The 129,588-nt window shown below is 42.9% G+C and overlaps 3 protein-coding genes across 7 annotated transcripts; 1 reads left to right on the top strand and 2 right to left on the bottom strand.

Moving 5' to 3' along the window:
• Positions 1-1,414: 1,414 nt before the first annotated feature.
• Positions 1,415-6,634, bottom strand: PEX16 (peroxisomal biogenesis factor 16; the record flags this gene model as incomplete). The annotated part of the gene is made up of 11 exons (XM_079537692.1): positions 1,415-1,473; positions 2,585-2,649; positions 2,858-2,977; positions 3,247-3,319; positions 3,676-3,828; positions 4,254-4,334; positions 4,597-4,703; positions 4,996-5,129; positions 6,206-6,282; positions 6,368-6,403; positions 6,490-6,634. The coding sequence occupies 11 exons, from the start codon at positions 6,632-6,634 to the stop codon at positions 1,415-1,417; spliced, it is 1,050 nt and encodes a 349-aa protein (XP_079393818.1).
• Positions 6,635-20,780: 14,146 nt separating this feature from the next.
• Positions 20,781-25,485, top strand: LARGE2 (LARGE xylosyl- and glucuronyltransferase 2; the record flags this gene model as incomplete). Its single annotated transcript, XM_079537752.1, has 14 exons — positions 20,781-20,880; positions 21,177-21,433; positions 21,537-21,619; positions 21,896-22,019; positions 22,249-22,420; positions 22,583-22,687; positions 22,904-23,016; positions 23,126-23,251; positions 23,459-23,614; positions 23,730-23,893; positions 24,184-24,462; positions 24,742-24,888; positions 25,016-25,211; positions 25,288-25,485. The coding sequence occupies 14 exons, from the start codon at positions 20,781-20,783 to the stop codon at positions 25,483-25,485; spliced, it is 2,220 nt and encodes a 739-aa protein (XP_079393878.1).
• A 9,234-nt stretch (positions 25,486-34,719) lies between these two features.
• On the bottom strand, positions 34,720-119,466 carry PHF21A (PHD finger protein 21A; the record flags this gene model as incomplete). Of its 5 annotated transcripts, none has more annotated exons than XM_079537900.1 (16): positions 34,720-34,974; positions 36,881-36,984; positions 37,306-37,381; positions 38,957-39,112; positions 44,685-44,707; positions 46,947-47,007; positions 47,474-47,553; positions 48,366-48,417; positions 49,476-49,574; positions 51,283-51,579; positions 53,305-53,391; positions 55,150-55,404; positions 59,073-59,273; positions 113,221-113,286; positions 115,188-115,220; positions 119,413-119,466. In XM_079537900.1, 16 exons carry the CDS (start codon positions 119,464-119,466, stop codon positions 34,720-34,722), a joined length of 1,899 nt encoding a protein of 632 aa, XP_079394026.1. The 5 variants fall into 5 exon arrangements, with proteins under 5 accessions (XP_079394026.1, XP_079394024.1, XP_079394027.1 ...); XM_079537898.1 differs by lacking the exon at positions 44,685-44,707 and adding an exon at positions 44,465-44,628; XM_079537901.1 differs by having other exon boundaries at positions 53,305-53,388.
• Between the last annotated feature and the right edge of the window lie 10,122 nt (positions 119,467-129,588).

Below are 129,588 nucleotides of genomic sequence, written 5' to 3'. Positions count from 1 at the left end.
GGGGGCATCCACAACCTCATGGGGCAACCTGTTCCACTGTCTCACCACCCTCACAGTAAAGAATTTCTTTTTTGGTTCTCTTCTTTCTAGGCTTTATCTTCTTGCACTCCCTCCTTTTCAAATTCCCAAATGAATGGAGCACAGTTCACTCAGTTCATGACTTTCATTTTGCCATGTGGTGGTAACACAGATGCCATGCAGTGCCAAGCCCTAGGTCCCCTTACTACTATGGCCTAGTAAGGGGATGCACCTCACCTTAGCAACCAAACTGGGGTAGGGGAAGACGGCTGTGACTCCTGTGTCCTGGGAGGCCCCTGAGGATGGTTTAGGTAGGACTGCTGTCACTCACATGGCCAATTCACCATTGGTCAGAACCAGGTGGCACCACTGGCAGGTTTCTGGCTCCCAGAGTTGGGTGCACAGGTGAGCTGCTGCGCTCCGGGCAGCCCAGTGCCAGGGGCTGGCTACACCCTGTTCTGGGTCACTAGCTAAACTGATGTCTTACATGAGCAGAGGTGATAATGAATATGGCCATAGCTGTCCAAACCTCAGCTAGACCCTTTATTAAATGCTGCACAGCAGTATTTGCTCAATCCTTCAGTTCTCTTCTCTGCCCTTGGCCAAATCCCTAAGCACCGGATGGCAGCCATTCTGCAATCCTATGTAGTATGCATAGGGTACTAGAAAGCAGCCTACAAACTGCAGCTCTCCTAGCCTCAAGATGAACCCCAGGAAACTTGGGACTGAACCAGGCAGGCACCTGGAGTTACAGACACAGCCATCAGCTAAGCAACATGCAGGGCTCTGCCCAATTAGGCCAGAGCAAAAGGCTTCTAAAGGACGATACAGAAATGAGACCAGCATATCCCAGGCTAGACAACTGCAAAAACTGCTCTTCCTGATAGAACTGTTGGCAAACCAAATCAAAGGGGATCCTTTGTAAGCAAGGGAAGAGAGCTCCTTCAGCTCAGTTCTTTCAGTCAGTTTATTTGACAGACAAGCCCGCTCCAAGCAGATCGGCCAGGCATGGCCAACACAAGCAGGCTGCAGGTCAGTCTCAAAGCCACAAAGTGGGAGACTATGCTCTCCAAAAATCTCTACGCTGCCTGGCTTTAGTGTAGTGCAGCCATAAAAAAGGAGAAAAATCAAGTGCTTAAAAAAGGTTGTCCCGTCACTATCACTGCAGCCACAACAGTTCATAGAAAGGTGGCCAAGGTCTCTCCACACACGTAGTGTCCATCATTCACAGCCAGATCTGTTAAAAAATTATTTACATCCCCCTCCCCGCCCTGCAGAACAGGAGCTTCTCATTGATGGTTTAACTGAAAATTAGATATAATCAACATGCCTTCCCCCAGCCCTCCCTAGAAACAACCATCCCTGATCTTAGCAAATAAAAATCATAATCTTCTCATCAGCCCCAGTTATAGAAATAGATTTTCTGCCAGGCAGGCAAGTAATCCATCAGTGGCCCTGAAATGAGAGAACAGAGACATCTCACATTTAGAAAGGCAAAGATCAAAAGATGTACACAAATGGTGCCAGTACCCGCTCCACGTTATGATACCCAGCAGTTCCAAACCTCCCCTTTCAAAACTAAGAAACCCATGAACAGAACAGTTATTTTTGCCAAGGTGGGAGGCAACTTTGGGATGTAGTGACAGAGTTTAGAGCAGGACCAAGGAATGCGTGAAACACGGTCAGCACAGGCATGATGTGGGAAACCTCTCTCTCTCAGTGCTGACACACCTGGGTTCTGGTGGGAAGGGACTTTGACAATGACCAAGGGAAAAACCTGCATGCAGTGAGTCAAGAGGACACAGCAAAGAGAGACTGCTCAGCAGTAATGAGCAGGTGCAAACACCAAAGCAAGTGCTGTATAGCAAAAAATGCTTATGCTGGCACAAGGTTTAATGCAGAGAGAGAGCCTGCATTTCAAAGCCTCTCTGTAATCATTAACTGGAGGAGTGGCTCCTGAGTTAGCCAGCTTTGTATCTTCCTCAAAGAAAGGACAGTTCCACAATCCAATCTAATTCCATATCAGTGCCATGAACTACTCCAGAAACAGTTTCACATCATCAGGGAAGAGGGGTAGGTGAAAATCTGGCCCATAAAAAAGGGATCTTTGTGTGAAGGACCAGGAGAAAACAGACCTGATTTTGGTTTTTGATTTTGGGGCTTTTGGTTTATAATATGCTCTTAGCTGGGTTAATACCTCTTGACAGCTACCCCTCACATCTGTATTGCAGACTGGGGATCAAGGAAAAGGATTCAGAAGCAGGGCTCTGGTGCTGTGCTGTAGTTGCAGAAAGGCAGCCCAAGGGAACAGGCGTAGGTGGCAGGGACAAACCTCTGCAGCCTGTGAGGGAATCTAGAAGTCTACCACTGTGGTTGAGTACAGGTTGCAATCTTTTTCTGGTCCATCTTAAAGCAACTCCAGTACCAATACAAGGTACAGTGAAGCCAACGATCCTAGGGACATCCCAATTCCTTTTTCAGGTCAGAAGCTCCTCAACAAATATTCTACTCAACTCCCATGATTTTTCTTCGTAGGAACAGGGACAAAGCAATGGGTCCCACTTACGTGTGACAAAGCCAAGTCCAGGCACGTAATCAGCCAACAAACGCAGGAGGAAGAGGATCCTTGCCCTAGTAAGGGAAAGAGTATGAATGAGCTCAGTGGGACATCTTCCATTCCAGCTGTTGAACACGTTAACAGTGACAGCAGGAGTTAGGCAAGGGGCTTGTATTAACCTGGTCACAGGCACCCAGACCTCTTCAGATCTGCTCACCCAGTCCCCGATGCTATTTCTGTTCAAAGGGAAATTCTCAGCAAAAGCTCAACAGGGCCCCTTACTCTGAGTATCGGTCATAGAAAGGAGATCTCAACAGGTAGTACAGCAGCAGGATAGTTCGTCTCCTCAGCTCTGCTCGCTCTCTCCTGTTCAGGTCTTTCAGATCACTCAGCAAGCTCAAACTGGAAGGAGAGGAGCAGAAAGTGAACTTACAGCAACAGCAGCTGACAGGAAAATTAAAGTGAGTTTCTAAATGCTCTCTGCCCTCAGGTCCCTACAGAGCAGTCTGCACCAGAACAGAGTACTGTGTTACAAAAAATACCCAAACATGTTCATCTCCCAGTTAAAAATAAGGCTAGCCTCTGCACACATTTCTGACAGTAGGGCCTGCCATGGATTGGGGAACAGAGGAAAGTGTGATTCTTTTCAGCAAGCACCCACAAAGACTGACCTCGAGATATCCAGGACTGCTGAGAGGAGCCAGGGTTTCCATGATCTCTGTCCCCACACTCCCAAACTCAATACTAGGAATGCACAGTCAAGGAATAGAAAGAACCAAACAGGCCTAACAAAAGGCACAGAGCCAGACAAGCAGCCTGCTAGGTATCAGCAAAGCTCTACAGAGCCCAGAAGAAAACACTCTTGGGCACTGCTGGAAGGCTATAGGGAAGGGACTGGAGGTCTTGTGCACATAGCTCAACTGGCTGACGCTGGCCATCAAGATGCAATGGAGGAGCTCCCAGGCCCCTGCACAAGCAAAGCAGGAGCAGGAAGAAAAGTATGGGGTGATCCTACACCACGGCTCAGCATATGAGCCCACAGCACCCTCTGCTGGCACCCGGGGTACAGAGCCTGCTCTCATGTAGCCAGGGCAGGATACAGTGGAGCAGAGGACGGGTAACATAGATCGATTCTGCGATGGTTTCTTGGAGACCCAGAGGAGTGGGAGGCTGGTTCATCTCCTCTGCTCTTCGGCTCTGTGTCTCCTCCCTCTGCTGGGGGGATCCCCAGTGCCTGGACTGCAGGGAAGGAGCTGAAACAAGCACATCAGGTCACTCACATAACAAGTACCTCCCTACAGTCAGCTCATCTCTCTTTCCACTGTGAAGTAGGTGAGCTGGAAGAGAAACACAAGCAGCAAGAATATGGCTGCACCTTCCTTGTTGCTGCCACTAAAGAGCATCCTCAGTGCTTGCCTGAACAAGGGAGGCAGCAGGGAGAAATATTCTTAAGATTCATGTTTCTCAAAGCAGAACTACCACTGGTCTTGCACCATGTGTGAGAATTCCCATTGCTGTAGTATTTCCCTGCCCATGGGGCCCAGTGACTGGCAGGATACACCCCCATACAAGCTAATCAGGTTTTTTTGCTCTTTACTGCCCACATACAGGACCATACATCAAGGGCACAGAACAGAAGCAGCTCAGACAAACACAGAAAACAGGCTCAGCTACTTACTATTTTGGAGAGATCTCACAACACGGCTGGAACGCCTACCAACATAGGTCTGATCTTTCCCTGAGGAGTTGCCTTCCACATCTGCAGGAGAAAACAGCCACAGGGGTGAGGCTCCAAAGGAATGTATCTCAATTGGTCTCTATATTGTCAGCAAGAAGACTGGACCGAAAGTTTGATCTAGTTCAAAGTGGACCATCCTGAAAGTGCTAACATTACAGAGCTCTCAAAGGGTGAAGAGAGACATTTGCTTGGCATTACCCAGAACCATCAGAGCAGTGGACTCACAGCTTGAGCCACAATTCAGCCAGTATTTCCCAAACTAAGGACAGCACTGAGAGCTCACCTTCAGAGTGGAGAGACTGCTGCTGCTCCCTGTTCAGCGGCACTATAGGAGGAGACGTCTGGATGCCAGCTTTATACCACAGCAGCAGCAGGAGGCGGAGGATGGCCCTGCAGGCAGACACACAGGAAGCCTTCAGTACCCAGTTGTGGAGCTGGGTTGTGCTGTGCCCGAAAGATGACATTCCCAGAAGAGGGAAACACTCAGGTCTGCTCAGGGAAGAGGCGAGAGGCATCCTTCTGCAGCACAGTACTCCACACTGCAGGAGGCTCCAAACTCCCCCAGCCTCAGGGACCGGCTGCTCAGTCTTGCATGGGATTTTTCCTAGGGTAATGTCAAGACCCCTCCAGATTGCACATCCAAGCACATGCAGCCCCCTTCCCCACCGCCTGTGGCACTTACTTAGCCAGCTGGATGAGGACAATGATGGTCCATCGGCCCATCTCCCCCCACACCCTGGCTGTCCCCATCTCTGCAAAGACCTCCACACATTCTAGCACGCTCAGCCAGGTCAGCAGCTTCTGCTGGGGCAGTGACTGCAAAACACAGGAAAGGGGGACAGGATGGAGGTTCTGCTTGCAAGTTGAAAGGGAAAGATGCACAGCCTAGTCTGGTGGGATTCTCGGAGCTGAAGGAGCAATGGCCCTGGAAGTCAGAGCCTCAGAAACAAGAAGTGGTTCCTCTCCTACGGCCAGAGCCTACATGCAGGCCTGTTTCCCTACTTCTGAGCAGGAGCAGACCTGGATATCACTGTACCATATGCAGCTGCAACTCCAGAAATGGGGAAAATATCACAGCTGAACTCCAGTTTGCTTTCTATCTGAAGTGAAGCAACTAGCAGTCTCCTGGGTAGCCGCACAATGCCTGAAATCCAACGGCAGAACTTTCCTCCTCCTCTTTCTAGAGCTGGGACACTTGATGACCCTCGTCCCCGGGCACAGCTGATGGGTACACTGATGGAGCACAGGGTCCACTGCTGCTCTGAAGCAAATGCCTGCCAAGTACAAACTTATAGCATCAGTCTGGATCCCAGGCATGAAGCCCACAGCAGCCCGGACTCTTTCAGCAACAGAAATTGCCGGTGCTGTTCACCGTGAAGTACAGCCTGTATTACGTGAAAAGCACCCACAAAGAAGATATAGCTGAAATTCACCTCACCCCACGCTCAGCTTTTATCACCAAGGGAAGCGAGTCTTCTGCTCAGATGGCTGTCACATACCCCGTGTTCTGGCCAGGGCCGCCTGCGCGGACTGACACTGAGCAACCCACATCCAGGCCCAGCGGGCAGGCAGGCGTCCAGCTGTCTGGGAAAAGAGAAGCCCTCCTTCTCCTTCCCCAAAGGGTCTAACTGAGGGCCGGGAGCCGGCCTGGGGATCTGGCGAAAGAGGCGGCAGCCAGCTGCTTTCACCTTCGCTTTGCTCAACACCGCGAGCAAAGAAAGGCTCGGTCAGAGCTTCGGCGCTCCGCAGACAGCCACGGTCGCTGAGCGGATCGGTTCCGGGCGCAAGTCGGGGCCCGATCCCCGGAACCCGAGGAGCGCTCGGCTCCGGGCCGGCGGCCCAGCGTTCGGCAGCCGTACGGCGGCGGCCGCGGGCCCTGCCCCCGCGCTTACCCCCGGCAGGCCTCGGGGCAGCTCCTTGCGCAGGATCCAGTCGTTGAGCAGCACCAGCAGGTTGGAGGCGGAGTACACTGCAGCGGGAACACGGCGCGGGGTTACGGGCGCGCCGCAGACGGCTGCGGGACCGCGCCCCCCGCCGCCCCGGGCCCTACGTACCGAGCTCCGAAAGCTCGTGGGCGTCCGCGAAGCGACCTGCGGGGAGAGGAGAGGAGCGCGGCCGTGACGCGGCGCCACCGGGCCGCACGCGGCGCCGACGCGGGGCGAGGGCCGATCCGCACCTGGCAGCAGGTAGGAGAGGCCGCGCACGGTGCCCTCCAGCTGCGCGGTGGCGGCCGGGTGCCGCCGCACGTACTCCTGGTAGCGCTGGCACAGCTGCCGCAGCCGCTGCACCGCACCACGGGACGGGGCCGCCGCTGCCGCCATGCTCCCGCACGGCCCCGCGCTTCCGGCCGCCGCCGCACCGCGCACGCGCGACCCGCCCCGCTCTGCGCGGCCGACGGGCGCCGGGGCGGGGGTTTAAAGGCACGGCGGCGGCGGCACGGCAGGTGCGGGGCGCGGCGTGCGGCGGCGGGCTGGGCGCTGTGGCCGGGAAGGGGCGCGCCGGCGGACGGAGGGGTGGGAGGCCGGCGGCCGGCCTGTCAGCCGCTGGAGAGATCTCACGGACGCGTTCCTGTCGCGGCCGGGATCGGGAAGGCGGTTCCCACGAGAGCCGTGCCCGCGGAGCGCTTCGGCTCGCCCGTCTTTGGGCACCTGTCGGGGGCTTGTTTCTGGAGGCGGCAGCAGTCCGTGCTTCAGAGGGTCGGAACTGCGGTGTCCGGCTGCTGTGGGGCCTATGAGCGCTGCCCGGGGGTCTGTACTGCACGGATGGGTGCCCCGCAGCCTCGCGTTCCCTTCCTAATACGTGTGCCTGCCCTCGTGGAGCCGGGGGACGTGCTTAGGGCCAGCCCGCAGCCACGCGGTGCGGCTCTGAGAGATCCGCGTGACTGTGGTCACGCTGTGGGCTTTGTGTAAGTGCCGACCCTGTTCTTCAGGTACGGGGTGCATCTGGCTGCAGCCTGTTGCAGCACGGGGGACCGAAGCTGTTTTCTTCCCTGCTGTGCTCCATCCCTGCCTGACTGGTGCTCCTTGGCCCCGTGCTGAGTCTGCACGGCCCGGGCTGTGTGACCCGCTGACCTGGGCCGGGCACAGGCCACTTCAGAAGGTGCACAGTGTGGGTAAGGAAGGCGTTTTATGGCCTCTTGCAGCTGCCCCGGAGCAAACAGTGCCCTGCCGTGCTGCCCCTCCTTCCTCCTGTCCGGTTACCTCTGCACAATGGATGCAGTGTGTGCCCGCAGCCTCCACCGCGAGCGTTGCCGTTGCACGGGCAGGCACTTTATACTCTCTGATCTCTCTGCTTCTCCCCCCTTCCCCTGAGGGTTTGTTTTCCAGCAGGCTGAGTTCAAAAAGGGCACGAGATACAGCTGGCAAACAGCCCGGCACTAAGCAAACCGCTTCAGTCTGAATTGCATGGATTAGACCCAACTTTCAGCTCACATGCAGAGCTACCTGGAGCTGCTCTGAAATGCAGCAGTGGAGATGCTGGCGTGAGTGTCAAGGTGGGGTGAAGTGGCACCCGGAGCCTGTGACAGGTCGGGGACAGCTCATCCATGGTCACTGCATGCTGCTGATGACTCTGGGGGCATATTCGGTGCAGACTGCTGGGGCTGCTCTCCTTCAAGGAGACAATCTGGCCTTTCCAGACAGCAACTTGAGAGCCAGCTGCTGAGGAGTCTGCTGGAGGCACCTTGTCCGCAGCCAGAGGTGAAGCTTGATGCATCGTGTCCTTGAGCCACTCTGAATGGTGGCACCAGATAAAGTAGCTCATCCTGAGTGAGAGGCTGGTTGGCAGAGGATTCAATCCCTGCCCCACCCCTGCTTGTCCTGTCTGCCTTTCTGTCTCCCTCCTGCAGTGAGCGAATTTGGAGGACAGTTGGAGTACCATCGTGGTGCCTTTTTATGGTAAATAAGCTGCAAGGGAGCACTCGCTGCAGGAGGAGCTGCTGAGAGCCCACGAGATTGGGAATGATTTAAATTGCTTTGGTTTATAACATCCCTTGTGGGGGCAGAAGGTGAAAGGATGGGTTAAGGAGCAGTTTCTGCCCTGACTACCAGGAAGGATCTCTGAACAGCTCTGTTCCTGCACTTACTGTTGGTTGGAGTGACAGAGGTTGGTGCTTACTGGAAATCCTCTGACTGAGGCCAAACGGTTCCTATGCTCCAATGACGAGGGATGCAGGCTCAGCAGTAATGGCAGGAAAAGAAGCAAACCCAAAAAGCACATGCTTTGCCAGCTCATCAGTGGGGGCCATGCTGAAGTCCAGCTTGCTTGACTGCCAGCAGTTTGCTCTTGGCTCAGAGCTGCCAGACTGCACCACTTCTGGGGCAGCTGACTCCAGGCAAAGCATTGCTGTGGGGCTGAGACAGCGCTCCCCAGCACTGGAGCTGGGATACAGGATAAGGCAGAATAGATTCAATGTACTGATGCATGATTGTGCCTTTGGAGGTTGGTACCTGGCAGAAGTTGGTGTTCTTCTCAGCCATATCTTCCTGCTGCACTCCCACCAGCAGTGAAGCAGCCTGGCAGCATGAAGTTTGGGGCATGGATCCTTCTTATCCTGGTGTGGGGTGGCCCTTCTGGCCCAGTCTCCCCTGCATTATCTTTCAGCCCCACTCAGCTCTCATGCTGTGATGTCTGTGATGTGATTTTGGGTGAGCTCATCAGCCCTCTGGGATGGCTGGGGATAAGTTGTGGCTGGCTCCGAATGTCTTGTGGGGATTCATTTCCAGAGATTATTTTGGTCCCTGACACATGAGCCCTGACAAGAATGGAAGGCTTGATGCACTCATAGCATCTCTGTGGGGGCACCTTTCAGAAGAGCCTCCAATTCCTGCCCAAATGAGGAGGTGGGCAGAGAACTGCAGCAGACCATGTGGGTGGCTTGTGTGCTTGTCCCCTGCTCCCTTTCAGCCTGCTGGGAACCAAAGGGCTGCACCAGCAGAGACGGTGGTGGTGTGGTTCCTGTGTTCCCAGAGTGTCAGTGGTGGTCCACTGGAAAGAAAAACCCAAATCAGCCAAGCTGAAAGGGGGGTTAAGTGAGCCCTCTGACTTGGAGGCATTTTCTTTCTGTTCCCTATCATGGTGCTGCTGCCCTTCCCAGCTTAGCTGAGACTTGGCACCTCTTCTTGGCTTCCCAGGAGGAACAACATGCCTGGCAATGTGCGCACAGCCTTGCTGTGAGATCATGGCTGCCTCCTGCTTCCAGATGCCTCTTCCAGAAAGCCATTTAGAGCCCTGGGCTGCTGCTTGGATAACTCCCTGCTCTGATTCATCAGCAATGTGCAGTCTCTCCCATTGTATCCCAAATCAGCCTGTGCTAAAGGCTGAAAGCGAGAGGCAGTATCTTTTAATAACTATGTGATGCAGCTGGAAAAAACTTCAGGACTTGTAGTTTGTAGTTCTCTGGTGGCCTGGGTTAATGGGATGTTTGGGGGGGTAAACTGGGATGGCTCTAGGAACTTCAGGCAGCACTGCTGCTGTAGGGCTATTCCTGGCTGAGCAATGGCCACTGTGGGCTCCACCTCATCCGTCTGGGATTGCCACACCTGTACAGGGAGTTTGCTCTTGGTGGTGGGAGGATCCAGCTTGTTTGGCAGACATGTGCCCAGCTCTCACTGCTCACAATCACCTCTGTTGAAGGTGCCTTTGGTTGCCCAGCTCGCAGCTGTTGGAACTACACAGCTTTGTTCCCGGCAGCTTCTGCTACTTCTTCCAGGTGGGTGCCTGAGGCTTGGCTCTTAGCTGCTGATTCTGTGTGAGACTTGCAGACCAGAGGTAGTATGAGGCTTTGTTGCTGCAGGAGGGTTTTGCTGAGCACCCGTGCTGTGTTTCTCCACCAGAGTTGCTTGGTTTTACTGCTTAGTTAGCAGCTGTTGTGCTACAGTGCTACTGGCCCTTTTTCAGACTGATGTTGTGTACCTTGTTCCCTGTGTGCTGTGGTACGGGATCTTGCTGAGATTAGAGGGATGCAGTGGGAGCTGTACGCTGCACTCTCATTTATCTGTTGCTTTGTGAAGCAGAAAGCAGATCAGATAAATCAGGAAGATGTGTTGGGAAGTTTTACCATGGCTTGAAGATGCTTGTCCATCTGCTGTGGCAGGTAAAGGGTGCTCAGCCCTATGTGAGCCAGAGGGGTATGTGTGGGCTGCTCTGCTCCCCGTGGTTTAAGTGGCTCTCTCTGTCCCCCTCTCTGCCTTTATCTTGTCTCTGGGCTGTGTGCCTGTCTGGACTGACTCCTGACCCACCTCCAAACTGCCCAGGGTATGTTTCAGTGCTCAGGTTACTGAACGTGATAGTTAATCTCCTCACTGCCGTACAAGCTCAACACTTGCTGCTGCCTTTGTTTGAGAGGGAGCCAGGGGACTTGTGTTCCTCTCCCAACTCCTGCTAAAGAGTTGGTGTGAGGACTCGCACGTGTTGTAATGGAGCATGGTGGCTCTGCCAGCTCTTCTGGGTACGGCCCTTGTGTGGGTGGGGCATGTGCTACGGGATGCAGAAGTGCTCTGGGTCTAGGAATATGCAGCACATGGATCATTTCCCAGGGGCTGGTTGGGTAGCCTCAAATAGCACTGAGCTGTGCTGGGTAGCAAGCTGGGGAAAAGGGGCAGAATGAAGGCGTGAGATGGTGCTGCTGCTGATTTATAATGCTCCTGGCTGTGCAAGGGCCTGTTGCCATAGCTCTTCTGTCCAGTAACTCTTCATGTGACTTCTGGTTTTCAGGTGACAGCAAGGTGCAAAACCCTCAAGCAGAGCTGGGATGTGCTCTGTGCACCTCAAGATGGGAATCCCTGCTTAGAGGGTGGTTCTTACAGCTGCTACTGCGCCCTGCCAGCTTTTTCAGCTATTGCCACGTACCCCTACAACGCTGAAGCTTCTGAAGGTTGGTAATCTTGCTTTCTGAGTAGATGAGTTACATGTGCTTGCTTTCCTCCTGTCCCAAAGGTTCTGTGCTCAATGTGGTAAAGTGGGAGCAATTGTGTGGCACTACAGGTTTCCTCCCTGTTCAAACGTGTGTGTGTTGAGAATGTGTAGGGAGTCCTGGTAACAGTGCTGGCACTTGTAATCCTCTGTAGGCAAGCTCTGCAGGTAAAGACCAGATTCCTGCATGAATCTGTAGAAAGAAGTGTGCTCCCATCTCTTGCTGTCTCAGTTTAACTTCCCTTGAGTATATGCTTCAGGATCCTCTTCACCAAACGCTAGAATGGTCTATTGCTTGTTTCTTACGTGGTGGGCAGTCAGGGACTGGGGCTGAGGAGCTGGAAGAAGCTCTCTGTGCCAGGGGAAATGGGATGACACTCTTCTGAAGGCGGAGAGCTTGTGCTGATATTCTTCTCTAGTAACTTCTTTTCCCTCTGCCCCTACCCCAAGTGTTTCTGTGGGGCCACTGTTCTCAGTCGCTGCCTCTCCTCCATCCCTCATTAGTGCACGGCTTGGCATGCCAGCGGAGGGGGCCTCAGCATGTCTGCGCCTTGATCGGATTTGTCAAGGCTCCTTCCCTTTTCTTCCTGTTCATTGAGGGCTGGAACAAAGCAAACAGAAGAGAGGAATTCCAAAGAATAGGAGTGAGGGAAGAGAAGGACGTGGGACTGACAGGCTGCCCCTGTTCTCCCTTGTCTGGTGGGGCAGAGGGGGAGGCAGAGTATTTCAGGAGGTGAGACCTTTCCTGTTCCCAGCCATGCCACCAGCTGTCTCACCCACAGTGCTGGGAGCAGTTGTGTGCTGCAGCCCAAAGCTCTTCTGACCCTACTGCCTGCTGGTTTTCCTTCTGAGGCTGTCCCTGTTACGTGCTGAAGGACACCTTCAGTAAGGAATGAAGCTTGGGCCTACTGCCTTCTCTTAGAGTTGACATGGGGGCCTTGATAGAGCCTGAAGGGAACAACATTGTTCAGACTGCTTTGTCATGTGCTGTGTTAGAAAGGTTTCCCTCTTTACCTGTGCCAATAAAGTTTCTCTGCTAGATAGCTCCTAATGAGCCTAGCACAGAGTTGCGTGTGCTGTATGAGTGCCAGGGTAGCAAGACATCAGCCCCTCCCAGATGGAGCCAGATAAGTGCCTGAACAAGGAGCTTCTGTGCAGCCAGGTCTGGGAAGTAGAGACAAATGTGGCTTGGCGCTTGAAGGCTTCACAGGAGGCAGGGACTCAGAGGTGAGTCCTGGTCAGCCAGGCTGGTCTGCCTCAGGTGCAGTTTCGCCTTGCCTTACTGGCCCTTACTCCCACCTCTGCCATCTGTAGGACGCTGTATGGGTTTCCTCTAACCCTTGCCCTCACTCTTGCTAGGGCTTGGCTCACGGGAAGCAGCAGGATGTGAAGCAGCCTTGGCGTTCAAATCCTTGAGGTGAAATACATCCTTGTGAATGACCCCCGCATAGCCCATCTTGCGTGAAAGCTGCAAGGAACAGCTCTTTAGCCACAGCCTCCGTTCCTTTTCCTCCTTCCTTCTTGTTCTTTCCCTTCTGGCGATCTCTCTGCTCTGTGGTTTAATTAGAGAGCACAGTAAAATGCTTAGACTCTAAAATGTACAGATTAGGAGGGTTACTAATCCTTTTCCTCTATGGGTGCTCACATCCTATCCAATCAGATATTGAGTTCCTTCCCCAAAGTGGAAACCCAGCCAAACTCAAGGCCTCTACCTCTCCCCCTGCTTGGAGCACAGGAGGAAGAAGGGGGAGAGAGGAAGCAGGAGGGAATTGAGCTATGGGCTTCTGCGGTCCTCGGGGTGGATTCATAGTCAGCACTGGCTGTTCTCACTTCTTGTGCCTTGGCTATTTCGGGTGTTCTAGGAGCAGTGAAGCAGGAGCTGAGATTCCCCTGCTTGCTGTTTGTCCACTGAAGCAGTTCTGCCAGGATGTTTCACTGCTGACCACAGAAACCTTTCCTTAATTTATTTTTGAGTGCTATCTTCCTGTTCTGATAGGGAGGAAAGGTAGGGGGGAGAACCACTGACAACACTTTCTGGCAGAAGAAGCAATGCTTCCCTGTACACACGTGTTCTTGTGTGCTTATACACTGAATGAATCGGTCTGAGTCTACTGCTTTCCTTCTGTGCGTACACCTCTCCATGTTCCCCGTTGTCAGTCCTGCACTCCTATTCCCAAATTTGACCCTGATGGTCGCCTGGGGGGCTGAGGTCTGTCCCACTCCTGCTGTGGGCTGGGTGTTGAAGAGGTTCTGGTGGATTGCGGGAGACTTGAGCTTTTGTCCTGAACCACTCATCTGCCGCTTGGTTGAGTTGAGGCATGCGTTTTCTTCCCAGCCTTTGTCCTTTGCTGTGAAAGTTCAGGACTTAGCTCAGTAGTGTGAGGAAGCCCTGGGGGTGGGAACAGAGTTAGCAGCAGGATAAGATGGGGAGGAGTACTGGGGAGGGTCAGCATAGTTTGGGTTTCAGGGGTATTTTTGTCTCCCCTTTCCTTCAGGAACCACCTTCTTGGGATTCACTTCCCATCTTTTTGCCCCTGTCAGTTGCTTCCTTGTGTCCAGTTTGCAAAATACTCCCATGTAGGTTTTGTTTGCAGCTGAGTTTGCTGACTCTCAGACCAACCAACAGCAATACTTCTGCAGTGTCAGAGCTAATTTGCAGTGCATGTCTGTAGCTCAGATATCACTTCAGGGCTATGAAATGCCCAGGGTACTCTGACTGGATGGCAGTATTGCTGCTTGGGTTTTTAATACGTCCCTCAAGGCAGGGCAGAGCCTGCCCTGAGCCATCCTCATTTTCTATTTATAGTGCAGTTGTTCCATTCTTTTGCAGCAAGCTCTACTTTCAGCCCTCCTTGGTCACTGAGGGCATCAATGCCACGAATAGCCCTGAGTGAAGATGTGGGAGTGGCTGTTGGGGCACAGCTCCCAGTTTGGGCCAGTCCCTGGTGGAAGAGGCCAGCTGTGAGCAGCTCTGCCTTGTGACGAGTGTCAGCCTCCTCTGTGCTGTCATCTGTTTTCAAACGGGATGCAGAGGGTCTGCCCTTCCTTTCCTCTGACATGCTTTCAAGTGCCTGGTGAAATGGATTTGGGCACTGCAGGAGGTGTTCAGAAGAGCAGCCCCAGTGAGGGACCTTAGTGTACTGGCCAAGGTCTGGAGAGCAGCTTGTGCAAGAAGCCCTGCCTTGCATTTGTCTTTCAGCCAGTGGTGTGACCTCTTGGTACTCTGAACTGCTGCTTGCTAGGACAAGAAGATGCCTCTTCTCTGCTGTACTTGGCCTCCCTCAGGGCCCCGTGAATGCTTGCTGGTCTTGGGAGAGCTCAGTCTGAAGTCTGAGAGGAGCCTGCAGTGCAGAGAGCATCACTCTCCTTAGTGCTGCTGCTTAAACACAACTCCTGCATCCCTTTGCTTCTGTTGCTCTCAGCTTGTCTAGAGAGCAGAGCTGAGCAAATAATTCATTGCTTCAGTGCCCAAAATCAAAGGCTGGAAGAAAATGAGAGGAACCACAACCCAGTTTGAGAGACATTTTTTATCTTTTAAATGTAACAGAGCTCAATTGCAAGCAAAACAATGCGAAGTGAGACTTTTTGCTTGGAAAGCAAAGCATTTTGTTCTTGTTCAAAACTTGTCATGAAGTAGCAAATACTCCAGAGCTGTCTGGAAATTTCAGTTCTCAATCAGAAACTGTTCAGCCATAAACACTTATCCAGTTCGGCTGGCAGTGAGATACCCTAGGCACCTGGGGCCTGGCTCAGAGTTGCGCCCCTGGCATCTACCCAGGGTTGGTGGGGAGGAGGGATGTTTTGCATGGGAGGACACCTCCTGCCAGTCCCTACCTTGGTGAATCGGGGTAGGTTGCACGCTGCTAGCTGGAAGTTTGAGGCATTGCTATGCACAGTGACATTCTCATCCCTTTGCTTTGTGGGGCGTGGTGACTGCTGTGTGCTCCAGCAATGGGCATTGCTAGAAGAGTTCTTGCTAAGACAGACTTAGATAGAAGCTGGAGCTCCTGACTGCTGACCCTGCTGTTGCTTCTTAGCTCTTACCCCAGGAACATGCTGCTGTTTGCCGCATGCCTGCAGCAGTTAGGAGAGCCAGAGGAATCAGGAAATGGCCTAGTGAGCAGATTTCAGTGTCCGGAGACAGGGACACAGTGAACCTCGTGCATTCAGAGCTGGCCATTAGCTGCAGCACAGTCATCAGCAAAATGCAGATATTAGAAACCTGATCCCAGCGGAGGGATGGGAGTTGGAGATCAGCCCAAATGCTTTTCCTCTTCTGTTTCAAGAAGCATACAGGATCCTTCTGTCCCCTGTTGTACTGCTGCACAGAATCCAGGCTTGGTTCCTCTCCTCCTAGCTGTGTTGGCCAGGAGAGCACACGATGATGTGATGCAGGCCTCTGTGTCCTGCTCATTCCCTTGCTGCACAGAGGGACAAATGCAGCATGTGCAGAGGCATGCAACCCAGGTGTGGCTGAACGCTGTTGCCAGCTGGGTCTTTCCAGCCTCTCCACAGGCTTAAGAGGAGTGAGAGCACATTGCTGACAGGGCTGGGTCTGGGTGGCCCTATCATGCCTTGCCTGAGGGTGGTGGTGAAATGCACCTGCGTGGCTTGCAAACATTGTGGGACATCTGGCAAACCTAAGCTTCCTGCACACTGCTCGCATGCTATGCTGTAAATCCTGGCTCCCTGTGCTTGCCCCACAGATGATGTAGCAGAACCGGGTGCCCAGCTGTGGGTAGGAGCCTGGCTGTGTGCTCAGCTAGAGCAGGCTATGTCTAGCAGAGCCTCATGATCAGTGTTCCTGCCAGCAGGAACTGTTCCCTGATGTGTTCATGGGCCTCAGATGTGGAGAGGCAAGCAGTGAGGCATGTGCCTGTGTCAGGCTCAGTCTGGACTTGTTGGTTTCCTTGTGCTCTGAGAGAGAAAAGGAAATAGTCTGGTGATGAAACTCCCTACTTTGGCCAAGCTGGGAGCTTCAGCTAACACCCTTTGGGGGCCGTTAGCTCCTGTTTCCTGAGCGGTGTGCTCTTCTGTCAGAAGAGAGTGGCTTTTTCAGTGTGACCTTTGTGGAATAAAATACACAAGAATGAGGCACAACTGAGGCACAGAAGCAAGGAGATGCTCATCTTAGAGCTTTCTCCGTAGCTTGGTGATTGTGGAGGGATGGCAACAGTGTGTTCTTATTTTATAGCCCATGTTCTGGTCTCTCACCCTGTGTCTTGATCCCATCTCTGGAATATGGTGACTGCTTTGCCACAGGTTGTTCTTCCCAAGGAGATAACGGAGGTGAAATTCTCACTTCAGTTTCACTTATCATAAGACTGGGAGAAGGAGGGGTGGAGTGGTAATCCGGAGCATGGGGCTTTAATCCTGCTTTCCTGGCCAAATTCCTTTCCGCCTCTGTACATTCCTGCATCTGCTCCGCTCTGAGCTGCCTGTGTGGTATCTGCTGGTGCGGCCCTTGTCGCATGGAGGAGGCATCTTGGAGATGGGAAGGGAGATGACCTCTGATTGATTGCAGCTGGGTGCTGCAGAGCAGTGATCTGCTGAACAAGGAGCCTGTCTGTCCCCTTGTTTTTACTCAGAGGAGCAAAATGAATTGTCCCCTGTTGCCTCTCCTCAGAGACTTTTTTCATCTCCGTCTCTTTGCTGGGACTGGCCCAGCAGTTTGCTTGTGCTGGGGGAAGGTGAGCCTTGGGCTTTCACATGACCCGTGCTAGCGCTCCCTAAACATTAACTCCTCACCTGACGGGGAGCAGGGAGTCAGGGAGAGCAAAGGCTGGCTAGACTGAGCCAGAACAAGGGCGCTGCGGGGCTGTGGGCAGCCTGGGGGCATGGTGGGCAGGTGCTGCTGCTGACTCCTCAGAGGCCAGGCAGGCATGTGTGGCTTTCCTCAACACCCTTCCTAGTGGTGGTGGCTGACGTCTCTCCCAGGCCTGGCTGCAGGTTGGTGGCCTCTGACTCCTGGGTGGGAGGCCCTGCTGGGCCTGGAGCCCTGTTAGTGCAGATGGCTGTGGCCCTTGTGTCACTGCAGAAGGTGGAGTTGAGGTGACCCCTATTGCAGCAATGGACTGGCCTTGGGGGGACCTTGAGCCCCTTTGTCCTGTGTGTCCCCATTCCTTCTGGAGCTGCCCTGCTCCTGTGAGAGGCATGGGGGAGGGAGGAGGGCAACCTGCTGTGGCCAGCACTTTACCCTGCATCCTTGTGCTGGTGTTGGAAATGGAGAACAGTGCTACTGGGGAACAGCTCATCTTGCCATGGGCAGTGCTCATCTGTTGTGAGCAGGGAGTGTGAGCAAGGGAGGCTGGGGACAAGTGCCGGGGGCTGCAGGTGTGGGTAGAGCTGTGTGCGGAAGGTGTGAACGCTGCGTGCAGACCAGTGCATGGTCCACACCACAGGCAGGGCCCTCCACACAGTGCACACTCACATGATGCCATGGCCACTGGTTCCCAGAGTGGCACTCCGCTGGAAGCTGCTTTGTGCTTTGGTCTCCTCACTGTGTGGGGGAGGAGAGGCTGTGTAATTGCCTTCCTGCTTGCCACCTCCTCCCCTCTTTTCCCCCCCCCCCCCCCCCCCCCCCCCTTCCCGCAGCCCTAAAGTTCCTACGTGATGGATAGCGTGGGGCGGGCAGGCCCTGGGGCTGAGATCCACTGAGGAGTGAAGGTAGAGCTCCCACGGAGGGTACAGCTGGCTCAGGGGAGCGGGGCCCATGGGGGTTTCCTCTTGCTGCTGGGGCCAGGCTGGGCAGGAAGGTGCTGTTAAGGTGCTATTTATTAACTGCCTTTTCTGCCTAGAGCTCTGCAAAGACAAGCATGAGCCCGAGCAGGAGGTGAATGCATCTCCTGGGGCAGTGATTTCTGCACTGCCTGGGTGGGGACCAGGCCTCCCCAGCCCTGCTCCATCTTCATAAGGCAGGCCCATGCCTGCTACTGCAGCTGATGGGGTGGAGGACAATTTATGTTTCGTTTCCTTTGCTATGCAGACAGTTGCATCCTAATCCCCCCATGCTGCCACCCTGCTGTGCCTGCTCCCTGTGTGGTGGGAGGCAGAGGGCAGGAGCTCCTCCATCCGCTCTGTCCCAGGGGAAGGAGCTGCCTTTCCCAGCCCTGGGGCCAGGCGCAGGGGAGCTGCAGGTAGAGGCAGTCTCTGCATAGTTAGCATTCCCAGCCCTGCCTCCCGCTCTGCTGCTGCTGCCGCTACTTTGGGGTGCCGCGCTCCCAGGCCGCTGGGGCTGGAGGCCTGTCCTGCTCCTGGACCATGGGTGGGCAGCGCTGTTTCCTTCCTGCACCTGCGGCCTGTCCACGTAGCACCTGCAGCCTGAGTGCTTGCAATCTCTGCTCTCCGAGTCATCGGGATGGCAGCTGAGCAGCCCACACGCCACACTGTGTGCCTCCTTCCCATGTGGGCAGCACAGCTCACAGATGTCTTCCAGCTCCCCCCACAGATGGCACAGTGCCCTGCACCTGCCCTGGGAGAAGAGAAAGCAGTTGGTTATGGGGTACCAAACCCTAACACTGTCCTTATCTTGACTGAAGAAGGGTTCGTAGGGCCTGGGATCAGGGAGGGAGTTGCAGGGCAGCAGGCAGGTCTCTCCTGCCTGCCTTAGGGCAGCTCACTGGCCCAGTGTGGGGGGCTCTTGAGCAGCAAGTGAATTTAATCTGGTTTTGTTTGTTCTTTCCTCCTCTGAAAGGGGGGCCAGGGCTGGGCGTGCGGGTGGGGGGAGATCGGGTTTGAGAGCGGGAGGAGCTGGGGGGGAAGTGTCAGATCTGAAAGGGAGGAGTAAAGGGAGGATTGGGAAAGGCAGAGCCAGGAGGGAGCGCGGCAGCAGGCTGAGAGCCACTTGGGAGGCACTGGCAGGAGAAGGGGAAGGCAGGTAAGGGAATTGCTGCCTGGGGCAGGCGAGGGGCCGTGTGGGGAGGGAGGGGTTGGGGGTGCTGCAGAGTACAGACTCCTTGGGGCCGCTTTAGCATCTCTGCCCCGGGCCTGCTGCTGTCTTAGCCCCATTGTGTTCCCCAAAACTGCTGTGCCAGCCACGTGCTTGTGTGCGGAGAGCACCGTTCCCTACTGGGAGGGTCCCCAGCACTGCAGGCAAGTGGGACAGAGGCCATGGGATGAGTGGGAGCAGCGGGGCTGTCCCTTCTTTGTTGGCACGGAGGTCTTTTTCCCATCGGTTGGTTTTTTGGACCGCTCAGTGTCTGCTGGTCTCCTGCTCTCCTCACTCCCCCTTTTGTGCAGTGAGCTCAGCACAAAGTTTGAGGGACCCCTGGTGCACAGGTGGGATGGTGGAGATGGGTCTGTAGGACAGGTCATGTGCTGGTGGCAGTGTGCGGAGCCCTAGGAAATGCTGAAGTTCCTCATCAGGGTCCTGCAGGGCGAAGGAGCCTATGCCCACTTGGTGCCTCAGCTCCCACCATGCCTGTGGGAGCGGTTCCTGCCTGGGGGCATTGGTACGCCATCCCCTCACCCAGGTTGTGTCCTCCCAGGCTGCCCGCCTCATCCAGAGGCCCTCTGGTATCTGCACATCAATGGGCTCTGGAGTGCATGGAGGGAGGGGAGTGGAAGAAGCCCTAATCCGGCCCATTCATCCGAGAGGCAGCGCGGGCTTTTGTGGCGCCTTCAAATGCTGGGCCAGGCAGGGGACGGGGGGGGGGGGGGGGGGGGGGGAAACGGGGGGGGACGACGGGGGGGGGGAGATTGGTGGGCTCTTGCTTTGCGGTACCTTTGTCTGCCCCATGCACCTGGCTCCTGAGGGAGGTCATAGGGCAGTGCTTTTTGAGGCCATCTTTCTGTTCCTGCATTTGACCTGGGAGGTGACACACAATTTCTCCACCTCTTTCTTCCTATGTAAAAAAGGATGGCTTGTGTTTGGAGGGCAGGAGCCCTGCACGTGCCTCCAGCTGCGTGTGTGGGCACAGCGGTGCTTCCCCTGTTGGGCTGGGATGTGGGGACAAAGCAGATAGCGTGGTGCCATGGAGCAGCATCTCAGAGTGGTGAAAGCAGCATGCCCACATCCCCTCTGCTTCCCCCACCCCCTCCAGCCACCCCCAGGCCATGTGTTCCTTTAAGCTGATGCTCCAGACTGCCTGGAATCTTTTAAGTGTGACACCAAACTTTACCAGGGGGGGTAGCTGCATTCAGCCTGAGGACAGAGCGGAGGCGTTTGACCTGCTGGGATCTTGGGAGGAGACAAGGGATGCCACTGGAGTTCCCCCATGCCCCTGCTGGCAGGAGGGCTGGGAAGGCAGCCAGTGGGCTGGGCTGGGGCTCCTCACTTATCTCAGCATGGGCTGAGCTCCCTGGCAGCACATCTTGCCCAGCCCAGCCATGTCCTTCAGGCTTTGCCTCAAGTGCAGTGGGGGAGGGCTCTGCTCTCTCTCCCAAGGGCAGGCACTGGGAAGCAGTCCAGAACCAGAGATCTTACACCCGGAGGATGCCGAGGGCTGTTGGTGACCCTGCTCTCTGCTTCCCTGTCCTTCCAGGCTCTAGGATGCTGGGGCCAGCCAGACTAGGCTTGCCCACCTGATCCTTGGCATTCGCTTCCGCCAGCCCATCATGTTGTGCTCCTGGCGTGTCAAGCTGAAGCTGCTGCTCGCTACCGTCACCCTTGCCGTCCTCCTCTCCTGGCTCTACCTCTTCATGGGCAGCCTTGAATGTAAGTGAATCTTTCTCCCTCAGTTCCTGGGAAGGTCCCCAGCACAGAGCAGGCTAGAGAGGCCAAGGCCGTGGTAGGGCTGCTGTATGGCTGTGGGTGTACTGGTCTTTAGAGCCCTAGGGGTTTTCCTGGGGACTGCTGGAGCAGAGCTGTGACATTGGGCACGTGGGGTGTCCTAGGACCTCTCTGATCAGGTTGGGGCTCCGCCTCCATCCCCACGCAGTCTCTTCTGGCTTACCACTGCCCTCTTGCCATGCCCACGTGTCTCACCCCATGTCCCCCCCATGTCCCCGCAGACGGCCGCTTTCTCCTGCTGCCACCGTGCCTGGGCGAGCAGTCGAGTCGGGATGTGGAGCGGGAGGCCCTGGCCTCGCAGGTGCGCCGGGTGGAGGAGGAAAACCAGCAGCTCCGCATGCAGCTTGGCCAGGTGCAGGTGGAGGGCAGCGATGGCATCCCGCAGTGGGGGGCCTCTGCCGAGGATGGGCCCCCCCTTGGAGGTGACAGGAACAACCGCACAGCCTGCCCCAAGCAGCGGATGGTGCACAAATGTGAGGTGGGTGGCACAGCCAACAGGGCTGCTCAGAGGGAGCTGGGGCTCTGACTGTCCTTTGCAGGAAGAAGCCAGTCTCAAAAAAGCAATGTTTGTCTCTGGGCAGCTCCTGCACGTTGCAATTGTGTGTGCTGGACACAATGCCAGCCGGGATGTGGTCACCCTGGTGAAATCCATCCTCTTCCACAGGTAACAGGGATGTGCTGTGCCAGAGGCCTGATGGTTTGGGGTTCCCAGATATGCTATAGGGAAGGTAGTGCTGGAGGAGAGAGGCTCTAAGTCCTCTCTCTGCCTCCTGTGTCATTTCTGAGACTTAAAAGGGACAGAGGGTAGTTGTATTCCACCCCAAAGGTGTGATTTTTCTCCGTGTGCTTGATGTCTGTCTCCTGCCGCGGTGGGAGAGATGGGGACCATGTCTGCTTCCTCCTGCTGTGGTGGTGAGTGCTGCTGCATTGCCCTTGGCAGGAAAAACCCCCTCCACTTTCACTTCATCACGGATTCGGTGGCCCACCAGATCCTCCAGACGCTCTTCCAGTCCTGGATGGTGCCTTCCATCCACGTCAGTTTCTACAACGCCGATGATTTGAAGGCAGGCACTCTCTCCACTCTGCATTCTCCTCGCTTTCTATCTCAGCTGGGTGCTTGGAGGGTCCCAGGGGAGTGGCAGAGAGAGTGGGAGGGAGATTGTTAATGCTTTTTCCTGGTTCCACAACCCTGTTGTGCCCCTCTGCTGGCCTCCTCTGTATGAGAACATGGCTCTCCTGCCCAGGCAGGAAGAGCCCACCCATGCCCAGCCCTGAGGACATGTCACCTTGCAGCCAGAGGTGTCGTGGATCCCCAACAAGCACTACTCTGGCATCTACGGGCTGATGAAGCTGACGCTCACCAAGGCACTGCCCTCCAACCTCTCCAAGGTCATCGTCTTGGATACTGACATCACCTTCGCCACTGACATTGCTGAGCTCTGGGCTGTCTTCGGGAAGTTCTCTGGTGAGGACGGGGAGCCTTTGGGACCCACTGGAGCTCTGACAGGGCCTGCTGCCACATCAGCATGGTGGTCCCCATCAGCTTCAGCACTAATGTAGAAGGTTTGCTTGCACCTTCCAAACTTGTAGAGGTGTGGGCCACGTGTATGTCCCTCTCTTTCCTCAGAAAAGCAGGTGATTGGGCTGGTGGAGAACCAAAGTGACTGGTATTTGGGCAACCTCTGGAAGAACCACAAACCATGGCCAGCACTGGGACGTGGCTTCAACACAGGTGAGTGAGAGCTGCTGAGATGGCTTCTGCACTCTGACAGAACACCCAGCTGGGGCAGTGTGTGTGTGGGGAGGCTGGGGAAGGCTGAAGTGGGCATGTGGAACTGCTACAGCATCCTGGAGATGTGTGCACAGAAGTGGCATGTCCCAGAGGCTGGAGGCATGCAGGCTGCTGTGCTCCATCGGTGGACCTAGCCTCCTCTTTCCCGGCACCCAGGGGTGATCCTACTCTTGTTGGACCGTCTGCGTCGCCTGGGCTGGGAGCAGATGTGGCGGCTGACGGCAGAGCGGGAGCTCATGAGCATGCTTTCCACCTCACTGGCCGATCAGGTAAGGCCTCCAGGGTGGCCAGCCCTGCTGTGTTCCCATAGCAGTGCTGTCATATGGGGGCCATTTTGTCCCCTTTACCCTCCTCTGCACTCGCCATTCTCTCTCCCAGGACATCTTTAATGCAGTGATCAAGCAGAACCCAGCCCTGGTGTATCGGCTCCCGTGCTTCTGGAATGTGCAGCTCTCCGATCATACCCGCTCAGAGCTGTGCTACACCGAGGTTTCAGATCTCAAGGTGGGTAGACTTTTGTGGCATTTGAATCAGAATCACAGGTTCTCCTATGAGGAGCCCTGTGCTTTTCCTACTAGATGCTTCTGCCACGTAGGAGACAGGGTGCAGGATCCAGAGGTCTCGGGCAGTCAGCAGTGGTGTTTGAGGGCTTTGGGGAGCACTGGGTGCTGCTGACTTCCCCTCCGCAGCATGATGTACCATTGCTCCCAGGTAATCCACTGGAACTCGCCCAAGAAGCTGCGGGTGAAGAACAAGCATGTGGAGTTCTTCCGCAACCTCTATCTGACTTTCCTGGAGTACGATGGGAACCTGCTGCGCAGGGAGCTCTTTGGCTGCGCCAGTCTCCCCAGCCCGCCCAGCGACCAGGTGAGGCTGACTGCAGCTCTGTCCTGGCCCAGGGCACGGGACAGGCAGAGATGCTGGCAGTTCCCCGTGCTCCCCCCTGGGTCTCCCGCCATGCCTCACCTTTGCGGTGTTGCAGCTGCAGCAGGCACTCGAGGAGCTGGATGAGGATGATCCCTGCTATGACTTCCGCCGGCAGCACCTCATGCAGCACCGCGTCCACCTGTTCTTCCTGCAGTACGAGTTCCTGGCCCTTCCCAACCCCACCGATGTCACCCTCGTGGCCCAGCTCTCCATGGACAGGTACTTATCAGTGGGGTTGATGAGTGGTGGGGTTCCCCCTCCACTGCCTTTGGGGTGACTTTACAACTCAGGAGCTACATGGGATCTGTAACATGGGCTGCTCACTCTCACACCAGAGCACTGCAGCAAGGAGCAGCAAGCAGCCCGTTTTGGGAGCAGTAATTCCCTCCGCTCTCTCCTGAACTGGACTTGGATGGCTTGCAGCTTTCTGACAGCCCTTAGTTCTGGGTCTGACCAGGTGGTTCCCACAAGGCAGGGCTCCCACTCACACAGTGCTCTCTGCTCTGCAGGCTACAGATGTTGGAGGCCATCTGCAAACACTGGGCCGGCCCCATCAGCCTGGCGCTGTACATGTCAGACGCGGAGGCCCAGCAGTTCCTGCGCTACGCCCAGGCCTCAGAGGTGCTGAGTGCCCGCCGCAATGTCGCCTACCACATCGTCTACAAGGAGGGGCAGTTTTACCCTATCAACCTCCTGCGCAACGTGGCCTTGGCCAACACACAGACGCCGTATGTCTTTCTGACTGACATTGACTTCCTGCCGATGTATGGCCTCTACGATTACCTCAGGTAAGGAGTTTGCAGGACGTGCCCCAGACAGCTATTTCTTATGTGTAGAAATGGGTTGTTTTCTGCTCAGTCTTGTGATTCTGTCCTTCCTGTTATCAGACGGCAGTGGATCAGGAAGGAGAAGTGGCTCCTGTATGGCAGCACTGCGTGCTGTCTAAACGCATTAATCCCTTTATGGAGCTGTGGGTGGGTTGGCGGGGCTGATGAAGGGGAATTAGGAATGGGGCTGTAGCCACAGCTGATGGCCACAGAGGTCTCACACCCTTTCTACCTCTGTAGGAACTCCATCCAGCAGCTGGAGTTGCCTCACAGGAAGGCAGCTCTTATTGTGCCGGCATTTGAGACGCTGCACTACCGCCTGACCTTCCCCAAATCCAAAGCAGAACTGCTCTCCATGCTGGACATGGGCTCCCTCTACACCTTCAGGTAAGCCCTGGAGCTCCCTGACATCCCAAAGGCTGCCACACGCAGCAGAAGCCAGTCTGGTACCTGGTGCCTTGGGGCCATAGTGCGGCCACTTTTCCTGGTGTCTCACTTCCATCTCTCCTCACAGGTACCACGTGTGGCCAAAAGGCCATGCCCCAACTGACTATGCCAAGTGGCGAACAGCCACCGTACCGTACCGTGTGGCCTGGCAGCCAGACTTTGAGCCTTACGTTGTAGTGAGGCGAGACTGCCCGAAGTACGATCAGCGGTTTGTGGGCTTCGGCTGGAACAAGGTGTCCCACATCATGGAGCTGGATGCGCAGGTGGGTGCCGGGGCCACGGCCGGGCAGTGAGGTGTTGGTACCGTGCTGATGGTGACAATTGCCGCTCTGTCCCCAGGAGTACGAGCTGCTGGTACTGCCCAATGCCTTCATGATCCACATGCCCCACGCTCCCAGCTTCGACATCTCCAAGTTTCGCCTGAATGCTGGGTACCGGGGCTGCCTACAAACGCTGCGGGAGGAATTCCACCAGGACCTGTCGCGGAGATACGGGGCTGCTGCACTCAAATACCTCACCGCCGAGAGGAACCTATGACACCTGGGGACAGTGGGTGCAGGGTGCTGGTAGCAGGCGGAGAAGGGAGGGTGCAGGGCCTCCTGCCCCAGCTCGCCTCGTAGCCTTGCCCAAGGGATCTGATTCGCAATGGGATGTCTGTAGATAAGAGGGAGGATGCCAGCTGTGAGATCAGGCAGCGCCTGTGGGTTGAGTTGCTGCAGTGTGGCCCAGGATTTGTTCAGATCATTCCTGTGTTAACAGGGGAGCTTCCACTGTGCCGGGGGACTGGTCTTCCCATCCCTAGTTCTAGCAGATATCAATTCACAGCTTTTGTTAGCTCACCTCAGCCCAGGGCCGGGCCTCGAGAGGCCCTGGAGCTGCACTTTTCCTCGCTCTGCTCCTCTCTGCAGTCCCAGTTTGCAATCCTCTGCACATCCCTGGAGCCTTGGCGAGTGGGAGATGGCTATGGGGACCATCCTCTTGCATCATTTGTGGAGCAAGGCCTCAGAAGAGGCGTCCTGATGATCTAGGAGCTGAGGTCAGAGATCACTAGGAGCTGCGGAGTCCCTGGACCAAGGCTGGCTCCTCATCCCCGTGGATGCAGAGTCTCTCCTGGGATGGCCCAGCTATAAGTGAAAGCAGTCTGGTGCTTGGTATAATCCTTCTGCCATTGTGGTGGATGGCATAGCTTCACAGGGGGTCTGTGCTCCTGTGAAAGAATTCATGGCAGGGACCCCCAATGCCTCCCCGACTCCTGGCAGTGCCAGGGCTGCCACCAACAATCAGGGATGGGACCGACCCCAGGGAGGCCATAGCTGAGCACCGTGGTCTGTGCAGTGGGAGCAGCATGGCTGGCTCTGCAGCTGTCACACACTGGAGCACAGAGGATGTGTTGCTTTCCTCATGCTATTTAAATTATTTATACTTTTCTCATAAAAATTCAGTGGTTAGGGTGTCATGGGTTTTTTGTTTTGTTTTTGTTTTGTTTTATTTTTTTTAAGCCTTTCTTGCACCTGGATGATTTTGCTGCTGGCACTGGAGCAGCTCCAGGCCCGGGGCTGCTGCAACCTATGCTGTTCTCTTAGCATTATTCTGGTCTGCAAGAGCTAGAGCTGTGCAGGTGTGAAGATTTCCGTCCGTGGTGGGAATGGCCAGGAGGAGCCATACAAATCGCATTGTCTGGGAAGGGCACAAGCGCCTCTTGCTTATTCTCTTTTTAATTTAACTTTTAAATTAAAGCTTTTTTATTCTTTTTCATATCCTTGTTAGAACGACGTGGTTATTAATGCTTTCTGCAGTGAACCTGCACAAGCACGAGGGAGCAGGCTGGTAGAGGTAATCTTGGTGTCAGTGCTCAGTGGGTGAGCCCTGATGTGGGTTGGTAGTGGATACTGCAGCCTGCATGGCGGTGCAGCCAAATTGTGGGCTGGTCTGTGGCTTCATAGCATGGCTGTGTGCCCCCAGCAGCACGTGGCTGAGTCCTGGATGGGCACTGGGACCTAAACAAAGGGCTCTGGCTTCACGGTGCTGGTGGGAGCACAGCCTGGGGTAAGGACTTGGCTCCTGGGCCTGGAACAGGAAGCCCAGCCTCTGCAGGGGTAGATGGGGTGGCAGCAGGCTGGGAGCAAGTTGTTGGCTTTGGGAACAGGCTGGGAAGGCCTTTGCTTGTTATTAGTGCAGCAAAAGGCATGACTGCATGTAGCTGTCCCCTAGCAGACAGCATTTGTTTAATAATGCCATAGCTTGCTGTTATCACCAGCCTGAGCAGCAACACAGATCAGATCCAGACAGCAGCTTACCTGTCCTGCTCAGCCTGCTCTCTGCTGGGAGCCATGGGAAGGAGCAGCTGTGGCTTTTAGTGCCAGCCCTGTGGTTGGCTCTGCTGTGGGCCCTGCAGGGGTGGCACAGCCAGCCCTTAGCACGGGAAGTTTGGGTTCCTAGAATCAACGGGGGCTTCGATCTCCATGTACTGGAGCACAGCAGCTGGAGGAACCCAACGTGGAGGGGCCAGGGTGGTTCTTCCCCAGCACAGCCCCTGTGTGAGGGGTGCAGGGCAGGGCTGGGGTGGGCCTTGAGCCCCTCCTGGAGACACAGCTGAGGAGACGAGAGAGTTTGTTGTGCTTTATTTAGTAAAGTGTTAAAATAAATAAATACAAATCAATCAGGTGCTCTGTACACCCATCCCCCCAACCCCTTCCCAGTTTAATTTGCTAAAATCTAAACACATTTGTACCAAAACTGAAACCAGCAGGGACCTGAAGGCAACAAAGAGCCTGCAGGTCACTATCAGCGTCAGGATTTAAAAAAAAAAAAAAAAAAAAAAAAAAGATATATATAAAAATCACCATCCAGCTCCTGTGTGGGTGCTCTCATGCGTGGTGCTGTGAGAACATCGGGGCACTGCTCAGGGTGCTGCACGGGAGGTCTGCAGTGACAGGAACCTGCCAGGGGGCTGCTCCCAGCCCTGGTGAGTGGTGGAAGCAGTGGCTGAAGGGCCACAGAGCAGAGCTGGGGTGGCCCAGCAGGGTTCCTCACCTGTGGCAGTGCCCTGAAGCCGTGGCTGAGCTGGCAGCTCATGGTCCAGGGGCTGAGCCTGGGGCCAGGGTGGAGCAGAGTCCTCAGAGGAAGCCGTGGCTGCCATCACAGCAGTGACTTGGGCAGCGTGCCCGATGGAAGGAGGGCTGATGGGTGAGGCACTGCTCCCGGCTCTAGAGGCAGCCATTGCTTTGATACCAGCGGTAATTAAAGGAAAGAACTACATGAGACTAAGATTAGAAGTTGCACGTCATCCTAGAACAAGCAGAAACACGCAGCCTGCTGCTGATACCGCCTCTATTCAGCACTGCCTGCTCTCAGCACCTGCAGCCCAAGAGAAGCGGTGCTTGATGTGGCCATCAGCTGTTGCACAGCAGGGAAAACAAGGCATGGAGGAGGCCTTCCATTCTTGTAAGTAAATGCTCCCCTTCCTCCCTCTTGGCACGCTTCTTCCTCCGGACACTGAGGGCCCAAACCTGAGGCTGTGTGCTGGGGTGAGACCTGCCAATGCGGTGTTTTGTTACCCAGTGGCACCCAGAAGGGCTCTCCCAAAGTTTGGGCAACACCGTTTCTATCTCAGTGACAGAAGGGAGAAGGCAGGCAACACAAGGGTTGGGTTCTTGTGCATCCTGGTGTAGTTTCAGGAATAAAATAAAAGCTGCAAACTGCCACAGCCCAATAGTTCATGCTGCTCCCTGCTGCTGGCTTTCCCTGCCATCTCTCTCAAGGCCAGAGCTTACCAAACTTCTGAGCTGCCTAGGAGCTCCTGTCACTGAGCAAAGAGGTCCTTTAGTCCTTCTTCCTCCTTATGTGTGGGTTGGACTGAGTTTCTAGGGTGTTTGACACTTGCTTGGGTATGATGGTGAAGAACAGCACTAGAGCCTGCTGCCCTCCTGCCACTTGCCTGCAAGCAGCTCTCCAGGCTCAGCCCTTGCAGTGACCTTACAGCTGGTACACCTCACCATGGTGATGGACCGCCCCTCTACAGGGGTATATAGGAAACTGGGTGCAGAAACGCAGCAGAAGCAGAGCTGAGCTGGTGTGGTGCCTGTTTCCTTCTGCGTCTGCAGCCTAAAAACTCTTCTCCTGCTGCACTTTGTCTTAGAGTACAGATCAACCCACATCACAAACCAAGGTAGGACAAAGAGCTCTTTTGTTCCAGTCCTTCCGCTGAACTCACAAACCTTGTAGCTGCAGCTGTCACTCCTGGATCTTTCCTGCCTTCACCTTCCCTGTTTCTCACGTGTTCCCATGTCTTCTCCCTGCTCTCCCTTACCCCATATACCCTTCCTTTCAGCTCTTCCTGCCTCCTCTCGTACCTCCCTCTGTCTCCAGACCCATTCTCTGATCCCTGCGGCACCCACCACTGGCACAGGGTGAGGAGAGGCCCCCGAGACCCTGTCCTCGTGCGGTGATCTCCAGGATAGCCACTGCCCCAGCACAGAGGCCCTTGGCTGGGCTGTTCTCTGCGTGCTCCTCACGTAGCTGTGTCACACTGGCAGGATGCTGGCAGACCCTCACACAGGTAAGGTCTCGGTCTTCTGAAACAAGGCCACCTCTTAAATCAACAGCCAGCAGATGTTGGGTTTTCATGGCTTTGTAATTACCAAGCTTACCAGCGCATGGTATAAATAATTCTCTTTATTGGCAAGTTTCAACTATGTGCTCAGCCTATACAAGACACAACGATGCAGAAAGTTCTTGTCCCAGATGAAAGATAAACATTGGGAAAATGGGAGCTAAAGGTAAAAGATAATGAGCGTCATATTTTCAAGTATTACATTCCATTCTGTAGGTGTTACAAACAAGACTGAGGCCCAAAGAAGGATCTGAGTAAGACGGCAATAACCTGGAGACGTCTGCAGCTCTTGTGTTTTCCTGATCCCCCTGATTTTTAGGGCGTTCCCTGGCCCAGGTCTGATCAATGAAAGCAAATGTTTGATAATGCGCTGCTATAAGGCTCGCTCGCACGCATTCAGAGGCCGGCACCTAGCTGGCTGCTTGCAAGGCTTCTTTGGAGACATTTTGCCTTCTGGATAATGGAAACTACAGAATCCACGCGGTGCTCAGGAATGGCCTTTGCTGAGGTAGTTTGTTGGCCAGGCAAGCCTCAGTGCCAAATGAATCAGCTGCACGACACAGTGCTGCTGTCTTTCTCCAGGTTCCTGACTCTTCAGCAGAGTTTCTACAAATGTGTCTATCAGAAAACTCTCTGCAGTAACCCAGCAAGGCTGACCTTGCCCCAGATCTTCAGAATCCCAAAGGAGGACAAAATGGAGGTGAAGAAGGGTCAGAACAGTTCTGAAAAGACACAACAAAGTCTGCCCAAAGGGGCATGGTCCACCAGGAAGTGTAATATCAGTATTTGAGTTGTTATCTGAGCAGCTGGCAGAGGGAAGCCCCCAGTGAAAGAGTGAATCTGGTTTGACATCTGAATATGATCTTCTAAAAACACATTTCATTAAAAAAACATATATTCGTCACCAGTGCTTCAGAAGCAAAGAGGGCAGGGGCCCTACTCAGCTGGGAAACAAAAGGAAAGAGAAATGTGCACTGCAAAGTCACAGGTATTTTCCACTGCATCCACAGGAGAAGGAGATGTCAGAGTTTACTCCCTGTATTGTGGGCTGCCACAGCATGGTGCGACCAAGAGGGAGACTTCAATGTTGACCATATTGCTTTTTGGGGCTGCCTCTGCATCCGTCCATGGAAGATGATGATTTTGAAGCCAAGGAGGCCAGAATTAGGGTCTATACATCTAGACAGCTGGAATACAGATTTGCTCTCTCAAGCCTGGTCTGTTGGGAGGGATAAAACACCAGGCCATTTTTTCTGCCATCAAAACAACCAACACTGTGCCTGTAAAATTCTTACCTCTTTAATTTCTCAGCAGGTGTCTTTTAGCTCATGTCCCCACTGACAGAAATTCACTTGTTTAAAGGACAAAATCTTTGTTCTGTGCATGCAAACTGTTGGTTCCTCCTACTGCCGTGGTGACTCTTGGCTAATGAAGAACCATCTGCACCACTCATCCCTGGAAGGATTGCCTTCACCGCATTTTGCACAGCGCTAAAAGTTCCGCTGGCACTAAACGAAGATAAAGAGGATCTAATGGTAGCACTAATTCTTCTGGCCAGATCACATGCTCGTTTTCAGGCTTTGACCACACCATACTTTTCCAGCTGCTTAAAGAACAGATTGCGAGGAGAAGGGGAAAACTGTTTCTGCAATTCTTATTCTATTTCTGAGCAGTTAAAGCAGCAGGATGACTTCTGAAAGCCCTTAGCACTAGGCTGAGTGCCAGGAACATCTCTGATAGGAGCTTCCTCTGTGGTCTCATCTTCTTCTCCTTTACGAGTGAGACTTAAAAGCCACTTATTTCCCACTAATGACAAGCGATGACATAAGAATTAGTTGTTACCTTTATGGTGGTTTGGAAATACAAAATGCCAGTCATTAGGACAGCTTCTTGAAGAGAAGTTCTAATACCAACTCAGCCTGTCTGAAATGTTGCATGAGAGAAAAACAAAACAGAACAAAACCACAACACCCAACAAATCCAAAAGAAGAGCTTGAACTAAAACTTGTCAAGAAGTTTGAATTTTGCCCTTCGTTGGAAACTCTGAGAGCAGGTAGAAAACAGAACAACATCTCCCTCTGTATTTAGCAAACAGCATTTCCCCTTCAACCTCATTGCTGCTAATTGGGCAAAAATTTACTCGTGCCTGTGTACCAACATCGTTGCCAGTGTCAGCACAGCCCTGGGAATGATCTTTGCCTGTTGGCTGATAGTGCTGCAGAGCCAGGAAGGAAAGTGCTCAAACAGGATCAGGAAGCAAAAACTACCCAGCAGCACTGAACAGTTGAGGTCATTTCTCTGCCAAGCAATGATTAACTAAAGGTGTCCTTTGACAGTCTGGAACACAAGGCTGGAAGAAAAGGAGACAAAAGTCTGTACTTAGCTACTCAGTTTCTGAAGACAAGCAGATGCCTTGAAAAAGCAGTAACAGCTGTTTTAACATCTCCTGGCTGGGTAACTATGCTCAGATTTAAATGCAGCTACCAGTGAATTTCATTCCCATCCCTTCCTGAAACAGCAAAGCAAACAGAAGGACTCTCAAGTCTTCCAGCAGCTTACTACATCCAAGGAGTGCAGTGCTCCCAGCAGAGCTCAGAAAATAACACCAGAAAGAAGAACATGAGAACATGAAGATACTGTCTCTTACTGGGAATGTACTTCACAGCTCAGAAGAAGGGGAGTTACCCAAGCAACCAACTAGATAAGAACCTGGCCAGGATGTTCGATGGTAATGACTTCAACTGGTAATTGGGTTGATGCAAGTAGAACATGTTTAGTTCGATCGGTTCGATCCTACAGCTCTGCTAGCAAATATCCAAACCGTGAGGTGAGGTGATCACAGGTTTAGCTGGGATGTGCACCTAAGAGTCATTTTCCCAAGCTACGGATAAACATGAGAACTCAGGATATCAGTTCTGAGCTCAGTTCTGAAAATAGCACACAGTCCTGGGAGAAGTCCTTAAAGGTCAGGAGGGTGAGCAAAGGAAGGGGAAGAGAGCAGCGCCAAGAATCCTGCAGAAGCATGCTTGGCTGTGGCAGCAAGGAGACTCTTTCAGGCTATGTAGCATTTGGAGCATTTGCTACTTCTTTCTCAGAAATGCAGCCCTGAAATGCAAGGCTTTCGCTGTTCCAGAAGGATCAGCAGCTGGGCAGGACTGCCTAATGCACGCTCTGGAGGGCACCACAGCAGGGACCTGGCCTCGTACTGCCTGCGGAGAAGCTCAGCTCTGCTCCCACTGGAGCAACGGGAGTTTTGCCAGCACTTCCAGTGGAATCAGAGTTTGCCCAAATATTTCCATGCAGCAGTGAAAGCGGGCAGCTCTGTGACATAGCCCTAAGTGACACGAGTCAGTACTCTACGCTGGGACAGACCCCACCACAACAGGAGCACGAGGAAAGCTTTGGTACCTATAGTGAAAAGGCTATGTGCAAGAGATGAACTTCTTAAATAAAGGATATAACGAAAGTGACTTCAGCCCAACAAATGCTCTTTCATTCTCAAGCTCTAATCAGTCCATATCACAAAAGCATTAAAGCCTTAAGCAAGTACACTGCCAGTGCTTTTCTCTGGGTTACGCACACATCAAGGAAGGGGGAAGATACGGTAACAGCAGAGACAAGCTAGGCAGATCCTCCAGGTGGGGTGAGATCCAGCGCTGTGGATTTGATTCTCTTTAGGGTTTAGCCAGTAGCATGTATGGTATAATCTAGGGAAACTGTCCCGTTGGATCTTAAAACACAAACACAGCAGAATGTCATCATAAATAAGCAAAGTCTGTGTTAAAAAATTCTAAGTACACAGCATTTTCTCCAGTTCTGACACCTTTTTAATAGAAATCACTTGTTTAGGAAACAAATAGCACTTTTGTAATTTTTTTTTTTTTTTTTTTTTTACAATGTTTCTTACCTTGATCTTATTTTAAGTAACACTAGGAAGACCTCAATATCTTTTATTTTCCTTTTTAATTTAAAAAAGTTGTTTTTTTACCCCCAGATACAAAGATTTTGCCCTTGCATAAAAAAACAGTGCCCAAAACGATGACACAAGGACTCACAAAGACTCACTGTATCTCACTGACACTATTACTTCTAATCTATACCATGCAAGGTCCCATCTACCTCTTTAATTAGACTGTCAGCCTGAAAAACAGCTTTTCTATTCCTTATTTAGTTCTTGTTACCAAAAGAAGAGAAAAGAAGTGAAAGAAAAGGACATTTCTCTGTTCAGTTCACACATCTGGGTCATGTGCTACTTTGTTCAGGACAGTTTTGTTGTTTATAAATATAGAAAAGGGTTGGAATCTCATTTTCAAGTAATCGATGCACATTTTCTCTTGGGACACCTCCATCCAACACTCCAAGCTGACCCTGGATTCTGGCCCTCTATTCTCCCATTCCCAACATAGGCTTTCTGGATGAGTGTGAAGATTTGAATCAGTTCTGCAAAGCATGTATTTCTCTGATGTGAAGAAGTACAATTTAACCCAAAGCTGTTGGGACAGTAGATCTTCAGCCTGTACATGTGCTGGTTACTCAGTGAAAAGTCCATCTCCTTTCCTTTTGTACATCTCCTGTCTAAACAATAGTAAATACTGCTTATTTGATAGACTTGTCCCTTCTGGGCACTGGGATTTGATAATTTATATTTCTGGTTTTTTTTTGGTTTAATAGTACTGAGAGTTTAGAAACAGGAAAAGCCCACAGGCTCTTTGGACTTGTTTTTGTTTTCCCCTAGCTAAACAAACTGTTCTGCAAATAAGGATTTGAAACCTGCTCTCCTCCCTTATCCCTGCTCCTCACCCCAAACAAAAATAAAACAAACCTATAGTGGCTGTGGAGGCTGCTGCAGGCACACACTGGTGTAAAATATAGAGAGAGTAAATATATTATTTCACTTGGCATGGTGCTGGCAAAGAACCCCCAGCTGGCACTATTCATGTATCATGATCCAAACTTTGCATGTACACACAGAATAAGAAGGATCAATTGGCAAACTCCGGTGCCGCCTGGCACAAGCATCTTCACGCTCTCTCTGGAACCAAAGAACTAAAGAATTCTGCACTTTCCAGAAGAAATCCGGTTTTGCTTTTCTAGAGTTTTGTTATTTCGCTTCTCCTCCTCGCCGCCACCTCCCCTGGCTCCTTCTGAGCTTCACTGTGTTATTTAGTCTCATCGCCCTTGTTACAGTTCACCATGCAGCTCTGGGAAGGGGAGGGGGCTAAGGTGGAGGTGGCAGCGTTAGTATTGTTAGTGGAGTCCATGCCATTGGAGATGGCTACTGAATTGACCTCAGAGTTTATGGGTTTTGAAAGGTCGATGCCTTGGATGAGGCGGATCAGCTGTTTTACCTTCTCCAAGGAGCTGTGCATCTCCTTCTGTTTTGCAAGGATGGTATTCTTCATTTCCATGCATTTCTGCAGCAAAACAGAAAAGCAATGCTAAGTTCAAGCTTTTCCCTTGTAGGAATGGAAGCAGGCAAGAGAAGGAATTCAGCGTTTGCGGATCTAAATGTAAGTACTCAGAAAAGACTGCAGCTGCAATGTTACCTGTAATTTCAGACTAGAAGAAAAGAAGGCTCAGAGCTGCGTTCACGGCATTCATATTTGCAAGCTAAGGAACTAAACTGTCTGTACATAGCTGCCCCCCAATAAGGTCCTTTAATCCTAAGGTGCCTGGCAAACCAACACAGACAGTTCCATCCTTTTGGGTTCCTTTTGAAGGGAAACTTCCAAGTACGTGTTCTTATTTTTCTGTTAGCACTGCATTGCTGGAATTTCTTTAGCTTGGATATGCAAACTCAGGCATCCTATCACAGCTGACTGCTGACTGTGTGCATGCCATTAATGGGATACAGTCCTTGCTTTTACATACACTTTTAACAGGAACATTTCCTCTTCTTACTAAATAAAGGGCACTTGAAATGAAAAACAAGCCCTTTTTCACTTGAAAATCTTATTTTGTGGCCACTTCATTCTCTTGGAAGCAGTAGTAACCTAGGTAGCTCATAAGATAAGAGCCAGAGTATGATAGCTTAAATGAATGCCCACAAGTGACGTTTCAAGAGTGAAAAACTGCTTTTATCTATATTTGAAACTCTCAGAAAGAAAGAGATGGTAGCTATTTTGCACCCATAACTTTCAGCATCTTACACAGAGATGGCAACCTTCTTATATTTTTCAAGTCTTTTATTCACACTGATTTCCAGACACTCTTATTTTCAGCTTTAGTGCTTTCACATGCAGCTCTTGGCATCACAAGAACATTACAAAATTTAGATCTAATGTGTCTTTGTTTGATGGTTCGAATTAAAGTGTAAACAATGGCTTGATCATGGAAAAGACACCATTCTCCTTACCTACTATCAATCCTTGCAAAGGCTTGCTTCTACCTCTGCGTAATATGACTGAGAAGCAGCACCAGTGCTGCTCAGTTTATGTCCAGCTACTGCTAACCAGAAGATGACAGACTCCAGACCTGCCAGCCAGCACCTCTTACCACTTGCTCACAATTGTTTTAATTGTATCATTAGCATTTAGAGGTCTTTAAACATGGGATGTTTACTTTTCGTCTAAGAGGTAAAGACACACAGACAGTGCATCTACATTGGAAAAAAAACCCAAGTCTGTACTTACATACCCAGCTTTACACAAGTTGCCACATAGATTTTAATATTTTTCATGTTGTGATACTGACTTAGGCCATGCTAAGTGGGGGGGCTCAAACTTTGCACTGGCAACTCAAGAGCCAATTTGCATATTAAGAGCAAATTAATATGTATGGCACAGTTACTGTCATAAATTTAGGAGAACAGTACTGCTTCTAGTCAGAAGTACGACACTGTTCAATTAGTAATATGCAGAGGCTTGCTGACTCTCCAGCCAGCATGTCAAGAACCCAAGAGACAGTTGTGAGAAAACGGTCACTTTTGTATTAGGAATATCTGAAGAGAGCACCAAGTAACTCTTACTACACACAGAGGCCCAATCATTCAAACTCAAGTGAGGCACTAGAGAATTAGAACTCATCTGCTGCCCACAGACAATATTGCTGTGGGTCGTGTTCGTCACCTGCTGATATTATAGGTCACTGCATTCTACAGTATATGGTCAGGAGGGATCATGTACGAGTGTCTCAGATTGTATGTCGCTTGTATTTCATTCCTGATCCCGAAAGTCCTAAAAAAGCAGAGTCCTAAAAGAGCCCATTCAATCCTCAGTAAAACCAGTGGAAGATAAGTCTAGCACATGGACTCTGCAGTTTTCTATCTGCATTCTGACACCAGAACACCGGTGCAGATTTATCTGGGAGGGTGATACTCACTGTTATAGAATTGCTGAGCTGTTTGACCTTCTGCTCTAGTTGTTCTCTTTCCTGTTTTAAATCTGAACTCCATTTAAGTAGTTTCTGTTTTTCTTCTTCTTTTGCTGCAAAACAGAATATTAATCACCTCAAGAAATAATATTTAAAGTCTTCCTGTTACCACTGTGGATATAAGCTCTAAACTGTTTCATTTAGAGTATTACTGAAGTAAATTCAACCACGTTTGCAATAAATCACAACCAAAATTTCACCTGCACATGCAAGTATCACAAAAAGCTTAAGAATTTGGACTGCCATTATCACTTCAATGATTAAGTTCTTCCTCTTTAATTTCCTTGAAAAGGAAGTATCATGCTGTCCCATTCCCTCAATAACATTTTCCAGTTTTAAAACTGAAAAAAACCCATTGCTCCCCATTTTCCTACCTGCTTTATACGCAATATATGAATGAACAATTGCTAAAGTTCCTGGCCATGGGATTGCTTCTTCTTTCTTTAACATCTGAAAGAAAAGTGTGTAGAGATTTAGCTGGTAAACAATCTATCCCTAAGAAAAGAAAAAAGAAGAAAGGGAAAAAACAATGGATTTTCTCTGTGGCTATCATTAATCTGAGCTCTGTTAACATGAAGCTTTGCAGACCTGCGCTGAGATTTAACAGAGGGAATTATTCACAACTTACTGTAGCTCCCACAAAGGAGGCCTGTTTCTTACAAATGTCAGCATATTCTCAAATTCCCTCCATAGCCACAAATAAACTCAACTAATGAAAAAGAACAACTTAAAAGAGGAATGAAAAGATAATGCATCTGAACTGAAACTTGCCAGGAGACATAAACATTACTGCATGGTTTGGACAAATTGCTGATCTCAGTTGTTCTGAGAGAAAACTTTTCATGTCACAGAGCAGCTTCCATACCACACATTTAAACAACACTCTTCTGGTCTAATAACACATCAAACTGTCCTATATGCCCTTCATATCAGAACTGTCTTAATAGAAACATCAAGCCCTCTTTATATAAGGATAAGAACCATTTATGTATTTAAGTGCCTTCCTCACATATTCCTTCCTAAGGAGCTTTAATTTGAGAAGAAAAACGTATTGTGTCTTTTTAATAAGTGAAGCAGAGGGATGTCTCAGGAGATAGAGGACTTGGTCACTTTTCAGTAAAATAACTCAGATATTTCCCAGAATTCTGTGGCAATGTATTACAGAAATACAAAGAGGAAGGATATGCCATAGTTCACAAGAACAGGAATGAAAAAGTGGTAATACTTCCTCCTCATTTGCAATGACTGACCAAGTCACTTGAATTTTGCATTCCTGTTCCTCTGAGCAGCACATAATATACCAGGTTGTATTCTTACCTTACCATCTGGCCATGTGAGTGACTAAGCAATATGCTAAACCAGACGGAACACTAACAGCTTCAGGCTGCTGATTAAGCAATCCTTTGCAACTTCTGAAGTGCCACATAAGGTTACGAATACCCTGGTTTACTTCTTTGTCTTGTCATTTCAATGCAAGTATAAACAATATATTAAAATATCATCTGTTCACTTCAGTTATGTACTTTGAATAAAGAAGGACCAAAGTATTTGCCCATCCTCATTATGCTGATGCTTGACACTATTGCTAGAGAGATCACTGAAGACAAAGTCTCTGATGCCTGATTTATATAAGAAAAGAGAGGTTTGTATTTTCTCAATCTATTGAGGCAAGCTCGTACAAACACATGATATATTTATCCAAAAGAATATACCAGTGACTTTTAAAGAAACAAGTTCAGATGAACAGGAGCATTTCTATGGGTAACAGAGAACCTTTCCCAAAAGTCTGTGTGCTTTGGCCCAACAAAAGACTGAAAACACATAGGTAACAAATAAGGACCCCAAGTCCAGAAGGAAGATATAGGTAATTAGATCAAATTTATACAACCCTTACTGCAGATCAGATAGATTGGTACAGTGTCAGTCTGTCTTGATATAAGTAAGCCAAGCAATGCGGTTGTTTCCTTTAACTTGGAAAAATCTTTGCAGTGCATTGTGTATAACTCTCTGTCTGTTAAACAATACCTGGTCTTGACATTTGGGACAGATCCACATGCCCTTGGGAATGGTTTTCAGAGGCGGATCCAGACAGTCCAGGTGATAAACACGTGAACATGTGTCACACATCAGCAACTGCCCACTTTTTCTGCAAACACTGCAAAAATCCTCATGGATATCGCCCTATAGAGATCGAGGGGAAGGGGTGAGGGTCAGAAAAAGAGAGGAAAAAGGCAAAAAGTGAATTTTGACCTTTGACATCTACATCCTTGTTAAATGCAAAGTTTACAACACAACTATTTCTGAGGGGATTCCAAACGATCAAGCCTTTATAGGAGGTGAAACAGGAAAATCAGGCAGGATATCAGAAACACATCAGTCATCCCAAACAGTGCCCTCCCAAGGTAAGATATTATAGCAAACACTCATCACCATACATTCTCTTAACACATAGTAACCCATGGCCTATGTTATTTTAGATTCCCCTCCCCCTTACCCTGCTTGTTTTTGCCTAAAATGATGAGCTACCCACTTTCTTAACCCTTCTCATTTCTGAATGTAAGCACAACTCCAGTTTGGGAATGCTGATGAGGCAGTCTCTTGCCAGTAATTATATGTAAGAAACCCCAGTGGAGTGACTTAAAAGAACACTGTCAAATATTCAGGTCACCTTTAAAAATGAAAGTAGAAGGAAAAGGTGCTCTGCTTGTAAATGAAAAAGAACAAAATGAATTACACTCTGGAGACGATTCTTTTTACTTCACAGAGGCTACCTCGAGTTGCACCAAAAAAGCTATGACTCAAAATTCTCTCATTTTCTATAGGCAGTGGCTTATGTTTCATCACTAGCATAGGCTGTGAGAGCCAAGATGAAGGAATACCCAAGAGAGATTTTCTAGGAGTTTTCTTTTTTGGAAAGAGTTGAAAACATTACTAACATCTCTTGGCAAAATCTAGTCTGACTTACTACTGTATCACTATCAGAGATATTTCTTTTCTGCATGCATCAACTCCCCAGAAAGAAAGGTCTAATTTTTGTCACTTTTTCTTCTCTCTCTCTCTCTCTCTCTCTCCTCCTGTTACTCCCATCTTATGCTTGGGTTGGTAGTTGTGTTCATGTTTGTTTTCACTTTGTTCTTTGGATAAAAGTACACAGAGGCATGGGAGAAAAATGGGTTAGCACCCATAGAATAGGAAAGGGGCATCGGAACCCTCTTCTTTCTCACCTGTGGATTGTTCTGACAGCTTGACATATTCTAGGCCCTGTCTGGAGTCTGAAATATGCACTTCTCACTGACTTTAGTCAAAAGCTTCACACAGACAACATCCTCAAGACTGTAATCTCGGAATGTGTGTGCTGAGTCTAACTGTGCACATACTCTCCCTCAGTATACAGGCATTATCAGTGCATGCAGTGCTTCATTTTGAGCCGTACAGTCTTTTCATGCGTGTAAGTTCCATTATCTTGGAATGATACCGGACTTGGCCATGCACTTACAACATTAAGTTGCCAGACAAGAAAAATGATGCTAACCTCTATTACGGATAAAATATTAAACATACTAGAAGAATGAGACACAGGCAATCTGCTAAGGCTCCTACTTCCTGACTCTGTTGCTGATGAGGCCTTTCTTTGAAGGGAACGCTATGCTTCTCTTAATTCCCAAGGTTGGCACTGATGCTGTGTTTTGTAAAAGATCAACCTTCAGTGAATTATCAGTGCCATTTTTTGGTTCTGGCAGCTGGGTTATGGTATTATTTCATACTTTAACACCACAGAGCTCTTTGGTGTTAACAGAAGAATGAAATGAGTGACATTTCATCCCTCCTCTGAAGTGATCTGCGTAACCAGGCTGGGAAGAGCTTCTTTTCCTCCATTATGCATTCTGCAAACACAAGTGAGGAAAGGAAGGCAGGCAGCAGGTGCCAGAGAAGCTAAACCAAAATCCTCTGCAACCTAAGGAAATTCTCACATTCCAGAAGAAAATTCTCATTCTAGAGAATTATATGTGTTGTTAAGATGCCTTTGGCTGCCATTGATTACAAATGGCATTTGGTACCTAGCTGAGGTGCCTAACTAGTGCTATTAAAAAACCCAAACTGATACATCTAATATCTTGCAGAAAGAGACCTATACAAGAGGTGCGTTTTGTTGCTTCTTGAAGAGGAGACATGAAGAAATTTAGGTCCAAAGCCTTTTAAATTCAACAGAACATCATAAAACCAGTAGTGATATACTGGTCAGCGTGCAGTGTTTCTGAATGCATCAGAATGGCAGCACACACGCACAAAATCCATAATCCTATTTTGGTTCATCAAAACAGTAATGCAAATTTCCTGGTATTCCCTCAAAATTAGTAACTGGACATTAAAAATAAAAAATTCAGCCAATGCTCAATTCCAAAGAAAGATCCCAGGTTTTAAAGACAGTTAATAATGTATGCATGAAGGGTGCTGGATTTGATGTTGTGACATGCACCCCACTAATCTCAGCTTCTGGCCCTGCTCCCTGAAGGCTGTTTGCAGCCAACTTATGTTAGAGCAGAGCTCGCTGACGATGCTCTAACATATGTTATAGGCGGAAGACACTGAAGAGTAATTTCAAAACAGTGTGAATATAAAAGGTGATTTAAGGTCACTATTCGCTCTATTTCCTCTTCCAAGATAATGGGAAAGTAAATAAAAGCTTTCTGAACAGCTAACATTTTCCTTTATTTTTATACGATATCTACAGCAATAAGGCCTGGCTTTTGGCAGTACAACAGAACAATACGATATCAAATCCACAGTATGTGTGTATAGCTTATGTGTTTGAATGTGGACATGTATATGTACATTTCACTAGAATAACATGGTAAATCTAAGTTTTCTGAAACAAGAATTGTGCAAGACCACATTAATAAAGATTATCATAATAGGTATGCGTGCTGTAAGTGACTCAATTATCACAAGCAATAATAATCTAGGCATTCTCGAGCATTTATGAGCTTGACTTCATGGTCTGAATGTTCTCCAACACTCTGCTCAACTGTAACATTTATTAATTTACTAATAAAAAGGCATTTTGTGACCACAGGCTTGAACCATTGCTAGAATAGAGATTTCTAGACAGAAAACAGTTTTGCATTATTCTTTCTGCTGAGTAATAGACTATCAGAGGCAATTGCTGTCTTCCAGGTGAATATGCTATTGTGTGAGGGAGAATCACCCATAACCAAGTGGTTCACAGCCAACTTCAAGACAGAAAAAGAAAAAAAAAAAAAAAAAAAAAGCTTTGTTCAGCCCTGCCTGTTATTATTTCCCTCCTTTTCCCAGGCTCTGTTCTCAGTTTCTACCCCTCCACCCTTATCTCCACTCCCATCTCAAGTTCCTCCCTTCAGAATTCATCTCTGTCAATGAGAGGATGACAATTCAGAAGAAAGGCAAAAAGCCATTCTGGGCTGTGGTGATGAATGCTTGGTCAATTTTCACAGGTTGGCTAAAAACAAAGTTTTTTCAGGTACCAAACATCAAATTTCCATTCTACAGCCTATAGGAATTAGACTTTCCAAATAAATGAGTGTAAAAATATTTTAAAGATGGGAAAAATCGCAGTTTTCTTCTTTAATTGCCTGGGAAACAGCTGAAAGGTTTTAACTGAGACTTTTAAAATAACTTTTTACTCGGGCATGCACGTATCATGTTTTCACTCTATATGGTCACCAAAAGCTGAAGGAGTAACAACAGGAAGCATTTTTTATTCTACCTGGAATAAATACATCTTTCTATATTTTGACAAACACATATTTGTAATTAATGAATATTGAAACAATCCATCAGCTAGGTGTGAACACTATCCAAACTGAGAAAATTCAGGGCATTCAGATTAGAATGCTACAAGAATTCTCCATTCTTGATTTAGCCTGCTGTCACCAGGCAGAGCAAGAAAACAGGACACCACCGCATTATACTGTTTTGAGAGCTCTTATACAGTAGGAAATGACCATACAAAAGTCAGAGATGGAAAAGATGTAACACATTATCCAATCCTTCTCATGGGGCCAATAAGAAAAGAAAAAAAAAAAGCTCTCTCTAGCATGTTTACTTGTCAATTTTACTGGTTACTTTTAGAAGTCCCCAGAGATGGAGCTGGCACACCCTCCCTCTGTGGGGCTGTTCCACAGTCTCTTTCATCTGGCTGTCAGCAAAGGGTTTTTATAGCTGAGTGCTATTTTGCTCTCAAAAGTAACTACACAAAAGCGCACCTTCTAATTTCACATACATATTCCCTGCGTATCAGAACTGCATCTATTTATTTCTATGACTCAAACACACTTCCACTATTTCTATTTCTGTTGCCTCTACAGAACAAATACCGTTCAGAAGCAACAAGATGGCTTCTGTTGCCTCTTCTCCATGGCCAATAGTTTGTCCCTTGGTCTATGCTCTTTAAGTGGTGAAACTGCACAGGTGAAAATAAAACCACCCAACTCAACGCTTCCTTAAAGTCCATTTCAAGTTGCTGGCTCTCAATTACACACAATATTACATAAAAAAGAAGCATACAAACAAACAAACCTAGATCTCTTATTCATGTGAATAAATAAGCCAGTATCTTTTTATTTTCAAACTGTTCCCACTACTTAGTAGTTACTAAAAGGCAAGCACTTTACTGGAAGTACACTACAACTCCTGACAAGTTTTGTACAATGAATTACTTCACTCAGTCATTGTACACTTTTTGACAAACCATACTGTCCGTTCATTACATTGTGTCAGACCTACACAGTAACTCACATCAACTTTCCCTGCTATTTCTTTTCAGAAACTTATGCACAGCCTTTAATTTTTTTCTTAATGCTTTTGGCAAGAAACAGAAACAATGAAATAACTGGGTCATCCTCAGCAACTTTAAAAAAGGCTGAGCTTTGAGGGGCAAATCTTTGTTTCTAACTTAAAAAAAATAATAATAATAAAAATAAAAAAATGATATTTCCTTCTTTATAAATTATGAAAAAATGAGCAGATTTCATTTGAGACAGATTTTGTGAAGCATAAACATAGCAATTGTACATAGCAATGTATTCTACCAATGTAGCTGAACTGCCATAACCAGTGCAGTGAACAACTGCTCCTGGCTGTCTTGGGTGATCCGAGTTGTTTTCCTTCTCTCATTACTGAAACATCACAACTTTCTGTTATTGTGGTCTGTAAGTAATATTTTCCATTCTCTCCTTTCCCCTTTATCATGGATGACAGATTCAATTCAGTCAGACAAGATCTCAAACACGGCACAAAGGAAATGAGCTCATCTAGCATGCCTAGTGCCTCCCAGTGTTTCAATCCACCGCACGTTATAAATAAAATCTCTACAGGATAAGAACGTAGGTGCAGGAGGAAAAAGGAAGGGTGTTAAAAGGAGACTAGATGGTTTCACTGCACTGATCCAGGACAAAGGATGAGTGTGACTAAAGAAATAAAATCTGCAATGATTTTCCTTGTGATTGTTTCTGCATATCTTCCCAAAAGTAACCTCCCTCCCCAAGAATTACTTACGTCTGTGGAGCTGGGGCTAGGCAGGGACACAGGCTGAACAGCCGCGGGAAAAGTAAATGTGGTCTCTGTCTTTTCATTTTCAGGGGAGTCGGGATAACTGGACAGAGGGGACGTGGGCGTCAAAGCCCCAAACCCCAGCACCGTGTTGTACTTAGGTGGACGACCTACATATTAACAAAAGGGAACAAACAAACAAACAAACAAACAAAATCTTACATACCTTTGGCCAGTGGTCCTCATTGGCTAGCATGAAAAAGGAAATGATGTAGCACAGAGAGGAAGTTAATAAAAAAGTTACAAGTGGAAGGACAGAAGCAAAGATTTAAACATTTTTTAAGAAATATTTAAGTAGAATTTTGCCAGGAAAGAATATTTAAAAGATGTATTTCAGAAGGAAATAGAAATAAGTTCTGTAAGAAGGTCAAAGAACTACTCCCTCAAAAGCAGTCTGCGGACTCCTGGAAACAAGGCTACTCAGTTTTTAGGGAAAATATGTTGGCACCAAAGCTAGATAGAAGCCACAATAACTACTATGAAATCCTTTCTACTGCTATCCCACACAGTCCTATCTTTCTACTGCCAGCATAAACCTACACAAAGGTAAAGTCCTATCTCAGAGACCAACACTCACCATTCCAACCCCATCCTTTTCTGCTCATTTTTTAAACCCATTCACCCACAGATCAGCACTTTCTACTTTACTGGTGCATCTTTTAAATTAGGGTGCCTCAAGAAAAGTCCTGTTGTGTGACTCATAACCCCAGCACTACCAGTTGTAATCTATCGTTGGTCTTAAAACGTGACTCTCCTCAGATTCTGTGTTTTTTCTTAACCTTTCTCAGTCTAGTTTGTTTGACTATGCACAACTCCTATATGCTCCTTCAGATTAGCAGAAGTGCAAAATGTGTCTGTAACTATTTTCATAAAATTATGTATGCAAAGTGAGAGAGTAAAAAACAATATGTAACCATCATTTCTGCTTCCCTTCTCCACAGTAATTTATGACTATGTAAACATAAAGGACTTAGAATAATTCCCCAGATCTTATGTTTACAGATTGTCAGTCCATACCCATTAACATGCTAACCCTTGCATTTAAGGTCTGGATATGTTCCAGAACTAAGTATGTCCTTGGAAATGGATTTCTGATAGTGATGTCCATGGCTGAAATTTCTGACACGCTCAGCACCAACTCAAGCTCTCAAGGGCACATGCTTGCATAAGCTTTACGGCTAATATGCTGCTGTTCTAAATCACAAAATAAATGTATTCACCCAAATCTTCTATCAGTTAAAAATGCATGCTACTAATTTGGTGCTAATAGAAGGTGCAGGCTCACAACAGTGTGTGAGAAAAAAAAAGACAGTAAAACAGCAGTCAGCATGCATAAACAGGCTAAGAGAATATCAAGCACAGAAGCATGCAATCCCTTTCATTGATGCATTAATTGTTCACGATGACTTGTAAAATAGAATTAAGAAATGATTACTAGAAGTAGGAACATTTATTTATCCACAGAACAAATGCAACACTCTATCTCTGTAAAATTCATACCATACTATTAGAAAAAAAAAATCTTTTTTTAATGTGACTAGAAGATAGTGGTGCATACCGACGTGCTTTATTCAAAACAGCACAAGGGTCAGCCCTGTCACATTGCCTTCTGGACTGACAAGGTTTGTCAAAGAAAGTATACATCAAATGAATATTTGACATTGCAGAAAAAAAAAAATCATAATTGAACTGGTCAATTCTATAGTTGACTGCACAAGTTCTTAAGAACTGCAGAAAATCATAAAATCAGGAAAAATTGTTATATATGTGTGGTTGATGCCTTGTATGAAAACCTGTATGAAATTCTGTGCTATGTTGTGCTGACTCATGTCTTTCATCATAACATAAGTATTAAAATTCCAACTATTTTTACAGAAGAATTTGGACTGAAGAATGCTGCATACCTATACAAAAGATCATATTCCATTCCTGGACAAGTGGCACTCTGCTTGCAGTAAAGTGCTCAGAAGGAGCAAGATAGTCTTTCTCGAGACAAATTCTTTCCAAGGAACCATCTCTGCTCCCACTGGGGAACAAGCTTTTCTCACACTAAGTTTCCTCTCCTACTCAGAGCACAGACACTTCTTCCACAACCACCTTCTTCTTGACAGCAGCAATACAATTTAGTTATTAAAAAGAGAATCTCGACAGCAGCTTTATACCTCTAAATGATGTTCAGACATCTCACCTTTCACTTTGCTCTATTTTTGTGGGGGAAGGTGAAACTGAAATGAAACACTGAGCTGCTTAATAAAACCTGCTATGCTAATCCGTGGAAGTCAAGATCTGTGTCTACCATGGAAATTTACTAGACAAATGAAGTACTGTAAAGTCCTTCTTCGTTTTGCCCTTCAAATGAACAAGGGGACTGCAAATGCAAGATGGAGGAAGAGCACAGAGCAGGAAGACATGTCTAAGTATACCTCACCTCTTTTACGCGTTCCAGGATGCATTGTGCTGTTCAGGTACGTGACTGCACTCTTCTTGCGCTGCAGGGGAAAACACAACCATTTTAGCTGGCTAACATTTTTGCAACAACTATATAAAATAGCTGATGAACAGCAAGGTAGCACTACATATGATTATCAGCTGTTCTGTTTTCTGGAGCACAGCTTCAGAGAAGTTAGCTTTTGCACACTACTTCTGACCTCTGGACTGCTTCAGTCCAATATGCAAGCTGACCTAATGGTTAAGACTAACACACACTGCCATTTAATTTCAGTTTTACATAGGAGAAGGCAGAAAAGGACATAAGTATTGTAAGAACACCCCAACGTGCCTCCTGATTAAAAATCTAAGGGTCGTATCATTGCAATGGCCATCTGAATTACAGACAACAGCTACCCTGTCTTGTCAGAGGTAAGATGTCTTGATTGTCATGGTGGTGTGGTGGCAATGTGGCAGAAAACAAGCTCAGAATGAAAGGACTAGCTTCCCCCAGCAAGAGATCAATACCTCAGGCTCAAAAACAGCTCCACTGTATACTGGATTTGCTGTTGTTCTTCTTTTCCTCTCTTGTCGCTTACTTTGGATTTCTTGAAAAACAAAGCATTCACTCAGGTTAGAAAACAACAGACCCTAGAAATTATGAGTTTCTAAGAATGCAGTTTGCATGTGAAGATTTCTACAGAACCATTCACGCTCAACAGAGGAAACTTTATCATGCTTCTAATTTCTGCAGGTTTGGAACTAACAGCTGACAAAAAATACAAATATAGTGCTCAACTAATTCACAAAATGACCATCATCTTCTCTCTAAATAAGAGTACTTCAGGATTAAGACTTTTTATACTGGCAGTCAGTGTAATTGGGAGCTCAAACTAGAAGCCTCTGATAACCTTGTCAATACCTAAAAATAAACACAGTACAGAAATACACAAGCTGTTGAACGTTAGGCTGTTCTTCAATGTATAGGATTAAGAAAACAAATTATAATCTATTAATTCATTTCCTTTACAGATTACAGTCCCATGAAATCATGAAAGAAATGAGAAATCCAGATGTGGATTACTGTAAAATTATCCATGGCATAACTTTGCAGATACAGAGGCTGTTTAGAATGCAACACTGTCACAAATTTCTTTCCTACCATCAAAGCATGCACTTTCTTTCCCAACACTGATCCTTCTGATCTCAGCTGCATAAGCAACTGCTTTGCTTCCATGTAATAAGGAGAATAAAAGACGTGCAAGAGACCAGTTAGATCTAGAGTACAGACATCCCAAAAGCACTTTTGTATAAGAAAATACTACACTGAACATAGAAATATGTTGGACTTGTAATTCCCATTCAGAATGACTATGAAACAAAGAGCTCAAGAACCAGCTTAAGACTTTTTTTTTTTTACCTTCCAGATGGTCGTGAGTAACTAGTCCTAGAGACACCATGAAGGCAAGTTTCTGTGAGAGAGAAGAAAGAGAAAAATACAGAGATCATGACAGTTCTGATTGTTAGGATAAGGTACTTTATTTAGGCCCCTTAAAATCAGTTGACAGGTAACTAAGCACCCAAAATGTTACTAATAATGCTTTGCTTCCATAACTCACTTTTCATTTATATATGCTAATTTGGGAACCTAGGCTGATACACAGGGAAATGTCAATTGCTTATGATCACCAAGTTGGCAGAGCCAGGAACAAGAAAGCAGTTTCTTTGCTTCCAATACACTGAGATAACTATGTGATTGGTTCTTAGTAAATGCCAACACAGTTTGCTTGCCAGTAAAATATTACTGGCTACAGAATCATCTCCATAGTCTGCAATAATGCAGACTATAAGGAGCAAGTCTGTTACGCAGTTTGATTAGGGCTATGGCTTTCTCAAGGGATTCTAATTTTAATGCAAGAAGTGCACAGACATCTAAAAATCAGAATTTGTACTGACAGTAGCTAATCTCACATTACAAATAGTCAGCTTGAATCTATTTAAAAAAAAACCAAACACATTTAGTTGTAATCAGTTTCAGAGCTCAACATGGCAGAAAGGCTCTACGAAATAGCCATTTTGGCTTTTCCATCCCCCCAAGACTAATGGGACCTAAACCAGAATAAGATCTAGGCAGAATATGTACATACATGGCTCTTTCCATCCTGCTAATCAGAACAGCAGTTTCTTATAATGGAAAAAAAAAGGCCGTTTTCCAACAGTCTAAAAGCTCAAAGGATTAGAAATCAACGCTGTAATCGAAGCTTCCTGGTTGAAGGAAGTATCAGGGAAATTACAAACTTCTAATTTAACAAAAGACCAGAATGAAATATGCAAATGCATTATATCTGTTTAGATTTGTCATTCTGTAGACCTAATAGGTCTACAGTCATAGACTGATAGTTACTGTTGCCCAATAGGATATATGGAATATGAAAGTTTAGGAATCTTAAGGGAAGAGGGAAGAAAAAAAGTGTTTTCTGGAGGACAAAGAATTCCTTCCATCCAGAAAACTCTGGGTGTGCTCTGATACCTGTGGATTTTCTTCTCGTTTTGGCTTCGGTGCAGCAGGTGGAGTAACTGTACGACTTTCTGTTTGCTTCTCTTCTGCTTCCACATGTGGTTTAATAGTCTGAAAAAAAAAAAAAGTTTCTCTCATTCTCTGATAAGGAGAACTATTTTATTTTGACTAATAAAGCAAAACAAATACTTCAACAGATACAAAGAAAAACAGTTTAAAGTTGGCAGTGTATTAACAAAGAATTGGATTGAGAGGAATATTAAATACTGTTTCGCTTTAACAAAGGATGAAGCAGCCTCATAACCTTTCCATTAACCCAAGCAGCCATGCAAGCAGTAAAAGTCATCACAAGAGTTAACTCCATTACAGAAGTTGCTGTACTGTTTGGGAAGGAAAACTTCAGGTAAAACCATTCTGCATGGTTACATGCATTTTATACTTCTGGCTCTTCAATCTTCTTGAAGAATTATGAATGGCTAAAAAACTCTCTCTCTGACTCCAAAGACCTCATATTTTTCTGCATTTTTTTTCTTAAGTCAGATTCTTCTTCAGTGATACCACAAAACTCTTCATGTCAACCCCCAACCCGTGGCACAGCTGTTGATACTACAAACTGAGGTAATCTCTACCAAGACACAAACTTTTCCTCTCTACCATACAGGGAAAATATAATGAAAACTTAATGTATTATTAAACCAGCAACATTTTTCTGTATGTTTTTCAACAGTTCCTTGATTTTCCAGTAATTATTTGAAGAGCAAATGAATATTGCTGACATCAAAAGGAATAGGCATCAAAAGTATAGTATTGTAAAAGTACTACTTCAAATCAAATGAAAAGTGCACGCACTGCTGAATAACTTGTAGAACTGCCTTGAGGTACACAAGAACCTACTCAAGTGAATTCATAGGAGAACAGAACATAAGCATGTCTTTCATGCACTGGATTATCTCAGTCTCTATAGGTGACTTCAAACGTGGAAGATAACTTCAAGGCACATTAGTCTACGAAAGATTTGTAAGTAAAATGTATAGTAATATACGCATAATTACACAAATATGCATTGTATGCTATAGATAATGCATTATACATTACATAATGGTATAATATCACTAGCGTGTAATAAATGAAAGAATTAAAAGTGAAATAGAAGATTGCTTCACTTCAACTGAATGTCAAGGAAGCAGCAGCCACAAACCATGCTAAAGTAAAAACTTTAAGAAAGTCTTCGGTGGAGAGGGACTTTAAAACTAATTATCTAGAATGCTCTGTTTCTGAGGGTCTCCCTTCTGCTCATTTAACCCAATTTAGTCATGGTAAACTACCAGTCCTCTAAAGATGAGTGACTCTATTTTTTCTCCAATTGTAAGACAACAAGACTACAAGATCAAGGAAGAAATTGTTGGATTATATACTTCTATGGTTTTGCATCTTTTATTTTTTGCTTCTCTGGTTGGCATCATGTGAAAAACAAAAACACTGAAAATATTTTCCCAGTGTTTCTTAAAGGCTTCATATGACCATGGATTTTGGTTCGTACACGGTCTCCAAGAAATTAGTAGTCTTGGAATATAGCTTGCTTGTAATCAACGGAAGCTGAACAGCAGAGAGAATAAAACTCTTAAAGTATGAAAAGAAGATGTTAAAGAAAAAAGGTTATTTCTACCCCAAGAGTCAGAAGTAATTTTATAATTTGTACTGTTGTTGGAACATGAATATTTCCAGCAACCAATGAAAGCTTCCCCATTTCTTATCCTCTCCAAAACCATAAAGCAATACATCCAGTATGCTTATTCAGCAGACACTTTCTCATCTGTACCTGTTTTTCAACGTTTGGTTTGCTGATCTGTACAGTCTGAGGTCCAGCAAGCCTGGTACCTGGTGCTGCTATCACGATGCTGGTGAGCTGTGCCATAGGGAAAGTTTTGGCTATGGTTGCTGTCTGCCCGTTAACTACACGAACTGGATGTATGGAGTTCTGAGAGTTGGGTAAAGAGGTGGGTGTGAACTTTGTTGTCAGCATCACAGGCCTCTGAATAAGCTGAGGAGCTGCAAGCATTGGAGGAGGTGCTGGGGCAATAGGAATGTTATTTTGGGCAACTGGCTTAGGTCGAACCTACGGGGGAAAAAAAAAAAGGAAGAGAGATATTCATATACCAATACTGCAGAAAAAATTATTTACTAAGTCTTTCAATTCAGCCTGTATAATCCATGCAAGGTTGATTCCTTACAGAATGTAATTCTTACCATAGAGTCACAAGTATGATATGAAAAAGAAAAGGCACATTTTCGAATTTACTTTCGTAAGATCCATCCATAAAACATTTGCATAAGCAGTCACAGTCCCTGAAACGGTATTTGGATGCACAGATATTTATATTACATGTATATTGCCAAGTGCCTTATATATGTCTAAATCAACACACTGCTTTTGTGAGCCAAAAACTAATGTAATATTTACAGGCACTGCAGAGACTTTCATGTTAGAAGTGTGTCTCAGGGCTTTATACTGAGTCTTCAACAGTTTTTCAAAAAATCCTTGTTATCACTGTTATCATATTACTCAGTACATGTCTAAATAGACACTTGCACATCCACTCTTGCTAAATAAATAGAATTTTCAAAATAATACATTAATCTCCCACTGAAAATGCTGAAGGGTACAGGTAAAGGCAGTTAGTAATATTTTTCTTCCATGAGTCACAAAAATTGTTCAATACTTTACTACAAATGCTTGTTCATTTCTTGCCCATTGTTTTTACTTATATGATTACAGTGTACAGAAACAGAATAAATTACTCTGAAAATCAAGTCTTTTTCACTGTTTAGTTTCTGTTGTCCTATCCACATCTAATACTCCACAATGGATTTCATCATTAAAAACAAGGTGATGTTCCAACAGACACCAGCCTATACTTTCCTTTTTTTCTTTTGCACCACATTAAGGCTTGTAGTCAGTGCCAAGTATATGTTGGAAATGAAATAGTTCAATAGTTCCTCCAAGATCTTTTCTTGTAATGAAGAAAGAATCAAGTGTTTTTTCCAACCTGTGAAAAAATCTGTTTTCTACAAATTTTACTGCTCAGCTGTGATCAGAAATAACTCTCTGCTGCAATACAGAAATACTTGTGAACAACCTAGAGACATCTTGTTTTTCCTTCTTGCTTATGAGCAGCAAACAATAATTACAGCAATTTAAGGCCTTAGGTGATGCACTGATTTTTGCTGACACCAGTTCAGTGGGTTCTTTCCTTCTGATGCAAATACATTCATAAATGATCACTATATGCTAATCTCATAATCAAGACAAGCAGGGCAGGAGGAAGCTCAGGATATTTCTAATCCAATCTCCTTCTCAGTACAAGGCAACACTCAATGCAGACCAATATGCTCAGGCTTTGTCCAGACAGGTCTTGCCAACCCCCAAGGCTGGAGATTCCACCACTCCCCGGGCAGCCTATTCCACTCCTAAATGATCCCACAGTGAGAAATTATTTCCTGACCGGATATTAGGAAAGCTTTTGTTACTGTGAAGATGGTCAAACACTGCAACAGGCTTTCTAGAGAGGTGGTTGTTACCTCGTGCTTGTCAGTATTCTAAGAGGCATATGGATAATGAACTGCTCAGGCAGCTGGACTGGATGATCTTTGAAGATTCCTTCCAACAGAATCATTCTGTTCTGTTCTATTGTACATCCAGTCTAAACCTTCCCATGAAGATGAATTGTCTCCTCCACCATGTCACCAATAAAGACTGACAGGCATGACGTTCTCAGAAAATTTCTCCTGTTTATGCTATAATTAAGGTCCCTCTTCAATTGCTTGCTCTCTATACACTTACCTGTGGAAGAAAATTTGGACGAGGAGTGAGTCTGGGAGGAGGGATGAACTGCGGCACTTTTATGGGCTGGGGTGTAGCCTGAACCTGCTGTAAGAATTTAAGACATAGTTCAATCAGAGAAAAATAGCTCTGATGTTGTTCACCAAAATCAACACCCTGAATGCATTTTCAGACTTGATGTTCCTGGCTTTTCACTCCATAATTTTTCATTGTAACAGCTTCTTCATTACAAATGTACTGAAAACCGAAGTACCCCTACTTTCCAGTGCCCGTGTATCTTTGTTTACAAACAGAAGGTGTCTCTCCTTTTAGTGCACCTGTACTAACTACTGTGATCTAAAATCACCTCATCTAAAGATAATGAAACTATGATTTGTTTTAACAGTTCATAAATGGCATTATAACTGACAGAAAGTGACTTCAGGCTTTGATGTCCAGCTACACTATCCTATTATATTCAATGGCATCCGGGAGAACGAAAGATTATCTCACACAAATGAGAAAATTTGGAAGACAGAACTCTACTATTTCTAGAAATATTAATGACACTCTGAGGGGCTGTAAATGCACAGCCTAAAATTCGAAAGTAAGTCAATTGAAGCAATTAAGCACTGATTTTAAGGAGGCCTAAGTACTTCTCTTTCTACCTGAAATCAATTGGAGTTGCCAAGTAATTAATCTGATTAGTGCTACTAAACTACCCTAGTTGAGTACTCAGTGAGATTCTTTGAGATTAATGTCCGTGTTAGTTTCCACCCTTCTCTACTTCTGTCCATACACATAAGATTGTGGTTTACTTCAAAAAGGTATCATGCTGATTAATTAAAGCTTGGGAAAATATTCTGAGATTTTTATGAAACGTGCTTGCAAAACCTAAATCATGTGTAAGTATAATAACACTATCACCTGCACAGCCTAAGTAGGTTATTCAGCAAAGAGATTAAGCAGAAGCATGGAAGTCAGATGACAGGGGCAACAGATGACTCTGGAAAAGGGAACAGCAGAAAAAACTCCATGCGTTCTATCCTGATTACAATTATGCCCTATTGGGAAGTAAAATTACTTTGATCTGCATTATTAAACTGCATTTATTAAATTGTATTTTTAAATAAAGATAAATAAAGATTTGTATTTAGTGAAGTTTTAATCTTTAATTCAAAAGTGGAATTTCCCTGTTGTGATCCTATGTAATTCCTAATTTCCAGTCCAAGAAGGTCATATAATCTAATTCTACAACATTTCTTCTTATCTTTCCAGGTGTCTCATTAATTGTTCAGCAAGTTAACTACTCTGGAAAAGACTGTATGATATAATCAGAGCACTTTCCAAAATACACGATTAAAGAAACAGGATCTGCGTATGAAAAAGTGGTGAGCGAAGACACGGTAGTGAGCAGAATTAAGTGGTGTGTCTAACATGAGAGACTTCATCACAGAAAGTGAACAAGAGAGATTGACTCAAAAAATGTAAAACAAAAGCCCAAAATGATCAAGCCATGAAATTCCGACAGCACCTTTACCAAACAAAAGAGTTGAAATTTTGCAGAACACAGCCCATACACTGCGTAGGGGCAAAACAATCGCTGCTTCCCCGTGACTAATAGTTACTACACAGAGGTGATGACAGCACTGATTTAATTCTATAGAGCCAAACAGTAGTAACAACCCACGTAGAGAGTAAATATGTTTCTCTTGGTCTTTCAGTTTAGCAGTGTCAACCTACGAAGTCTCATAAGTCCCTACTCTTCGCCTTTCTGGTACAAGAATGTGATTTTTTTTTTCTTCCTATAGCCCTGTTGCAAACTAAGCCACACATATTTGCAGGGCAAACACATGAAATGCTTACCAAAGTGACTGTGTTTTTCGCCACTATTTGGACTGTCTCAGCTCCTGGCCCAGTGACCTTATTTGTTGTCTGGAGGTTGACCGGTGCATTCTGCGCATCAGTGCTGAGGACTGCTTTCTGGTTGTTGTTGATAGCAGTAACCATGGCAATGGTAGGTCTCTGACCCACAACGGAGGCAGGCATGGTCGCAGTTGCTGCTTTCAAGACGAGAGGTAGTGTCTTAGTGGTGATCATAGAAGCTGTAGTTACCGTTTTCTAGAGGAAACAGAAAAAACACTGTAAGAGACAGAGACATTTGGCATCAGACAGGATGTGGGCTGGTTCATCAGAAACAACAGACAGTAGAAGAAAAGGCAGCACTAAGTCTACCTGCCCACTGTTCAGACATGCATATGATTTTACTCTTCTGAAAACTGGATAGCTCGAAAGAAATTTCATCTGGGGCTCCTGTTGGGAACATTTTCATCATTTGCAGAACTAAAGATTGATTCAAAAACAGTTTTTGAGAATATGACAACCAAGTGTTAGCAGAGAGAGTTATATACGTTTTTTGATCTTTTAGTTTCATACTACTTATAAATGTGTACTGTCAACATCAACCCTATATGCTGGAAGTTTATGAAACAAACCTGCAAACTAGCTTCTCATCCATCAATTAAAATACATAATTCCAAATGGAAACTTTACTTACAGAGATCATAATCAGAGGAAGAGGGAAAAAAAACCCTCATAACCTTGTTTTTTTCTTCAAGAACAAAAAGGGGTTTTGATTCTGGTTAGTGCAAATTTCAGTTTTAGACATACAGACAGTAATTTAGTCCTTCATGTTCTTTCCTAAGAATACCAGCAGGGCTATCCTGGAGTTGTGAGCTGGCTGTACGCCTGTCCAGCTGCAGGCAATTAATTTTAACTTCACTGGAATGGGGGAGTGGGGGTAGTTTTGGTGCATGCACACGATTTCAGATTGCTGTTAGCGTGTTTTAAAGAAAGTGGTTTTGAATCACTTAATGTCAGCATTTATCTGAAATGCATTGATACACTATGCTCCAAATTAAGTGCATTCTGAAGTTAAACAACCATAATTCCGAATTTTGGTTTAAAATGTACCATCTTCTAAGATATTGAGGAAAACAGAAAATATCAATCTCATTCAAAAAGTAACAAGGCAGGAAGATCTCCATATAAAATCAGAACACAATGTGCACAGAAAAATCATGATGAATGACACTCGATAGAATGGCAGAATTTATCCCTTCTCTCTTTGGTGTAAAAAATCCAGTGTATTAATGAGTCTGCATCTTCAAAACGGTTACTGGCATCATTAAATGCTTTTAGAATGAAATAAGAGCCATTCCTTCCTGACAATGGTGCTGGACTTCGGAACAGGAAAAAATGGAGAACCAGGGGTCAGGCAGCCTTTGTCATGTTCTGAACATGCCTGATTCAGATTTATGAATTACGATGGCATAAGACCTTTCTTTTCATTCTAATAAAGTAATATATTTCCAGTTGGTTTCTTCAGTATTTTCTCTGATACTGTTTCCTTAAACTAAAATGTGTTTTGCCTTCACACCACCAATTTTTTACTGCTTAAACTGTATCTCCTAATTGTTAATTACACTCAAGTGTGAAAAAATCTCTGTATAATGCCAAATCAAAGAATAATTTGTGCTACAATTTAACGCATTTATATAAAGTCTGGTCATAATAGTTTTTTCCTTGTCTCAACTTGAACAATTCCCTTAACTTTCCGTTTTAGATATAAGAGCTTCTCATTGACCTCTACTGCACTGTCTCCAAAGCAAGAGGCTCCTTTCCCCTGAAGCAGCTTGAATATTATTCAAGCTTTTCCAATAAGATGTAACACCGTATCATTTTCACAAGAATTACACTCACCTATAAACATTTTGAAGAAAAGTGTAATCCATCATGTAATACAAGACTGGGACACTTTCAAGGGTTTCTGCTAAGTGTGAAAGTACTGAGAGCATAGTTTCAGACAGCAGATCACAGAGCTTGAATTTCTGTATTACTTTGCAGAGCGTTAATTGCTTCGGTTATTCTAAAAGGTTTTCAATGCATGAATTCATACTGAAGTACCATTCACAGCAAGTTTGCTTTATTTCACATAATAACATTGTAATAGTACGAGCTTTCAGCGGGCTTGCTGCTTTTTGAAAAAATATCCCTCTGACTGGATTACATCAAGTATCTTACAGTGTCACTATTAAAGCAGTATATATAACTTTATGCCTGAACTGAATTACTCTGAAAATAGCAATTGAAAGCATTCTCTTTACTGGAAAATGTATTGTTACAAAAGTTGGCAGCAATAACCTTTATACAGAGACAAAATAGTTGACATTACATGTTCCTTGTATCTTTGCTGAAAGAGAAGGCACAATTTTACTGAGGGGCAAGAGAACAGAGAACCTGTACATAGATTCCACGTACAGAAGCAAGTGATGATACTGCAGAGTTATACCAACATAAACAAAAACAGATCACTTAAGGCTGCGAGCTGGCTTTTTTTTTATTCAAATGAGAGGGAGACCTGCCTTTCAGTTCCTAATTACTTTCTGAGTGCAACCGCATCAAGGAGTCAGAAGGGTGTAGCAGTTTTGTGACTGTTTCACTAGAGGGCTCTTTAACTTTAAACAAAACCTGGGTTTTTGCAACCCAGAATATGACCTGGAAGTTAAAGCGTGAACGCAAAGTGTGGAACAAGGACAAAAATGTAAGGCTGCTTTTGCAGTTGTGTTTCCTGATTGAAAAGCAAATTGAAAAGATTCACCATTTTATGACACACTTCACAGTTCTGTCCTAGATTCAGTGTAGAAGTTTGTGCTCAAGACCATCTTTTTCTTAGATGTCTGCTTCATTTGTTCAATATTCTTTTTCAAGTACCTAAGCCTCACAAAGATATTTTTAGAAAATATTCAAAACAACTTGCTCACTTAACAAGATGGCTAAGATCCCAACCATTTCTTCCCCTTCTACTTTCAGGAAAAGAAGAGAATGGTTACCAGTCAAAGTTACGGTTGCAACTCCCTGCAATATGCATAAAGCAAATGGTGACTTCTGCCATCTGCCTATCCAAGCTATCCATGTGAGCTGCTGAGATGGCAACAACAGGTAAAAAAAAGTCACACATCCTCTTACTATAAAATGTACCCCTGCCTTTCTACCTGCTTTATTAGCAGACTTTTGAGATTCTAACTATTTGAACAGTAGAGACTTGGAATTAGCTTGCAATTTCCTTCTCAGTAAAGAGGTCCACTTTCCCTGGTGAGTTCTGGGATTATATCTCTAATCCCATACTGTAGTGAAATTAATGTGCCTTCCCAATAAATACACAACTATCTAAAATTTAAACTTTGTAACTACCATTGTATCCTCTTAAATTAATATGTGCAGACTCGGGTAAGAATTATTACATATGAGTTATGTCTGTTTAGAAAGAGTCAGGCAGAAAGAAGAGGGAACAGTTTCCTTACATTTTGCTCACAAAGACTGTGAGTCTTTTAAAAATAAGTGATTTTAATCATACACTTCATACAGTACAAGCAAAGTCTTTACTGTTTCTTGAGATCTGCTGGCTATGGGTAATCACATATGCACCTGTGGAAAAGACAGATTAATCTGCTAAACTTTTATTTATTTCTAAGTAAGATGATGCGACCACCTTTCTTTTTTGTGACATTATGATCTGACTTTCAATCTCTAATAGGTGGTTATTGAAGAAAAAAAACAACGACAAACCAAACCAAACAACTGATATGTGCACATGCACAGAAAGATAAATTAATATTGGTACACTAAGAGGCCAAAGTGAAAGTTTGTAATTTTCTGTCTGCAACTTTGATTTTTCTGCAGTGAACTTTACCTTCAGCAAGGAAAAGAACTGCTCTGGCAATTCTTACCTGTGATCCAATCACGTTTGGAGAGGGTGCAGTAGACTGCTGCTGCTGTTGATGGTGGTGTTGCTGTAATTGTTGTAGTGGTTGTGGCTGTGGCGTCTGTAGTTTGTTTTCTGACTGTGCCAATGGCTGTATTTGAAACTTACTGTCTGGCTGTTCCTGCTTCACTATCAAATTCTTCCGAAGCTGTTCCACCACTCTTTTCTACAAGACAAATAGAAACGTAAACAGATACGATGATGGTTATTTTGTTGTGTATGTTAGAGAAGATAATAATACCTAAAGCATTTAAGGTAAATAAAGGACTATACAAAAGTGCAGTAGGAGTTCTCTTTTTAGAATTTTAAACATTGGTGTTAACTAATGGACTGAATTCCAGAATAGCTATGCTGTCCAACAAGATGACCTTATCTCCTTGCGGAAACTCACCCCACTCCAGGCACAAACCACTGCAAGACCTCATTAGCATACATTCACTTGAGACTTGTTGGCATTCAGATTCCAAAGTCTCTGTCTCCTTCTGACACGCACTTCTAGGCACAGAAAATGACTGGTGAGAGAGCCACACTGTGTGCAAAGTGGGGAATAGGAAGGGCACTGACGTGTGGTCATTCAGTCCAATATTATTGTCAATTGAAAGAAAATCAGATAAGGCTACCTACAGCAGGAAAGAAAGACATAGACTTATTTCTCCAAGCTTAAATGCTTCCTGTGATATTATAGCTTTCATGAAAATTTGAAATTATTTCAAAGGGAAGTTTCTTCTCCTGGTAGCTACAGGTATCCTTAGACGATCAAAGATCTGACACCAGACCAGGTGACTTATGGGATAAGATACCCTGTCACTGTATGGGTAATAAGGGCTCACATTTTATGTTCATGTGCTTTAGCAACAGCAAGGAGAGAATATACCACAAGACTTCTTTGTGTGTGCACATGATAGGAAACACGCATCTCTTCTGATTCTCTAACCACCACCAATGTAGGGTAGCTTTAAAAAGATTCAGATTTGTACTCCAGAATTGTTACGCTGCATGGCTGGATGTGGAGCAGTACACTACAGAGTGAATTGACACGCCAGGGGCCAGCCTGAGGAAATGTTATCAAAAAGTCTGATGGTCAGACCAATTCAGTCAGAGCCTGGCACTGGCAGAAGGAGCTGCCTGAAGCAGTTCCACTTGCATGAAAAGAAACAAAAACTTTCTGACAGTATCCAATCTTTGGATTTTTTTTTTTTTTTTAAGCATTTCTATTAGGGTGTAGTACAAACCAGAGAGAGAGAATGAAAAAAAATAATAATCCACATACATACAAGCAACTGAAACAATCTTTCCCTCTTTTATATATATATATATATATATATTCTATATATATATATATATATATTATTATTATATTATAATATATATATTTATATATTATATATATATATATATATATATATTCTTTTTTTCTATGCAGGATTATGTTACTCTGAAGTAGCGAAGTATAAGTTCTTCTTGTAGTTCCCATTCTCATGCTTTACACCTACTTCCAAGTATGTTGCTTATGATGGCTTAAGGCTGCACCATGCCTAACACACTAACCTTGCACCTAGAAAACAGCAAAAAATTGCAGGGTTCCAAACAGGCACTTTTTGAGAATCAGAACTTTAAAAAGCAAGAGAGAACACATTATCAACCAAAAATAAAAGAAATTAAAAAAAAATCTGTTTCATAGGGTTGAAAACTGTGAATTCAAAGTACTGATGTTTTTGCAAAAGACTGAATTCAGCAGCTACCAAGTGTACCTGAGGAAGACCACCCTTCTAAAACCTCCCCGGAGTTGTGGTGACGGCTCTGGCAGGGATGCACACCGCACTCCAAAGGCAACAGAAACACTGGCTCAATCTCATTGAAAACTCAGGGAGCTTGTAGTAGACAGGAATGCAAAATAAATATTTTACACTGCACCTACAAGAATGCTAATAGATATCAAAACCTAAAAACTGGAAGCCGTTCCCGCCTAGAACAAAGAGAAAATATTAAGGGTTTATAAAGTATTTTTCAAATTCAGATGATTTACATAGTTTTAAGTGGCCTGTGTCTATCTGCTCATTCAAACATGGAATAGCTGAACAATCATTTAAAATTGCTGTCTGAGAAGATCAACCATGTTAACCCGCAAACTGAAGTGCTGCATCAGCAAGCAGAAGAGCTGAAAAACATTTCCAAAGAGCAAACCAAGGGGGAGGAGGCGAGAAGGGAGCAGAGCAGGAGATGAAATACTGCAACATGTCTATGTAATACATGCCAAAAAAGTACTGTACAGGAGACTGAAGAATTGCAGCACCAACTCAGGACAAGAGGCAATAGGACAATCTTGTCCCATCTTGCCAATAGGACAGAACAACGGCGCTGCTGGGGAGAGAGCTGCTGCGAGCCGCCTGGCAGCGGTGTATCCTGCCATCCACATCCATTATGCAGATATTAAATTGAAAGAAACATCTAATGCTTTTAAGATTCAGAGCGGTACAAGTGAAGTTTGCAGAGAATGCCAATTGCTGACGCAGTTTATTAAGCTTCCTCTACCAACTGTCAGTAAAAATACCACAGTACCACTACAGAAATCGTTATACTATTTGGAAGGCTGTGGGGATTACGTGCTTGCTAGCAGTTATCAGGAGTGGCTCTGAACAACGTATTCTGAAATTACTTAGCTTAATTACGCAAACCAGCTCAGGCTGCCCCTACACAAGCACCAAGCCCAGGCCATGCCTGCTCGCAGCACCTCACTGCTGCATCCTCCCAGCACCACTGCCAGCTCGGGCCAGGAAAACAAGGAAGTCTACTGTGTGGCTTCATACTACATTAAAGCAGCGTTTTTAAATGGTTCCTGTGAGCTATTGGGCTGTTCTTAATCAATCCTGAATGTAGTTTGGGCCCCAAAACGTGCAATCTGCATAGCTGAAATTTGCCAGTGTTGGTATAAAGTCCTGGCTGCACATTTGGTAAAGCCAAGGGACACTGAGGTGACCTAGAAGTACCACAGAATTCTTAAGAAATATTCCCAATAATTGCCATTTCCTTCCCTCCATTTTTAATTGAAGAATATTTAAACACTGCATTCTTATTGACTTCAGAGTTTTAAACTGAGAAAAACTCAATTGTAAACACATAAACATAACACAGCAGCTTTCTGAGGTATTCCTAAGGTAGTTTCTTTTCCCACAGTGCCACAAATGTGTGAAAAGCATTTGTCTTTCAAGTTTACTGAGTTTTCCTCAAAGCCTCTGTTTACATTCAGAATGTGAAATAAGTTAATAATCACATCCTTTCATCTGAGCTGTATCCTACCCAAAAAATAATTGCTTGTGCTCTGCAATGGTTATGGTCAGGCTGCTACAAAATCTATTTGCTGAGCTGTGCCCCGAAAGCATACTGCATAATGTAATAGCTCTTGCTGTCTTGACATCTTCATCACTAACTTCATCAAGAACTCTTCATGCCACTGAGTTCACAGAGCCCTACACACCTTATACGACCCCTTCTAAAAAGTAATAAATGTAGTCAATACTGTGACATTTAGTGATAGCACTTTCTCGTTCACATCTCAGGCCAGATCAAACACAGCATTAGATTATTTTGATTTGATTAAGCAGAAAATCTGCCTCTGCATCTCACCGTGCCTCAGTGAGACAAGAAAAGATGTCTTCTCTGTGCTCTTATCAAAAGCTTTCTTTTATAGCAATATTTTCATTATAAAGTCCTTGATAAAACTTTAAGCACAACATTATTAGCCAAAAATTATTTCCACGAAATCATTCAATCAGTCTATGAAAAAGCAGTACTGTGAGTACAGCAAATTTTAAAATACTAGATCCCTCATTACATTTGGTGACACGTTTTCTTTTTTATCCAAGCAACATTCCAAAAAAAACCCCCTATGCCTATCTAAAGAGGCTCTGTTATTAAACTTCAAAGATCTATAAAAGAGTTTAATGTTAAAATCTCCTTAAAAAAGAGAAAGACGTGAAGTACCAAGCAGCCTCACAGTGCGTACCTTCAGTATCACAAAACCAGAGCTGATGTGCTTTGAATTTACCAAGTACCTGCCAGTGACCTGTTTTCCTGCTCCACCGACTCCAGTAGTAAACTATTAAGTGCACCCTGTTCTCTACTCCCTGCAATGAGCAAGAAATGTTCTCTGGGATTTAGAAGTTGCCAGCTGCTGAGAATTAAATGGTAAGAGAGGATCGGGAGTGGGAAGGCTGGAGGGAATCTCCCTGCCCTGAAGTCTCTTTTTCCTGCCTCCCTCCCTCGCGTTGCCAGTACCCAATGAGAAATGAAAGACCTCTGCTTCTATGTAGAGTTTAAAGTTACTCTTTAAACTGCCAGGGGTGTGCGTTTTGAGAGTGGAATTTAGGAGTGGAAAGATTACCAGCAAGGAGAATAATTGTACGCTCATCTGCTGATGCATCAGAAAGTTAAAGTAGGAGAATGCAATGATAGAAATCCACGATGCCGTATTTCACAGCTGTGAGGAAAAAAATCCATTGTATAATAAAACTGGATTTTACTTCTATTGACAGATTTTGGAAAGAAATATGTTCACATCTTTAATGGTCACCATGTATTTGTACAGAACTTTGCATCTTTAGCTGTGCTCGACTCACATTCAAGATTGTTTTATGAACAAAAAAATCTAAATGAACTAAATTAGAAAAAAATTATTCCCCTTCAAGAAACACGGTCAAACTTTCTACTTCTTCCCCAGGCTGCCATCTATACATGTGAGTTGAAACTGCCTCCCCTGGGAGAGTGGGGAAAGGGATCGCCTGTGCTCTGTCGGGCACACAGCCACCACGGCCAGCAGTGGGACTGAGACTGCCAATGCCTCATTACTGGGCACAGGTATTGAAATGTGCATATTTCTTTCTACAATTTACTAACCTAACTCGTTTTTTCCAAGTGTTTTTGTTTGCTTGTTTCTTTGTGTGTTTGATTAAACACAGACATCTTAACCCTACCTATCCAGTGAGTGGCTGCACCGCCAACACACCAGTGAGTGTCCCAAAGAATCTGTGCTCCACACAGCCCACGTAAAACATGTCTAAAAGCACTAGAGACATAAAGACGTATTCTGCATGTCTACATGCCTACCTATCTTGAATGTGAGATTTTTCCATTAGGACAGAAAAACACTCCTTAAAGTTGCTAGAAATAATTCAGAAATGGCTTATGCACATTCTGAAAATAATGTTAGTTCCTTCATTCCTAATGGGAGAGAATGCTTATCAACTTTTCTATTTTATTTAAATTATAGCTAGATTTATAAACGAAAATGACTGAAAATAGCTGCTGTGCCATTCTGTTTTATGCGAGTTCTTGATTGCTTTATTTTCAGTACTGTGCCTTTTACCATTTGCAGCAACACAAGATCAATTAATTTTTGGAAGGAAATGCTGTACCGTGAAATGCCTTATGCATCACTGTCTTCTCATTTTAGAATCTCTCCTACTTGCTGCACAAAGTAGGCAACAGACACTGAACTAGCAGGAGCACTACATACACTACGTTTTCCTTCAGCTTATACATTAAATAAATACAATACTTGCCCCAATACTTTTGTTAACTGAAAGAAACCTGAAAGAACATCTACAATATTTAAACAGTAAAGCGATTAACGAATGGAGAATTAAATACATAACAGGCAAAACAGAACAAGAAAAACAGTTAAGAGGGGTAATTGCAATGTAAGGAGAAATAGAATGCAAGGCATGACAAGGATTGTTGTTTTGTTTTAGGTTTTTCTGCTTCTCAGAAATACTTCTGAGCACAAACACAAGCTGGTAAAAGGATGTGGGGATCATCTCCACGTGAAATGGTCAGAGAAATGAAACAATTACACTGCTGACTACCACATTAAAGGTGCTAATTTTTATCTTATCTTGCCCATCTCCATATTGACTTCCCCAATTCATATATTTCAGGAAAAAAGATTCTCCTTGGGAAAAAAACCAAAAACCTGGATTCTGAAGAAACACAACAAAGGTTCTTTTGAACTTTGATGTAAAGTACGTTTCTATGTCTGACTGAACTTGTCTTCTAGAAGTCTGTAATTTGGACTCATAAAATGTCACGGACTAAAACTTACTGTATACAACCACAGCAGAAAATTTACCGCAGGAAAACATGTGGGAATGATCTCCTTGGGCAAGTGGCTCACAGCTCTGCACGGCAGCCAGCGGTTTCAACTAAGCACCTCTAACAGGGAGATACCGCTGCTTCTCTCCTCTAACCTCTGATTTATCTCATAATGTGACATCTTTTAAAGAGAATTTGTCTGAATTAAGTAAGCACAGCAGAGGACTATACATCAGGGAATTTATTTCTTGCTTCACAAATCATCAGCCTCAATAAAACAATCTACTTTCTAATCTGCTACCTCCTAATATTTTTGAATAGCTCAAACAGAAAGGGTAGTCACAGAATAATTTTACAGTGTGCTCCTGCACAGTAACACAGTCCCTACAAGAAAAAAATGAATCACTTTCAGCAGGATTCTTGTGCATCCCACTGCTGTTCCCATGACCGCATCACACCTCTCCTCCTTGTGACAGGAAACACACACAGATCATGCACCATCAGAAGTACCAAGCAAGATGACTAACTTGAGGTTAGAATAGAACGTAAACTTCTATTAAGAGGAACATCTGCACGGACTGTATTGTAGGAGAACCTGTTGATCCAGTATTTCGTTTCCACAGTTTCTTTACAGAGATCACAAACTAACTGCAGAGCTTAGAAATTCAAAAAGAAGGCATAAATACAGAGAGACTTGATACAGAGATACAGAATGAAGTAGACGCTTGTATTAATCCTTTCCAGAACTAGAAAATATGGAAAATATTCCATGAAATTGAATGTTAACAATATAAAACATGTAGAAGTAGTTTTATTCAATTCATTTTGCATGCAGCATAATCAACCTGTTTCAAAGATCAGCTGGCTAAGGGATCCTCTAGGGATGAGAGGAAAAGTTAGTATTTCTTTGGGGATTTACCACAGCTGCTTAAGCAGCAGTGGGCAGGCTTTTTTCCTTTCGATGTTGTCAACCAAATACTATTAAGCATGGATTCAGTTAAACCCCCTCACTACCAACATCACACAGCAATTCACTATTGAGCAGTCTTTAATAGGCAGAATGAGCTACCAGAGCAAAAAGCTGTAGTTTCATCTCAAGTGAGAGGGGTTTTTTTTTTTCTGATTCCTACATTTAAACAGCAGGTCAAACAAGAGGTGTTCTGCCCAGCCAAACCTGCTCTACTCTTCTCTTTAGTTAACCAAACATGATCAAAATGAAGAACAATGCCTGCTTCACAGAAAAGACATGAAATTAAACTAGTACTGCAGATCCAAATCGCTGGCCTTTCATTGTATAAGTTTGTGGATCAGTCAACAGTGACTCTGCTCTCCATGGAAAAACAACACACACACACACACACAAAAAAAAAAACAACCCAAGAAAAAAAAGTAAAGGTTCTTGCTTAGCCACTCAATTTAAATGGAAAAGGGAGGGAGGACTTTGCCCCTGTGTTTATCTCAGTGCAAATAATATCTCACAAGTATGGCTAAAACTACTAAAAAATTGAAGATGCAGTTCTATAGCTTTTAAAAACAGTTTTTGTCTAAGGATGCAGAGCTACTGGTGAGAGTCCGAAGGAAAATCACAAACGCAGTTGAAGACCCAACAAACAATGGTGTGCAACATGGGGATTCCTGTGGCTCAGCACTTCCTGCTCATGACATAGAAAGCTGAGAAGAGACATCTGACTGGGTAGCAATACTTCTGAGGATGGGGGGGGGGGGCGCTTTGAGTGTCTCTGAGAAATGTAGAATGATAATTCCATGACTGCAACCTGAAAGTAGACAAATTCAGCCTTGAAATAAGATGCAAAGATGGGTCAATGCTGGAAGAGCCTGAGATGAGCTACAGTGGCGTGCCACGGCTTGACATTTTTTAGGACAAAATTTTACAGCTTTCCAAAGGAAATGCTTAATTTAATTCTTGGAGATTCCATAAGTACATGTGTGGGAATCCTGAGAAGCCTTTGCTCATGCCCAGCCTTGATGGGCCACAGGGACAGCACAAGTGCCAGCACTGTTCTCAGTGGCCTCACTTCCCTGGCACTGAGACACCACATAAACACAGTCTTCCCCGTTAGAGTATGAATGTCTCTCCAGAGGCACTAACGATCAGATATACTCAGGGTTGATTTTTCACCTTCTTCTAAAATATAAGCTGGTCACAAGCAGAGAAATGAAGTTGAGCAACACAAACTAACCTTCCTTTGATGCCTTTCATTGTATGCCTTGCTTACACATTCATGTTCTTATTAATTCCAGTCTTGGAACGGGAAAAAAAATTCCCGGGTCGGAATTACTGGGATGTTATTTTTCCCCTCCATTGCAATGTAGAATGCGGGTTCCTGCTAGGTTTGACTGGGCAAATTTCCCCACATCAACCTGCTGACATTGCAATGGCCTTCAGAATAACTGGCAGCCCAATCTATCACCTGCTCTCTGGCTGTGGAACACAAAAACTTCGTCTCCTGATAACGAAATCATCCTAGTCTCACTGAAGTCAGGAGATGTAACACAGGAGTGCTGAGGTAGAATATAATGGCTTCTAATCACAGGAAGTTGAAGTAGTTATCTCATTTGTCCCTTCTGGTTTTGACGTGTGGCATCTCTACTTCCTTTTTAAGAAGGAAGTCTTTTTAAAAAAATCTGCCTGCTAGATGAAAGACAAAAAGCATCTGACACGCACAGTTGTTTTTAGCAGATGTACACAGTACCTAACAACTAACAGGATCAAGCATAAGCATTTAAATACGTATATAATTTGGTATTAATCTAAAATTTTGGTCAGTTTCTGCAACATAAATCTCAGTAGCTGTTTTTGCTGCCCCCAGAACTCTTTTCTATAAAAGTTTAATCCTTTGGGATCTAAATGCCTTAGGAAGGTGCCATTACTCCATTGAGCAATGTAACAGTACTGTGAGGAGCATAAATGAAGAAGTCATGTGTGGAACACAAAGATCTTTCTGGCTTTGATGGACACCTCACGGGAAGATGCATTTGAGATATGATATATCAATATGGACAATAAACAGCAAGAAAGAAAGTACTAACAGAGACCACAGAAGGGAACATAAACATTTCTGTCCGTAAGTTCATACCACTTCTTCACAGTGTGCTTGCTTGTTTGACAGTTATACTGTCATCATTTTAGACTGTTAAACCTCTGCTCTAGGGTTTATAAAAGATCAGAGCACTTGTCACTCTCAGTGCAGGTAGAGGGAGATAGAGTGGTTGAGCAGTTCATTTTTCTTTATAATTACACTCCATTAACCTTCCACATGAGAGCTCCCCCGCGCTTTCATACCAGCAGCACCAACTGGCTGTGTTTGATAAGGCTCAACAGAGTCTGCAAGACCAGCATGTGGAACAAAGGGAAGACTTCAGCACTGCAGAATTAGCAGAAGCTGGTTTGAAGCCCTGTTAGTGGCAAAAAAATATTCAGCTACATGACACACAGGTGGACAGACAACGGCTTCACCCTACCTGCTTCCCTACAACCACACTCCAGATCTCCGTAGGTGCATGAGCTAGTATTTGAATGCCAAATGCAAAGCCAGGGAATTATTCACTACAGGGAACTGAATATTTACCATGCTTTCACCTCGCTGCAGAGATCTGCCAAGAGAAATGCATTTGGAGTATTAAAGCATGCAGGGCAATATAAAAGAAGTTGTCATTACATTATAATTAGATCATGTTGGAGTAAGCAAGCAGAGTACAGAGAAGGAAAATTACTTCTGAAATTTAATTTATTTTTTATATGTTTCAGGTACCTAGGGTTGTTTGCTGTATGTTTTGAAGACGACACCAGTTAACAAAGAGCATTATATTCATCTGCAACCTTCTTGACGGTGACCACATAAGTGATAAGCTCTTCTAAAAGGAGAGACTTCTTCGATTAATAACGTATTCTATGAGAGTTTTAAACTCAGTGCCAGGAAAGCTATTTTCCATGTGCATTAAGGTAGATTAGCATTTGTGTATACTGAGCAATGGTTTCGGCACATGCTTACACAGATAAAAGGGAAACAAATTTGGAAGGAGGGATTGTAAACAATCTGGAATAGGATCCAAATTAGTTAAAAAATAAATGAAACCTTACAAAATCTGCACTTTCAAATGACATTCTATATTATCTACTGGAATTTTTAACTGTTTCAAATGCCTTCATAACATAAAATTGCATACAGAACTGGCCTGTAGAAGTGAATGATTATGATATTCCTTTTGCTACTTAGGTCCATTATCCTTTCACAACCCTCTTCTGGTGTTTAACATATTGTGATACTGGCATCTGCATGCATCTCCATAAATAAATCTAACTTCTTCCCTACAGTATGTTTCCCAACCTTCAGCTAATATTTTAAAATGATGTGTCATTTTCTGTGTCTTGGTAACTTTGAAGTGTCTGAAACAAAATCTGTTTATGCTGCAAACCAAACCAGGCTATGAATCCAGCACTGTCCTTGTTCAGAACAGTACAGGAATTTTATCTCAGAGTTCTGGTGAATGTCGCCATACAAAGTACAAAGGAAACAGAGGTGATACTTCTATTAGGAAGTTTAACACTGCTTCTGAAAGCTCTTAACATAAATCCCACTTCCAACTCATATTAAGTTTTGTTTGCTTGTTTGTTTAAGATTTTGGACCTCCTTTCCCAAATTTTCTATACCTGAAGACACCAATTCGATCTGTAATGAAATTTAACTTGTGCCACCTAAGCCCATATAACACGTGACATTAAATCAGAATTAACGTGTGTGACTGAGAACAGTGATTTCAATACTGCCAAGTTGTTGTGGCTGCCTCAGGAAAGCAGAAGAGTCAGAGGACAGTTACTTCTCTCCAAGGCAGACTATTCAAAGTGGGAACCAAAGTACTTTTGTAATATTCATTTCTTGGAAGAACAATGAAAGCTGTGTCTCAGATGCATTTGGTATCAACTTAAGAGGCGAGATGACTTTTGTCAGATGTAATTTCTCTACTAAAGATGATGTTCCCTCTCCAACTTAATAAATCTGAAACAATATAATTAGAACATTAAGTAAAATTCTATAAAGCATCCATATCTCTTGTTTTTGAAAAAAATGATTCTACAGTGTCTCAGTGCTGTAATGCAACACACTCAGGTTTGAGCTGGGAATGACATTTGCCAGGATGGTAGCACAGCACTTTGAAGGAAGGCAGAATCAACAGTTGAGGCACCACACTTAGCTCCTACTCCCATAAAAAATAATTTTCAGTTTATGCACACGGGAATTGCACTTAATGCCTCTACAACCTGCTCTCTCATCTTTTGTGGTGTACATTTTGGAAGCACTGAGTATTGAGACTGTTCTTAGAACAAAGCACTGCAGAGGTGCTTCTGCTCCCGCGGCCTGCCAGCCGTCAGAGCTGCCACCATTTGGAATGTGCTCTTTGGACAAGTGGGCCAACCTCACCTCCAAAGAGTGCAATACTGCAGCTCATGGGACCTCTTAATAATAAAAACAAACTAAACAACACAACTCTTGACCTGCAAAACGTGCCTCTACAGAACTTTTCAGCAATATTTACTCTTTTCCCCAATGCCTTTTAGAAAATACTTCAGTAGGAAATACTTTGCTCTACAGTGGCTCATCATTCTCTTTTTACAGAAGATCTGACAAAAACAATGAAGTTCTGTTGTTTTGTTATGTCAGTGAAGGAGATCTTGAGGGCTTTGAGGAGGGCAGATCATTTATCTGCACATACAGAAATATGCAGGCTGGGAAAGGACTCCTAGAACAGAATTACTGAGGTTTTTGGTACTGTTTATGTAATAGACTTTGGAAGACTTAAGGACTGTTGAGATCATAAATGTAAATGTGAGAAACCCTCACTAAACTTTGGGAAGAGAATCTCAATCCAAGAGGCTAAAACTCTGCAGATTGGCGGGGGTTGGAGTATTTTTGTTAACAGTTATTTTGTTCAAACTTTACAAAGAGCCCATGAGTGCTACAGATTTAAAACAAACACTAACTAAGCCTTTGATGAATTTCTCTAAAATTCCCCAAAGACTTTTCTGTCAAAAAGTGGTAAGGAATAGCAAGTAAGCCCTCTTATAATTCTTCTTTATGTGATACAAATATATAATAACTGTATTTAGGGAGAGACCAAGACTACTTCTTTACCTCTGCAGGCCTGTATTACATTTAAAAGGCAAATTAACTTTTTTTTTTTTTTAAAGCTGATGGCAATGATGAAACAAATACTATATGTATTTGCACATGATGACGAGTAAGTGTATTTTGAGAGCCTATGCCTGATGTGATACTAATGCAGAGAACATGCAGTGTATTGGATGAAGACAGGCTGTACTACAAACCAGTCTGACCAGCTGAACCTGCACTCAGAGGTATCATCAGAGAGCTGTAGTGAAACTCAGAAATATTACTTGATTGGCCCTAACTCAGCGTTTCTGAATATGTTTGCCAGCATCAGCTCACAACACAGGCCCTCCAAAAGCAGCCTCAGCAAGTCTCCCCCGGGGAATTTCCATAGACACCTTGCACACTGGGCTCTAGGAGCTGTAAAACACAGAACAGGAGTTTTCCTCCCCATGGTTTTGCACTGATGGATTTTTTTTTTCCCCTCTCTCTCTTTTTCTTTTTCTTATTTAAAAGTAACACACGTTGCACTGTTGAGAAAAGCTGAAAGATTACAGCAACCTAGCAACTAACAGACAGGCTGTTGGGGTGAGCCATCTTGCTTTGTGTCCTGGGCACTGAGAGCTTCCCTCGTAATGGGGTCTCAGGCTTTGTTATTAACCCAGAGAACAAACCTGAAGCAACACTGGCTTTGGCATCAGAGCCTAATTAAAGTTTCATACGCATAACGTGTGCTCCTCTTAAATAAAACTAAGCCCTCACAAAACCCACTTTCTCAGATAACCTTTGTAGCATGTGGGGCAGAAGGGGAACTTCAACATTAGACTGAAACCTAATGCTTCAGGTGAGGTGGGCTATGGGGTAGGGAGCCACTGAAAAGAAGCTGCTGAGCGTACATTTTCCTTCACCTTGCTTCTGAATATAGCAAACCAATGCTGAAATGTAGGGATGTCGTGGCGAAAAAAAGCCTCAGGGTTTTTCCGTTTTCTAACAAATGCTACAGGGCACACATTTGAGAAAATACAGCATCTTTACTTGCTCGTTTTGATAAAGCTATCCTCAGCTGTATTTCATCTCAAGTTGGGGCAGGATGTGAGTAAAGAGGCTTTAAAAATATCTATCTCTCACACCCCCACACGTAGAGCAGTAAATACATGCAAGGGCATGTGAGGAACTAGTGATCTAACGTTACTCTAAAAAGAGAAACACCAAGAGCAAAGTCTGAGAAAAACATTAACCAATGATAATAAGAATGTCAGTATGTGATAGGTGTTGGAGAAATAAAAAAAAGAAAAAGACTTAAGATTGAAATGTGCAAACAGCATTACTTGACTTGGCACTGTGCTAGCAGTGGAGTAGGATTTTCATGATAACTGTTTGGAGGACCATATATACACACATTCATATAAAAAACATGTTTAATGCAAACCACATGTGCCAGCCTGCCCAGGAAGACAGTCACACAGCCACTGATTGCTGGGAAGTTCAGATGCAAAAGATATAAAAACAAGCTCCAAAAAAATCAGGAAACAGAACAGGGTAAGAAAAAACAGGTTGTCACAAGCACAACATGAAGCTGAGTTGAAAAGTGGTTTAGTCTAGCAAGCAGAAATGACTTTTTTTGCACTGACAGGCAAAGCTTGCAGGGGAAGCACTACACCTTGTCAGGTTGACTTGAACAAAGGGCACACAGACCCCTTGTAAGGTCCCTTCTCCCTGCAGGCCTACGTCCTTTGGGGGGTCTGAGGCAGCACAAGAACTGCTGGGAATACTCATCCAAGATTTTTAGCAAGGTATCGGACAGAACTACTCAATGAAAAAAGGAAGCCTGCAAAAACTGACTAAGAAAATGTGCGATTTAACCCTGCAGACACTCTTAATTGTTTTTCCTTTTTTGTTTCCTTCCACTATTTGCTCATATGCTATGCAGGGCAAAAACCCAGTCTACAAAAATCTTCTGAAATGTTTAACAAGTGATAGTGCTATACAAATAGCAACAATAACTCAGCGGCCTTCTCCTGTTCTGTATATTTATTACGAGCTGCAGGATCACAGCATTCTGCCTCCACATCCCTTGTCCTCCTCTTGCAGTTCACCTGAGCTATGATACAATGAGAATTTTTGCTCTGAGCCTTTAACGCTCTCAGAGCAGATTCTCACACCAAGCAGCTCCCTGAACCGCAGCATTCATCTTCAGCACGAGGCCACCAACTGACTTCCCCCATCAATTTACGGCAGCTCAGAAGCTTGCCCAGTGACCCGCATTGGTTGAGAAGCTGCATAAGCAGTGGAAGCATGGAGGCAGCTGCTTTTAGGCCTGCAGCAGCACGCTCAGCATGAACAGCCTGTACGAAGGTTTCTCTCCCACACATAAAATCAAACTGTTCCGTGCCCCTTTGTGCTGACTGAGCCTCTCTCTCAGATGACGAGCAAGTTGCTATTTACAAAACGCTTTCTCCAGCCCTTTTTGGGAACTCACAGCCATTGATAACTGGCTGGGCTGGTTGGCACTCAGAGGCCCTGCTCAGCTTCTGAGCACACAGCTGGAGTACCCAGGGATGGGCACTGCACGCTATCGCTAAGCCCATTCCATTCATTCGGTTGGAATAATCGCTTGGCATTGCTGCTGTTCTGCAAGTGACAACTTCGAGCATGTTTGCCAGAATTATTTCACCATTTTTTTCCTTTAAGAGGCCAGAGGATCAGTGAAGAGAAATGGCCAGCCCTGTACACATGCTCCACAATGGGTTCTTTCAGCCACTTGCAGCACAAACGATTTGCAGCAACATGCTCCCCACCTCCTCATGAGTTAGCAGCCCAATCCAAGACAAATACATCAAGAAAAGAAAAGCTGGGGACAAGATTAACTGTGCAAGCTTGCCTTTTTCACGACACTCAAATTTTTTCTGCTACCCTGTTGCTAGATATTCAAGAGAAAACAAGAGCGTACTCTAATAACAGCTCTGACAGACTGCAAGAGAACAAACCCACTAAGAAATCTTTCTTTTTGGCTCTTCACAGGGCTCTCTTGCACTCAGAAAACATCACTTTAATGCCCTGTTTGCATGCCATTTCCAACAACAAGGAGGAGGATGGAGGTCTCCGGTTTCTATGACTACCCAGATGGGCCACAATACAAGATATTTACCAGCATTGGACTGCAGGGATGGCAAATTAAACTAGAGTTTACATTACTTCACAGAAACTAAAAAGAAAGAAGAAACCCAAACAAAACAGGAACGTCAAGGAAGGATGACATCCCCTTAGAGCACTCCAAAAGATTTTTGAAAGTAGATGATGAAGAGAGATATTTCTCTACAAAAATAAAGAATAACGTAAACACAAACAAACCGAAACCCTAATTTACATGAGTGAATGTTTTCATTAAAACTAGACTACTGGAAAATTACCATCAGAAGCAAAAAATAGGTCCCCAAAATAACATGATTTTATTAATTTACTGAACTCATGAATGGGTACATTAGTCACCCCAGCATTTTGCAGGGCTTGTTTAGCTGTGTGAGCTGCACTTTGTAACACAAGTTGTTCTTCTGCTGCTTACCCCTGCTCTGGCCTTGTACTACATTTTGTCAAAGGCAAAATACCCTGTATTCTAATAGAAGAAGTGAAGTTAGTAACAGCAACATATTCCACCAGCACTAGCAAAACTGGAAAAGAATGTGATGTGTATTCTTTGTGACTTCCTTTGTCATCTAGTGGAAAGGTGGACTTTGCACATTTCTCAAAGGCAGCAGCTTCCCATGTGGACACCCACTCAGTGCTCTGGGAAGGCAGGTGACTGCAATGGGCAAGCAGGTCTAGGCAGTGTGAGTAAAATGCTTTCTGGAGAAAGAACCTGTAAAAGCTATTAGTAAGCTTTTTGGGTATGACATACATAAATGTGGCCTCCTGTAACAAACCAAGGTAAAGAATTTCTTAAAAATGTATTTCAAGACTTGCTATTTTGAAAATGTGTGTATTTTAATCTTCTGACACAAGCTAGGTATTAGTCACTGTCCTTTCAAGTTTCTTTCTTTCAACCTAACCACAAGCCAGCTAATAGCCTTCATTAAATATGTGATATGTGCAAGGCTCATAGGAAGATGGCTCACCGTGGACTTCTAGAGGCTTATGTTCTTTGGGGAGGGGAGAGACAGACGAGGACAGAAAGGCTTAGCAACTGTACCTAGTCAAAATAATCCAAAATTAAAGGGACTGTAACATCTCAAATTGGAACAGGGAGCTTTAAAAGCTTTATTGAAAACTGCAGGCACTCGCTCTTCACAAATCACTGCCCTTTTCAGCACCACTAACCAGAAACTTTCACACAGGGCTGGTCAGCCTGCTCTGAACCACAGATCATCCAGAACAGCCAGTGCTCTGTGCAACCAGCTCTGTACCTGGGCTCTGTGCCTCTATTCTGGGCAACTGAGCCTCCTGCCAAACCCAGCATCGGAGCCAGCATCTCTCACCAGCACCTTGGTGAGAGAATACCAGGCACTGAAGTGTCCGGAGCTCCTGCAGAATTTGAAGCAGAAGCACTGAGGTGGCTCAGTGCAGCTGAGGAGAAGAGGACCGAAAGTATGTACTGTAATAAAGAGATGTGGCAACTCTGCTCAGGTAATGGGAATTAACTGGAAGTAACTCACTAGCATGGAGGAGGGTGGGTAAGGGGTACAGCTGGGCATAACTTCCTTTAAACCTGAACTACACAGTGGAGACTGCGCAGTCACATCCTGCAACTGCTCCTTGTACTTATCACGTAAACACAAGGGATGGAACAATGAAAAAGAAATCCTCCAACACGCTAACGCCTCCTTGAACTGCAACAGTTTAATGGGAAGAACAGAATGAACTGGGAATAAAGGCAAGGAGGAGCTGAGCTCCACTGCAAGGGATGAGAATACAGCAGCAAAGGCAGCGCTTGGTGTCATGTGGTTAAAGCTACGATAGTTGTAATTTGGTGTAAGTATCAGGAGACTGGGACAGAAAACCAGGCCAGTGGGCTGCTCCCAGACTCTGTTGCCAATTGCATACCCCAGACATTGCAAAGCACGAGCTTCCGCTCTGCAGTGATACGATGTGGAAGCTGTACTTGCAAATTGCATGGCACCCGCTTTTCCACAGGGTCTTTCAGCTGTCAGTTGCAGGCAGCTGCAACAATGGAACTGATTGCTGACCCCTGCAAGGAAATTGCTCTTAATAAAAATTGAAAAGAACATGGATAAACATAGAAGCTTTGCAGAAATTCAGCACTAAGAATCTGTATTAATGTGGAGTTGTAACTGCCTGATGAAACTTCGTGCTCTTCTTTACTGCCAATTTTAGCGATGTTCAAGTATATGAAATGAAGAAAGTGCTTAGGGCATACATCCCACGTGCGATATTTTGTGCTCTTGGAATGATGCTCAGAATACCATCAACACTAAATTCATGGTGTGGGGCTATTTTAGAGGCAGAGGGAACGTACCTGCAGTCTTTCAGTACCTGAGCTGAACACAGCACAGGTATTTTCACAAAAGCCAGTTACCTATGTTGTTATTCAACTCTTGCAATACTGTAATTTAAAAATAAATCATCGCTTGCCTCCACATACAGTCAACAGAAACAGACAGATAGATGGCTGAATCAGTGATGCTCGGCACGTGCCCCATCTTCACAAATCCCAGGCAGGCTTCAGACCACTTTTTTGCAAAGTCAGAATTAGAAACCCCTGGGTGACTGCCTAGACAGAACATCTCACCTTTCTCAGCCCTGCAGACCCCTCTTTTTCTGCCCCATTGGTTGGACATATATTCTGCTGCCGGACACTATAACTTCATTTGTCCATTGCTAAAAAGGCAACTACGCCCATCTTCCATGCTGCTGCTGCCAGCAGCAATCTGTTACAGATGTGTACCCGATGCTAACACAGGCAATACAAAGCAGCACCTCTCCCCTCACTGTCATTCGCTCCGCTCACAACCACCACCCACCTTTTTCACTCTTTTCAGTTAAAACTCAGAGAGACTATTCTCAGCCTGGTTTTATCTTGGAAATTGCTGTTTCCATTTCGCAGCTATAAAAGGCTTGTGTTCCCGATTGGATGTCATTTCTTTGAATCAAAGATATCACCACTACTTACAAACTTGGCCACGCTGAAATGATTTGTGAAAACTCTGCTTGGGTATATATGCATGATATATATGAATCCCTCCTAGTTGGTCATTGACCACTGACACTTCCAGATGGAAAAGCTTTCATCTTTATTGTTAAAGACTGTAAGACTGAAAATCACCTACAAGGATCACTGTACTTGCAGCTTTTCTTGACTTCATGACTGCACCAAAATACAACAAGAATCAGCTGCACGAGAAGCTAAAAGTCCTATCAGTCCTGAAAAGCAAGTCAGTTCTATCTGTCCTGAAGATGCACAAACAATAAAGTAAATGAGAGGATCTCTGCTAAATTAACACCCAGTAAAAAAAACACATCAAATACATCCATTTGCTGACTAGGATGAAGCTGATGAAAAACAGATAACTTTCTCGCTGCTAACAGACTGCTTACAAAAGCAGAGAAAGCAAAAGCATTCACATTCATAGAACCAAAAGTATTTAAAAGGAAGCTTTCCCACATCCAAACATTTAAGCGGCTGCATCTGCAAAATGTCTTTTGGACTTGACACATTTCAGAGGCCTCAAATCGATGCTCACACTCTACTTATGTGAAGTTTTAGCAACGTGGAGCTAGCAAACCGTTCAGACAGCTGAGTACCGCTGCCGGATTTGCTCAAAACCCAGCTGTAGCAGCAAACTGTCGTCTAGCTTCCCTGCTTCCGTGCTTTACCCCCAGCACCACTGCAGGCTGCTGTGCAAATCGGAGGCTTGGCGGGCGGCCGCCACCTAGCGGAGCCCGCCGGGGCCATGCACAGCTCTGGCGCTGCTCTTCGTGGTTCTGCTTACTTCTAACTCAACCCGTAAGGGTGATAAAGCAGATCGCACAAGGGCATTTCTGAAAAAAAATCAGACACGACACACGGTTCTAGTACAGCAGAAAAAAGACCCGCCCTTTCCACCCCTTCAGACAACGTGACAAATCTGCATGTTTGATGTGAAGCCCTCAGAAATGGATTCCAGGAAATCCAAAGCACGTTCAAACGCTCCTTTAAAAACAGCCACGTTTTGGGGAAAAATACCCACCGATTGCTTTTGTTACTTCTCCCATTATCCCACTCACTCAGCCAAGGGAGAGCTGTGCTGAGCACTGAGCTGAGGTCCTTGCTTCAAACCCTTGTAGCCCTCTGGCATTACAACTGAAAGTAACGCCTTTAACACAGCAGCCAACAGCAGAATCTTTTTTTTCCCCCTCCCACATGTTCTTTCATAAATACCTGATTTAATTCATCCAAATACTTTCTTTCAAAAAGCATCACTGAAAAAAAATGTAGCATAACCGATTAAGGACATACAGCACAAGACAGGTGCTGGATATTGCAGTCCCTTCCCACGTGTTGTGATTGTGTCCCACACACCGTATGCTGCGCAGTGTGGAGGCTGACGTTGCCCCACGCTGTGCCCGCAGCTCTCGGGAGCAGAAGGCCGAGGGGCTGCTGGGTCAGCAGGAATTCCCTCTGTATGGAACATGCGTTCATTTTTCTTAACTTCACAGCTCTCAGATGAATCTGTGGCCCCCTAACAGAGCAGTTACATGCATCCCCTCTCTTTGAGAAATGCTCCAGGACTTCATTTTAACTAGGTGTTCTGGCTGTTCACATTGATAAGCAAAAATAAGCCTTCACAGGCTGGAAGAGCTGAGCTACACTGAAATCAGAGAACACAAAGTTTAATAATCTTTTCAGTCTTTTTGCATTCACCAGTTTGGCTTTGAACACTTGAGGAGGAATCTGCTACTAAAACACCTCGATAAAATTAGAGCCACGTGAAGAGGAAATTTAAATAAGGAAAGTGCAAGGAGGAACTTAACTAAAAATAATACTGTAGTAATTAAAGAAAGATGTACCAGAGCACATAGAACCAAACGGAAATGTAACAACTTTTCTGTCTCATCTTCAGTCAAGGACATCTCTCTGCTTAAAAGCACTTTTTTTTTTTTTTTTTCAAAGAAAGCACAGGGAATCAGAAAGAGCAGTGCTTTAAAAATGGGAGAGCCGGATGTCACACATAATGTTCTGCTAAATTGTTTTCCTGGGTACTGTCAGAAATCACTGATTGAGGAACCACGTCCCATCTTGTTTCAGGAAGCCATTGGTTTTGTTCCAGTGCATTACTGGCTGTCTGAGGTGTTATTAATAATTAAACTTTAAAAATTCTTCATTAGCGTTAACTTTACCTGAAATCTTCCTGGTGACTAATAATTTCAAAGGAAATTAAACAGTAACAATCTGCTAATGACAACCATTACATACAAGAAAGCATTTAATTTGAAAAGGAAGTTACTCCTTGTAAATTCACTTCCCTCAATTCCTACTCAGTAGGAATGACACTACACAAAAAGGGATTTCAGCTGTCACTTTTTACACCTACGAGAAGCTGAAAAGCAATGGCACTTTACCTACTCCATCTCCCTCTTTGTGCTTCTTTAGATTCCTCTATGCTAATAAAATATAAGGAATAGCAAATAATATCTTGCAGGTGAAACCACTGTATAGAAGCATCAGAAACCTAGCAGGTTGGCTATGTCTGACAGCTCCGCAGCCCCCAGACACCTCATCCTGGCCCAGTGACCACACCAGAACACCTCCATTCCTTATGCAGAGCTTAGTGAGAGCTAACGCAATGGAGATGTACATCACTTGGAGTAAAGGGACAGACCAATTATACCTAAGAAAGCTCTTATGAGGAAGAATGCCTGAAATCCCATTTGTTTTGCAGGCTTAGGCATCTACCCACGTTACTGCAGCAGTGCTTGGCTGCACACGTCCTTACAGTTGGAGTACTTGCCCAAAAAGTGACAGATGACATCCATTTCCCTTTTCAGCTGGAGATAATACAAAAGTACATCTCATTTTCCCAAGGCCTGGTTATATGTGAAGCTCGGCCAGAGACACTTTGTATCTCTCCATCTTAGTAGCAACACAGAAAAGAAGCCAAGCTGTACCAGGATGGAGTGAGAAAGCAAGAGGCAGCTGGAGGAGGAGGCAGTTCCCATGAGAGGCAACTCTGGTCCCTGCACCAGCAGCTGCTTATTCCAATTTGGCCGATGCTGCCAGCAGATTTCCTACACACAAAGCACTACCATACAGGTTGCCTCCACTCCTCCTCACACAGAAGGCCACATTCCTCTTCCTGGCATCATGTGGCCACCACCACATCTTCTCCCCGGGAGCGGCAGAGCCCACACGACACACCAGGACACGCTGACACCCCCCTGACAGGCAGCTGCACACTGGGATTTTGGGTTCATGGGAGAGCTGCATCCCCAAGCCACTGCCTGTAGGAGACAGACATTAGCTACAGGTTCTGGCTGCTTCGTTAGAAGAACTGATTAAGTCAATATTATTCCTAGTTCTTGTTTGGATTTGTTTATTAACTTCTGTATCAAATATTTCTGGCATGTTTGTTTTATTTTCCTCCTGAAATACTGTATACAAAGTAATGGGAAGAAAAAAAAAAAGCGTACAGAATGTACCGAGGAGAACTGGGTTCTTCTCTAACATTCCCCCCTCTAACAACCCTGTAATTCTGCTCTACAGTACCCGCTCTCTGTGAACTACAGGCAGAGGATGATTTTGTAGCAATATGTGCAGCATTACATCATTTAAAGCTGTTCAGATAAGTCTCAGCCTTTCTTCTTAAAACCATCTCCTACTCTGAGTTGCCTCAGAAAAACAATAGGGAGACTGTTGTGTGGGTATAACTATGTCCTACTTCTGCAAAACTTTTTTTTCCCCATTTTTTAAGGAGAGGAAAAGATGCTTCTAGACACTGTCACCCGAGGCAAGAGGGGGTAAATGGTGCATCATAGGCTTCAGTTGCAGCAGAGATGACTACAGCTCCCCAAACAGTGGTGGTGAACACTTGCACATGGATGTAGATGCTCTGCGTAACTTTGGGCAGACTACATGGAAGCAACACAGAAGGGTATCATCCACAGTGGCATGATATTGTACCACTTTCCTTTTCTCCTTCTCAAATAATGTGCAGGAATCCAAGCTAGCTTCTCACAGAGATGACAGATTGCAGCAATGGAGCTCAGCACAAGCCACTGGCAGAAGTTACAAGACTTTTTGTGACATCAGCAAAACTGGCACATATCATCTGTACCTGCAGCAATAGCTCACCTTCACTATAAGGAAGCTCCCTGTGCTACACAAGCACAGGGAGAGTACAGTGTAGTTCCAAACCATACTTTCAGAAGAAAGCAGAATTGCTATTTGAAAGTTTGCTCCAGGAAGGGCATAAAGATGTTTTGAAAGTCAGCAAGGGGTGTTGTGACAGTTCCTGAAGTTTCACCTGGGTACAACCACCCCATATATTAAAGTACCAGTTCACAAAATTCTTCACAAAGTAGCAAGTATGTCCTTAATAATTAAAAAATAATACATTTCAATAGAACAAAGACTATGAGATACACATTATACTGTCAGGGGGTATGTAATTTCTCATTTTAAATAGCTGGCTTTTCTTTTAACTTCCTGTTTATAATAAGAAAAGCTACTTTTCATGTTTTCTACAGTGCTGTAAAGCATTTCGAGTGTCAGCATTCTCATTTACCACGAGAAGCTCTTTCTGATGAGCTCAGGACTTCAGCTTAAAATCAAGTTACATCAAAATGAGCTCAACTGAATGCTAATTAGGGTACCATACACAAACAGGTGTGACAAAACCATGTTGTGACTAAAATGCAAAATTCTAATTCAAATCAAGCCCCCACAAGTGTCTTCATTAAAGTCCATCCATTAAAAAAAAGAAGGCACACACACACAAAAACCTGCCAAACATACTGAAATGATAGATTCGTTCACTACAAAAAATCACGAGCTGTACAATTATCCTCTTGAAAATCAAACAACAAAACGCCAACTATCGGGTCAATTTAATTCACATATGGAATTACACATCTGGATGCTGATGGCAAGGCTGTGCTTACACGCTGCTATTATACACTATTATGCTGCTGATGACTTTAACCTTTCTGAAGGCTACTCTTTTCTTCAGCCTGCTGATTCAACTGCACCTTGAATAAAGCACACGTGGTGCGGGGAAGGAGAGGAGGTAATCTAACAACCAACTGAATAGTAGCAAGAAACCGCTACCTACGATGCTGCAGCAAAAGTGTGACGCTGTTGACCTTTGCTTCTAACATACTTCTCTCTCCAGGTATTCACATAAGAAAGCGAACATCCACTAGTGACATTATAAACAAAACAGGGTGTACAGACACAAAGAAGATGGCTAAACACATTGCTGATGCAATCTGTGATTCCAAACACAAAGATGTGTAGGCACCCCCCATTATCAAGAGCATTAAATGCGTTAAAATATAAGGGTACATTTTATCTGTCAGGTCTCACAGGGATGTGAGCACTGTTTAAAATCCCCCAAATTATCTGTTAGTTACATCACCAAACAGGAAAATCTTCATTTAAACAGCCACGGGTTTAATCTGTTTATGAATTTTTACTTCTTTTTAACTTTTTAGAAAAAAAATAATAAAAGCTGCTCTCACTGGCAGTGAATCTAAGGAAGGATGTAAAAGAACGGTCTCTAAAAGTAAGTAGCTCTGATCAACATAATGTTAAAGTAAAAATATACCTACGCACCTAAGCATACATTCATTCAAATTATTCACATATAAATTACTATGTTAGAAAAAAATCATTATTTCATTCTGCTCCATTTTATTCTTTTACTCTCTTAACAACAATTTGTGCTGAGATAAACTTAAATACTGCACCAGAACACAGCGTACATATTTTAAGAAAAATCAGTACGTCTAATGAAGGAAAGATCAGTATATTTAATGTGCTGTGTATCTGAGGGGGAAGGGTGTCTATGCATGATTTGCATTTAAAACAGACAAATTAAATAGAGAAGGGCCACCTGATAAGACAGAACTGAACTGTTTTTAGCAAATGTGTCCTTCAATATTTTAGAATTAGTAGATGTTGTCCTTCCTCACCCACATTTTACTTACAGATTACGACAGAAAACAGTTTCTCTGTTGTTTTTCAGCTCTTTACAAAGTAATTATACAACTGAATTAACTGAATAAGCGTAAATAAGGAAATATGCTCCTTACCTGCAGAAGGGACTACAACTATCATAATTCAACTTAACACATATGCACTAATTCCAGCAGCATACTAAGTAATTTCTATGAGGTTGTTCATTTGAGCTCCTTTAAAATGTCAGAAACAACCTTGTGTTGCTTAACATTATTAAAATTAGAATTATTCAAATTGAAACAGGGCATGACATTGATTTGCAATAATTTTAAGTAGGTACTTTTAAAAAAAGAAGGAATTAAAATTAACAATATTTTTTTTTCATTTTTGAACTACCAACTACTTGTCGTTGAATATTATGCCTATATTTACCTATAGGAGGAACCATGGAAATACCTAATAAAACACCGTAACACTGCTAGCAATATTTGGGCCTTTATATAATGTTTACAAGCATAATTAATCTTCACAATAACCTTGCAATGTTGGTGGGGAGTAAAGTATTCATTATTCTTTAACTTCACATATGGGAAAACTGAAACAGAGAGACTAATTTAAAAAAAAATAAAAATCAAAAACCAAACAAGTGTAGATCTCCCAAATGCAAAGTCAGGTCCCGAACAAAAAAAAAAAGACTAATTCTAAAGGCACTAAAATCAATAAAAGCAGATGGAGCTCTGTGCCTGTGAAAGCCAGTTTTCCTCAGGATTATAACATTAGACATTTGACAGTCTGGGCTAGCATTCTAATTGTATTTATTAAAAAAAAACAAACTTGTAACATTATTTTCCACAATTAATGAAACAAGCATCCAGTTCTGCATCAAGATTGGCCCATTCTTGCTTCTCAGTTTTCCTATCGCAGCTTCCAGCACGTGATCTTACCTTTCTGTAATTACAGCTTCCAATTAGGAGTGCCTGTCAGTGCTCCGGATACACCGATACGCTGAGGCCTTTATTCAGTACAAGGCAGGACGAAGAACGATATGCTCAGTCAGTGCCACTTTTGTGGCATTTGGGCAGCCAGGTGCTAACCCAGGCACACTTTTGCTCTGACTGCAAGCTGACTGGGACAAAGGTGGCTCCATCGAACGAACACCTCCATGCATGCTTTACGTCATACAGAAGGCTGCTGGTGTTGCGTATTCTGGTTATTCATGGCAGGAAGGAGAACTATCTATGCTATGTCAGGCTAGCAGACTTCTTAGCAGTACATTGTTGCTCTTATTTTGCCTTCAGTTCCACTGAGGGCATGTTTTTGTGTTTTTTTTCCCCAATATAATTCTTAGCCCATGAACAGAATTTCTCTCAACTGACATCCTACACATTAGACTTTGTGGAACAAAGCCTCACAATATCGCTTTAGGTCAGCACTTTTGCTGAGATGGACTACTTACCTCCCCCTCCCTCTCTTAAACAAAATGTTCATGAAAATACTGACAAAAGAAGCACTTCACCGTAGGTGCTAATTGCAGAGTGGTGAGAGGAAATCTATTTCAACATGCCTTTGGCGTGTGTGAGCACGTGCAAATGAAAAATACTTGTACGCATCCGGAGCTGATCTGGCCTTTGTTCCTAGGCTGGAAGAGATCCATTCCAGCGTCACGAAACCCAACCAGAAAGCTCCTGCAGTAGCAGAAAGAGGACACAGGGTGGTGATCAGTGAAGCACGAAGGAGGAGGCAGCACAGGAAGCCTGACTGGAGGAGGCCGCGGAATGGGGGTGCTGGCTCACACAGCCGTGCCGGGGAGGCTCTAATGGAGCGTGCTCCCTTTGAATCTCAGCCAAACACTTAAAAGCATTACAACAGCTGCCTGCACGGTACTACCTTGAGTCTTAGCAGGAGAAGAAAAAAATCTGGAGCTACACCCCTGGCTCAGCGCACAGGCTCCGCCAGTTGCCCCGCTCAGGCCCAGGAGCTCCTGCAAACTGCCAGCACATCTCAGCAGGCTCACAAACACATGCACAAATGTGTGCAAATACAACCCACGGCGGCACCAGGAACAAAGCAGGAAAACATCTGGGAGAAGGCATTCCTGCAATTCTCGCTACTAATGTAATACTTCAGAGAAATGACACGGGCTGGAAGGCTTTACAAATAAAGCAGGGAAGCTAAAGCCTCTGTGCTTACCAAAAAGCCTTTTACCAAATGGAAGAGACTCATAGACAGCATAAAAAAAACACCTGAGAAAGCACATAGAATAGGAAGAAAAAAAAAAAAGGGGGAGGGGGAGGGAAATAACCCAATGTCATTAATGGTGTGATTTAAGATGTTATTAGCAGCAAACATGTATCCTTCAAAAGATGGAAATTCACCCCTAGCAAACCGCTATCAGGAAGTATCAATTATGACAGGTGAAACGAAAGATGGAAATAAGGAGACATGAGAGGAAATCTGAACAGCAAACAGAGCTCTGACACCAGCACCGAGGCAGCCCTGAGACGCAGCAACGCAGGAAGCCACCCGGCTGCTGGAGGACAGGCGGACAAGGAAGGTCACTCAATCGCAGAGGAAACAAAAGGACTTCTTTGTAGCAGGCCTTCATCACAGGAGACGAACATACGCCTACAACTTTGCTTGTCATATAAAATGATACGATAACCGGAATGCCAAGGAGATCGTGTTGGAATCAGATAAAATTACAGGATAAACAAACAGTCGCTGGGAAAAATACATCAAATATCAGTAATTATGAAGAAATTTTAAAATGAAGTATTGTAGCGACTGACAGAAATAGGTGTTTTATCTTCATCAGCAGATTAAACTGTTAGCATTGCAACTATCTTAAAGACACAAAAAGCAATCCTAGACAATAGGGCTGAACCAACCTTACTTCGCTACCAGGCACTTTGAATGCTTACCACAGACAACGCAGTCAGCAATGACAGAGCAAAACCAATCAATAAATGTACCTGAAAATAAAAATCCTGGATGTTTCTTTCAGAAGCTCAGATTTACACAAAGTGAAAAAATAATTTTTAGAAAGGCAAATCCAAGAAGATGTAATACACAAACGATATGGCATTGTATAAATTAACAGTGGGCCTAGGAGTCTGAATATGCATTTTCCCTAAGCCTGTCCCCAGAAACAACCAAGGTATTATTAATTCAGTAACAGGCAACACAAATAAATCAAAGGCTTAGAAAGATTTTCATGTGAGAGGAAAAAAAAAAAAAAGGATTATATAATTGCTTCAGACAAAGGGAGTGAATAAATGCTAAAGAGACAAGAAAGTCCTTTCTCCTTTTAAAAACCGAAGAAAAAAGAAGCAATACAAAAATAAGAAATTAAAAAAAAAATTAGAGAAAAAGTGAATTTTGTTTAATAAATAACTTCTAGAACTCACAACCATAAGAAAGCGTGGTGAAGAATTTATGTTCACTACTATTTAGGTAAGACATACTTATGCAAAGAAAAGACTTGCAGCAGTGTTCAAGCGGAGAACCCAGCCACCTGGGCCCCTACGTCCTTGTGTGTAACTTGGACTTCCAGCCAGAAACGTCCACAGATGGAATGAATGCCTGCCCTAATACTTTCACCTGTGACTTACTAATGGAATTGCCCTAATGGTTAAGAAGTTGAAATAAAGTTTAAGGTAATACCATTGCGTGTGTTTAAATATCCATTAAAAAAGAAAAAAAGGAGAAAAAAAAACACCACTACAAAAAATAAGCTGGTAACTGTTGCAGATTTACCTACACAACATTTGTGCGACGCTCCATCTCACATGATATCATCATTACGAACGGCATTCAGTACATGCAAACAAGCCCTACTACCTTACCATGTTTGATTCGTATAAAAATTCTGTAATGAACCGCTAAGTATAGCTTCCTGATGCAAAAGTACTAAACAGATCAAAACTATTCAAAAACCTTCAGATCCGGTTTGGTCCATTTACTTATTTTCTTTTTTGTATGTGAAAGAACTTGCATTGCTTTAATTCAGAAATGCTCAGCGCCTGTGTACAAAGCATCACTGCTGGTATCTGATGTGTCACAGCCCAGCACAGAAATCCAGCTTCCAGCCTGCCCGATTATAAATAGGCTGCCAATCTGGGCAGCAGCAGCAGCTGCCTCTCATCACTCTGCTTTCCCGCTTTCCCCCTCCCTTCCTATTAGATTTCTAACACGATACGGTGATTTCCGCATGTTTGCTCCACGCTCTGTAATAGGTGTGACAGGCACAAGCACAAATACGTTTGTTTTTCAGATTAGTCACAACGCACACAATTCTGTATCAGCCTGTGATGTTTACCTGATTTATGTACATGTACAGGCTAACTGGCCTGCACACTTGTATGCCTGTTATAAATTAAACGGTTTGTCTTATAATTAATCTGTCTATAGAAAATCAGCTAAGCTGCCTGTCCTACCAGACTCTGGGATATTACATGTGCACCTAAGCACTGCAGCTTGCAGCACCAGCAAGCAAGACACAGCCCAGTGCAGCCCATCCAGCTCACTGAGGTGCTTACTCATACACCAGCGTAATGAAAAGCGTGCCCAGAAGTCTGCCAGCTCATTTTTAGGCTACATACAGTCCCAAGCTCAAAATTACAACCAAAACCACCTTACTCCTCATGTTAATCACAGAAGCGCCACAAAAATACTTTGTCATCATTAATATTCTGAAATGATTATTATAAAGGATGAGTCCCAGAGTATAACTCTTATTACTAAAATTATAGTAAGTGACCTCTGCTTTTGTATTCACAATGCTTCAAGTCTTGATGCCGGTCCTGCTTGAACAGTTTTACTTTCTGTATCTTCTCTTGGAATGGAAAAATCACCTCATCAGATGAGCATTAGTTTTGTCACATCCTGTCAGCAGAACTGTGTGTTGAGATGCCATTACCCCAACAAGATCATTACAAGTTGTAGCGGCGTTTTTAAGACAAAGTACACAACTGAAAATGTTCTTGAAGGGCTGTTAAAGGGTACAGCACTCCAAGAAATTAGGAATGCATTCATGGTTCTTCTACACTCTCAGTGGCCATAAAGTTCCAAGTCCACTTGGTTTAGAGGCTATTTCTAACAAAGGCACATCATCTCATTTCAATACACACATATTTTAGTATACAGTCTGTATTTGAGAATTTTCAGAGGGATCAATTAAAGATGACCTTTCCTGCTGCATGCTTCCTCTAAAATATCCACACCTACAACGCACACACTGGTGCCCAGTGTCAAGTTCAAGAAAGCTGAAGCAGAGGCTCTCAGTAAAACACAGCAAGGTACAGAACACTGCCATTGATCAGAGTTAATCTTAACTCTTCCTTCTTTTAAAAGCAATAGAAGTCCAATCTGTTTGCTTCAGCTTTTTCCAGACAGGATACTACATCTACAGCTACAATAGTGTAGCAAAAAAAATTCAGAAGCCAAGATCTGGCTATCTGACCACATGCTTTTAGCATGGTGCTAGCAAGATCGTACTGAGCTGAAACTCTCAGGAGATGCCTACGTTTTCCTGACTTCACTGTCAATACAAGTGCCACACACACATAAAAGCCAACCAACCCACAAAAAAAAAAAAAAAAAAAAAAAAAACAAAAAACAACCCACCAACTTTTCACTTATCTTTCTAGTTTTGTCAATTTTGGCTTGTAATGATTCCCACTGCCCAGACATTTACTAATACAGCAACTGGTGAGTAACTTTTGCAAATGCAGTGTAAGCCCTGAAGTCATCGCTGCTGAAACCCATAGGATAGCACCGACACACAAACACACTAGCTGCTTCCACATAGCTTGGGCTTCAGCAGATATCATCTTGCAAGTCTGCCTAAGACCATTTTAGAAGTTATTGTTCTCTGCTCATAGTTTTATGTTCTCCTCTGCAGAGGAAACCTGAGGCTGTTGTGCTCCAAGTTTTGTCACCGTCAGCTTGTAAAACATTTGAAGCACTTGATTAGCTGAGGTGCAAAACACACAACCGCAGCTGCAGCATCTTAAATTATTCCAGATATTTTTGCAAAAAGGTATCTATGTAGGCACTTAAAGGGAGCTGGTAATATGAGCAGTGTACAGTTTATAAATACAGCAACAGAAGTTACAGAAAGAGAAATAATAAACAGGAAAGATTATGTTTTAAAAATACGGCCCAACTCGGCTCAATAAAGGCAGTGAAGAAATGTTCTTTTAAATGAGACTTAAATATGGACAAGTTAAGCACCACCACAGAAAAGTCCTGGGAGGTCAAACGCTGCGTAGACGGCAACATGGAAGATGACACGGAAGCAACTGCTCAAGAAGTGACAGATGGATGTGTGGGAACATTAAAGAAGTGGAGCGGGTGGGGGAGAGACAGGAAACTCATTGAGGGAACATAAGTAAGGAAGGGCAGAATTATGTGGAACTCTGACAGTACCGAAAGGAGCTCAGATCTGATGCAAATATGGATGGTGAACAGTAGGGGGAATACAAAAATAAGAGTGACAAATCAGCAAGCAGGAAGGATTATTTTAACAGCTACATGTTAGGAAGTGAAATAAGCCTCTATTTCTTCTGTCATAATAGACATGTCTAGAACAGAGCTGAAGAACCTGCAGCGGTTAAGGCATGGTACAGAACAAGGCTTGCCCATAGGGATACAAAAAAACCCCATGTCTTAGGATGCTAAGAATGCAAGCACCAGATCTGTAACTGACCTAGATGACTACAACCAATGGAATGAACATACTAAAAAAATCTAAAAATTGCACACCTGAATAAAGCAGACTGAATTGTCAGCAGCAAAAAAGACAGAAAACAGAGAATCTGGGACAGAAAGATAGCAAGAAACGAAACTTTGGCCCCACTGAAATAAATAGCAAAGTGTACACCAGCTTCAGTGGTATCAAGATTTTACAAAAGGGGTGATTTTTCACCATTTAAAAACCGATGACATGGTACCTGACAAACATCTTGTGAAAGACTGCCTCATACCAGAAAATGGATCTGGAGATAATACGGAGAAGCAGAATAAAACATCGTTTCTGAAGGAGGAAACTCAAGAGGTTATGGAAGGAGCTAAAAAAAAAAAATCTTCCACTTTCCATTAGCTGAGTATCAAACCTCAGACAACCTTCACCATTCACATCCTAACATAAAGCACAGTTCTTAAGCCCTAATTAACCAGTTTTAACAATGTTTAGAAATGAGCAGAACTGCATTTATATCAATCTCACAAAAGACCAAAGAATTTTGCAAACAGTCTGCACTATATTCTGCTCCAAAAAAACTCTAGAGATTTGCTATAATTTCACATATCACACCACTCCGCCTGCTGCAATCTTTAAAAATTAGAAGGAAGACAAATTTTACACAATGGTCCAAATGACTACAATTCTGTTCTCTGTTTGCAGAAGGTGAGTAGGCACTTTGAAGTCTGTACCTTCACCAAAGTCAGCCAATCCTAATTTTGGATATTCATTTCACGGCTCCTCATATATAATAAATGGACAAAACCAAGCTGACTACAAATAAAATGTATGTTACAGAGAAGTAAGACCTACAAAAAACAAGAGTAGCAACTGTTCCCACAACTGAAAAAACCTCCACTGCAAGCAGTTTTGCGTGGAGAGCAAGTCCTGTGTTTTCAACACACGTAATCAAATCAATAAGGCTGATCAGAAGTATAAATTATCTTCAAACAACTAGGATGTAAAGAAAAAAAATACAGCAAGTTATGTTATTTTATAAATTATCTGGTTTAACTGCTCCTAGGGCTATTGTTAATGGTGTGTTTCAAGGACTTTTCTTTCTCTATTTTTTCTATGGATTAAATACCTGAGCTACTTTCTTTTTTCCGATTCATAATATTCTAATACAATTTCTCACCAACTGCAGCAGGTATTCAGTCTAAAGAGCACTTCAAGAATTTTCTGCATTTCCTAGCATCTTTCCAAACACAGTTGAGTTTCACTTTCAAATAGGTGAAAACGGAGAGCAGGACCAATGAAACAGCTCAAGATTACCTCTGCTTCCTCTACGAGCCTGCATGTTTATGTTAACAAAAGAACCACACTACACAGTTATTCATGCCTTATATGTGAATCTTAAAACTGTGACATTCTTTGGTTGGTGCAGCGATTAGGAGAGTTGTGAGCCCTGCCATCTTCCTACCAGTCAGTATCTTGGAGAGCCAGCTGTGCACACAGCTTGCTATGTCCAGCCTGCCTAGGGCTGCAGCATCTTCCTGGGTACTCTCCTCTGCCCAGCTTCCATTCTGCTGGAATGCTGCTGCTTCATTTTCCCTGACAACAGTGGTAAACTTGCTATTTAAAACATGAAGGGAGACCTGGAGCCCAATTATTCTTTTTCTTAGAGATAGCACATATTGATATTCAGAAAATGCAAGAATTTTCCTTGAGAGGCTTGATTCTGTACCAGTTCAAGAGAACAGAAAAAAATATACATTTTAACTGATGAGAATTGAGTTGAAGGAGGGGTTTGAGTATGCTGCTTGCTGCACTGAATAATTAGCAATATCCATGCATATACCCTTTCTAAGATTGATAGACACATTAGCTACAAATGACTACATCATATAATATTCTGGCCACGCAGATGTGACTTCCACTGCAAGTTTTGTAAACTCTAATAATTAACTGCTACTGAATGTATTGATGCAGAAGATACCTGATCAAAATTATGCATTTCAGCTTCATATCAAGTACAATTCAAACAAACATTGAAAGACATTGTCCAATATTTGATCTATTTTTTTTTTTTTATACTTTCTGTCATTTTACATACCCTGCTTTAAAAAGCAGGGCAACCTTCGCCTAGACAGTATTTTTCCTTTTTGGTCCCGCACTTCTCCTGAACTGAAATTAAGAGAGCTGTTTTGAACAACGACCAGAAAAAAAAGTGTCTCTTCTTTTGTAGAACGAGCTGAGCTCAGTTTGTGCAGTGGTTGTATGGAAAGCCGCCCTCACAGCTGATTGGAAGCGAATGTTCAATAGCTACCAATGACACAAGGCCAGTAGATGGAGCATAGTAAAATGGTGCTTGTGGCAACTAGCCTTTTTTTCCCCTGTATGTATTGAGACACATGTATAAAGTGCTTAGCTTGCCTGTCAGATACAGCAGCATGCAAACAAGTCAGAGTTTTAATTAAAAAAAAATCTGAACATCATTTTCCATGGCATTTTTATTGTGATGTCCACTAGTGGTCTGTAATGCACTGATATTTCCTGAATGAAAAACGTAAATTGATGTGCCAGTTACTGTTCCGTGTGCAGCCCTTACATATCTATTATTTATCCTAATTTCATGCCACTCTTCTTCCTGATTCTGTCCTTCCAGTGCGCAAAATGATGAGAATACCCTCTCACTACCAAATAATTAAAATCTATAATTAAATTCCCATCATCTTCTAATAGTTTTTGCTAAAAGCAAAGGAAAACAATCACTAAAGGGAAACAGAGAAACGAAAAATAAAGAACCACTGGAAAATATCATAATCTGTAGCTTTCTAAATTGTTGAAGTCCTTTCTCAAGAAGCTCCAAACTTTTAAAATAATTTTAAGAAAACGTCAGTGGGAAGATTACCTTCAGCAGATCTGACTCTATTTTCTTCCCTTCTGCACTTCATTTCCAGAGTGTGGAAGTTTGCTCCAGATTCACATATGAAATACTAAACACTGAGACCCTGTCCAAAATAGGCACTTACATTTGTAGGCCCTTTTAAGCAGCCAGTTCTCCCAGCTACACAAATCTAGGTGGTGTCCAGCCACTGAACAGTCACCATAGCATTATACTACAACTGTATTGAAGCAGATCTTACCTTTGCTCACATATGACAACCAAAGTAGGTTATAGCACTATTATATCCCTACTGCTTACAAGGCAATTTAACACTTCAAAACACCACACAAACATTAACAAATTAATCTGTACGGTCTTTTATAAGGTATTCTACAGAAGCAAATTCTGTAGAAATTAGAAAGTAGAAATTCTACATTCTGCAGCTCTACACCTTGGAACAATTTTTGCACTTTCATTTCATGCACTGGGGAATAGAATCTTCATTTATGTGACTTCCAGCATAATTACTTCTGAATTAATTAAAATGAATTAGAAAGCAACAGAACAAGGTGAATGCTGTCCATATCACAATACTTCACTTTTTCCCCATTTGCAGTCTTCCTCAATTGGGCTTTTACAGAAATCCAGCTCTTTAACGCCAAAAAGATTTCAGAATTTCTGAAGATGCGTAATAATCTCTGTGGTTATACATTCTAACTCCTGGATACCTGTCTCATCCCACTTTATTACCACTAAGAAATACAATGAGAATTTAAACTTCTTAAAACTTCACAGAGAGTGTAAGTTCCAACGTAGATGGATCTCTGCAATGAAAACGCTGGTAGTCCTTTACCTCCCGCACTCTTCTTAAGTATGGGTAAGCCCTGTTACAGTCACTGATTTTATGACACTGATTTTATGACCCTGCAAGGGATGCAGTCCTTCAGATAAACCAGTCCCAGAGCTTCACATCTTAACAGTGTCATATGGAATCCTCTCTCCAGGCTCTTCCCTCCTGACAGGTTTGCTGACAGAAGAAAACAAGGCTAGACCCACAGCAGTTCTCCACTTGCATGTAAAAGAGAGTGGAGACACATAAAGCACAAGGTTTCAGGTACTCTTGTTCCAGGCTGAAGTCTCTACTTAGTTCAAAAGGGGCCAGTCCGGTTCTGTACGTTAAAGCTTTTTATAAATCACTGTTACACCACTACTGAAATGCTGAAAACAAGCCCTCTGCTCTCTGTGTGAGGACTGTCAAAGTATCTGAGGTTCAGCTGAATACATCGACGAACACTACCATGTAATTCCCCAGTTTTGATGTAGCATTACACGTGCACAATGAAAACTGCCAAAAGACTCAGATTTAAGGAAAATGACCCACTTTCAAAAACCAGCAGTTTTTGTTCCAGGTGGAATATGAATATTTATATTTAAAAATGATGACACCACAAGCAAATATTTCAGGCATGAGCACTGATGTGAACAATTCACTCAGGCACCCTGAAGAACAGTCCTCTATTAATTTTACCAGTCTTCGAGATACAACTTGTAGATGGAGTGGCTATGTGTGAGGAAAACAATGACAAATTAATCTCCTCTAGAACCTTAAAATGTACATTCAGTGAGTTATATCAAACCATTCAATAATTTAATTTACGGCAAATTACGGGAACTGGGGAAGTTTGGGTTTGTAGTTAACAGCTTTAAATCTGAATCCATTCTTCCTTACATTCATAAAGCTTTCTCATTGAGCGCTGTGTCTCAGGCTGGCACAGACTTATTGCAACAAGGTTGAAATCCACCTGAGATCAGGTCCTTAAAGACAGATCATGACAACTCTTAATTCAGCTGTATTTTCAGAAAATAAACTGGGAAGCATTACATCCAACCTCATCCAAATCTGCACCAAAAAACCATCCTATATCAAGTAATTTTATCTAGACCATGCCTTCCTTAAATTCAGAAGAAAATAAAACTGCTCACTAGTCTTTGGTCAGCCTTGTTTGAGCTGATCATCCTGTTGCAGGGAGCTTCACCTGAGCTTAAAAACCTTAGTTTAATACTCAGGCACACTTGTTTGGGAAATATGTATTGTTAAGCTGCTGCATCCTACAAAGTTTAGGCTTACAGTTAGCTGAGAATTGATTCTAACTGTTCTTGTGGGGAGAGGAGCAGGTGCCCTTCAGAAGCTGTCTTTCTTCTGTTCCTTAAATATGCTATTTAGGAGATGCCACTCCACAGCACTTGAACAAACATTAGTGCCTAATGAAAAAGCTTTTATTGCCTTGCTTGTATTTTCCTTTGGAAGACTGAAAAGAATAAAATATATCCAAAAGTTTATCCACGTATAGAATGGATTTAAAGAACACCATCTTTAAAAGAAATCTTTGTGAAAGATCATAACAGGTACTGGGGTAATGTTTCTACAAAGATGCATGGGCAGCAGGGCGCTTCTGTATCAGTTCCAACATGTGTTAGATCAGATTTCTTATATTTAATAGCAGTGCAGTTCTCCACATCATCTTGGTAGTTTGCAAACAAGAATGAATGCATCTCAGTGACTTAATCACTTGAAACACTCTGAACCATGTTTAATTGATCGGGAATCCGGCACAGAGAAGCAAAAAGCTTTTGTAAGTTTATCCAGTGAATGGCAGGAGAGTAGGAATTAGAATTCAGAGCAGTTTCTAACTAGCAGACTATGACTTTTTTGCTTGCTCACTGAGCAGAACACGCTGCAAAAGTGTTTTGTGAACAGAGAATATGGTGAAATAGTAAGGGGAAACACAGGCAGTAAACATCTTTTGTTTTCCTGTTCTAATGCATTTCACAATGAAGACTATCAAAGCTGCAGTTCCCTCTCTCTCGCTCTCTCCCTTGCTCTCAGCAGCACCCTCTCAGCTCTTTCCTCCTCCCAAGAAACTGCAAATCACCCTGCGAGCATCTGGGCTGCTTTACAGCGAATAGTAGAGATCACTGTATTGTAAGTGCCATTAAATTTTAAACCAGCCTTTTGAGGACACCAGTTAAACAGAAAGCCCTCTATTTACCCCTGTATCCCCCTGTATATTTATCATTTCAACAGCTGCAGAAGTCAAATTTTCGCATGCGAATCTCACAGTTCCAGAGGCTGCCTGCATTTCAGAGCACCCTGTGCCCTCTCTGCACAGCTGCTGGTGCCCCGATACACCCCATCACAGCACCAGTGGAGACTTTCCAGCTCTTTGTGCCAAAGCTCTTTTGAATCAGTCAGCTGTATGAGATGTGCAAGAATTTGCAGATGTGCTAAAGCACGTAAGTTGCAGAAAAATATTACTGCTTATCGTGTGTGGAGAATACAGACAGGCATCTGCCAGTTAAACACAATTCACATTTTAATCTGCATCCACAGCGAGTAATCTAGTGAGGAATTAAATAATGTCACATAAGATATACATACGTAGATGTAATAGAACTCAGACTACACTTCTAAGTCCAAGGGGCAACACATCCCAAGTCACAGGAGGACGGTGCTTCAACCAAAGGCATGCATAGAGGTGTCTAGCACAAAAATGACCACCCAAGCCCCTCTACTGACACAGCAGGAAGGAAGGATTCTGGCAGGAACCAGACACAATACCAAACCTGCAGCTGAACATAAGGAGGACTTCCACTTCCATGCCACCTTGGAACTGTGACAAGGTACCTCCCTATCCCACTGCATCCTTCTAGACCTAGCAGCCAGGTTCAGGACAGTGCACAATCAGGGGCATAGTTGACTAGATCCCAGCAGCCTCTCTTCTCAGATCTAATAAACTACACTCAGGCTGCTGCTAGGATTTCAGGCCCTAGAATAGGCTGCTTTTGTGCTGTATACATAGTTTAAAACTCACCTACTCTGCTGGATACATGAAGGACACTACAAAAAGTCATTAGAAAACTACCACAGTGCAGCGAGAGCAGTGGTACTCAGAAGTGGGCTGATTACAAGGATAAGCGTAAAAGGATCCTGGCCATGCAGTAGCCACACCAACTGCAGTAAAAAGTGTGGTGTATGCACTTGCATAGTATTTATAGAGAAAGAAGAGCCAGGTTAATTCTGCAATAAAAATACACACTAAAGCAACATTTTTATTTCTCTTCCATTAAATTTTAGAAGCAGGCTTGCTGTTGTGAAGTTTGATTCCCCAAAACTTGCATGTGGTCCAAAAACAACACAAGGTGCACCTGTGTGCTAAGAGCACAAGTCCTTTAGCAGTTATTTGTATCATGTTACACAGCTGAGCAGGGATTTTGAAATGCTTCAGAGTCTGAGGAATCAGATTTCTAAGTTATCAGCGCTTAGAATCATAGAATAGAATCACTAAGGTTGGAAAAGCCCCCCACGATCATCTAGACCAACCATTTACCTACCACCAATATTTCTCCACTAAACCATGGCCTTCAGTACCACATCATCTATTGTGCTTAGTTTGTCAAGATAAACTTTCTCTCTTCAAGAGCAATCTGATTGTTATGGGACAGTGGTAAGCTCTGCCTTCCTGTAGTTATCTGTTGCAATCAAAAACTCCAGTTTGTGCAAGCTTCAGCCAGCATTCATCAAGACAGATTATGAAGCCGCGTGCTACTCTATCCTCTTTTTTTGTGCTTCTTGAAGGCTTTTTCTCCCTCTGCACATGCCTGCATAGGAGTGTGTGTTCTTCATTCAATTCTCACACATCATTGAGCAGCAAGAGCAAACGTCCAGGCCCGCAGCAGGGGGGTTAATTAACTGTACAAGCAGCAGAGCCAGCTCTAGAACACTCCTTTACAATGGATACAGAGAATTCACAGAGCTAACATTTAAGAGAGAACACAGTAAATTTTGTACTGTTCACTCATTCATAAAACATTAATAAAAAAATACATGTTTAGCAGCAGTTCAGGACAAGACTTGCTGAAGACAGACCTCATCTCATGCACTGCCACTGGCACACTCAGTTTAAGACTTTTTTAGACTGGAATAAGACCTTGCAGATAGACAAATGAAAACATTCATCTCCTTGTCACAGGGTCTGCTCACATATCCTGTAGTTAACTGTGGTTGGATGCACAGGAGAATGGCCGTGGTCTCTTCCCTTCACATTAAGACAATACAGTAACAAAAACAGTTTGCATATAGCACATTCCTCTTGCAGGTAATGCCAGCAGAGCTGCAGCAATGCTAACACACAAGTTTCAGAAAAACAACAGCACAGCATTTAGGAAGATGTTTTGAAAACAATGGATGGAGTTTTCCAGCTCAGGAAAATAAATTGTCAAGTATATGAATGAACATATTAAGACTGATGGCACATGCACCGAGTTCAGACAGGGATACTAAGTAATACAAATGGGAATACAACCGTTACTCTTTTATTCAAATAATGCAAGCCCAGACCATCAATCCCTTTTGGGAGAGCAGGATCACTCTGTATTCATGAAGTACATATGTGCTTTGAGCTGGAGGTTGGACTGGATGACCCCTGGAGGTCCCTTTGTACCTTAAGTTTTCCATTTACCATACTCCATCAGAACACCAATTATGGTATCAACCCTGAACGCACAAAAATAAAACTTGCATTATATATGCTCTTGAGGGCACCCTAAGCCTGAACTTCTCAATCTTTTCTACTTTCCTATGTCATAACCTTATTTCTCATCATTGGGGCATAACTCACTTCAGAGAAGCATACTGTACTAGCTGGTTCAATTCCAGGGATCCAGACTATCAGCTCTATTAACAGTGCACTTCATGAGGGAAGTAATATAACAAATGTAAGCTAGGGTCAAAGGGTGTTCCTTGCTTTCTCCTCGTGAAGGCATGAGTGTCTCAGAGCTTCATTCTTCGGACTCCAAGGATCTTGGATGAAGACAGGAGGAGATTTTCCTTGGGATTTCTTTTTTCATTCCATTGGCTTTAGTAGCTTGGTGGGGGATGGGGGGAGGTTTTGTTTGCTTTTAAGCTCTGTTGTGTTAGTCTTTGTCATTTACAATTCCTTTCTGGCTGACCTGGCTGCTGGTTTGTCTAGAAAGAACCTGACTGCATCAGCACACCAGTGAAAAATTACTGAGCACCATCTTAGTTTCACAGATGTCTTTCCTCCCAGACATGCTAACCCATCACCCTGCTACCAAGCAAAACAGTTGTGATGAGAAACTGGGGGGACAAAGAAGCAGAAAAAAAAAATAGATGCTGCCCTGCTTGGAAAATGCAGAGAGAGTAAAAATTAATAATAAAAAATCCTCATGCAAGTGCCTGCCACAATTGGTAATGTGTATATAAGTAAATATTTATGCATAATCTTTAAATATTTTTATGCTTCCTATATTTTTATTTTTTTTAATCCACAGCTGTAAGCAACTAAATCTAAATTTTCATATTATTTTTACTTGATACTTCTTTTTTTTTAGTATTTTTCATAGCAGCATCAAATATATCATTTATCACTCGATAATTCCTATGTACTTATCTAAAATACAGATACCTTACAGCATTAGACTAAAGGCACCCTCTAGAGTACCTGATTCTGAAAATAATGTCTTACTGCTAATTTCTGTTCAAGTTTCAGCAACACTTTGAAACATGAGAACAAAGTCACCAGTAATAGCTTCGTCTTGTATACGTTTCAAGTCTAAAAATAAACAAAAACTGTCTTTTCAACTAAATGTAAGAACTACTTTTATTTTTATTTTTATTGAATTAACTCTACAGGACTTAAAAAGAAACTTGTCTATTTCCAATTTGTGAAAAAATCCTTTAAAAAGGCAAAATCCCCTACACTTTTCAACCAAGCACCAAGTGCAGGACAAATTCTCTCTGCAGCTATGCCTGTGCAAGACCACTACAAACAAACAAAAGCAGCTAAAGAAAATTTACATCCTTTTTGTTTAAGATTTTCTTTTTTCTTTTTTTTTTTTTTTTTTAAATAACTTGGCAATAGGAATAAAGACACCCAGAGGGGACCATCATTCGGGCGAGATTTTCTGTTACCCGCGAATAATTTTATTCTGCTTGTGTTAGGTTTTCCTGAAAATAGCATCGGCCGCGACAAAATTCAAAACTGTAACAGGAGTTTTCCATGTGCAACTCTAACAATCTCTATCCTCAGTACTTAAACCCCAGTCACTCAGGACTACTGTATCTACTTCACACACAAGGCTGCTGTGTGGATTAGCTGCTCCCAAGGGAGAAGGAAGAAAGACCAGGGTTTTCTTCCTTGCCACCATTCAGGTACATTTACCACAGCTGCACCCTTGCAAGAGAAGACTCTGAAACCACAGATGGTTCAAAGCTGTGGCTGTGCAGCTCTTTTGCCACAAATAAATTCTGACAGCTGTCAAACAAAAGTTGTTCCACCCTTCCTTTACTTCAGCCCTTCCTTTCCACCACTTCCTGAACGCCAAAAGCAACATTGATTCAGCTGCACATAAGCAGAGGGAGCAAACTGGATTGTGCTCAAAAAACAGCACACGTGAGTTAGTTTTCAGGCAATTTGTTGATTCCACTTACAGTGAAGCAAGAGGGACATAGGCTCTGGCACAAGAGCAGGGCAGAAATAAGCAGTTAGACCAAGCAAGAAAGCAGGTCACTATATTCAGCAGCAGTTGTAACATGATGCTTAATCAAAGCAGCCATATAATCACAACCCATGAAAGCACAAGGTAAGAGACTCTAGCTCAGTTTTGGCTATGAAACACAGCAAATTTGACGTCTTGGAAGCACAGCAAAGGTTCCAGAGAAAGATAAAATACAGCAGTGCAGCCCTACTTCCCCAGCCCCTGTGCAGGGCCTCTGTAACTCCAGAGAATGATACCATGAGAGTCACTGTGAGCCCAACCACAGGATACTCCTAAGGAGATATTTCTTCAGTAACTTGCTTATAGTCTATTAAATACTAGCAGGAAAAGACAAAGAAAATAGCTTTTAAAAGGCAGGTTTTGGGGAGAAGCAGTCTGAGCAGAGGTGAAGTGCAGGTAACAGGCATAGCACAGACAGACTGCTCTCCACAGGCAAGTATGGAAGAAGTGGATGCTGGGCAGTGAGCAAATCCAGATGAGGTGAGCAACAACCATCTTGCTGTGAGCATCCCCTCAGGACTGGCTGCTAACAGGACCTCTCCTGGGTCCTCCTTGCTTACTTTCCGTTCAAGATGCACTCCTGTCTTTGGCCTGGTCGAAGTTAATTGCATTCACCTTTCAGCATGACACAGCAGCAATTATCCCCCGTCTTACTAGAGAGTTTTCATCAAGTGAGCATAAAATTATTATGGCACCCAGCATTTCTATCTGGTCTTGGAACTTGCTGTTCTAAGACATTGGTAGAGAGAAAAAATAATTATTATAGAAATTTGTATAACTAATATCCAAAATATTAGTGGGGGACGGATGAGAACAAGGCTCTGTTTTCACAGATGGTCTGACTGCCCCACCAAGTCCAAGAAAGCACAGATATTACTCTATCCTGTGGGTTGTAGGAACAGCAGTAAGAAATAAAACATCAACAAAAACACCTCCGTCCCTTGCATGCCTCAGCTTGGGGTTAAGTGCAAGTCCACAACCCATTTCTCCTGTCATGCAGAAACTGATGAGAGATTATGTCATCAATTAGTCAAACCTCGTCTTTTCAAAGAATAGACTTCTGCTTGGGAGGTCTCAGAATATTTAATGTGCCATGAGACACGTAACTGAACAGAGAGAAACCCCAAGTACCAGAAGTGGCAAAACAAACTTTTTGTCTCAGCAATTTTCTAGTCTTAATCAGCATATTGCAACAGCAGATCATTAATATTTTAAAAGCAAATAAAGAATGTAATGAAATTTTGGAGACATCTTGACCCACTAAGATATTCTTGAAAGCTAAGGTTCAGAATGACTATGTGTGTCAGTTAAATGGGTCTCATGCTAACTGAAGCCAGGAGGGAAGCTCACTATTAAACCATGTTCCTGAAAAGAGAAGTTGCGTATGCTTTTAAAGCTAGCAGAAGAGCCACCTTATAAAGATGTAAACAAGCCTATGACTGAAGGAAGATTTTATATCACCATCAAGACTTTGAATAATTGGTGATATTCGCTCAAGCAGCTTTTGAATTATGTAGAATTCACAGAACAATTCTGAGAAGTTCAAGTTTAATCCCATGCATCTGAGTACAATTGATGTAAAACTTACTAGGAAATCATGGAGTAAAAAGCATTTACAACACTGTTAATAAAGCAAACGGATAAGCAAAGGCAAAAACAATTTACCCTTTACCTTTTAGAAGTACTATGCAGGTTACTAAATTCATATTGTACATTAATACCAATGCTTTGATATCATGCCCAATTATCTTAGAACAGGTATAAGCTTAACATTTTTAATGAAGGAATTATATTTCAGAAACAGCATTTATATTCAAAACTACAATAAAAACGGTGCAATGTTTCAAGTTCTAAACTCTTTGTGAAAAATGAAAGGACAGTAACTTTCTTACTATTCAAATATAAAAACCTTTGTATTCTACACGGAGCAGTACCACCACGCTGCAGTGCACCAGCTGTTACCACAGAACAGCAAGCAGGTACAATCCATTACTAGCCCATGCAGTGCCACTCTCTTGCTTCTGCTGGCCATCCTTGTAAACACTGCCTACTGCCCACGTTCTCGCCAGAGAAACCAAGTTCCAGGGATATTGAAATTGACATTTATATCACCACAATGCATCTTCCTAGGGCAAAAGATGAAAGCGATGCGTTTGGATTTATTATCAAAAAGAAAAGCCTCCACGTTTTGTCTGGGTGATCCAGGAAAAACACATTGTAAACCATCGATCTGTACACTACACCCAGCTAGTACAGCCAAATATTTTTAGAAGCAGCCATTTATTTCCCCCTTTTAGGTGCTCTGTTTTGTGACTGACATCTAGCAATTCTTGGTGACATCAGGAAAATACTTTCGCCTGGCAGGCCCTCCTGCCTTTCTGCTGTGGCTGCCATCTTCACTTCTCGCAGCACTCGGAGACATTTGCATTCCAGGTGTCGATTTTGATGGGTTCATGAAATCTGAGGGTTTTTTTTTTTTTATAATCTGACATGATACACATTGATAACAAATCCTGAAGAGACAACTTCAGATCATAACTAAGCATCCTCAAAAAGACCCTTCCCTTAACAGATCAAGGTTCAATTTGTAGTATCTCTATCTCTCGTGTGAGATTTTTTTGGCTTAAAAATTAAGATCTTTGCAGAAACTTCATTCTCCACTACTGAAACAACATCAGAAAAAAGATACGCAGCTACTTGAATACATTTAGAAGTAATTTGGGAGAAATTACCAAGTCTCTCACCAGTCTTCCTTAAAGAAGACCATTATGAACTCCAAATCTGTTTTGTAATAATTAAATCTAAGGGAATATTTAAAGGAAATTAACATACACATAGTCACAGTTAAAGACAAAATCTTTCAAATCGTTCTTATCTGTATCTATAAACATAAATTAGTCTCATTTGCTTCTGATATCAGCTCCATATCTGATCAAAATGAATCTTCTCCACTGCGTACTGTATTGCACACCAAAATCCTTTACATGGAAACTACTGAAGTTCTTACTGCTATGTTAAAAGCAGAACTGCAGCCAATGTTTCAATGCACTAAAGAATCCCAACGGCTCATTCCTGAAGTCTTGCTGTATGGAAGAAGCCTCCATCAAACCAGCCTCCAGGTGCAGGATTCCTGCACCTTACAGAAGACAGTAAGCTGAGAAATTTCTTCTTTGTTTGGCGAACAGAACCGAATCTTAGCCAGGAAACTATTTTCATCTGAAAAGCCTAAAGAAACTGAAAAGCTCCTTCTATTTTCAAGTTTCAGAGAACACTGTGCCTTTAAGCCACACAATTTTAATTGCGCAGCAGATAGATGTCAGGAACTTAGCATCTTGGGCTCCCCCAAATGATTTATTCCGAGAACAGGACTGTTTCTGTCTCTTGAGATATAAGATGAGGCTTGATGAGATGGAGAATCTACAGATGCAGAGTTGTATGAGCTGATCACTAAGGCATTTGTCCACAAGCCCCAAGGTGTGCATGGAACTTCCAAGGCCAGAAAGCTGCTGACAACAGCCAGGCAGATCCCCACTGCCCTGAGCTGGCTGCAGCTCCCAAGCACAAAGCACCGCTCTGAAAAGCTGCCACACCAAAATGAAATGATCTACAGACTGTATTGGATCTGGAACAAGATTCTACAGGCCCAAAGACTGCCAAGTACTCACATTTCCAAAAATCTAAAATAAAAGGATAGCCACTCAGTCTACAGGACATTAGGCAGCTCTAGAACTTAGTTCTGAAAAATTCACATCACTCTTTTTTCAAAGAAAAAAAATAATAATGTGTGTTCCGCCCTCTACAACAAGTGTGACACACTTCTCCTTCCCTCTTAGCAAGCGCCATTATTAGGGTTTTTACTTACAGGGCAAATTAAAAGCTAGTTTGTTTCTTTTTGTAGCCCAGCCCCAACTGTTTTACATACCAGTGCCCACTAACATGGACACACTGTCAACATTTTACCAACGCAAACTTAAGAAGAAAAATCGTAAGCACTTCACTGTTCCTAATTCACGTCACCAAACTTAGAACAGAATTTATAGGACAAAGAAGAGATGCTCATCATAACTCAAGTGCTTTCTCCCTGATGGCTTTCAAATGCCTATCCTAAGGTATTTTGAATTTCTTGCTATTAAAAGCATATAGAATGAGAGCTCTCTTCCATGGAATTGATCAGATAAGCGATAAAAGCAAAACAGGTAAAGAACTCACAGGCATTAACTGAAGCTTAATCTTCCTACATATTTTCTACAGTCAGTGGGGTGAGGGCAGGGCCCTCACAAAGGCAATGCAGAGCAGGAAGAATTAGGTTCCCTCGTCTGAACCGGCTCCTGGAAAGTTCTCCCTGTCTCACCATTCATCCCCTGGCAACAATACCCCTGGGCTCACATTCAGCCTCTGTCAGCACCTCCCAACACAACTAAAATTCAAAATTAGTTCCACCAAAACATGCATCAGAGTTCTACACTTGCTGCCATCTGAAATTTACCTGTTATATTACAATTAGGGGACATTTGAGAAGGATGACGCACCTCGCACACCAACACCAGCTTTCACTGACGTAGGCAGGAGGAGAAAACAAACAGTAAAATTCACATTGACTGGACTCATCTTTTAAGAAAATAATATCCTCATTATTTCTACCGACAGAAAATAAGCACTGGTCCAGCATCCACCACAACAAACACCCCGTGTGCCTGTAAACCGACTCCAAACCAACACTATGAAAGTTATGCAAGACATCACATTCATTTCAGATCGTTTCAAAAATAAGCGCAAGACTTTAACTGGATGTTTCCACAATGTGCTATGAGGCTGTTATACATAACTGGTATGCTGGAAAATACCACCTAAGGCTAACTACCCTTGTCAGTTTTGTTTTGTCCTTGGCATAACACCATTAAATAAGCTGATTTTTGCTAATAAAAATATTTTAGCCTGTAACTGCAGTATTTTCTATAGCTTACTGTGCAACAATAAAAAGCAAGTTTCAGGAAGTGGCTTCTTTTCAAATCAACTAACTTGTAGCAATTGGACAGATCAATACAATGGGAAAGGCATTACAACAAAAGTGCAATGATAAGAGAATCAGCAAGATAGAAAAGTGCTATAAGGGAAGAGAAGATTGCTCACCCATATGAGAAGATTCCAGGTTCACAGAGGAAAGCTTCACTAAAGAGGGATCTCCAAGGAAAGATCCTTCCTCAGTGGTACTCAGCCCTTAAATGAGATCTAAGAGAGGTGCAGCCAGGCTCCTCCCCTTTTGGTCACACACCTGAATTGCCTTCACCTGTGCTCCCAGGGCTGACCGGGTCCTTTCCCCAGGTGCTCAATCAGTTGTTCAGGCCACAGCTCAGCAGTTAGCATACACTTGGGCAGCAGAGAACAAATAGCAAACAATTTTTTTGCATCAATTCTACATGTTTGACACACTGTCTCTCTTATCCATTCCAAAATTCAATCCAGATGGGGACCAAACAGCTGCAATTAAAGCTGAAAATATATTTGGTGTCTGAGAAGCAGCTCCCCAGATTTGATTCCCCTTCTCATACTAGTACACTTAGACTATGTCAAAATACCATTTCTTCAGCCATGGGGTTGCTCTGCTAAGGCATGTAGAACAGGACATGGTAAGTCAAATCCACAGGTCCTAACAGCTGGTCTGGCAAGTTATGCTGTCTATTCAAAAGTAAATCCAATTATTTTCACAGATCAACACACTCAAGTGATTTATTGTACTCTTCAATGGCTGAAGGCATTAGTATGAGAACTAAGAGAATGCAGTTAAGTTTCCAGTTTGGTAGCTGACCGACATAGTACACTGTCCCTGTCTTGCATCTTTCCCCCACTCTAAACATCGGTCATGTTCAGGAAAGACATTTGCAGTGTAATACAAAATGTGACTGCTGTTCGTCCAGACGCACTCTACTACCTGCATTTGCACCACTTGTTGCCCCTGCAGGGTTGGCCATCTCTCTGGACAGGCTTGCACACCAGATCCAAGACACGTCTCTCACTGCTATCAAACATTCCCATTAAAAAAAAATAATTATTTTGAGCCAAGGGTTTCCACAAAAGAGTTGCACCCTAGCACAGTGAGATTTTACTTTAGTTGGAAAGTCTACTACAACAATATTATCTTCCGATTTCCTTTTCTAAGTTGTGCATTTAGCTTAATAGATTGGGTTACTTTAACTGATCCAGCTTACAAAAAAAACCTTTAGATTTAATCCTTTTTCCTGAGCTCCCAAGGAAGACATCTTAAAAGGTGTTATATAAAACATCCTAAATCCCAGTCATCACAATCTTTCTCCCATCCTTCTTTCAAGTATAAATGGGCATTAAAATAACTACCCATGTCTGAGGTTGCTCAGCAAGGCAAAATATACAGGAGCAACTAAAAACCAGCTCTCACCATCAGTAGGGGATTTTCAACAAAATGCTGTAGTTTAACTGCTTATTTTCTACCCACAATGTTGCTTTCCAAACAGAGAAGGCTATCTTGGAGATACAAGCCAAGGCAAGCAAAGATGAAAAAGATGCATTCAACTAGCCTCAATTCAAGAAGTTCTGCAGCTGCATCCAAATCTGACTTAAATAATGTATGAATTCAAGAACTAAAAGTTGAGCCAGAAAATTATTGCTGAAGGATGGGTGGCAGAGGGAGGGAGTGTAGGTTTTGGGTATTTTTTTTATTTATTTATTTATTTTCCCCCCCTTTGTTTGATGATATACTAAAGCGGTCATTTGAGTATCCTAAATTAAGTTACTGCAGTGCTTATATATATTAGATATGCAAAAATGAGTTTCAGAAATTATCAAGCAAGAAATCTAGATGGAATTATTTCAGGAGAATGGGAAATCTACATTCAGATGCTAGTGTGGGTTTAATAAGAGCTAGCATTACAAGAGGCCCAACAAAGCTTAGCAATATTTCAGTCATTGTATGAAAACAACTACAACATCAATTTTGCAAAAGAGTTTGGGGCAAAAGATGCATCAGGGAGAGATGCATGCACTTTGCCTATCTGAAGTCATACGTACAACATCCACAGTTTCTTTCAGACAGTACCTCTCGAGAATATGAAGATGGTAATTTGATGAGAAATCATTATATTCACATTTCCACAATATTTGGATACAAATTAAATGTCAAAGATTAAAATAGCGAGCTCATACAGATCTCTCAGACGTTCACTTTCTAAACAGGTGCTGCTCACCCTGATTAGAGGGTTCAGAAGGTTCCTATGACTCACAGAGGCTGTCAACTGGACATAAGGAAGACAAGAAATACCGAGTGACTACTCCAAACTATCCAAGAAGGAAATCTACAAATACTCAACTCTGGGAAGGCACAAAATTGTTTTCATATACTCTAAAACTGCTTTACGAACAGTTGACATAAATGGATGCTATGGTTACATGGAAATTAGAATATCTATCATTCATGCCATTTAGTTAAAAAAAAAAAAAAAAGTTAGGTGTTCAGTAATATGTATAGGTCAGATAAACAACTGGAACCAAAATTAAGCATTACCTGCCTCAAGTTATTAGTTACTACACATTCAGATAGCGTATTTGCACAGTGCCTCCATTACTGACTGAATAATTGGCATTTTAATGCGCCCTTGATGGAGCTTGGGGAGATTAGGAACTTCAGGCAAAACCGACAGAAGTGAGCAACTTCATTGTTTATTTATTTCCATAGTTTACATACTAATGTTCTCAAAGCCTTCACTGGGCATACCTACTACATAAAGGCATATCTCACCCACCTTCTTACGAACAACGCAAATACATTTTTAAGCGTTCTTCCCTCGCTGCTAACTGTACTGCTTCCCTCCTGCTTCCTCGCCGTCTTACACTTACTTTCCATTCACCAAAGCACAGCATTTCACACTTACAGAATATGACTGAACATGTTTTGGGTAAGATTTGCTGATAACGTGTTCAAAAAGGCTCCATGAAAATTCACCTTTACTATGGATAACAAGCACGCAAGGAGAGCGAGCTCACAGGAAGCATTTGTGCACATTACCAATCTATTTAGTTCTTTGTTATGGAATGTGGAATAAATAGAGCAATATTAATCCCGTTCCTGACTGTTTTTAAAGAATAACTTTCCCCATCCAGTTTAAACCTCATGTTTACATTTATACAACCATATAAAACCAAGGGCTAGATTACAGTACCATTCCTAAAATCCCTCCAAAACCTCCTTTCCTTTCACTTGCTATTTAGCAGCAAGGTTAAAAGGAGTCTTACCCAGAACACACGGGATTTAAAATAATCTAAACTACTTCAATTTGCTCTAAGCTTTAAACACAAGCAGAAGTCAGTAGATTCATGCATAACATCTATAATGAGAGAGAATCTTGTTTTCCAATGTGCATTTTACCTGGTGAGATTCTAGTTTCAACTCAGTAAAGTATGTTAAACTTCACCCAGCACCCTGCTCCAAAAAATACAAACAAGTATCCCTACGCTAAAAACTATTTTAAAATACTTTTCCACATCACTTCAATTTCAAAGAACTGCATATACTTACAAAGGTGTCTGTGATTCTATGATACTTTATTCTTTCCACGTCAGAGGAAATGCATTAGAATACAAGTCTGTTTTTTACAAGATTGTTTTCTTGAAGATTAAATTAACTGCACTGCAACTAACTATAAGAAGACACTTCCAATTTATTTTCAAAAAGAGAGCGCAACTTCTTTAGCATATAGTAAAAAAGGTGATGGTGACAGGCATAAGGTCAAAAGATTCTACTCCTGTAAGCTTTCCTTCACACTTCAGACAACATTGCTACAACTTTTCTTAGAAAGTATGATAAGCAGATGTCAAATATGGAGCAATTTGTACACGATGCTGTTAAAAAGCATTTGTTTCCTGCCCGCTTCTCCCTTTACATTTCCTCATTCAAATAAATCTGACCTTTTTCATGTCACTGGAAAAAAAAGCACTGTAATGATATGCACCAAGTGATGCCACATGTGAAAAAGCATCTTATTTCTTAATTAACAAAATAAGAAAAGCAGCAGGAAAAAAAGTGCTACTTAACAGGTGAATTGGGATGTAACCTTACATCAGTCCTGATCCACAACAATTTTTCACTGATGCTGTCAACAGTAATTCCAGGTCAAATTCCCAAAAGGAAGGAAAAGAAGTACATGTTACTAAATTTCCTCCTGGAAAAATTCAAGAGCACATTCTTTATGTTTTTACTTTAAAGGATATGTTCAACACAAACAAAAGCTGAGTGGTGCACAGGCAATTTCCTACAAGGTAAACGCCTACAAAACAATGCCAAGGAAAGGCACTAATCAAGAATACAAAGGGAAGAGCACTGAAGATTCTACTACTTTCTTACATGTGAAAATAACATTGTTTTTAAAAGCATAATAAGAACAGAACTACACAGCAGTAGAACTAATTCAAATTTAAAACCCAAGTTTAGATTTGGGAATTACAACTTTTGCAAGAAGTTACTCCTGACTTTGCTTTATTAAAAGAGATGGCAGGGTAGGTTAGAGCAGCAAGAAGGAAATCAGTTTTAAAAGCAATGCAGTCTCAACTGTAACACTGATGTTAATAGCTGAAGGGCAAGACTATTAAACTGAATTCACCTTTCTGCCTCAAGATTAGGAAAACCCAGCTTAGAATGCCATGTTAATAACATGAAGAGACTAGGAGGAGAAAATAATTGTCTGTATCATTCATTTTTACTGCCCTCTAAATGCAAATCACATTCAAGAAAGCTTTTTTTCTTTTTGAAGTTTTTCTTCCATAAGATAACACTATCAGTAGACATTGCTCCATCATCTTCTAGATGAAATAAATCAAAGCACTTCTTCCCACCATCTCCAAACTTCCAATAACCATACGTGTACTTGCCATACCTTGTGCTGGAACAGTTTCAACCTGTATCAAGTAACAGATTTATTCAGGCTTAAGCCTACACACAACATAGCCTACTTGGTTTCTTTCCCCACTTTGCCAGAACTTTTCGATGTCACAAACTTCTAAACAGAACTCTCATCATTAATTCTCAGTCAGAAACATAAGGCCCTATGAATCACCACAGTGACTGCACTAATGTCAGCACTACTCTCACAGTGCTTCAGAAATTGAGGGGGAACCTAAAGTGACTGAAAGCTTTTAGCTCCACTACCACTGACTTGCTTCTTGCACTACAAGTCTTTCATTCATACAATTTCATTACATGAAAGTGCAAAGCGAAAGGGTTAAGTTGGCATAACGTTTCACAAGCCAGAAATATTTCAGCATTCCATGTGTATAACTTCACGGCCTCAGCTCCACTCCATAGCCTCAGAGGAGGGACATCACACTGGTTGGAGCTTTAATATTTCACATTTCATTAGAAACTGATCAAACAGTGACAATTATGCCTCCTGTAACTGTCCATAGCGCAACTGTTAGGCCCTCAGAGTTTATTCATTGGATATTATATGTCAAGAGTACTTGGCTCTGAACAACATTACGGATAACACACATTGTACTTTACCATCTTCCTCAAGAAATGCACTGGACGATATAAAGAAATTATTTATTACACAAAACATTTCCCCATCCTGAGAAAATTAAATTATTGAATCACATTCTCCCCATGTAACAACTGATAGTAATTGTTTCTCCCAAAATAAGAACTGAAAGTGAGAACAGAAATAAAGGCTTTGTTGCAGTCTCTATAGTGCTACTTTAACTCGCATTGCCAAGCCACAGCTATCCATACAACAGATTCCTACAATTACTAGGAAGTGAGCATTTCTCTCCATTAGGAAGTAGTTGTGTTTAGTTGGTTGATTTTGTTTGTTTTTAGTGTTTTGGGTGTTTTTTCCCCCAACCTTTTCCTAGAACTTATTTACCACTATGACTGCATTTCAGCATCCACACTACTTTAATAACTCAGTTATCTGGGACACTGGCAGATCTGCAGACTAGTGGTAGATATAACAAAAAGTACCTAAACCTCAACAGTCAGAGAAGGTCACTGTTCTATGGATAGCCAAAGCCACAAAAATGCAAAGACCGAGACCAAAGTGTGACTTCGTATTTACTGCACTCTCTGAGTGATGGAAGTAAAATCAGAAACCTGTTTTTCAGAATCTTTTGGAAACATAGCCCATGTTATTCTCCATGAACAAATGTGCTTCAGCACTCTGAACTGTAACTTTCAGCTCTGTATGAAGCTATATATAGCTGTGGTCTTGAAGGTAAATAATTTAAAGCATTGAATATAGTAATACGTATTTTATAATGTAAGTTTAAAAGTTCCAATAGGACATGCATCTTATCTTCCACTATCTCACTGCTGATCATGTGAACTGGTAGTCAATTTAAGTTGCTTCGTGGCATCGAGGCAAGCTAATTTTGAAATTACCATGGGCCCCCAGAGCTTCCTAGAGAATTCTGAAGCTGCTTGCTGCGAGACACAGCTGTATGCAGAGGCTCATGCTGGTTTTAGAGAATAAATCATCTTCAAGAGAGGCATGCCATCACAACAGCAAAAACCTCAGTTTTTGTTGAATTAGAATTCTCATTAAAAAATCATTTTCTTTATTATCCTTACATGTTCTTTACTAGACTTATTGTTCCAGTACCAAAACATGCTATAATTTTTTAGTAAACAAAGTTTCTAGAGAAATGTTTATCATTATCTACTTCTTTCCTTAGGAAAGGCATTTCCTATTGCAGACTAAAAAACAGCAATTCTTCAAGCAGAACAGATAACAACAGATGTACATAGGTATCTAGGTGGGACACTGACACATAACTACGTTTGGTTTTTTTTCCTATGCACATATTTTAAAATGCCTCCCATCTTCAAAAGGTGTAAGCTGTTGACCCCAGCAGCCAACCTAATTCAGTTCAGTTACTCACACAATAGCAATAAGAGTCAGGGACTGCTAAGTCAGTTTAATTGTGGGGGGATTTCTGTATCTGACTGCTTTTCTGTTGTTATAACACAAATGAGAACAAATTTCCAGATGTCTCAGTGTTATTCACTTTTCTTCTAGTTACCCACAAGATGCATCTTCCAGTTCTAAAGTGTTGTTATAAAGCATACAGTTGTAATTATTACTAATACATAAAACCTGTAGAGAACTAATAAATGTCAAATATAAGACAATTGTGGTGCAATTTATCATGATAAAAGCAAGCAACACAGCTCCAATTTGTCTATTAGGTATCTATAACTGACACACATTTACTTGGTCTCGACACAAGGAAATACTGCAGAATACTCATTTATAAGTGCATAGTCTAGTCCAATGAAAACAGAATCTAAAGATTTGCCTGAAGCAGGATGTTTTGGTTTTGTTAAAGTTTTAAAATAACTATATAATAAATGACAAAATTATTTCATTTTTCCATCTCCCTTAATAAAAAAACATTAGTTTCAATGCTAAAAAATTCATAGCTTCCATCGATTAAACTAATTGCTTTCTCGATGGACTTGTAATATTCATCTTGTCTTTCACTGAGAGGAATCAAACACAATCCAAAGCACCTGTTTGCCCACACTTACTTTTTGTACTTCAATAACTTTAGCAGTTATCTCAGAAGCTGAGAGAAGATGCATCTTTAGAAAAAGGTGTTAAAAGTACATCTCCCTACCTGTTTCTCACTCAGAGCTGTGATTTTGGCTTGAAGTTCATGAAGCTGTTTCTTCAAATCAGCATTCTGATTAGAAAGAAAAAATATCTGTGAGAAAGATATTCCATTTGTTAACATAGAGTAGTAGCAGGAAGGCTTTTTTTTTCACATTATACTACAAATGCAGCACCTCTGGATGTACAGCCAATTAAAATCAAGAGGCTCAACAAAGCCTTGCTTAAGTTACTGAGTGCAAAAAAACCATCAGAGGACTTTTGTAGCACTCAAAGAGAGTCCGGAACTCAGATTTCATTAAAACATCCATTAGTGCTCACCACAATGTAAAGCACATTTTCACATTCCATCAAGTTTACAAATTAAACAAGAAATGTTTGTCAATATATAATATGACAGTATCATATTGCATGCAATGGTACTTCACCTAAAGCATGTGCTCATCTGTGCTATTTAAGCAAAGACATACATTTGATTACGTTGAGCACCAGTAACCGTATCTATTAAATCTTAACTGCCACACATGCCAAATGAAGGCCAACATACCTAAGTATTCATTTCCAAATGTTTGTGTGCCTTAGACTATATTTAAGAGAATTACATCTGCCTTAGCACATCATTCATATCAGCACTTTGCTTACAATAGCTCTTTAAGATTTGAAAGCAATAAACACCACTATAAAGATGCAGTAAGAAAACAATTTTTACCAGGACTGTTTCTTTTCTACTAAAAATATTTTAAAAGAACCCAAGCAATAATGCACTCAGTTTAAAGACTGTGAAGCTCTGAAGAAGTATGACAAGGAAGCAAACCTCCCTGCAATTTTATTTTCTTTTCCCTAATTTATGTTGTATACTCTTTACACTGGATTATGCAGGTTTGCTGTACAACACAACACTAAAACCTAAGACTAATATTGTTACAGAAACTTCACGTTCAAGAAAACTTCTCTGTTCTTATATCCATCTACAGATCTGAAATGCATTAAAATCCCAACTCAGTTATTTGTAGATAGCTTTATCTAATATAAACACAGCCTCAGTGAAACAAGATATTGACTAATCATTCTCCCTTTTCCCTAGATTCTACTTTATACATTTTTATCCCAGAATATTATTAAGAATTCTGAAACAGTGACCAAATTTACTCTTAATGATTCCATGAACTTTGCACGGCTGTTTGCTGCCCTGACATCTCTCACTAGACTTGAGCAGAAAGCCAACTACGCTGTAATCACCAGCAGACTTGTCTATAGAAAGGAGGAGCAGCAAACTTTTAGCAAGTAGATTTTCCAATACAATTTTACTATGGGGATGGATGCTCTTACTAGCAAGCCTGAAGTAACTCCCCATTTAGCAAACATGAGTGCTCAATTGCAGGATAAACCAAGTCTCTTTACATAGCCACTGGGAAAGAAGAAGTTTTTGCCGTCTACACAAGGATCCTAGTTACCCAGGCTTTGGTAGCTCTGAAACGCCGCAAGACCAAGTGGCCACGCTTCAAATATTACAGTGCCGAAGCCGGATAATTAAGACAGGCAAACTGAATGAAGTCTTAAGCAATGTTCTTCATTCAGACAAAGTTTCTTGGAAGGAGGATCCTCTTTTGGCTTGTATAATAATTCAGACAAGAAAAACACTACATCTAGAAATTGCAGATTTGGCGAAGAGACATTTCCAGAAGAACCAGAGACGTAATACTTGAGTTGCATTATTGCCTGCAATGGTCCCATGATTTAAAATACTAAGAAAGAAGCAAAAGGCTCCAAAAAGACTTGGTGGATTTTTCTTTGTTGGCGCGTATCTTAAAAGAACAATGCAGTCATTTCTTTAAAGATTTGTTCTTAATTGTTTTCTTCTAAAAATTGTGCTAACATGGAAGAACATGATGAAATATCTGAAATTCTCAAACTTGGTGCAGTTATTCTCTCTCTTCTTAGAGATACATAAAACAATACAAAATAGATAGTTACCTGTGGATCTTGCTTCATTTGGGCAACCAGTTTCTAGAAAGAAAGAGACGCAATGATAAAATAAAGACTTATGAAGGATCCTGTTGAGCAGTGCAAAACCAACATTTTTGGAGAATCTTTATAAGAAATACACCAAAATACACATTTCATAGTTTGCAATTGCTAGACCTAATCCATAAGGAATCCAAAACAAATGATTTCTAAACCTATTCTTGTTAACACAGTAAAATTATCACATTAAGTCACCACTTCTCCTCCAAAACTGTTCTTGAATAAGTGATACCTTTGTAGGACAATTTAAGCCAGCTGAAGAAACTGATCTTACAGCCATGACTTCTCTAGAACTGCAGCCGCCTTTGCTTGCATTCACAAGAAACACAAATCACAGAGAATCACTGCAAACAAAAAAGCTGTTTGTGTACTCAGACATAGAACACTTCAAACACCATAGGACTCCCTGTGTGTTGGCTTGGCTGGTACCACATGGAAGATCCATGTTCAGAAGTATCTTTGCCACTTTTCTCCCTCAGTCAGAGAGATTGATATCACTGTAGAAAAGATGCCCTCTGCATTCAAGGGAAAGTGGATAGATGGTTACCATTCACTATTCTTTCTCCTTTGCTTCCTTCAAGCAGCTGCAGAAGGATGTTGTCTGTTGATAAGCAGGGAAGTTATCAGGCTGTCACTGAAGACATCTAGAGCCCCGAATGAACAGGCAACAAACCACCCTCACCACTACTCCCAACCCAAATCTCCTCCTTAGTTACAGCTACGTTTTATCACATTACATTGTTCCTAGAACGTGAAAATACGTAGTGCTCCAGCACCAGGAAAAGAAGCGAGGAAGAGAAAGCAAACAAGAAAAATGTTTATTGCCACCTGCATTAATATTACTCAGACAACTCAGATTTGGCCAATGAATTTTTTTTGAAGTGTATTCCATTTCACATCCTGGATGTGATACTAATCACAAAAAGCGTAACACACAAATCTGGGTTAGACCACTGGTCTTTCTGCCCTAATATCTTTTCCTAGCCAACAGCAAACAAGGCCGTCAGTTGGAGAACTGCATAATCATAGTGTTATCTCCCATCTTTCAGAAATTTACAGCTTGGATGACTTCAGTGAAAGATGGTATCTTAGGCTCAACAGCTAGTAACAAACTTTTTTTCCATTAATCTGCTCTCATTACTTTTTGAATTAAAGAAAACACTCCAAATTCTGTAACAATATGTTCCAAAGTTAAATGAGAATATTCTTATGTAAAAGGACCTCCTTCTTTTGAACATGCTTCCTGTTAATGCACGCATGAAGGTAACTGAAATTATGGAAAGCCATTCTTGCTGTTTGTCTACTCATTTTCATACTACATCTATTCACACCTTTCATATTTCAGATTGAGAGCCTCCCTATGCCCTAACCATGCCACTGCTTTGCTCCTTCTTAGCACCGCTCCCTGTACTTCTCTCGTTCTTCTCCATCACTTGCAAACAACGGGATTAGAACTGCATACAACATTCAGGTACTCTGTATTGCAGGAAACGCCTGCTCAGTGCTAATAGCTAATTCAGCGATGTAAGACGGATGGCTCTTCCAAGGTGCACCACTTCGGCATTTATCTACACTCAGTACCATTTTTTCATCATTCAATGTTATGGGAAGTTGAGGTGCTACACTAGCCTTGTGCTTACATGCTTAACTCAGTTTTCCTCAGTGCGTTCCACATTACAGCTTGACAAACAAATCTGTTAGTTTTTACACATACAAAGTTACTGTACAGTCTCAATCACTTAGTGGCCGTAAACTGTTTTAACATATTTGAGGAACACGTAGTACTGCATTATCCCAGTCACAAGAAAAATGTATGTTAAAATGAAGGTATTTTAAAAACACACAAATCTTTTTGCTAAGAAATGAAAAGGGAAAGGATAGCTTAGTTTCTTTCTACCCATCAGCTCGAAGACCCATCCACAAAGCCCATCCCTTCTGTGAGAATAGCGAAATACAGCTCCTCTAACACCTCCTGTGATCAAAACTATGAAGAACAGACTGTTTCAAAATAATCTTAATTAAGTCAACAAAGTAGCAGAATGAACTACTTAGAGTTAATGGGTCTCTTCTCAGGACAAGTAACACAGCTGGTCATGAAGGTGTCTTAATATTAAAGTTGTACTCTGACATAGCAAGTGACCTGGACAGACTTCCCTTAAAGATCAAAATGAAACTAAAAGTACCTTCTCCTAAAGAACTAAACACCTAATTCGGTATTTTAAGATGCTCTCTGACAAATAGGGAGCATCAAAGCTTCAGAGTTCTGACGGTGAACTGGAATAGGCAGGAAATAAGGAGCAATTCTACAAACAAAAATGCAGTCATACCGAGCATCACTTTCTACAGCTATGTAAGCAGTCATGACAAGTGACATGCTGCATCAGGGAGAAAAAGCTGGGAGGCTTTGTTCACACAGTGAAGAGCTGAGCTCCATCACAGACACCTGTCCGCCATGTACAAGAGGAGGACAAAATGTGACTGCGTTTCTCTTGGCAAGCTTTTAAAGCGTCCTTGGAAAAAAAATTAAGTAAGTAAAAGACGACAAGCGAGACAACTCTACAGAACATCTGCAGTACTGCCAAAAGAAAGGATATATTGTATTTTTAAATTGAAGAATTGAAATGTATACAATACATTAAAACTTTTCATTTTGACATTTTTTTTTGTTTGTGCCAAAAGAGTTTACATTTCTGTTGATGGCCATTTGAGCAGCAGAGCAGCTCTAGTTCAAGATGACTTTACGAGGCACCCAACATGTTGCTGTAAGCTTTATTTCCCACTGTAAATGCTTAGACTTGTTTAACCTTAGTAACTGGAATCTACACAGTCTTTAAGAAGTAAACAGTCTTCTGATATAACGGCTTGCAGTCTCACCCACTGAAAGAAAACTTAATTAAATTTGATTTAAGTGCAGACCTCACTTTTCATGATGGCTGGGCAAAGCAAAAGCAAGTGAGACCAAAATATCCTTTATGTCATTAAAAAAAAAAAGTAGTCTTCAATTTTTTCTGACCTTCATTCCTTTTCTTCATCATTACTACAAACAGATGTGAAAGCTTATTAAAATTCTGTGGGGTTTTTTTGTTAGTTTAGGAATAAAGAGAAATAAAGATAACACACGAGAGGTAAATGCTGTTATACAAACACAAGTGTGATTACCAGTCTGCTCACCATACAGCAGACAACATTTGGAAAAAGTTAGTTATTGGCCTTAACTATTTTAATGCCTGAATCAATGCCATGTGTCATTTCTGAATTCTATTACCTCCATAAAAGGCTGTTTGAAGTTCTGAAGGCAAAGGCCTTGGAGTTTGAGGAGAGCAAAACACTTGCCTTTAGTTCTGGAAGTTAACCTATTGTTTTTTTTTTGAACACTTTTCTCCTCAGCTGAAAGTTTTATCTTCATTAAAGCCGACATAACATCATTTAACTAACTCATCCACCCACTCAAGTTTTCTTGCACTATGCTCATCATTGCAACAATTACTGAACAAGTCATCTGATGACTTGTCCAAACAAGTGTTCTAGGTAACTTGAAAATATTTTCCAAAATTCATACAACCATAAGTTTATTTTATCCGTTGTGTAACACTGTGAGTTTCACGGGTCTGAAAGACATACCTGAGAAATACTGGGAGAACTGTCTTTAGAAAACATTAAATCTAATGTTACTAGATGGCAGCTACCCTGCGTTTATAGGTTCTGCTTCAGTAATTTTTGAATTATTTAATATGCTCATGCCTTCTTACATTTGCTTGAGAAGTTCCTTCGCCATAATTTTCCATTCCCAACTTAATATTGAAACTGGATTTAGAATATCAGAAAATCCTTCCAGACAGAAGTTATTGAACACAGTTTTCTGAATGTTTTTTTTTTTAAATCACTGCTAAAGTACATAAAAAAAAAATCCCCATCCACAGCCTGATATGTAGATTTTTTCTACATTTGCCAAAAACAATGGGTGGTGGGGTCAAAAAACAGAAACTATCTTACTATATTATTACATAATAGTTATGTAATTAATATATTAGTATATATCATATATATTACTATATCACTATAACAACCTCTAGTTGTAATGGCATTACCTATTAATGCCATTAGTTGTAGTGCTATCACAGACACTGATGTTGCTATTGCTTAAAAATATAAAGCAAGAAAGAATACAAAATACCTGGTGAACCTGAATTTCCACTTTCAGAGCCTCCTGTAGAGTCTGCAGCTCCATTCTCTACCTTCTCCACTTTCTCTAGATATGTCTGCTGATTCCAGTGCCTTTAGTTCCTGGTTTCCTCTCCTCACCAGTGCTATAAAAAAAAAAAAAAAAAAAAAAAAGTTTTGCTTTAGGTAGGAAAAGACAGAAGTTAACGTGAAAAACAAGAAAAAAAAAAACCAAACAAAACAGAACAGGAATGCTGTGAACTGTATTAAACTACATCTTCCTACCCTAAACACGTGGAATCTTCCAAACACAAGAAATTTAACTAAGAACTGCCTTCCTTAGTGTAGTTTAGCCAAATGCAGCGCTTTTCACATACCCCAAAAGTTGACATCCTTGTCCTTTATCTCATTTTGCAGGAAACTATTTCATTCCAATATTTCATTGCAGTTGCATATTAAATTAGAAAACTACTAAGAATGTTTCAAAAGTAAATAAAAGATCTGCACAGACAAGAAAATATTCTTAAGACAATAAATTTGCAACCTAAATGACAATAAATTGTTAAACTACGTACAGCATTAACATACTTCCACCATACTTTAGAGCTGCGTAGATGGGAGGGTCTGCACGCTATCTGACACAACAACATAACACATTAATAAGGCAGTGCCTAAAGTTTGTCCTGAGTTAGTCACCTTCTGTTTTGAAGGAATAGAAGATACAAAACACAATATATTGAAAAACATTAAGTATTAAATCCTCTGCTGTTTCTAGATGGAATTCCAGTAAATAAAAGTTTAGCATCTTTATTTGTACTTCAAAAAAAAAAAAATGAGTCCCCCAACCTCTGAGATGGAAGGATGCTATAATCGGTATTTCTAAAAGCCTTCAAAGCTGGACAGGAGATTTTTGTCCAGAAATACGTTTAAAGTATCAGATTCTGAAGCAGGATCACGATCCCCATCTTTATCCAACACGCTCTCAAAATGCAATGAAACTTGCCTAAAAACTGGACTAAAAATACCTGCATTGAGATTTATTTATACACATAAGCATAAAACGCATCAGAAAATATTACATAGCAATCTTTCCATCCAGACATCACACATGAAAGAACTGTTGGAGTGTTAAAGTAGTTCTACATTTTTATCTTTGGAGAACTGTTCACAATTAACACACAGGTATTGTCAGCTCAGATCTCCATAATGGGACTTGAAACTGTCAAAAATCTACTGACAACTTAGATTAGGCACTTAGACAATGAAGGGACAGCAATTCTTTAAGTTAAGAATTTTCTTTTGATGTTGCCATGCACACAGAACACTGAAGTGTCGGGAGAGTTCAAATTCCTGAAAATAAAGTTGGAGGTTTTTTCCTGTTTGGTTGGTTTTTAAGCCAGGCTTGTTTCTCTTCGCAAACAGCACCGCATTATTAAGGGAGAAGACTATCAAGGGTTTTATAAAAGCATGGTATTCCAACTCATTCTTTTTCCACACCATTTGCTGGTACCTTAAATTTACTTATTTAAACAACAAAGGCCTGATCAGACTTTCTGGACAACACTCGGAATGACCTTCTGCAAGGGTCTCTCCTATGTGTGGCCCAGAAGAGCTAGAACAGCTGCCTTTGCAGCACCACTCTCCATAAAACTGTAATTTGTACCAAGGGATACATGCAAACTACATATAGTTCCCTGTTCTATTACCACAGACCTTAATGAGAAAACAGAATCCTGGATTAGTACCTCCAGTCACAGGCAAGAACTACAGCACGCATTAAGTCCCCATCACTGCAGTTTCAAAAGAAGCCATGCTTCAGAAAACCACGTGGGAGAGAGACTAATGAAAGCTGGAGCCCACTGCTGAGGCAAAAAGTATTTCATAAGCCCTGGAAATTCCATTTTGAGGTAAAGATTCAGGCAGGCATGAACAAAGTCTCTCTTAGTGTGTCTCCCATGCACGAGATAGCACTCATGATAAACAGAGTATCATTCTACCGCTACATGCTAACTTTAAAGCAAAATGCAAAACAGGAAAAAGCCATCTCAGAGAACATCAGAATTATTTTAGCACACACTTGTATAGCCCAGTACTACACAGTACTTCCTCCACAACACACAAAGCCTGAGCAACTACCACTGATTCATAAAAAATAATGAAACTTCGTTTCAAAGACACCTTCATCAGCTGGAAAGATTTCTCACAACTAATTTTTAAGTTTGAGCAAAAAGCAGCAGTGCTTTGCAGAAGCAGGAGGCTGTTCAGTCTATCCATGTTTACACAGGTGAAGCCAGGAAAAGGTGTAATTCACTGCAGTACTGAGGGACCAAAGCAATGCCAGTAAAACATCCATTGCTGACTAGCTCCATCCCAATTTTTTTTGTTACAATTTCAGATTTTTCTTTTATTTTCATGTTGAAAGTTAACAGATTTTAAGATTCCTTAGCCACAAAAATTTTTAAGTGTATATAAACTGGAAATACTTGTCACGCTACAAAAAAGTATCTGTGGAACTCCAACAAATATGATTGAAGTATCTAAAGAAAGGCAAGAGAAAAAAAGAGATACATGACTTTTTTTCCTAATTAACGTTTTTGTTGTTGTTTTTTTTTAAAAAAAACTGTTGGCTCTCTGTCTACTTCCCAGAGAAGTTGTGGATGTCCCCTCTCTGGAGGCGTTCAAGGTCAGGTTGGATGGGGCTCTGAGCAACCTGGTCCAGTGGGAGCTGTCCTTGCCCATAGCAGGGAGTTGGAACTACATGATCTCAAAGATCCCTTCCAACACAAACCATTCTATGACTCCTCTCCTCCAGTGCTCTCACGACAGCCTCAGAGCACCTCATTTTGCAGTATCATTTACTTCCAGTTACCTTCTGCAGGCAAGGTTGCACAGAAGGACATATTAAGCACAGGGAACAACCTTCTCTCTTCAAAAACCAGGTGCTCCATATGGAAGGAGGAGAAACTAACAGTGCTCCATCAGCAAAGGCTGCACAGTAAGGAATGGTCTTGTGCCATCACCTTCTCTGCCAGCTGCTGCAGACGTCACCAGCAGCACCACTGCCCTCTTTTGTAAAAAAGGTCCAGGATTGGCAGTTACTGGAACTGTGTTAAATCACAGATAAGTTACCACATATTTGGCATGGCATCCAAGCTGAGGTACACATCATCATCACTTTAAATATGAGGAAAAAGGCAAAGGGTAATAAAAAATTTATTAGGAGGTTCTGAAGCATCCTGAGCATCCAAACCATTACAGGTGGGAGGGAGTGTGGAGAACACTTTAAATAAGATACAAGATGATAACTTTTAAAATCTGGTCAAGTTGCCAATTTATAAAAATGAAGTGTATGTGGTTGTATAAAGCACTTAGAACACACTCTTGTAGCCTTCCTCTAACAACCGAGTTACCCCTGGCTGAAGTGCCCCTGAAGCACCTAAACACTTCGTCAGTATTAATTAAAGAAAAAAAAAGTGATCGTTCTTTATACCTGACAAATCCTCGATTACTTTTTTTCTGTTTTATGTAGAATAACATCTAGAGGGCACCTGGCCAACTACTACCTGTATTTCTTCCAAAAGTAGGTGCAGAACTACCTAGACAAGTGATCACACACTTCTAAGTGCAAAAATCCTCAGTATCCTTGAGCTTTTATTCCTTCAGACTCAGCTTCCAGGGGAGATGTAATAGCTCATGACCAGTGGCATTATGAACTACCTACAATCACCTTTCAGAAAGTATAAAACTATCCCTGGATTAATCATAAAACGTATTCCACTTTCCACTTTACTCTTCTAATGGCAAAATTATTATTTTAATTAAAATTCTTGTCGGTGATTGAAATTGCATGGACTGGTTGGTCTGCAAACAGCCTTCATCCCATTCATTTCTAAAACATGCAAATGCTTCGCTAGTGCTAGAAACAGGGACTTCCAAAGGGAAAAACAGAGGACTGAGGAGCACTTGCATCTCTTACACGCCCAGACATACTTTCAAGTCACAACCAGGAAGAACACTGACAGCAAGACATAAATTTGACGCTCCTTGGATTAATTTCAACTTTGGAGACAGCAGTCCTCCAGTCAGTTTCTTGCTGGCATGCATTTGTCATAAATAATCCCGTATTTCTGATGTGATCGCCTCAATTTCATACAGATAAAGTGCCACAATTCACCTCAGTTAAAGCAGCGTGGAGGTTGCATGTTTATACAAAAACATTCAGAAACTGAATGAATCTGAGTCATGTAAAGTGTACCAGCAATTCTCTATTATTATCTCAATTAAAAAAAAAAATGCAATCCACTGCAATTCCTTAAAATATCATCAAGATACTTAAACTATGGCTACTTTGGAAAGTACAATGAAGACACAGTTTATGTGACTTATATATACATGTGCACAAGTAAAAATATAAAAAACGCACACAAAAGCTATTAATTACTGATCTGCAAATGGAGGGATGCTGAATAATTTAAGATTTTAAGCAAAAGTCTTTCTCCACTCAAAATCCCTTCAGATAAACTTATTTTTCACATTACACAGAAAAAAAAATATTTTTGGATAGCTAAAGTTAAACGTCTATTGTACTTAGAGACTCTCAGGTCCAAATCTCAGCCCTGCAGTGAATTTATTTATAGGACCGAGACTTCCATCAGTAACATTTACTTTTTAAGATTTAATTTCTGAATATAAGAACAGATAGGATTTCAGTTTCAGTAAGCATCAAACTTTTCCAGGAATGGATGCCAGCTCTTCATATCAGCTATTCTTTGGTAAACCATCCCAGCTCAGGAAAGAAGTACTTACCAGTGTTGAGGAAGTTATTCCCTTCAGCCTTCTACCCCCTCCTACAAAAGAGGAAAAAAAAAAAAAAAAAAAAAAAAAAAAAAAAGATATGACCAACATGTAAACTTCAGTTTGAAACTGAAAAAGCAAATTCAAAGATTTGGAAAATCTGGGGTCTTCTGGGGTTTTTCTGTTTGTTTTTATTGATGCAGAAAATAAGTATAAAATAACTCTCGGAAAGACAATTTCTTTTCCGTAGTGGGGAAAGCCAAGGAGACCTCTGGTTCTAATAAGGATTAGAATATGACTGATTGCTATCATCAGGGAAATTAGAGATTACAGGTACAAGCTTTCCTAGTCCCGTGCAAGGTCTGTTTGCCTCCCCTGGGGGAAACAACTCTTCTCCATCACTGGAAGATCCGAGCCACAAGCCCTGCCAGCTGTCACAGCTCACTGCAATAAGGTCGCCCACGTTAGGCACGTGCCCACCTCCTGCTCAAGGTTCCAGCAGCACGAATAGGGCAAACCAGGTGGTGAGACAGCACAGCCACCAGAGCTCAACACCCAGAGCACGAGTGTAAACCAAAATCAACGGCAGTTCAAGCTAACGTGCTGGGTCATGAACTGCAGAGGCTGTGAAGACGCACTACCCGATACATGGCCTGTGGATGAGAAGAACACTTAGCAGCACAGAAAGGTTGGGTACTACTTAAATCATCTTCATATGAATCATAAAAACTTGAGTCAGAGTCTTAAAAAGACAGTTAAAATATAAACGATAACTCATTTGCTCAATTTCTTTGCCTGATGCTAAAAAAAAGCCTTCCAAAATACTTCAATTTTCTAGTAAAATACTAGAATATCAGTCTATTTTAAGCTCTGACTCCACGGTCAGCAAGAACTTTACAGCAAGGTTTCCATCCGCACACATCTCCACAGTGCTGGGTTGAAGCCCCAGCCACACAAAAAGGAACAGCCACAGCCCATGCTCTGAAAATACAAAACCTTCTAATTCTGCCTTCGTGCAAGTACTGAGTTTTTCCTGGCACCTCTGCTTCATTTAGCAGAGAAGTTTAGCTTAAAGAATAAAGCATCTGTTGAATAATGTCATTCTGAATTTTCAGTTTGCATGGGTTTCTCAGTAAACATCTACAGCAAATCAAAAGTGAGTTTCCTCATAAGCAGTGCACTAATGGGAGCTGTATAAAAACTTATGCTGATACAGGAGAGTCTTCCTAAACAGGGAGACAGAGAAATGAAGAGCAAATATGCCTGCTGCTAACTCCAAGCGTCTTGAACAGGCTCACACTTTCCATTGCTCTTCATATTTTTATAGCATCCTATGCGCTAGCCCTTACAATAACCTGTTAAGTGGTTCAATTTCTATCACCTCCCACATAGAGACAATCGCTTCTCAGTTGTGAGGTAGGATGTTACCTTCTTTGGTTTTGATCCTAGGTCATCAATAACATAAATATCTCTTTCTCTGCATGGTAGCTGAACTCCTAGTAGTCCTAAATTGAAAAACTCTATCATCCATGCTAGTTAAACTATTTTCTTCTTAAAAGGAAGAACAAGAAAAAAGGCAAATTAATCAGACAATCCCTCCAAATTTCTCACATTTGCCTGTCTGATACAAACAATCCCCAGATAATTAATTTAGTAATTTTTAAGGCAGCAGATGTAGTGATAATGCCACTTTTGTCTAGTCAAAAGGGATAGCAAGTAGAGATGAAAACATGGTCAAGACAGATGATCTCTACAGGGCATCATTATCTACCCTGAAGGCGCAACTTTCTTTAGCAATAGTAAGCACTGAGCATAACCTTTAATTTCCTCTTAATAAATACATTCATGTATCCTTAAGTTTGCCACACGGCTCAGGAAGGCTCTAACTCAATACAGCTGATGGCTATTGCACAAAGAGATTCCAGCCCTCAGGGGACAGAGCTTCCATAGCTAACAGACTTCCACTTGGCAATAGAGAGCCTAAGTAGCAATACCAGAGGTGTCAGCGCAGCTTGCGCGTTCTTAATAGCAGTCAGTGCTTTGAAATGAAGGACCTGTCAGTCCAATGGCTTATTTCAAAAGTAGAATTCAACTGTGCTTCACAAAGCCCTAATGAATCAGTGGAGCATGACAATTCAAAACCCAAAATCAAAAACTTGCCAGAAAACAGTTTGTGACCAACTAAATCTGTATAGCCTCGGTTCTCAACAAGTCTATCTGCAGCTACTGGAAGCCAATCCAGAAGAGCATTAATGGAAAAGGTACCAGATAGAATCTGCTTCTGTTGAGCAAATTAGATTGTTTCTCATTCTCAGCAAGACGACATACACAAGCTTGCACCATCTCTTAACTCTCACTACAAAACACACTAGAGAATTAAAATTAAACCACTCGCAATCACACGTATTAATAAAGAAGAGGGGTTTTTAGCTGTTACTTTAATTAAAAACCTGCACCCAACTGGTCCAAGTATCTTAATAAAAAATAGCAAGTCACATTTTTAAGTAAGTCAACCAGATTTTCAAGACTTGATTGCATATGGCCCTCAGCAATCTGAGATACCTACAAGCCTGGCCCTGCTCTGATCTACAGGGTAGAACCAGGTAACCCCTAAGATCCCTTCCAACCTGAATTATCCTGAGTTTGTAGTCTAATACAAGAAAGATGCATTAATTTCCTAACTCCTTTTCCTACACGATGGCTCTCTATTTTTACACTCCAGTATGATTTCCAGAAAATGCTTCACTTGTAGCCAAGCAAATTTTGATACGCATCTATACACACACTTGAAGTAATAAAAAGATTAAAATAAAGGCTTTTAACCTTTTCAACATTTCTAGACAACGCATGTAAGAGAAAATACACTACTATTACCAAAACAATCATATTCTGCAGATCAACTTTAATCTGTTTGAAACCTGAGAATACAGAGAGAAGTTAAAGCACAAAACTCCTGCGTTCAAGGCTTGGTAGCCCCTGAGGATTTCAGAAGAACTACACATGATGGTTAAATGTGTTTGCAAACAGCACCGGCAGATTTAAGAATACCTAACTGCTAAGTATCTGTACAGTGAAATGTTTGGTCACATCAGTAAGACACTGTGGTCTTGAAGTTATACAATAACGCTTATGCTACTGTAACCAGAGACTCATTTGGGAAAAAGAAGTGAGAAATTAACTCAAAATACTTTCAGCCCTTTCCAGTTAGTACCTTCCCTAACTCTGAAAGCTAGCACAGGGTACTGTTATACCATGGATATATAACGTTCCTGATTAAAGCTACGTACCACACTGATATTTAATCCTCTAACTTCTTTTTCCTTGCCAACAGGACTTCTGACTTGTTCAGAGCACAGGATGGACTCTGATGAAAAAGGACTGGTTGCTGTGCAAAGGAAATTGTGACATCCTCTCACGATTCAGAGCATTTCTTCATAATATTAAGCTTAAATCCTCCCCACCCCTCCCAAAAAAATACACTGCATAGAAATGTGTCATCTTCTCTGACCCTCCTCTGTCTTTAGATGCAAACTCTTTCAAGCAACTGTATTTTTTTTCCTTTATTTGAAAGGCGCCCCATATAGAGAGAATGCTATCAGTATATACTGGGACAACAAGTCATAAACATTACTTCACAGCGATTTTCAAGTTAAAAACAGGAAAACTTCATATTCCTTAATAGGATAGGATTTCTATAGCCTCAAGGAAAAGACAGACCAACCAACGCAGATGGAGTAGACGAGATATTTTAAATGACTTAATAACCAAGTGTTCACATTTCAAATATCCCATTAGTTACACAGGTGCTGCCACTTCCATGACAAAAAACACACCTCCTGCCTCAGCAGCCAGGCAGGCAGGTGGCACAGAGGCCACAAGCTCCAGCCCTAAATCAGAGCTCCCCGTCCATACCATGGAACTGGCACAACTTTGAGTTTAAGACACTAAAAGCCTATTTTGTTGGGGGACAGATAGACTCACTTCCTCCAAAACAGTTTAGAAAACCATCAACTGGAGGTGATCCATAAGCTACGTGGCTTTGCAATGTTTAACCCACACATGAATACACAACACCCTCTCCTTTGAAAACTCTTGGTGCATTTCTCAGATCAGAGATGCATATCCTAAAGCCACTTGAAAGAGAACAAAGCATAAATTCATTCATTGAGGATTAACCATTTAATCCACCTTGAAAATAAAACACTCAGCCTCCCAATTTTTGCTTACACCTACACTCCCCCTTTACAGGTAAAATGTTGCATCTAAAAAACAAAACAAAAGCAAAAGCATTGAATTTCCAGCTGTAGTACATCCTTCCATAGGATAAATAAAGCATCCATGATTTTAAGAAAAAAAAAAAGTATATAAAACGAAACTACAGAATTTCAGAAAGTCCACCTGACCTAAGACTACAGGTAAGCATGGTAAAAGTTCATCCTGAACAGCTACCAAGGGCCCCATGTATTTCCCATAAAACCCTTCCTAACGTTCAAGAAGTGATCACGAGTACAATTCTTGTTTTTGTGCCCACGGCAATACTACCAAGAACATGAAGCCTCCCTCTGCTCAGTGAATCACCGCTTTCAGCTGAACACAAAACCACCTTCAGTGCAGCATGGCTGAATTCCTGCTCGTGTAAAGTTGCATTACCCCAACCTGTACGTTGGTAAACTTTGGTGTTTAGCAGGCATCGTTTATCCACACACACATCAAAAGGAAGCCCCACTTCTAATGAAGGCTAAATTTCTGGTTATTAGCAGTGCAAAACCAAAGCTTTCATTGATGAAGCCAGTAGATATGGAATTGTATTTTATTTTTCCAAAAATTACGATTCAAATCCTAAGGATTACTTTAGGGTCAGATTTTAGACATTTTTACTGCATTCTATGACATCCCATGAAGTTCCTGGAATCGGGCATTTTTGCTCATTTTAAATACAGTTTACAGTAAACTGTTGCCACACTTAAAATAACTGACATTTTTTGCAGTCTTAGAACTTGAATTTTTTTTTTTTTTTAAACTTTCAAAACATCTACAAGTATCCACCTTTTTCCCCTTCAGGTGTATGGTAGGTAAATCCACAACAGAAGCCCAGTGTCCAAACCAAAAACGCACAGCCCAGTTTTGTTTCAACGCTTAAAAAGAATTCCAGAGGGGCCTTATTCAGAGTCATCTCATTTGGCTGTTTTTTTTAGATAATATGTCCAGAAAAATCAGTTCACTATCATCTGATTTTCTCAAGGTGCACTGTAAATTTCTCATTCCCATGGCGGAGAGGTTTCTGACTGCCTTTTATAGTCCCACCACTCAGGGCTACTTGGGAAAAGGATATAGGTGAAGGAATGACAAAGAGGAGAGAAAACTATTATCTTGGAAGAACAGCGTTTGATACCGG

This window comes from Tetrao urogallus (assembly GCF_951394365.1).
Source record: "Tetrao urogallus genome assembly, chromosome: 6".
NCBI classification, from domain to species: domain Eukaryota; kingdom Metazoa; phylum Chordata; class Aves; order Galliformes; family Phasianidae; genus Tetrao; species Tetrao urogallus.
The sequence above is the reverse complement of the archived record's forward strand: the minus strand, read 5'-3'. Positions and strand labels throughout refer to the sequence as shown.